The sequence below is a fragment of the Erythrolamprus reginae genome, chromosome 3, assembly GCF_031021105.1.
Source record: "Erythrolamprus reginae isolate rEryReg1 chromosome 3, rEryReg1.hap1, whole genome shotgun sequence".
Classification (NCBI taxonomy): Eukaryota; Metazoa; Chordata; class Lepidosauria; order Squamata; family Dipsadidae; genus Erythrolamprus; species Erythrolamprus reginae.
Genome location: NC_091952.1, coordinates 70,415,670 through 70,536,568, shown reverse-complemented (window position 1 = coordinate 70,536,568; position 120,899 = coordinate 70,415,670). Strand labels below are relative to the sequence as shown.

At 41.0% G+C, this 120,899-nt stretch overlaps 1 protein-coding gene across 1 annotated transcript; it reads left to right on the top strand.

Annotated features, from left to right (window-relative positions):
- The first annotated feature begins 24,469 nt into the window (after positions 1-24,469).
- On the top strand, positions 24,470-119,577 carry PTCH2 (patched 2). Its single transcript, XM_070745774.1, has 23 exons — positions 24,470-24,610; positions 26,257-26,449; positions 66,811-67,000; positions 67,790-67,859; positions 69,367-69,458; positions 83,811-84,006; positions 88,824-88,945; positions 91,801-91,948; positions 93,466-93,597; positions 93,712-93,867; positions 95,916-96,008; positions 96,108-96,233; positions 97,347-97,465; positions 98,510-98,912; positions 100,729-101,041; positions 102,796-102,938; positions 103,191-103,371; positions 104,249-104,532; positions 106,506-106,643; positions 108,120-108,262; positions 109,631-109,730; positions 112,039-112,287; positions 115,792-119,577. The coding sequence occupies exons 1-23, from the start codon at positions 24,470-24,472 to the stop codon at positions 116,206-116,208; spliced, it is 4,149 nt and encodes a 1,382-aa protein (XP_070601875.1). The 3' UTR covers positions 116,209-119,577.
- The last annotated feature ends 1,322 nt before the right edge of the window (positions 119,578-120,899 follow it).

Here is a 120,899-nt window from a genome sequence, read left to right as displayed (position 1 = left end):
AGCGACCCACTGGTGATGTAATTTTGGGGTCACAGATCTGGTTCTCTTTGTGCTGGTCCGTGCTCGCCGCCATCTTTTTTTCTGAATTTTCAGCCAATTTAACTTCAATGGCTTATTGTCAGGCCGAAAGCCATCATGTGGAGTTAGAAGTAGTAGCACAGCAATAGGGAAACGGGAGGGGTGAGAGAGAGAGAAGCTAAATACCACAACAAATTCCTTTACACAGAGTCCAAGGTCAACTGAACAAATGAGGAAGTCAGTAACCATGTGATTGCACTTGTGGGGGTGGGGGTTTGAGATGAACCTTAACCTGGATGGAGAACCGGATAGAATTTAGTGTTGGAATGACAGTTATGAATCCAACATGGCTTTGCTAATAAATCAAACCTTGGATGAGAGCACAGGAGTGGAATGTGATTTATTTCTCAGATGCTATTTGGTTTGCTGACATTTGTCCTCGTTCTATGTTCTGAAAAAAGCCCTCCTGCCTACCCCCAGGGTTAAAACTGACCTTTATTTCTTCATCCGAAGCGCAACTGATCAGTTCCTCAGTTGTTTCCGGTTGAATCCACTTTCTGAGCATGCATGGAAGTGAAATCACACGAGGTAACATGCGCATGGTCCCACAGAGTCGGCCTTCTCCAGGTCCCGTCAGCCGAGCAATGTCGCCTTCTCTGTGGCAGCTCCAATCCTTTGGAATCAACTCCCCCCAGAGATTCACACTACCCCCACCCTCCCAGCCTTTCAAAAGGTTTTAAAAATACACCTATGCCGGCAGGCCTGGGGCCATTGAGTGCTGATACCTTGCTCCAGCCAAATGCTATGATTTTGATGAGATGAATGTTGGTCGAATAGTTTTAAATGTTTTGGGTTTTCAAGAGTAGGTTTTAATTATTTGGATTTTCAAATATAATGTTAGGATAGGATTTTATATTGTTGATTTGTATTTTTTTATGGTGTAAACGGCCCTGAGTCTCCTGAGGAAAGGTGTCCTAGAAATCCAAATAATAAATAAATAATAATAAATGATGCAAACCGGTGGCGAAGGTAAGTGGAAGCCACCCCTGGCCTTCAAGCTTCAGATATATGCAATGAAGGGCTGCAAACATTTTTGCTACCACACTGTGGGCATGGCTTATTTTGTCAGTGTGGCTTTCCAGCCATATGACTGGGTGGGAGTGGCTTGACGATCATGTGATCAGGGGTGGCTTAAAAGTCATGTGACTGGCTTAAAGGTGACCAACTTGACGTCACTCATGTCAAGGATTAGGGAACATCCAAAATATACTATTTAATTCTATGTATATATGCCCTATGTGTGCATACATATTACACACAGGCACACAAAAATGTACATTATCTACTATTTGTTCTGCCGGGCTCTCTGGTAGGAGCCTCCCGAAAATTCAAGGGTACAAATTGCAGACACACACACATTTGAAAATTCAAAACAATGTTCTTTATCACAAAATTCAAAATAAACTAAGCACTCTTTTTGTATGGCAAAGAGCACTCGTCCCAAAACAACCGGGTAGTCTATACAATTTCCCTTAAGCAGTCATTAAGTACTTAGCTAGCAGCTGTGAAGAAACTTCACACCCCTTTTTCTTCCAACAAAATGAGACACACACACATACACACACACACACACACACACACGTTGCTCTGCTTTGGTTTCAAAGGCGTGAAAAAATCAACAAACAAAGTCCAGAAAACAGCAACACACGATTCCAGAAGAACTGTGATCAGATACTCTTCCACAATGGCCAAACCCACACGCTGCTATTTATAGCAGCAGCCCTAATTACTGGAGCCCCACCCAACCACACGTGGCCTCATTTTCTCTTGTAATAATCCTTCAGTTGTTGTCTCCTACGCATCACTCTACGCATGCATGGATGTGTCATTAATTCTTGTTCAGAATCCAAAGATGATACAGATGATTGATCTCCTCCTGGGCTGTCTGCCAAACTCCCCTCTTTCCTGTCACTCATGCTGCCTTGGTCAGAGGAGGCTTCATCGGCAGATTCCATCCGGAGCAAAACAGGCCTGCGGCATGTGGATGTCTCCCCCACATCCACCTGCACATTCCTTGGGGCAGGAGCTGGGCCAGAGCTAACCACAACACTATTTAAACTATGTGTATGTGTACACACACACGCGCACAGCTCTTCTAAAATTAAACCCATTCAATCTCATTTACTGTGATAGGAAAAACATACCCAGAGCCCAGAAGGAGGGGGGGGGGTGTCAAAATTTTTCTACAAGTTCTCTGTACCTGAGCATACCTGTAGGAACCCATCACTGGGTATATGCATGTACACAAAACAGATTATTCTAACTTGTATGCACACATGTCTGTGCAGAGAATCTATGTAGGTTCATTGCTAAAATGGACCTTTCCCTCCCTATTTCCTCCAGGCAAGCCCCAGTTCAATGTCCTGTTGCAAAGAACTGCTCCCTTATTGTTTGTCTCATGCAGATTTTTGGGGTGTGAGGAGGGAGGGCGAGATGAGATGTGAAGAGAGCAGGGACAAGATAAAAAGCTTTGCTCTTGCTTGATCAGGCAGAGGCCACCCAAGTTTCGTGGTGTTTGCTTGGATGTTTGACCTCTGCACCCTCGCAGGGCACTTTCCTACATTTGCTTCTGGGTTTCTAAATTGCAAACAATTTCCTCCCTCATAAACAGAGCTGGGTGTGAAAAGAATTGCTGGGGTATGTGTCCCTCATGGCTTTGCCTGCCTGTCTGTCTGTCCGTCTGCAACTGAAGCGACAGGAGACTTCAGCCTGTTTGGTGAAGCTGGAGTTTTTATTTTGTGTTGCAGCTGATAATTAAATAGATACTGGGCTTAACAAAGGTATTGCTATAATGTTTGCAGGTGCATGATGTGAAAATTATTTCTGCATATGTCCCAGGGAATGCAAGACAAAGATCAAATATTTGATGTGCTGGGGAGAAGGGCATTTGGACAATCTTCCTGCCCTTGCTTTCCTTAAGAGTTAAAATATTTTTCAAATCTTCAGAGAGATGCTGAGCTAGACTGAACTTTATGCGAAATCCAGATGGAATCTGTCAATCTTGTTTGGGAAAAGAGCATCAACAGCTTTTCTTAATCTGAGAAAAATTCCAGCTGTGTTGAGATTGCTACTTTTATAATTCCCAACCCCTTGGGACTTGTTGGGAATTCTGAGAACTACAAACCCAATATAGCAGCAAAGTGCTAGGTAGATGAAAACTGGAATAAACATTATTTAGTTAAATATTAAGTTTCAAAAAACCTGACACTATCTAGTATGACCAATTTCTGTTTATAGGAACTACCCAAGGTCCCAAGTTACTGGGATGATTCTGAAGACCAATGTTATGTTTTTAAAATGTCGTGATCTCTGCGTATATTGTGCACCGGACCAGATTATCTCAGGGACTGCCTTCTGCTGCACGAATCCCAGCGACCAGTTAGGTCCCACAGATTGGGCCTTCTCCGGGTCCCGTCAACTAAACAATGTCATTTGGCAGGACCCAGGGGAAGAGCCTTCTCTGTGGCGGCCCCAGCCCTTTGGAACCAACTCCCCCCAGAGATTAGAATTGCCCCCACCCTCCTTGCCTTTCGTAAGCTTCTTAAAACCCACCTCTGCTGAGATATTCTTTCCCCCTAGGCCTTACAATTTACGCATGGTATGTTTGTATGTATGTTTGGTTTTATAATAAGGTTTTTTTTAGTTGTTTAATATTGGATTGTTACATGCTGGTTTTTATCACTGTTGTTACCCGCCCTGAGTCTGCGGAGAGGGCCGGCATACAAATCCAATAAATAATAATAAAATAATAATAATACATTTATTGTGTGTTTAATTGTGCTTTCTTACAAATATTAAATGAAAATAATTAATGGGGCTATAGGATCGTTTTCAGTTTAGTCTTTTCCAGTTTCTGTCTAATCTGAACAACTGGGCAGAGTTGGTATGCTGCATATCCCTCCATTAAACACTCTCATCTGACAGGACCTAGGAAAAGTACTTTTGATCACATCACCAGCTTCTGAAACACTTCCCCCCCTTCTACAAGATATATCTGGTCCCCACTCTGCCTAGATTTTAAACCATGGGTTAAAGTGAGTTGTGTCTTGTTAATGATTCAAATGGTTGTTCAGCCCTTCTCTTCTTTTCTTCAACATCTTCGAGGCATGTGATCCCCTTTTCTCCAGGACTTCAGATCATGTGGTCCTCCTGTCCACCATTAAACCATCTTTCCGAACAGCCTCATGCTTCCAGGATCTTTTTCCCCACTTGGAACTGAACCCAGAAGGATATTCCTTACAATACTTGTATATCAGTGGTTAAAGAAAATAAACTGAATGATCCCACGACAAATTGCAGCGTAGAATTGCAAGGTTTCTAATTCATTACTGTTCAATAATAGCAAAGTAATATATTTTTCCCTCCTAAATTAGGTTCTTAAAATGAAGAAGATTTAACATGATTCCCAAAATGATGTTTTTGTAGGAAAGAAGAACCGTCTCAATTATGATACCAAAAACTGATTTTTGATTGAGTGAGCTCTCTGCATAAGCTCTTCTTTACTGATTCCCTAGCTGCATAGAGTTACCATTTTGTATCAGCCTCCAGGTAGTTGATTCTGAACAAAATATATCCTGGAAGCTCAGCTTATCTGTTTCTTTGCATTCTTTTTTTTTTAATCTTTCATCAGCTTTTGTGTACTTTGGACACAGAAGCAAAAGCAGTCTCTGACTTCTGATGGTATATTTCAGACTTAGTAGTAGTTAGTCTTGTTACAGGACAAAATAAATTCCACAAGTATGTATGTGTTTACTTTGTGCATAGGCATGTTGTGCTTTAGGCATTTCAAAACATGCATAACCTCCAGGATTTTGCCTAGCACTTAGGCGTTTTGTAACCGAAGCAGATTTTCATGTTGACCAAATTGAATTGACAAAGGACGTTGAGATTAGATTCCTCCAAAGAACAGGAAGACATTAACAGAACAGAATTCTTTATTGGCCAAGTGTGATTGGACACACAAGGAATTTGTCTTGGTGCATATGCTCTCAGTGCACATAAAAGAAAAAGATATATTTCTCAAGAATCATGTCGTACAACACTTAATGATTGTCATAAAGGGTCAAATAAGCAATAAAGAAGCAATCAATATTAATAAAAATCTTAGGATACAAGCAACAAGTTACAGTCATACAGTCCTAAGTGGGAGGAAAAGATGATAGGAATGATGAGAAAAAACTAGTAGAAATAGAAGTGCAGACTTAGTAAAAAGTTTGACAGTTTTGAGGGAATTATATGTTTAGTAGAGTGATGGCATTCAGACTACATGAATATTTCCACCGCATAGGATATTATCAATATTCATTTTCATATAAATATCCATTTATATAGCATATAAATCCAATAAATAAATAAATTCCCGATTTCCAATTGTTCCAACTGCCTATAATATTTGATAGAACTAAGGTGACCAATCGTCCTCTTTTAGGGAGGACAGTCCTTCTTTTGTAGGTGCTGTCCTTCCTCGAAAAGTGTCCTACCTGTCTCCATTTTCGATATTTTATTTATTTATTTATTGGATTTGTATGCCGCCCCTCTCCATGGACTCGGGGCGGCTAACAACAGTGGTAAAAACAGAATGTAAAAATCCAATACTGAAACAGCTAAAAACCCTTGTTATAAAACCAATCATACATACAAACATACCATGCATAAATTGTAGAAGCCTAGGAGGAAAGATTATCTTAGTTCCCCCATGCCTGACGGCAGATGTGGGTTTTGAGGAGCTTGCGAAAGGCAAGGAGGGTGGGGGCTATTCTAATCTCTGGGGGGAGTTGGTTCCAGAGGGCCGGAGCCGCCACAGAGAAGGCTCTTCCCCTGGGCCCTGCCAACCGACATTGTTTAGTTGACGGGACCCGGAGAAGGCCCACTCTGTGGGACCTAACTGGTCGCTGGGATTTGTGCGGCAGAAGGCGGTCCCTGAGATAATTTGGCCCAGTGCCATGAAGGGCTTTATAGGTCATAATCAACACTTTGAATTGTGACCGGAAACTGATCGGCAACCAATGCAGACTGCGGAGTATTGGTGTGACATGGGCATATTTAGGGAAGCCCATGATTGCTCTCGCAGCTGCATTCTGCACGATCTGAAGTTTCCGAACACTTTTCAAAGGTAGCCCCATGTAGAGAGTGTTACAGTAGTCGAACCTCGAGGTGATAAGGGCATGAGTGACTGTGAGCAGTGACTCCCGGTCCAAATAGGGCTGCAACTGGTGCACCAGGCGAACCTGGGCAAACTTATTTGTTAATCTCTGTGTTCAGAGATGCCGCGCCGAACTGTTACACGTCATGTGACAGTACAGTTCGGAAAGACGCGATTATGAAACGCATGCTCAGGGCACAGGAGAACTTCACGTGTATCGCACTTGTCTCCCACCATTGCCTGTCTATTATACTTCACGTTTACTTCTAGCGGAAATACGAAATTATTTCTTTCTCAGTGAATATTATACTCAGGTAAGTACAATTCACATTTTATTAATTCATTAATTCAATTTTATGCATCCCTGTTTCCAACACATGTGTAAAATAACTTAAACATAGATTCAGTAAAGTTTTATCGCTTTTGTTATTAAAGTTTTAGTTTTAATTATTAATTTTATTTATTCCTAATGACATAAATGTTTTATTTATTTATGTTGTACTTTTTTTAAAAAATCACCCTCCTTTTCATTGCAAATAAAATTGGTCACCTTAATAGAACAAATATAGATGCTTTGATAGGGGATATTTGCTGCCAATCCACAATTAGTTTTCCTTAGTTGTGAATCTTGCAATGGCGGTACAAATTAGAAATAAGTGGTTGAGCATGCAGAGCTGCAAAGAGAGAGCTCGTGTCATAAGGGCGCTGTCTGCTTCTCTCATTTCCCTCCCTCTTCTATTACTGTCACTGCAGCAGAAGGAGCTTCCTTGTTCTGTCCTTCTCTGCTGCCTGCATCTTCAACCAGCCTCCCCTTCCCAGCCCCCCACTGGAAAAATAAAAGCGCCCGAAGAAGACAAAAGATCCTGTTTTGGCCGTGCCACCTGCTATCCTATCCTACAATACCGCCTTAAAAAAACGGGACAAACAAAAGGCCTTAAAAATCTTAAAGGAGACCATTCATTAGGGTGACAAAAGGGAAAAGAAATACATTATCATAATTAATCCTGTGGCTGGCGGTGGGTGGCGAGGCCCCCTGTCTCCAAAGGTGGCAGTAATGGTTGTGTCATCAGGTCCAGGCTAAAACACTGGGCAGGCAATTGGTGTGAGAGACGAACCTTAAAGAATTGAGTGCAGAATTGCCTTCTCTTTGCTTGCTCCTCATCCCCACTGGCACGCACTGGTCCCTGTACAGGTTAGTTCACCAACATGCATAGGTTCTGTTCCTCAGCCCATCTTCATTCTCCGGTGCTTGGCTGTTAAGGCTATTATAGATACAGGCCAAAATAGCGTGCATGTGTGCTATCGTGTATGCACGAGTGCCCACACCCATAATTCAATGCCTGGGGAGGGCAAAAACAGCTTCCCCTGCCCTCCGGAGGCCCTCTGGAGGCTGCAAATGGCTTGTTTCCCAACTTCTGGTGGGTCCAGTAGCCTCGTGTTTCGCCCTCCCCAGGCTCCAAAGACTTCCCTGGAGCAGGGGGAGGGTAAAAATGCCCTCCCCATTCCCCTGGAAGCTCTCTGGAAGCCAAAAACACGCTTCCATAATCTCTCTGTGAGCCAAAAATCAGCTGGCTGGCACACACATGCACATTGGATCTGAATAGGGCAATGGCTCATGTGTCAGCAGATATGGCTCCGCATGCCACCTCTGGCACCCGTGCCATAGGTTTGCCATCACTGATATAGGCTATAAAAATCTAGGTGACTATTAGATGGGAGCAAACAGTGTTTCAGGCAATCTTGCTCCTGCATCTCATGTTGGTCCAGAGTTTTGGAGTTCAAATCTACTAGCCCCGTGCAAGCTTCAGAGCAACCCTTGAGCCAATGAAAATTAGATATTAGAAATGGTGGAAAATAAATTAGATAATATTCCGTATTAGTCTCACATAGAAACTCAAGTCAACTGCAATGCTGTACTAGAGAAACATGTTAGATTTATCTATCAGAAAGATAGATAAATCTAACAAGTTTGGCTAATACAGCATCTATCTATCTATCTATCTATCTATCTATCTATCTATCTATCTATCTACCTATCTATCTATCTATTAATTGGATTTATATGCCACTCCTCTCTGAAGACTCGGAGATTTGTCTGAGCCTTGTTCTTGCAGCCTTTTAACCTACCAGTATTGCGTTCCTACCTGGTACAGGCCACACTGCGCACCAGCAATAAAATGGGAGATGCGCGCACAGCTTCAAGTCACTGGTGTGCACATCCCAGTAAGCTTTTGCTTGTGCACATGTTCAGGAAGCAAAATCTCATGAGGAGATGAGCATGTGTGTGAGATTTCAGCAGTTTTTTGCTTCTGCGCATGCGCAGGAATAAAAAAATTACCAAAATCTTGCATGCATATGTCTCTTGACATGGAAAGGAAAGGAACCTCATCACCTCGAGGTTCGAGTACTGTAACACTCTTTACATGGGGCTACCTCTGAAAAGTGTTCGGAAACTTCAGATCGTGCAGAATGCAGCTGCGACAGCTATCATGGGCTTTCCTAAATTTGCCCATGTTACTCCAACACTCCGCAGTCTGCATTGGTTGCCGATCGATTTCCGGTCACAATTCAAAGTGTTGGTTATGACCTATAAAGCCCTTCATGGCATCGGACCAGAATATCTCCGGGACCGCCTTCTGCCGCACGAATCCTTCTCATGGTCCTGTCAATGAAACAATGTCGTCTGGCGGGACCCAGGGAAGAGCCTTCTCTGTGGCAGCCCTGACCCTCTGGAACCAACTCCCCCAAGATATTAGAGTTGCCCCCACCCTCCTTGCCTTTTGCAAGCTCCTCAAAACCCACCACTGTCATCAGGCATGGGGGAATTGAAATTTTCCCTTCCCCCTAGGCTTATAGAATTTATACATGGTATTTTTGTATGTATGATTGGTTCTTTAAATTGGGGTATTTTAGATTATTTTTAATATTAGATTTGTTTACATTGTCTTTTTATTGTTGTTAGCTGCCCCGAGTCTGCGGAGAGAGGCGGCATATAAATCTAATAAATAAATAATAATAAATAAATAAGAAAACACTGGACCTTTTCTCAGAGACATTAAGTTTTTCCACCAGTAAATCGGCCCAGAATTAGTGATCCCAATGAATATACATTCTAGCTGCATAGGTTTTTGCCGATATCAGCAGTATCCAAATTCCAGATGTGTTTCTGTCAAAGAAAGTTTATTTTTGTTTTTAAAAGTGCATAGGTGTAAGATTTTTACCAAATGCTGTTTTTCTCTTCACAGTGAAGCATTTAGCAGAGTTTCTAATTCTGTAATGTAAAGAAAGTGCATTCCCTCCTAAGATCTAGTCATCTTTTTATTGCTATATTTTTGTAAATATTGCACTGGATTATATATACATGCTTTTTAGAAACAGACGCTTGTTTCTCTCTTTGAATAAGACAAAAATGCCCTACGCTAGCTTATGTTGCAACCGTGTTTCATTGCAGCTGTTACAATTGTTGTCTAAACTCCAATAGCATACTTATTTGTTTACTTATTTCTTTACAGGATATACACGATATCTCCTATCTCATATAATGACACTGGCAGCTCAGTATACAGTGGTACCGCTACTTATGAACTTAATTCACTGCGTGAATTAAGAAGAAGCAATTTTTCCATAGGAATCAATATAAAAGCAAATAATGTGTGCGATTGGAGAAACCATAGGGAGGGTGGAGGCCCTGTTTCCTCCTAGGAGATTCCTAGAGAGGCCCCACAGAGGCTTCTCCCCACCTTTTCCGGCCCTGTTTCGTCCCAGGAGATTCCTAGAGAGGCCCCACGAAGTCTTCTCCCTGCCTTTTTGGGTTACAGTTTCGGAGGCTCGGGTTTGTAAGTGGAAAATGGTTCTTGAGAAGAGGCAAAAAAATCTTGAACACCCGGTTCTTATCTAGAAAAGTTTGTAAGTAGAGGTGTTCTTAGGTAGAGGTACCACCGTACTTGTATACAAGTAGCAATGCACAACCCAGCAGGGTTTACTCGCAAAGAAATATCAAAGATATCTGATTCTATAATCCTGCTGCTTTTCAGTCAATGACATTTTGCCATAGGTAGAAGATTACAAATGCATATAGACACACCATATTAACATTCTTGCAGGTCCCAGGCTGGGATGTTTTCAAAAGTAAATGTATTTTGATTTGAATCTTAAGGAGTAATGAGTCATACTTCTGAATTGCATGTTGATTAAGCAGCTGATTATTTATTAAAATAGCAAAACTCCATACAGGTGGAACACTGGAAAACAAAATTGTAAAAACTCAAGAAAAGTGCTATCTATCGAGCCTAAAAAGAAGAGGTAGTCTGAAAGATGGAATATAGGTTTTGAATAAAGATTCTAGGTTGGGCACCTGGTTAGAAGTCAGGAGACTCTGAGTTCTAATCTTACCTTAGATGAAAACTCATCCTCAGCCCATCCCACCTCATAGGATTGTTGCTGTGGGAAAAATAAGAGAAGTATTAGGTATGTTCACCACCTTGAGATATTTATAAACATAATAAAGATGGGGGGGATATCTAATCAAGCAAGGCATGTCCAGGGGAACTGACTCTTGTCTTAAATACTCAAAAGATATGGCCAGTCAGTACAAAGAATAGTTGGTCATCCTTCTAATAGCTGGGTTTAAACCATCAAGATGATGCTCTACAGTAGATGAGACCATGATACAAAAGTGGTGGAAGGTCTTAAGGATAAAACGTATCAGGAAAGACCTAATGAACTCAATCTGTATAGTCTGGAGGACAGAAGGGAAAGGGGGGACATGATCAAAACATTTAAATATGTTAAAAGGTCAAATAAGGTTCAGAAGGGAAGTGTTTTTAATAGGAAAGTGAACACAAGAACAAGGGGACACAATCTGAGGTTAGTTGTGGGAAAGATCAGAAGCAACATGAGAAAATATTGTTTTACGGAAAGAGTAGTAGATGTTTGGAACAAACTTCCAGCAGACGTGGATGGTACATCCACAGTAACTGAATTTAAACATGCACAGGATAAACATATAACCATCCTAAGATAAAATACAGGAAATAGTATAAGGGCAGACTAGATGGACCATGAGGCCTTTTTCTGCCATCAATCTTCTATGTTTTTATGATTTTTGTGTATTATTCTGGAGGGATTAAATCAGCATTAAGGTTTCTTTTATAGTTTTTCTATCTTCCCTGCCTTAAAATGAAAGCATGACACCACACGTCAGTCATTGTGATTGGGAGAGGTTCTGGAGCATACAGAAGTTGTATTTGGGGGTGCAAGATGCCCCAGGAGTGGAGACTACCTACACTAGAAGTAAACAATTCCAGCAGGCTAAATGAACCAGTGGTTTGAATTAGTGCAAAACTATTTTGTTTTTATTTTTGAGTCTCAGAAGCCCAAATATGGATGGGTGGAGACAAATGGCATCATATGCATTATCACATAAAGAACAAATTATATCATTTGTATTTAATTACATATTTTGTGTCATTTGTGTGATGCTATCACATATATATAATATCACCATGGCTACCACTGGTTGCTTATGAGCCCCCTCAATTTGGTCAAACCACAGACTGTTTAATACACAAAATCCATTCTGTTGAAAATGCTTAGGGCAAGCTTGTTTGATGTCTAATTACCTAATGAACATCAGAGATGATGTTGAAATTCGGTATCTGCCTGCATGCAGTCATCTATAGTAGATTTTTTAAAAGAGTTTTAATATCCCTTTCTGTTTACGGTAATAAGGGTAGATTAAACTGAAAGATAAAGAGTTTGTTATTCAAGGAGAGAGCACCATACTGCCATGGCTCTGTTGGTATCAATCACAGGATAAACTCATTTTCTAATGTATTGTTCTTTTTTATTGCATAAGTAAAGATTTTTAAATTCCATTTTAAAAAGGAGCATAATCAGATAACTTTCAGCATTAATCAACTATATATATATATATATATATATATATATATATATATATATATATATATATATATATATATATATATATATATATATGTAGATTGTTCTGAGTTCGGGTTTTGCCCTGTGTAATGTTTTGCATGTCTATGCGACGTTTCGGTGAAATCACATTCACCATCTTCAGGCTGGAGTTCCAATGTTTGTGTTGTTGTAAATGGAAATTATATATTATATATATATATATATAATTTCTTATATATATATATATATATAATTTCTTAAGACTGTCAACATTATCAATGTTTTGTCACAGTTATCAATAGGTATTTAATAACACAGTATAGTTTACTCTGAATGCTATATAAAGATATGTTCTTGGTCAGTTTCTTCTATTGTTGTCCACTAGGGGGGTTCTCGTTTCTTTCTTCCTTAAGGTTGTGGCTCCATTTCAATGACCAATTGCCTTATTGAAGGTGCTGAACCAAGCTCTCTGAAACAATGATATGAATTGGCCAAAAGAAATAGAAAGTCACATTTGCTGTATATGGATGACTACAATTATTTGGAAAAATAAATGCGAAACAAAATTTAAAAATTAAAGATGAAAACTCTTTAATTTCACAATTTATCAATAGACTTAATCATGGTTTCAGTTGGGAAACTGTGACCATCCTAGGCCAAACAAAGTCCAAAACTCCTAGGGAATTTATAGAAGCCTGGCATTCTGACAAATTAGCCATCAATAAACACATAGTCATAAACAATATCTACATTCAGTGCAAAAGAGGCAACAAGCCAAAAAAGGAGAGGGAGACCAAGAGAACTACCCACCACCAATCAGCACCCAGATGATAATAGATTAACTCCAAGATTAACATTAAACCATCAAACCAATCAACCCAAACAATTCAAACAACGAACCTCTAAGACCACTGCTGCCAATACTACCAAGCCGCTGGAATATACAGTAAATGGAGAGGAAAACCCATTCCTTACTAGTAAGTACTTACCTAGTTTGATATGAAACATCTGCAAGAGAAAACAACCAAGCTCAGAGAGTATCAAAGACCCCTCATTTCAACCCTGAATTATAAATAATCCAGGAGGGAAGTTTGTCCAGGAGGGAAGTGTTTTTAATAGGAAAGTGAACACAAGAACAAGGGGACACAATCTGAAGTTAGTTGGGGGAAAGATCAAAAGCAACATGAGAAAATATTATTTTACTGAAAGAGTAGTAGATCCTTGGAACAAACTTCCAGCAGATGTGGTAGATAAATCCACAGTAACTGAATTTAAACATGCCTGGGATAAACATATATCCATCCTAAGATAAAATACAGAAAATAGTATAAGGGCAGACTAGATGGACCATGAGGTCTTTTTCTGCCGTCAGACTTCTATGTTTCTATGTTTCTATGAAACATTTAACCATAGGTTTTAACAAAATTCAAATAAAATGACATCAATTTGTATCAGTTCAATATACTGTATTCCCTCTATTAGTAACCACTATTTATTAGAATCTGCTTTTGTCATCTACTTTGCTGCTAACACAAACATTTCTTTGTCTTCTAAACTACACTGATTCAGTTGGATTAACAAGATCATAATGAATCTAGATCTAGGTTCTTTCTAGAATTTGCAATATAATAAGTAATGGGTCAAAACCTCAAAGAGCATAAATGGTAAGTAATTGGAAAATCGTTGTATCTTCCATCCAATGGCTGATGGTTTATTGTTTGAAAGTAAAGTTCTCTGTTCTCTATAGGTTCGTCTCAGGGAATGGGATGTAAATAGTATGACATTCTTTGTCCTTCTTTAAAAATGGATACTACTTAATTAATTTAAGCTTATATACTTGTTGCTTTCATCCTTCTTTTCATTAAACTAGACATACCCAGTTCCTACAACCCGTTTGTCCTATGTTATAGCCTCCAGTCCCCTAATCATCTTTATTGCTCTTCTCTGCCATCTTTCTAGAGTCTCTTTACATTGTGGCGACCAAAACTGAATGCAGTATTCCAATTGTGGCCTTACCAAGGCATTATAAAGTCGTATTAAAACTTCACGTGATCTTGATTCTATCCTTCTGTTAATGCAGCCTAGAACTGTGTTGGCTTTTTTGGCAGCTGCTGCACACTGCTGGCTCATATTTAAATGGTTGTCCACAAGGATCCCTCTCACAGTTACTACTCTCACAGTTACTACCAAGGGACTAGGATCCCTTGTCCAAGATCCCTCTCATTGTTACTACTAGTTAAACAGTGTACCATGTATACTATACCTGTGCATTTTGTTTTTCTTGCCTAAATGTAGAACCTTACTTTTTTCACCATTTAATTTCATTTTGTTAGATAGTGCCCAATGTTCAAGCCTGTCAAAACCCTTATCTTGAGCCTATCTTCTGGAGAGTTGGCTATTCCTGCCAATTTGATGTGGTCTGCAAATTTGATGAGTTCCCCATCTATCCCCTCATCCAAGTCATTGAGTCTAGCAAGAATTGTGAGAGTAGTTTTAAACACAAATTTATGCATCTAGTACTGTTACATTTTTCATGTAAACATTGTTTTGCTGAATAAGTTTCAGGCATGAGAACCAGTGTCTTGTAATATACTGTAAGTTTATCGCTTTTTTCAACCTTTATATTTATTGATGGAAGGGTCGTTTATAATATCAACATTGCTGTTAGTATTCATGGGATAAGGATAAGACTGATCTTACTTAATAATCTGGACCACTTCTAATTTTTCTCATTCACCGAAAAGAGAGAATGGGAAGGCGTGTTTACTATCACCTCAACACCCATAAAAGAAATTTGCTATGCCAGAGGACTGAGAGAAAACTAAAATTGGTCTGTGGGGGTCTGCTTCCCCAGAAGAGAAACCAAAGTTAAAATATAAATGAGGAAAGAAAAGAATCTGGCCCATAAATTAGACTTCATGTGCTGCTTGTAGAGAGAAGCACATCCTTTTCTGTATAAAACCAGAGCAATCAATGTTGTAGTATTAGTACTGAGACGTTTATTTGAATAAACTGGTCATCAAGTATAGAATAAAGAAATGTAAACCGGAGCTAAGGAAGAAATTGAAACTTATTGCAAATAACTTAACCCCTTAAATTGGTGGTGGGGTTTTTATTGGTGTTGGGCACATTTTCTTTTAAGTATTTTTTTTTGTTTGTTGTTAAAATTAATTTAAAAATGCAATTTAAAAAAAAAGTATAGAATAATCAACTGGAAATTGTAATCCCAATTTGAGATATGCCCTAAACTGAGGAAAGATGGTTAAAAAAAAACTTAGATAGTTTTTTCAGGTGTGACCTCTTTTAGTTGAACACCTATGCTGAACGGACAGTACAGTGTTCCCTCAATTTTCGCGGGTTCAAACTTAGCGAATAGCCTATACCACGGTTTTTCAAAAATATTAATTAAAAAATACTTTGTGGGGTTTTTTTCTATACCACAGTTTTTCCCACCTGATGATGTTGTACCTCATCGCCAAACTAATAATTTTTGCAAATAAATAACAAAAAATAATTATTGTTAATAAATAATTATGTTTGTATTAGGATCCCTAAATGTCTTATTCAATGGTGAATACCAGTAATAATGGTGAGTAAATGGTTGTTAATGGAATGGGAAGTGGTAATTTAGGGGTTTAAAGTGTTAAAGGAAGGCTTGTGATACTGTCCATAGCCAAAAATGGTGTATTTACTTCCGCATCTCTACTTCGCGGAAATTTGACTTTCGCAGGCGGTCTCATAACGCATCCCCCACGAAAATTGAGGGAACACTGTATAGCACAGTGATGGCAAATCTATGGCACGGGTGCCACAGGTGGCATACGGAGCCATATCTTGTGGCCCATGAGCCGTTACCCTAGCTCAGCTCCAATGTGCATGTGTTTGCCAGCCAGCTGATTTTCGGCTCACCTGGGGGCTCTGGGAGGGCATTTTTGACTTCCAGTCCAGGGAGAGAAGGGGGAGAAGGAATTTTTGCTTCTGGAACCTGAGGAGGGTGAAAAATGGGTCTAGAAGGCCCACCAGAGGTTGGGAAATCGGCTGTTTTAGGACTCCAGGGGGTCTTCGAGGAGGACAGAGGAGGCCATTTTCACCGTCTCCAGGCATTGAATTATGGGTGTGGGCACTCACACATGCATGATAGCACACGCACATGCGTTTTCGACACTCCAGGAAAAAAAGATTCACCATCATTGGTATAGCAGAGGGAAATGAAAGTTTATTTCTGCAAGGTTATTATTGGCAGTACCCATAATTTTCTTTAGAAGGTGGTAAAAACAGCAACTCTTGTGGCACTTCAAAGGCCAACAAGCATTCTATAGCATAAGCAATCCATTTTACAGATAATGAAGTATTATACCAAGAATCAAATAAATATTGAATTGCATATTTTCTTTTGGACTTTTACTCCCCCACAAAAGCTCTGCAGTTTCAAATGACCAATAAATAGGAATGAGAAACTATAGCTTTCCAGATGACGCTGGACTGCAATTTTTGATAGACTGACCCAGCCTGGTCAGTGATGAGGGATCCTAGGAATTGTAGTTCAACAATGTCTAGAGGGCTTCAAATGCTACACCCGAATAACTGACAGTACTTCAAGATGGGGGAAACCTAGGGACCTTACTTATATTGCTCCCTAGGAGCAGATCAACCTGGTAGTTGAGTATTGAGGAAGTTTAAATCAGCATGGAGTGGGGGTTGCCACTGCAGCTGCTGCAGCACTCTCAGAAATAGACAGAATGTGTGGGATGTTAGGCAGAGAACTTGTTCTCATTAGCTGGACTCTTTCAACTACGTCAGCATCCCCTTTGCCTCATAGGAAAAGGACGGAGACAATAATATAGAGACTAGTACAGCCTGGAATCTTAAAATCACATTCGTTTTGTTAACTTTCTGATGCCGTAGAATCCTCTTCCCCAATCCAATGTCCTTCAAATGCATCTGACTAAGCATCTCAACAATCCTAGTTACTATAAAGTTGAAAGACAATGACAGGAATCGGAGTCTAGGTACTTCGGAGAGGGGCGGCATACAAATCTAATAAATTATTATTATTATTATTATTATTATTATTATTATTATTATTATTATGTCTGTAAAAGAAAATAAATTGTAAAATCACTGATTGGTTAAGACGCGGCTTAAGTTAGAATGCCGCCAAAAATAAACGGTTGTCAGAAAATGTTCCCGCGTAAAAGAACTGTATAAATAGGGCAACGGATTAGCCGTTGCCCTTGTTGGGAGTTGATTGTTGGAGAGAGCTGTTCTGTTGATTATGCCTAACAGAATAAACCTGTTGAACTGAAGCAGTCTCCGAGCACTGACTTAACTATTATTATTATTATTATTATTATTATTATTATTATCATCATCATATTGGGGAAAGCTGTTTCAGTGCTTGATTTTAGTAAAAACAGCGTTTCTCAATCTTAGTGATTTATAGATCCGTGGACTTCAGCTTTCGGGGGTTTCCCAGCCAGCTGGGAAATCCTGGCAGTTGAAGTCCATATGTCTTTTAATGTTGCTAGGGCTGAAAAGCACTCTGTCATAGACAAAAGAATGGGTTGGGCCAGGGGTAGGCCAAGTTGGCTCTTCTATGACTTGTGGACTTCAACTCCCAGAATTCCTGAGCCGATCACACTAGCTCAGGAATTCTGGGAGTTGAAGTCCACATGTCATAGAAGAGTCAACTTTGCCTACCCCTGGGTTGGGCAATGTACATATCTGGATTGAGAACAAGGATGGATTCCTCCCAATTCAGGCCAGATTGCCTGAACCATTAGTGACCTGCTGGGGATGTAATTTTGGTGTCACAGATCTAGTTCTGTCTGTGCTGTTCTTGTAAACCACCATCTTTTTTTGGAATTTTCAGTGATTTTTTGTTGTCGTTTTGTTTGGCTTCTCCTTATCCTCTCCTGTAACACCCTCCCCCCCCCCCCCGGTTAATACCGTCCTTTATTTCTTCATCCGAAGCACAGCTGAGCAGTTCCTAAGCTGTGTTTTGGCCTGAAACCACCTTCTGAGCATACACAGAAGTGAAATTGAATGAAGGAACACGCACGCAAACGAAGCAATGGGCAGCAGTAGCGAAGGTAAGTGGGATCTATTACCCTCTCGACTGCACGAGAGCTGCTGGAAATTATGTTTCATCAATATTTGACAGGCTATGAATTCATAACTGATTATCTATATGAAAAATGGATTATTGTATTACAAAAAAAAACTCCATTTGTTTTTCTGTCCAGTCTCTTTTTACCCAGCTTCAGCACATTATGCAATTTACTGAAGCAAAGGAGACAATTTGTCCAAGATTAAACTAGATGACCCATTAAATTGTTTTTTCCCCAGAAAATGAAAAATAAAAAAACTTTTGCTACTAATGGTTAAGACATAAACCATTATTGTGGGAGTGGCAGCAGAGACCAAAGGGGAAAATAATGAAATTAACAAAAAAATACGTATTGTCAACCATACAAGGCAGACCAGACCAGGAAATCAATTTTACAGGAAGGCGGTAGCTACTTTTATTGACTATAATAACAGAATTATCCAAGTATGATTGTGCTATGCTGACGCCTCCTCCTTTTGAATGAATTAGGAAGGCTCATTCGTGTTATCTCATGTTCTAGACTTTTTAAAAAATGCTTCATCTCTTTGTGCCAAGTAATGGTCACTACATACAGTATCTCCATTCCGGTAACCTTCCTAAATCTCTACAGATGTAAAGATGGTGAACATTGTTCCCATTCTAATGAGCTACCAAATTTGTTCAGGAAATGGAATTTACATAATAAATGTAATACACCGAATTGAATTGATTGATTGATTTTACAGAATCCTGTGAGATAGCTTCTGGTTCAAAAAATATTCCACTGTGCCATTTTTCACACGATGTTCCATATTTGTCCTATTGCTTAATAAGAAAGTGGTGATGATTCTACCATAGAGGTCTTCAGACTTGGCAACTTTAAGAACTTGTGGACTTCAGCGAAAGTTGAAAATTTGAAGACCTCTGTTCTACCACGGATGCATTGCTGAACAGAGCTTTCATTCCCATCAAAGGAAGATGCTGAAATGTATCTAAATACAAGCCTGTTCTGTTTGAGTTGTCCAAGCTGAGCTTTACTTCAAAGAAGGCTGTTTCACATCTCTTTGAAGAAACTAGACCCACCATTTGGGAATGGTGGTCACATAATGGTCTTTCTTACACGTGGCCCATTTTCATCCAGCTAAGGGTCTGTAGATATGTAAATGAATATCTATTAGATGAATATCTATTTCTGTTTCCTAACAGAAATGTAAACATAATAACCGTCTTGTAGACTGAAGGAAAATAACCCCTTTAAAGGCCCATTACTTGTTAACTTACTACAGTAGGAAAAGGAGAGATTAGGCTTGTTGCAATTTAAACAACATTGGTGGCTTATTCATTGTGGCTTCTCGTGTGTTAAATGTACATCCTGCTTTTTTCTTTTAGGAGCTTAAGGTGATGCACACTGCACTGTCTCCTTTAATTTTCCCTTTACGCCACGGATGTCAAACTCATGGCGCCATGTTGCTGTCATGTGATGTTTCTCAACGCTTTCCTTATTCAAGGAGCTGGGGTGGGCGTGGCCTGCATGTGACACATCCAGGCTGCAAGCCAACAGTTCGACATCCATGCGTTTACACTGTGATATAGGACAGTGATGGTGAACCTATGGCATGGGTGCCACAGGTGACATGCGGAGCCATATCTGCTGGCACGCAAGCTGTTGCCCTAACTCAGCTGCAACGTACATGTGTGTGCTGGCCAGCTGATTTTCGGCTCTTACAGAGGCTCTGGAGGGTGTTTTTGGCTTCCTGAGAGAATCTAGGGGGATGGGCAAAGGCACTTTTACCCTCCCCCTGGCTCCAGGGAAGCCTTAGGAGCCTGGGGAGGACAAAACACGAGCCTACTGGACCCACCAGAAGTTGGGAAACAGGCCATTTCTGGCCTCCAGGGAGTGCGGGAAGCTGTTTTTGCACTCCCCAGGCATTGGATTATGGGTATGGGCACTTGCACATGCACAATAGCACACACAAATGCTCTTTCAGCACCCAAGGAAAAAAATGTTCGCCATCACTGATATAGGAGGTTCTGCAGAGAACCTCCTATATCATCAATAAAATTCAAGTCTGTGAACCCAGGTATCCCATATTTCAACCCTATACGACACCCCAGAAGAGAATTTTATTCTGTAGTTGTCCTGTCTGGAGGAGGGAGGCAGTCCATCTTCTACTTGAATCCCTTTTCCAGCAAAAAATAGGTAATGTTCTTTGATCAATAACCCATGACTGTCCATATAGAAGCTCCCTACACCTGGATTTTTTTGTTTTACTCACTTGTTTGTTTTTTAATGATAGGGTTTTTCAATTATAGTTTTAATTATTGGATTTGTTGTCCATTGTTTATTGTTGCTGTGAGCTGCCCTGAGTTTTTGGAGAGGGGCGGCATACAAATCTAATAAATTATTATAATAATTTTATATTATTATAATATCATATATAATATAATATACCGTAATATAATATAGTATATTATATATATATATATTATATATACTGTACTATATAATATAATAATAATATTATAATTCAGAAGCAATAATAACAAAAATTAATTATCATTATTACTATTATTAATTTTTATTATTATTGCTTCTGAATTAGCCTTTTTTTGGTCTTTTATTCTACAACTGATTTGTTTGTATCCTGTCTTAATACTGGGAAATTATTTTTCTGTAAGTCTCAGTTACTCTTTCCTTGTTGTGGATAGGTTCATTGTGGGAGGGTGACAGGGTCACTGCATTAGGCAGCTTGCATTTTGTCAAACTGCTTTAATTTTATAGGAAAACTGTAGGAACGGGGAGGTAAAGGATGACATAAGGCTCCTCCCTGCTTCTCTTGTGTTGATAAATGGCCTGGTTGTGTTTTATCAGTGATGAGAAGGAAGCAGGAGGGCTTCTCTCCCGCTAGAGCCGGTCAAGCAACAGCCCCATGATTGAAAAAGGAACTAGAAAAGTGGGAAAAACTTTGGATTTACAATTGGCAGATGACAAAATCAATTACATTCAAGGAAAACCGGTATAAGATGTTCTACAGGTGGCACCTGTCACCGGAATGATATCCAAAATGTTCCCGAAAGTCTCTCCGTTATTCTGGAAATGCAAAAAAAGAAAAAGGCACATTCTATCACCAATGGTGGACTTGTCTAGAGGCTAAAAATTATTGGAACAAGGGAGCTGATTGGTTAAAAGAAATAATAAAGGAAGAACTGGGAAAAAATCCCCAGAATTATATTTATTAGGTATTTTCAAAACATTTTTTAAAAAACAAGTAAGATATTTGGTCATTCATATTTTGACAGCAGCTAGGATAGCCTACGATCAACAATGGAAATCTGATAAAATACCGGAAGAAGGTACGATAATTAAAAAGGTGCTAGAATGTGCAGAGATGGACAGGATGTCAAAAAAATTAGAAGGGAAAGAAGATTCAGAATATTTTAAGATATGGGGAAATTTTTATGACTGGCTAGACGAAAGGACAAAATAAATAAATTACAAACTCTTATAAGACAGATTAAGGGTACAGGTAAAGCAAAGCAATACGTTAATAAAAGAATACAGTACTAAGTTATGAGGAAAAATTCTCTGATTGAACATTCTAAAAGAGTGGGAAAACTACTTTTCCCAAATGTTGTACTTACATGTTTTGTTTTGTCTATTGTTTTATTTGTTTATCTGTTGGTCTGTTTTATCATTTATTCGTATAATGTATTTGTATGTATAAAAAAAATGTTTAAAGGAAAAAGAAAAGAAAAAGGAAACAAGGAGGAGGAAGAGGGAGAGTAGGGTTTTTTGCTGGAAAAGGGACAATTGATAGAACTCAACTTCCTTTGGAAATTTCATAACTATCCCTGTTGACTCCCTCCTTCTCTAGGCCCAACAAGCATTTTTCTCTGTAGGGAAATCACAGTACTCGATGCATGATTAAACCTTTCCTTTTGCTTATAGATAACTGCATAACTTCCCGCACAAATGGCGCTGTATTTTGTCACTTACTTAAATCATTCCTGGGGCTGTTGATCAATGTGGTACCATCCAGATCCAACCACAAAAAGATATGACTGGTTTCTTATTGGGTTTTTAACTGCCTTTTATATTGTTTTTTAGATGTTGTGAGCTGCCCAGTGTCCAGAAGGAGTTGGGCGGCCTATTAATAATAATAATAATAATAATAATAATAATAATAATAATAATAACAACAACAATGATAATAATAATAATAATAATAATTATTATTATTATTATTATCATCATCATCAGTGTTAATAATAATAACAATAACAACAACAACGATAATAATAATAATAATAATTATTATTATTATCATCATCATCATCATCATCATTGTTAATATCACTTTATAAGGCCTTGGAATACGGTATTCAGTTTTGGTTGCCACGATGCAAAAAGGATATTGAGACACTAGAAAAAGTGCAGAGAAAAGCAACAAACATGATCGAAACATTTAAATATGTTAAAGGGTTAAATAGGGTTCAGGAGGGAAGTGTTTTTAACAGGAAAGTGAACACAAGAACAAGGGGACACAATCTGAAGTTAGTTGGGGGAAAGATCAAAGGCAACATGAGAAAGTATTATTTTACTGAAAGAGTAGTAGATCCTTGGAACAAACTTCCAGCAGACGTGGTTGGTAAATCCACAGTAACCGAATTTAAACATGCCTGGGATAAACATATATCCATTGTAAGATAAAATACAGGAAATAGTAAAAGGGCAGACTAGATGGACCATGGGGTCTTTTTCTGCCGTCAGTCTTCTATGTTTCTATGTTTCTATGATTAAAGGACTGGAGTCTAAAACATATGAAGAACGGTTGCAGGAATTGGGCATGGCTAGGACCAGGGGAGACATGATAGCAGAGTTCCAATATTTCAGGGGTTGCCACAAAGAAGAGGGAGTCAAACTATTCTCCAAAGCACCTGAGGATAGAACAAGAAGCAATGGGTGGAAACTAAAGAAGGAGAGAAGTAACTTAGAACTAAGGAGAAATTTCCTGACAGTCAGAACAGTTAATCAGTGGAACAGCTTGCCTCCAGAAGTTGTGAATGCCCCAACACTGGAAGTTTTTAAGTTGTCTGAAGTAGTGTAGGGTTTCCTGCCTAAGTAGAGGGTTGAACTAGAAGACCTCCAAGGTTCCTTCCAACTCTGTTGTTGTTGTTGTTGTTGTTAATAAGAACAACAATAATGACAGTAATATATAATAATTATGATGATGATGATGATGATGATAATAAATAACAATAATAATGACAATAGTAAAACAACAACAACAACAACAACAATAATAATTCCCTCCAGTCACCGCTCTATTCTTTCTCTTGCATCTCCTGTTGGTATTCATTCCAATTTTGGATTCCCGAGATGCATCAAGTTCCCCCTTTCCTAAAACTAAAAAGTTTTATTCCTTTATTTTTTTAAAAAATTTCCTGCTCCAGAGTTCCTCCACTCTGCCCCCCAGCCCCCCCCCCCGGCAAGTTTGCAGCTGTCTCCATGTATCCGAACGTCCGCTTGCAATTACAAATAAAGGAGAGCTCGTTTGGATCGAGGCGGGGGTGGCGGTGATGGGGGGGGAGGAAGAGAGAAGCTGAGAAGGGACAACGGGCAGCATTTGAAAATCTGTGGAGCAGAATTCCTGTGTGGAAGGCAAGGCTGCCTTCCCCTCCCTCCCCTCCCTCTGCCCTCATTGATTTGAGGCGGGGAGGAGGGAGGGAGGCGGGGGAGGCGGCTGCCTGGGTGGTCTCTCCTCTCTCCACTTTGGTGAGCTGTTGCTTAGCAGCTAATAATAGGAGATGTTTGCGGAGTAATTTGCCTCTTCCTCGGCCAATGGGAACTGGAGCACTTTCCCATCAAACCAAACCTTCCTCCCCCCCTTCTTTTTTTTCTCTCTCCTCTTTTCAGGACCTCGAAGGAGGCTGTTTGTTCCAAATGTTGGTGGGACGGGTTCCGAGGCGCACTGCACCGCCGGGCACCCGAGCGCCTCTCCTCTCGCTCTCGGAGGCTGCTTGAATCGCTTTGCTTCCCCCGCCGCCGGTCTCTCGCCGCGCGCCTCCGAGGGCGCATGGGGCGCGCCTGGATGGCCCCGGATTCGCCCCCATAATGTCCGCGCGGGATTCCCGCCGGAGCCCCGCTGAAGCCCCGCGCTGCTCGCCCCGCGTGGATTACCGCTCTTGGGAAGCCGCCCGGGTTCTCGTCGGCCCCGTCCTCGCGCGACCCCCGCGCCATGGCTTCGGCTCAGCCGGTCCCCGGGAGCGGGGGCTTCTTTGGAGAGCTCCCATCGCCTTACGCCGCCGCTGCCAACTCGGATCTCCTCCGGAGACCCAGCTATTGCCACGCAGCCTTCGCCCTCAAGCAGATCTCCAAGGTAAGCCAGCGGCAACGGGGACGCTTTCCCACGGATGGGGAGGGAGACCGGTGCGTAAAAACTTGGGGATGCCTGCCTGCTCTCCAGGAGCGGTTGCAAAAGGGGAGAAGAGGGGAAGAGGCGAAAGCAGCGCCTCTTGGGCGTGGGGACTGCTTGGTGGTGTTGGTGGATTTGTGATCCATCTTCTGCTCCATAAGAACATAAGAAGAGCCATGCTGAATCAGGCCAAAGCCCATCGAGTCCAGCATTCTGTGTCACACAGTGGCCCACCAATCGTCCATGGGGATCTTGAGCAGAAAGAAAAGGCAAGACCCTCCCTTTCCCCTGACCCCCAACAAATGGTACTCAATGGAATCCTGCCTGCCTCAACCAACATAGAGGTGTCACATGGACATCCCTTTCAATAACCACAGATACACTTGGCATCCATGAATCTGTTCCATCTCCGGGGGGGGGGCTTTCTGGGTGCCTCTGACAGAAAAGACATGCTTGGAAAGAGAACAGCGAAAACAATGTTCTTCAAACTTTTCTTCCACAAAGAAAAATGGTTCAAAGACTTCTCCAAGGAGCCCCTCAACTTGTTTGGGGTGGGAGATGAAAGGAGGGGGCCCCGGCTCTCAGCATGCCTGCTCCGGAGACAGTCTGCTCTGGGGTCTCCAGAAGCTTGTTTATTTATTGAAAGAGGAGATAGGAGGCAGAGGCGTCCTGGGGGGGGGCTGTTCCTAAATGGGGAGCCAGGAAAGGCCCTAGTCCAGAAAATATGCCTGAGAGGATGTGAAGGAGATAGGAACCAGCCTTGAGTGTTGAAGAGGAGGATGGATTTTTTTTCCTAGTCTTGTGGAAAAGAAAAGTCTACATGGTCAGGAAGAATCACTTGAGAGGACCAAGGGAGCGAATGGAGAGAAGGTTGGAAGAGGATGAGGAAGTGAGATAAGAACAAAAAGACGCAGCTTGGCAAAGGGGGGGGAAGCTTGCACCTCTTCTTCTCCCCTCTTTCCCTGGAGAGTATCGGGGAGTTAAGTTGGCCAGATCCTTGACCTTCTAGCTTCAATGAGGCTACAGACACCAAACAAGGAGCTTCAGTTAAGAGCTGTGTTCAGCAGAAAGAGAAGGTGAGAGTCCTTCTCTAAGCCATTGCTGGATGGGACAGCCCCACCAAGTCTTAACTGGAAACTTTACAGTGACTTCTCAATTTTTATTTTTTTGCATAGCAGTTACCAAAAGTATAAGGGTAGATGGACGCATATCTAGAAGCATCAGTCGCTAGTAGCAGCAGCCTTTCTAAAATTTTCCATCCTTCAGGTGTTAGTCTATAAAGCTATCCTTTTCAGGCAACACAACCTTAAATACAGTGTGGGAAGATTATGGGGTGCAGCCTTGTGCACCTGGAACTGCATAAGGCAAAGGAAGGCTGAACAAACGCAAACTCCTATCTTCAGACTAGAAGGAAGAATCAACCAGGACATGAATACATTACTAGCAAATAGATTCAACTGAGGCTCTAACAAGTGACTATAGGTAGGTTTTCACAGGAAGGCTTTACTTAAAGATAGTAAATTTCCCTTAACCTCAATGCTAGCCAATCCTCAAACAGGGTGTTCCATGTAAGGGAATCGTTTTGGCTAACTTTCAGTTTTTCTCCCCAGGGTAAGGCTGTTGGCCAGAAAGCCCCACTGTGGCTGCGGGCCCAATTCCAGGCTCTGTTGTTTACACTGGGCTGCTGGATCCAGCATCATTGTGGCAAAGTGCTTTTCGTGGGGCTGCTGGTCTTTGGGGCGCTGGCAGTAGGGCTGCGAGTAGCCTCCATCGAGACTGACATTGAACAGCTCTGGGTAGAAGGTAAGTTTCTTCCTGGTTGATGTGACTGCTAAGAGGGCTATGTGTAGCATGTAGTGTGTTAGGAGTGAGATAAAAGTTGTCTAACACATTGGAAGAAAATTTAGTTTTGATACCAGCCAGCTCATGTATGTATGTATGTATGTATGTATGTATGTATGTATGTATGTATGTATGTATGTATGCATTTATATATGGTTTTTTTTTCTGTGGAAGCTGAGACAGGAGGAGAACCTGTGGCCTAGAAGTTAAAGTTATTGCCTTACAGGCAGTCTGCCAGGTTCAAATCCTGGTAAGGGTATGGTTAGCTGATGAGAGCAAAGTAGCTTGAAATAAATCTATACTAGTCTCTTTTCATTATCAGCAAAAATATTTTATGTTTGTGTGTGTATATTATTTATTGGCCAAGTGTGATTGTACACACAAGGAATTTGTCTTTGGTGCATATGCTCTCAATATATGTATATATATATGTATATATACATATTACATACATACATATGCACAAAAATGAAAAAGAATTGTGCCTTGGTGTAGTATTTATGTAAAGTACATAAAACATTGCATCAATATTTTTGACTTTTCTATAGAAAAAAATATTTTTAGGGCATTTCTTTGCATTACAACAAATAAACATTGGTAGCAGATGTTGTAAGAATATGGAATACAGGCTTTCTGTGTTTTATTGCAGTTCTCATGTAATTATAGGCAACTTCAAAGCAAATAAATAAATAAATAAATAAATAAATAATAAATATGGGGTTTATTTCAGTTTTGTTTGTTTTGTCACTTAAGACTGTTCCAGAGATTGTGTGGATAAAAGGTATTCAGAAAGTATCTGTTTTGAAGGTTTTAGTAATGAGATGCAACATGTTAGGAATGGTTTCTGAAGTTTTGGGAAAGCACAGATTTTGATGTTTACTTATTTACTTGTTTACGTATTTATTTATTATATTTTACTTTCTCTTTGAGAAACCTCCAAGTTGTTAGTCTGGCATATGAAGTATTATGCAGAGGCACACCTATATAGTTTAGGCAAAATAGTTTTAGTTAGCCTTCAGGCCATTTTCTGATAAGAATGAAGTTGTGGTTATTCTCTAAACCAGTGTTCCCCAACCCTGACAACTTGAAGATATCTGGACTTCAACTCCCAGAATTCCAAGAGTTGAAGTCCAAATATCTTCAAGTGGCCAAGGTTGGGAAACACTACTCTAAACTGACCTTGTGCCCAGGCCAGGAAATTTCTCTTTAATCTTAGGTTTGTTCAGTCACATTTAAATTAATCTGTTTAAAAAAAAAAAAAAAAGTAAAAACGAATTCCTCCAGAAATTCAAGTATAATTAAATCTATATTCCCCCCCCCACAGATATGGTTTTTCTTGCCACCACTTCCTGTTTGCCTTATTAACATTATTGATATTCAAACACTGAATTATATTTTTGAGGGGGATACTGAAGGAGTGAATAATTATAACCTGCAGCCAAGCTGTCAGTTACACTTTGGTTTGGATGACACACTCTGGCAACTGAAAATGAATTCAGGATAAACGCAGTCCGACCAAAACAATGGCACCATCCAGAAATACATCTTAATTTGATTTTAAAAAACCTGATGTTTTTAGGAAGCCCGGCACGCTAACTCTTTTAAAATTGTAGCTCTTTCACCCTGTTCTTTCTCTTCCACCCACTCCTTTGCAAATCTTCTCCCTTCCAACTCCAGGTTGTGCTGAATTTTCACACCCTGGGACTTATTTATTTATTTATACTTTTTTTTTTTTTTTTTTGCAAGCAGCCTGGGAGCTTTCCAACAGCAGATGTTTCTCTGTGATGACTGTCAGCGATCTTTGGCGTTTCCACATTCTCCTCCCCCTGCACAGCCCAAACTCCTTGTGTGGTCCTAAACTACTCTTGGATTTTGTTCAACAATAAAAGGCAACTTTACTCTTCCACCCTCCCACTCCCTTTTAAATAAAACCACACTCACATGAATGCCAGTAAAGTTTACCCACCTGTTTCACACTCTGAAAGGGGATTGGAAAGAAAAGAAAATATCTCAACCTTAGCCTTTCCCCCTCCCCTATTTCTTGCCTCTGTGCGATAGAGTCTCCTTGCAAAAAAAGGAGATCCATCAAAAATCTGCAGCTGTTTAAACATTTAAAGATGGGAAATACCCCTTTTTTTTGTAATCAACACATCTTAGTCCAAATCAAGAACCTCCCCTAAGAACCTACAGAACCAGGTTTGTTCTTAGTTACTCTTTGGCCAGTGACAATTTGCTCAGTTTTCATGACAGTAACTGAATTTAAACATGCCTGTGATAAACAAATAACCATCCTAAGATAAAATACAGGAAATAGTATAAAGGCAGATTAGATGAACCATGGGGTCTTTTTCTGCCGTCAATCTTCTATGTTTCTATGACAGGATTCTTTTTTGTCTTCTGTCCATGTTGAGTTGTTACTTGCAGGACCTAGGGCTCAGCTTTGAGTGCTGCTAAGAAGAGAACCTATGCACAGTCTTAAAAGAAATTCTCACTGATGCCATTTTGAAAAATATACTTCTCAACATCACCAATTTGTGTATTACTGCAAATCATTGTGATTGTACTTTAGTGAAATACAATGTTTTATCAGTTGGCTAAGCACACCGCTTTGAGATACAGTATATTATTGTGGACAGTTATGTGCTGGGAAATTTGGATACAAAAAGTTGGCACACAGATGGAAGTAAGAGAAGATTTCACTATATATCTCCTTTCCCGCTGTTCCTCCATCCTCTATAAATGTGGTGATAAATCCTTTGGTAGTTAAAACACAGGGGGTTTCCCCCCTTGGAAATGAGTACTGATGGGAAAGTGCTTTTTGAATTCTGCATTCTTTTCTGTAGTTATTGTGGGTCTCTTGACATAAGTTGGTTATCAATGTATTGATTTCTAAAATTTTCTAATGTTACCAATTCACTGCCTCCAAGCTGATTACTTATACTGAAGTGCGCAGAATACAAAGCAGGCAAATGTATTAGGGTCCATGACCAAATTTGACACAGGCTTCATCCTTCATCCTCTTTGATTGTTTTGATTTGAGAAAAGCCATAAACAGGTACATCCTGGATAATGAGAGAAAACCTTTTCTGCATTTCAGAGATTGACAAGGCTGAAACCAAAAATAGATAGATCAGAGTTGAAAGTGGGTGTGTCCCTCTTTCTCCCTCCTCCCTCCTTCCCTCCCTCTATTTCTCTCTCTCTCTTTCTCTCTCTCTCTCTCTCCAACTCTGTTTGCTTGTTTTCTTGTCTTATCCGCCTCTTCTTTCCTCATATAGAGGTAATTCTTAAGGGAAGAAGAAATAATTCATGCCAGACTTCAGAATTAGTTGGTGCGTGGGGATCATGTTTTCTTTTCTGTAATTTGGATTTTTCTCTCATTCTTTTTCTCTTCTTTTAAACCTCCAGATTTAACTCTGGGCTCATCCCACATATTGAAAGTAGCCTGGGGATCTCAGAGCACAAAATTGTTAGCCCTGATCTAAGGAGAGGCTTCTTTTATCCTACTGCACTATAATTCTTTTTGCCGGTTCATATCAATGGTAACTTCTCAGAATTTATTTCTTCAGTATTTACAGTTAGTCCTTCACTTGCGACCACAATTGGGCTTGAATTTTTTGTGGCTAAGTGAGACCTTTGCTAAGTGAGGTTTGCCCCATTTTGTGTGGAAAATGGTCATAAGTCGCCTTTTTCAGTGCCATTGTAATTTTGAATGGTCACCAAGTGAATTGTTGTAAATTGAGGACTACTTGTATATTACAATGGATATGGGATATGGGAGTCATCATGACCTTGCTTGCCACAGTTATGAAGTTGTTCAGTTATTAAGACAGTTATTAAATTAATCTTGCCTCCTCGTTGACTTTGCTTGTCTTCAGATCATAAAAGGTGATCACGTAACCCCAGGAGTCAGTTGCGAAGTGTCTGAATTTTGATCATGTGACCCTGGGGATGCTGCAATGGTCATAAGTGTGAAAAAATTGTCATAATTTGCCTTTTTCATTGTAATTTTGAATGGTCACTAAGTGAATTGTGGTAAATTGAGGACTACTTGTATATTACAGTGGATATGGGAATCATCCTTCCAACGTATCTTCTGCCTAAAACATTGGTTCTGAAACCATGGAATGTTCAGTCAAGAGCCAGATGTGTCACACGCAGGCCATGCCCGACCCCAGCTCCGCAAACGGGGAAAACATAGCAAAACATCATGTGACAGAAACGTGATGCAGCAAATTTGACACCCATGGTCTATAGTGACTATGAGAATGATAGCATAGACTAAATAAAGAACATGGAAATATAGCTCTTGTAGAAATAAACATTCCACCTGATGTTGTGGTTAGCTCTGGCCCAGCTCCTGCCCCAAGGAATGTGCAGGTGGATGTGGGGGAGACATCCACATGCTGCAGGCCTGTTTTGCTCCCAGTAGAATCTGCCGACGAAGTCTCCTCTGACCAAGGAAGCATGAGTGACAGGGAAGAGGGGAGTTTGGCAGACAGCCCAGGAGGAGTTCAATCATCTGTATCATCCCTGGATTCTGAACAAGAATTAATGACACATCCACGCATGCGTAGAGTGATGCATATGAGACAACAACTGAAGGATTATTACAAGAGAAAATGAGGCCACCTGTGGTTGGGTGGGGCTGCTGTAATTAGTGCTACAGATAAAAGTGCAGCCTTGTGTTTTAGCCTCCTGGCAGTTTATGTGATTCATTGTTTCATCAAGATTGTGGTTTTTGCTTTTCAGGATTGTGTGTGTGGACTCTCTGGACTTTAGAATTGCACTCAATTTCCCAGTTATTGGGTGAGCAATTGGATTGCATTTAACCTGTGCCTTGTGTGTACCAGAAAATCCCTTTGACATTTAAAAAGGGAGCTGTTTCTGGTTTTCTGTTTATAAACAACTTTTGGGTTTTCCTTTTATCGTGTGGTGTGTGTCTTCCTGGACTAATTACCCTGTAATTACGGGTGGTTGAGACACCCCAGCAGAACACCTGATGGTGGGTTTTTCTAGTCATCATATAACCAAGGCTGTCTCCTCTGCTTGCTTACTGTTCCTCATTGGATTCCTTCCACCTAATTATTCAATCTGCAATGTTGTTATAAATTATTCTTCCTTAGCCGGTTACCATTCAGCGTGAAACGCCTGTCATTCTTCACCATGATCCCTAATAACAGATTGGAAAAGACTTGGTGGAGTTGGTGCTTTTGGTTTGTTTGTATAGTGTAGATACAATTTTCCTAACCTAAAAACACTAAGGTTTCCCTCACCTTGAGGACATTATTTTTTTATTTTAAAACTGAATGATTATGAAGGATAACAGTTGATTGGGAATGGTAGCAGGAAAACCTGTATTTAAAACATTTTTGCCAGCCATGTCTTTTGATCTGTAAGAATGTTTGAGATAAAGCAAGAGCCAAATTAAATTGATGTTCTTGAACCAGGAATGGTTTAAACAATTTTGTAGTTGTTAAATCACTTGTGGTTTATTCTGGAAAAAGATCAAACCATTATTTGTTTTTAATAATATAACCTTTTCTATTGCTGATATCTTAAATGACTCAGAGGCAGAAGGCATTAATGATATCCTGGGTGGATTTTTTCCCATAGAGCTAAGGATACACTCATACTTCTTTTTGGTGGACATTATTTCTTTATTAAGATCTTTATTAAGATTAAATCCTCAAGTTTTGAGCACAAATTATTTTGACCAATTTTATGCACTAAAATGTGGTTTTAGCAGTGAAAGGTCAAGCTATTTTTCCTCATAGCTTAGGAAGTTGAGCTTTCTTCCTCAACTCAATTCTTACTGAAATGTCATTTTTTGACATACTAGGGTATGTTTTCTATGCAGAAAAAACCCTCAGAATATTTTCCAAAGAACTACTGACAATTAAGATATGGTAAATATATTCCCCAAGCAACATTTGGGATTGGCATCTTATTATTAGAAGTGTGATAAAACAATAGTATTGACATTTGCAAATATTCTGGAATAAGAAACATGGGTTTATATCTCTCCCACAAGCTAGCATTTTCAATATGATTTTTCCCCCCAAATCTCTTGCATCTTTCTGTGTATGATCTTTGGGTTGGTGGTTATAGCCTGATAATAACATTAGAAATAAAAGATTAGAAAGAAAAAACTGGCATGGAATTGAAATAATAAATAATATTCTTTTATTTAATATGAACTGATGAATGAGTTTCCAGAGGATTTCTCAAATCTATATACTGTACTCTGTCATATATTACAGGTATTTATTACAGTGAGTAATCCTAAATACTTGAACCTGCACACTTTCCTGAAAGCTCATGGCATTTTCCCTCTGGATTTTAGGTTATTTTCTTTTCTTGTCACATGGTCTAGGCAGCTTTATAAGGCTCCACTTAGAATCAACTGATGGGAATACCATAGTAGTACATTCACTAATAAGTAAACTAAGCCTTATTTAACGTAAATGTAAAAATCCAAGTGATAATCTTTGTCTGGGTTTTATTACTTTAAACTACATGTGGGAGCTTGCAGAAATGCTCCTCTGTTTTCCAAACATTCTTCTAGAGTTTATTTTTTAAAGCTTGCATATCAGAAAGAATGCTCCAAATCATTCTTTTCCTTGAAATATTCATTTTCTGTTTGTAGGATTTGTTTGTGTGTATGGAAGATTATGTGAATCCTGATCTGTGGCATGAAAGGTATAGTCCTGAAACACATTTACCGTCATTTGGTGAGAACTAAACTAAAAAAGTTGGGGGTTTTCAAGCCAAGCCTCATGCTAGTTACTGTAGTATTCTAACAGTTATAAGTATTTTTTTAGTTAAGAGCTATAGAATTTCATAAAGTTCACTAACCATGTTTGGATTAAACCAAAAGGGGATTTATCTTGGTTTATGAATATTTTTTTAAAATTAGTATCTGTACATCAATGTACAAAATGCTAAACATGCCTATGAGTGATATTGATAGTGATCATCCTAACTACCAGTTTCATGCTAGAGAAAAAGTAGATACTGATGTCAAGGGATTGGTTGTAGTCGTGATGGTGAACCTATGGCAAATGTGCGGGAAGTGGCACACAGAACCCTTCCACCAGGCACGTGGAGCCATCGCCCCTTGCTCTTCCAGATTCCAGTGCGCCGGCCAGCTGGTTTTCATGCGCAAAGGCATGCCAGAAACTGGAAGAACAGCCACCCATTGCACATACATGCTCCAGGAAAACAGTTATAGTTATAGGTGTGGTTTTTTTAATAGTTTATTGGATTTGTATGCCGCCCCTCTCCGAAGACTCAGGGTGGCTCACAGCATAGCAATAATATAATACATTACAAATCTAACAATAAAAAATTAGATCCATTTAAAAGACATTAAAAATATAATAAAACCCCTAGCTATGCAGTCACACACATTCAACCTAATCTATCATGCAGTAAGGCCAAAAATATAATAAAAAGGGGGAAAGATGGTAATTATACCCACGCCTGGCGACAAAAGTGGGTCTTGAGCATTTTACGGAAGACGAGGAGTGTGGGGGCTATTCGAATCTCTGGAGGGAGTTGATGCCAGAGGACCGGGGCCACCACAGAGAAGGCTCTTCCTCTGGGTCTCGCCAGCCGACATTGTTTGGTCGACGGGACCCGGAGAAGGCCCACTCTGTGGGACCTAATCAGCCGCTGGGATTCGTGCGGCAGGAGGCGGTCTCGGAGATATTCTGGTCCGATGCCATGAGGGGTTTATAGGTCATAACCAACACTTTGAATTGTGACCGGAAACTGATTGGCAACCAATGCAGGCTGAGGAGTGTTGGTGCAACATGGGCATACCTAGGGAAGCCCATGATTGCTCTCGCAGCTGCATTCTGCACGAAATTTCCGAACACTCTTCAAAGGTAGCCCCATGTAGAGAGTGTTACAGAAGTCGAACCTCGAGGTGATGAGGGCATGAGTGACTGTGAGCAGTGACTCCCGGTCCAAATAGGGCCGCAACTGGTGCACCAGGCGAACCTGGGCAAATGCCCCCCTCGCCACAGCTGAAAGATGGTTCTCTAATGTGAGCTGTGGATCAATGAGGACGCCCAAGTTGCAGACCCTCTCTGAGGGGGTCAGTAATTCCCCCCCCAGGGTGATGGACGGACAGATAGAATTGTCCTTGGGAGGCAGAACCCACAGCCACTCCGTCTTATCAGGGTTGAGTTTGAGTCTGTTGAATTTATTCGACTTCTATGCCACCCAATCCCAAAGGACTCAGGGTGGCTATTTGGGGATGCCAGCATTTGGGTTTGCAAAGCATTCTGTGCACGGAGAGAAGGTAAAAGAACCCAAATGGCGGCATCTGGGTGAAGGCAGGCTATGCGGGGCAAGTCAGCTTGTGGTCCCCGAGAGCAGAGCATTGGTCCAAGAGTGGAGCGGCAGAAGAAGCAGGCTGTGCAAATCGCTCCTCCACGCTCCTACTGGCTGGCTGGCTGATGCCTGGAGCACGCAGCTGATTCCGCAAAGGCAGGCCATTCGCACTGGCAAAGTTTGATCTGAAATGGGGCGCATGCATTTGTCGGGATGCTTGCACAGTGTGGGGCACATGTATGTATGGGGCGCACACAAGTGTGTGCATGCACATATGCAGGGGGCACCTATTGCATTATGGGTGCTGGCATGTGGGAGTGCTGGTATGCGCGCAGACATGCCCTTTTGTCACACGGGCACAAAAAGGTTCGCCACCACTGCCTTATAGGTTAATCTCTTTGAAGGCACTTGCCTGTTGGCGTAGTTCTATCCATGGTAGGCTTCTCAGTAGGGATTAAATCTAAAGCTTGGGGCTTGGAAACAAGCAAGTATTAAGGAGGCAAAAGGTCATGGCTGATTTATAGACCAGGGTGACCTCAAAGAAGGCAGGTTTAATTTTTAACTAGAATGTTTTAGTGTAGCTGGCCGCAGGGCTCTTTTTTAAAGGTAGCTGCTACTGGATGATTATTCTGGCAGACTAAACGCTTTTATCAACCGCGTTCCCCAGTGTGCAAAAAGTAGGTGGAAAAAATATGGAAGGCTTTTGGCCCATTCATATTAAGTGGACAAGAATAGAAAAAAAGTTGAAGAAATTATTATTATTATTATTATTATTTATTAGATTTGTATGCCGCCCCTCTCCGTAGATTCGGGCAGCTCACAGCAATAATAAAAACAATGTACAATAACAAATATTTAAAAATATCTAAAAAACTCTTATTTAAAAACAAGACATACACACAAACATACCATACATAAATTATATAGGCCTGGGGAAGATGTCTCAATTCCTCCATGCCTGATGGCAGGGGTGAGTTTTAAGGAGTTTACGAAAGGCAAAGAGGGTGGGGGCAATCCTAATCTCCGGGGGGAGCTGGTTCCAGAGGGTCGGGGCCGCCACAGAGAAGGCTATTCCCATGGGCCCCGCCAGACGACATTGTTTAGTCGACGGGACCAGGAGAAGGCCAACTATGTGGGACCTAACTATGCTAGTTACCCAGAGATCTGGAAAGTACTATTGAAGCAAACAGATGTTTATTGTTCTAAAATGATGGACAAGATTCTGCTGACCTTGAATATGTTTCCATAACTTGAATATGTCTGGACAGATTAAATGATAGTTGTGTTTCTTGCTGCAGGAGTTATATTTGTGTTGTGTTGGTTTTGTTTGGGGTTGGGTTTTTTTGCTGTGGACCTACCTCTTAAATAGGATCATTCTGTGAAAGTTGATTTTCTTTTAGTAGTCAAAATCAAATTATTTAATTGACCCAATAAATTATGGATGAAGTGGCAGCATACTTGATCCTGTAGATTGGGATAGAAGGAATCCAAGATTCAGTTCTAGCTTGGAGGCATAGAAAGAGGCTAGCAATGCAGGAGCAACTAGTATATTTATGTGACTTGAGGTAGAATAAGAGGAAGAAAGATTCTGATATTTGGATATTCCCTGAATATACAAGCCTGTCATGTTAACTCCATTCTGTTAATTCATTTCAGTCCAAAGACGGGCTACAAGAATGGTGGAAGGTCTTAAGCATAAAACGTATCAGGAAAGACTCAATGAACTCAATCTGTATAGTCTGGAGGACAGCAGGAAAAGGGGGGACATGATCGAAACATTTAAATATGTTAAAGGGTTAAATAAGGTCCAGTAGGGAAGTGTTTTTAATAGGAAAGTGAACACAAGAACAAGGGGACACAATCTGGGGTTAGTTGGGGGAAAGATCAAAAGCAACATGAGAAAATATTATTTTACTGAAAGAGTAGTAGATCCTTGGAACAAACTTCCAGCAGATGTGGTAGAAAAATCCACAGTAACTGAATTTAAACATGCCTGGGATAAACATATATCCATCCTAAGATAAAATACAGAAAATAGTATAAGGGCAGACTAGATGGATCATGAGGTCTTTTTCTGCCGTCAGACTTCTATGTTTCTATGTCCTGTGATCTAATGTCTCTTTACGTGATTTTCAATGAAGAATGCCTGAACTATTGGAAAGAATTGTGTATATAGAGTGTTGAGACTCGGGAAACAGAAGATACATATTCATTCAGAGAGAGCTGGTGTTTGATGGAAGCAGATTTAGCTCTGACGCCTCTGCATATGGGATGAATGAAGCTATCTTTGAATTAGATCAGACCACAGGATGTTTGTGATTGGAGATGAACCCCATCAAAGTGGGCAATTTGAAGAATGTTAGAAGGCCCATCCGTATGTTCAATTAGGCTTCTCTACTTCAGCCAGTCTTGTGAACAGATAAATAAACTGTGACTGTGGGGTCTGCATACCTCACTCATAAGAGCAAATAAACAAGCCCCCAAGGCAGCTGAATGCAGAGGCCAAGGGGCTTCAATGTATATGTGTAAGTAATATTCTTGGGTGGGCAGCAGTGGTGGGTGGCCTACTGGCTAGCTGAAGGCTCTGAATGACTTTGGTGCTGATAAGAGGGAAGAAGGAAAAACCTGAAAAGGGCAGGAGCCATGGGTGAGATGGATGACATAAGCAGAAGTGTACTTTCCATAGTGTTAGGCATTTGTGTTTCATAGATGCAAAAGAAATTGGAAACAGAGCTTGAGATAACACGATTGACCACATGAAGTATATATAGATTTTGAATAATCAACGTGAAGTTTATTATTAAACTGAAACATATGCATAAAAAAAGCATATCTCAAAATGCTGTGAAGCATCAGGATCCTGCAAATACCAAAGAAATTAGGTAATTCATGGCAACAGGCTCCAAAGAATTATCACATCTTCTCAAAATTCTATAGAAAGTGCCTTGTTTACAAAAGTTAGTTGTTTTTTAATTAATTTATTTATTTATTGGATTTGTATGCCGCCCCTCTCCGCAGACTCGTGGCGGCTAACAACAGCAATAAAACAGCATATAATAATAATCCAATATTAAAACAGTTAAAAACCCTTAGTATAAAACCAAACATATATACAGACATACCATGCATAAAATTGTAAAGGTCTAGGGGGAAAGAGGTGGATTTTAAGCAGCTTACGAAAGGCAAAGAGGGTGGGGAAAATTCTAATCTCTTGGGGGAGTTGGTTCCAGAGGGCCGGGGCCACCACAGAGAAGGCTCTTCCCCTGGGTCCCACCAAGCGACATTGTTTAGTTGACGGGACCCGGAGAAGACCCACTCTGTGGGAGCTAACTGGTCGCTGGGATTTGTGCAGCAGAAGGCGGTCCCTGAGATAATTCTTTCTTATATGAAAGAAGTATCTGCTGAAAGGCTCCTTAAATTAGACAACCAATGTATACTCATAGATAGGCCAACCACTCTACTGAAATGGCAACTTGCTCACAACAATAATTACATGAATTTCCTTTTGTGATGATTTAAGAAAATAAGCTACTTCCGTAACCATCTAACCTGCATTCAATATCAGCTTTGGCAGAAAGATCATCTGAGAAATTTAATTTGAGGTTTACAAATCCAATAATAAATAATAGTTTGTTTATTTAATAAATTTATATGATCACCCAGCTTGCATATGTGACTTTGGGTCACAAACAAAATCACATTGTATTGAACTCTGCCAATAGAAAATAAAGCATAATTTTAAAAAATACTAAGGAAGAAAACATTTCCCTTGCTTGCCAGTAAGTTACTATTTTATACCTGTAGCACAAAACAATAATAGTGATATTAATCTCAAAGAAAGAATAATGCTGGCAATTAAACCAGACCAGATTATCTCTGGGACCACCTTCTGCCACATGAATCCCAGCAACCGGTTACGTCCCACAGAGTTGGCCTTCTCCGGGTCCCGTTGACTAAGCAATGTCGTTTGGCGGGACCCAGGAGAAGAGCCTTCTCTGTGGCGGCCCCGACCCTCTGGAACCAGCTCCCCACAGATATCAGAGTTGCCCCCACCCTCCTTACCTTTCGCAAGCTCCTTAAAACCCACCTCTGTCGTCAGGCATGGGGGAATTGAGATATTCCCTTCCCCCTAGGCTTATAAAATTTATACATGGTATGTTTGTATGTATGAGTGGTTCTTTAAATTGGGGTTTTTCAGATTGTTTTTAATATTAGATTTGTTTACATTGTCTTTTTATATTGTTGTTAGCCGCCCCGAGTCTTCGGAGAGGGGCGGCATACAAATCTAATAAATAAATGAATGAATGAATGAATGAATAAATAAATAAACCGCGTGTTTATAAAGACCTCAGGAAAAACATAGAAACATAGAAACATAGAAGTCTGACGGCAGAAAAAGACCTCCTGGTCCATCTAGTCTGCCCTTATACTATTTTCTGTATTTTATCTTAGGATGGATATATGTTTATCCCAGGCATGTTTAAATTCAGTTACTGTGGATTTATCTACCACGTCTGCTGGAAGTTTGTTCCAAGGATCTACTACTCTTTCAGTAAAATAATATTTACCAATTTAAAGTTCTCATGCAAAGTAATTATTTTTTGCCCATTGCTAATAAGTGCTTTGACAGTTTCTTGAATTGATCGTTAATTCTAGAGAATGAAAGTGTTTTCAGATACACTCTAAAAAACAGAAATATAATGAAAAAGAAAAAAAGAAAAAATTGTCCGCTATCTTCCAAAACTTGTTTTGTTTTCTCCCTTTGCTTTGACATTTGCTCTAAGAAGCATCTTCTAACTGTGATGGCCTGCTTTGAAAGGATCTTTCTTTTCTCAGGCTAGCTCAAACTTGCTAGAGTTGCCACTCAGGCTGTTTCAGTTTTCCAAAGAATTGAAGGATTGGGGGAGGAAGAAGACTTTTTTGGGGGGGGGGGGTAGGGGGTGGCAGCTGAACAAGGGAAAAGAACTAGGAAGGACAAGCTAAAATAAAAATAGCCCCTCTCTCCACCTTGCTCATCTGCTTGGAAATGTGGACTCAAAATTTTAAGGCCTAGGTGTGGAAAATTGTTTAGGTCTTTTTTCCAAATGTTATTTTTATTGGCAAGGGGCTAACTCTAGGACAGAAAACGGAGAGAGCTAGGAGGAGACAGGGGTGTTATTCTCTGGTTCATCCCCCCCTCCCCATCCCCGGGCTTGGAAAAGTGGTCTGAGTTCAAAAAATTCATTTCTTGCCTGAATGAAGGCAGCAATGTGGAAAAATTTGACCATTCAGAGGGGGATGAATGTATGTTTCAACCCCACATTAAGTCACATTAGCAGGCAGTGGAGTGCCTAATGTGGGCATTTTTCACAGCGGCCAACAGAGGAGATGATTAGCATAATTAGCCCAGGCAACTCTATACATATGGAAATGCCAAATGCGTAAATGCCAACACCAGTGGAAATTTATGTCAATGCTGACAAGAGTCTTAGCGGTGAATGGCTCCCAACTGAATCTCTTTTAGCCTTCTTTTTTCAGGGGGGTTGGGCCTTCCCCCCATATCTTTGGCCAAGGCTCCTTCGGGCCATTCCTCTCCCCGCTGGCCTCCTCCGCACTGGGAACCTGAGCCCTTTGCATTTCTGGTAAATAAAGACATTAATTTAGGTCTGGGATAAACAAAAGCCCAAGCCACGCCTGGGGATTGGGGAGTAGGCCTCGAACAGGCCTTTCACTGCTCTTCGTAAAGCCGGATCCCAGCGCCCGGCCTGCCAAGCGCTCCCCCCCTCCACCACCACCTTATTTATTTAGAAAGCAGCCTGGCGTCTCTTGTCTTTGTCCCCCATTAGGTTTGTTAGAGAACAAGCGCCAGGGGATGCGGCATATCTCCCCCTGCCCTCAAACTGTTTAGCCCCAAGCGGTGAGCTTAATAAGGGTGCCCAGGCACCCTTTCTTCTCTTGACGGAGCCAAACGAGGAACGGGATCCTGGCTGGATGTGTTTTGACAGCAGTAGGCAGCTAGCGGCCGGCCGGCCTTTTCAGAGCAGCCAGGACAGGTAAAAATGGCTCTTTTAGCCTGCCCCCAGCGAGACTTCCTCCTGAGCAGCATGGCTCCTTTCATAGCCGCCTTAATCCAGCTAATCCGCCCCTCAACACTTTGAAGGTGGCCCATGGCATGTGCGTGCTGCCTGCTCTGTGCAGGGGACGCTGCAAAAAAAAAAAAAAATCAGATTCAGCTGCCACCCCCTTGTGTGTGTGTGTGTGTGTGTGTGTGTGGCCCTTCTACTCTCGTGCTTTCTATTTCAGGTCAGCCAAGAAATCGGATCCCCACATGGAACTGGAGGGGACACAGCTGTCCCCTTGGTCTCCATTATGGCTGCATTATCCAGTTAATTGCTGATAAGAGTAATCATGGATTAAACCAAACATAAACTGTCCATGCTGGGGCCTTATTTTCAACCTGGCTCAAGTCCAAGTGCATCTAGACTGGTTTTCTACTTCTTATAAGGCAGCTTCTAATTGCTTATTGAGGAGTTTCCTAGTACTACTGCAGGAGTGAGCAAATATGGAGTAAAACTTGCCTATATGAAGGCTTCAACCAGACTTTAGCGGTGCAAAATATTATCTAATCCTTTGAGAAAGGAGTTGACAAGTTTCAGAATAATTAAAAGTTTGTAAATTGAAATAAACCTTATAGGACTATAGTGAGGACAAAAGATAGAATAGAATATAATTTTTTATTGGCCATGTTGGTTTGGACACATAAGGAATTTATCTTTGGTGTCCATTCTCTCCGCGTACATAAAAGAAAATATACATTTGTCAAGAATCATGAGGTACAACACTTAATGATTGTAATAGGGGTCAAATAAGCAATCATGAAATAATCAATAGAAATCTTAAGGATATAAGCAACAAGTTGCAGTCATACAGTCATAAATGGGGGGAGATGGGTGATAGGAATGATGAGAAAAAAACTAGTAGTAATGGTAGTTCAGACTTAGTAAATAATTTGACAGTGTTGAGGGGATTATTTGTTTAGCAGAGTGATGGCATTCGGGGAAAATTGTTCTTGTGTCTAGTTGTCTTGGTGTGCAGTGCTCTATAGCGACGTTTTGAGGGTATGATATATGATATGATATAATTCTGCCTAAAAAATGTCATTTGACACATTCTTGTATTGGGCAACAGGTTTATGCGACATAGCATTGATATCTAATATTAAGACTAATATTTTAGTCATATTATATAAAGCACAAAAAAAAAACCATTCAGCATGGATACAACTATTCATAATATGTAATCCTGAGGCATTTCCTTCAGTGTTATTTGTTTTTAATTATTGCTTTATGTTCTTCCCAACCCAGCAATAGAAGAACATTGTGAAAAAGGACCTTAGGTTTGTGTATGTCTGTCTGTCCATGAACTAGATAACTCTCGAAATGCAACAGAACAAAACCAAATTTGATATGGTAGCAGAAGTCAGAAAAAGATTTAGCTCTATAATGGGCTGCATTTAGTCAGCGGTTGTGAAGTAGAAGAGAAAAAAAACCAGTGCATGCTGATGGGAGAAGCATTTTGGCAGTAGCTTGGCATATTGTGGACTCCTCCCTTCCAAACTATCCTACCCCCTTATTGTATAGCCCAGGATGTGAAGCAACCTTTGTAGCATGCACTTACACACCATCACAGAGGCAAATACATACAGTGGCAATATATACAGTATACAGTGGTACCTCTACTTACGAACTTAATTCGTTCCATGACCAGGTTCTTAAGTAGAAAGGTTTGTAAGAAGAAGCAATTTTCCCCACAGGAATCAATGTAAAAGCAAATAATGTGTGCGATTGGGGAAACCACAGGGAGGGTGGAGGCCCTGTTTCCTCCCAGGAGATTCCTAGAGAGACCCCACGGAGGCTTCTCCCTGCCTTTTCCGGCCCTGTTTCCTCCCAGGAAATTCCTAGAGAGGCCCCATGGAGGCTTCTCCCCGCCTTTTCTGGCCCTATTTCCTCCCAGGAGATTCCTAGAGAAGCCCCATGGAGGCTTCTCCCCACCTTTTCTGGCCCTGTTTCCTCCCAGGAGATTCCTAGAGAGGCCCCACAGAGGCTTCTCGCTGCCTTTTCTGGTTACAGTTTCGGAGGCTCGGGTTTTTAGGTGGAAAATGGTTCTTGAGAAGAGGCAAAAAAATCTTCAACACCTGGTTCTTATCTAGTAAAGTTCGTAAGTAGAGGCGTTCATAGGTAGAGGTACCACTGTATAAGCCTCCTTCATTAAACCAAACTAGACTTAACTCTTTTACACTGTCGCATCGCACAGTGAGGTGCCAATGCCACACATATGCACACACCTTATTTAATATTTGGGAGAAAACAGATGTATATACCCATAGAGAAAACAATTTGCTACATAATAGAAAACAAAATACAGATGTTTCCTATGCTGCTGGTAAAGGATTTGAAAAGAATTCCAGAAACTATGTTCTGCATGCTTTTCCTATCTTGTTTAAATTTAAAACATTTGCTTTATTTCTCTTCTAAATAAGAATGGAAACCAGTAAGGGATGTGCTTTTTTAAAATGATATTTTAGGATCTTGCAATGTATAACAATGCATACAGATGTCAATATTGTAAATTAATATAAGACTACTCTCGTCGCTTTTGGCTTATGGCCTATAATGCAATATCTTCTCTAGCACAAAACATTTGTGCACAGTTATGGTTGTAATATTTAAAAAAAACCTTTTCAGATCTCTAAATATTGAATTCCAAAATATGTAATTGAAAAAAAAAAGTAGGAGGCTTTTGAATGGTAAAAAGTAAGCATGCTAGCTAAAACCTGGAATAAAGAGCAAAAAATAATATGTTTATTAGAGTTGAAAGGGACCTTGCAGGTCATCAAGTCCAACCCCCTGCTCAACCCTATACCACTCCAGCCAGATAGCAGTCCAATTTCCTTTTGAATGTGTCTAGTGATGGGGCATTCACACCTTCTGCTGGCAGGCTGTTCCACTGGTTGATCGCTCTCACCATCAGAAGGTTCTTCCTTATTTCCAGGTTGAATGTCTCCTTGGTCAGTTTCCATCTGTTGCTCCTGGTCTGGCCCTCCGGTGCCCTGGAAAATAGTGTAACCCCCTCCTCTCTGTGGCAACCCCTCAAACATCTGTATACTGTTATCATGTCCCCTCTGGCCTTCCTTTTTGCTAAACTATCCATGCCCAGTTCCAACAACCTCTCTTCGTATGTCTTGCTTTCAGGTCCCCTTATCATTCTGGTTGCTCTTTTCTGTATTTTCTATAGAGTTTCAATGTCCTTTTTGTAGTGGGGTGACCAAAATTGAAAGCAATACTCTAGGTGTGGTCTGACTAGGGCATTCTAGAGTGGTATTAGTGCCTCCTTAGTGTTGGAGTGTATCCTCCTGTTGATGCAGCTTGGTTGCAGATACTTGAGACCCAAATGTAGGGAAACCAATTTTACCCTAAAACAAGCTGTATTCCCTGATTTTTCTATGTTTACTCAAGTTAAAACTTTCACAAACTTTTAATGGGAGTGCACTTGGGCTTTGGCAAAGCCTTTATAAATATGAAACATTAATTTACTTTGTCTTCAAAATACACATTATCTTGTTTACTTTACATACTGTGTTTAATATTTTTTGGTTGTTTATATTGTGAACTCCTTGGTACTCTGGTCAGTTATTTATTTGAAATATTTATATAGCAGCCCATCATGTACCAAACTCTGAGTGGCTCAAAACCAAAACAATAAAACACCACCTCTTTATGATTAAAAATATTACAGTAAAGCACTGAGCTGAATTATCTCATGCAGCTCACAACAAATTCATCTCAACCAGTAATGGGCTGCCATGTTTTTACTACCGCACTGTGGGTCTGGCTTATTTCACGGGTGTGGCTTAATGGTCATGTGACTGGGTAGGAGTGGCTTGCCAGCCATGTGACCAGGTGGGAGTGGCAGGGGAAAAAAGGAGAGCTGGGCCAAGACTATTAATCCAGTAAGTGACAGCCGCCAATCAGCTGGAGCTGCGCACACATCTTCATTTCCGCTGGTGGAACTGCGTTCCACCCCATCCTGCCTGCTGCCCACCCCTGATCTCAACCTATTCCCGCATTTGAAGGAAATATCCAGGTCTTGAGTGCTTTTTTGAATGTTAAAAAAGTGGGGACCTGCCAAACATCATGGGGAAAGGTGTTCCACTGGCCAAGGATTGCTATGGAAAAGCCATACTTCCTAGGTTCTTATCTAGAAAAGTCCATAAGTAGAGGCGTTCTTAAATAGAGGTTTCCACTGTAACAAGTACTGTATCTGAATTTTTACTTTTCCAATGTACGTTTTGCAAACAATGTTCTTGGAGGTACTCTAGTTTTCCTCTAATTCCATCCCCAAATTCATAAGATGCTTTCATGTATTTGCACGGTGTAGTATCTTGCAGAAAATATAGGATCTGGTAGATTTTGGCTTTGAGAGATTGGTTCTCACATGGCTAGCACTATGATAGAAACAGTAATTTTAATCCATCAAGTGACAGTTCATAGAGATTTAGCTAGAACAAATCTATTTCAATAAAATTATAAGGATCCTCTCTGAGTTTTATGGAGTTATGATATTGCTTGAGTTAATACCATTTAGCAAATGGAATTAGATGTGCTTTACAGGGGCTTTAATTTTGTGGCTGTTTATGGTTTGTGTTATGTTTGATGGTTGCAATATCTAGAATGCTGAAAGGTTTTGTGTCCAAGGAAAATTTTTGATTTCTTTTCCACTAAATCGATGTCTTCTGAAAGGTTCATCTGGATATATTCTCCTTTATATAGGGAAATTTAAACAAGTGACAGTAGGGATCAGTGCTCTAGATTCTGGGCAAAAAGAGTAGTTTCCTCAGGATGCATACAAAAATAATTTACAGACAAATGTTGTATAGGCAATCTCACAGAATATAGACATTTTTGGCACCTGGTAACTCAATATTTTATGATGGAGTTTTCCCCATTCTGATGCTGATCATACTGGTAATTGGACAGTATTGCTTTAGCAGAATTAAGTAGAAATGCTTTCCTTTTAGTACACTTTTGGTTTTAAGCTTTGTAAATTGAATGATGTCAGTAATAGGAGTGCTATATTTTTAAATAAAGTTTCAATTGCCTTGAAAAAATTCTGACTTTTCATTGAAAAGTACTTCAAAGGCTAAAAAATGTAGCTGGTTTCTCCCATTTCTCTGGCACATCTATTCATGCATTGTGTCCAAGCAAAAATATTTGTGCATGCATAGATTTATGTATAATTTCTTAGCAGTTTTATACAAGTAATTTGCCAAGAAACTCTGGAATTCCCAGTGATCCCCAGTCTAAGTACTAAGCAAGTCTGACCATCCATAAATTTTTAGATCAATCAATGTCAATTAGGTGCTACTAGACAGACAATGAAATCTTGTTTCTGTAGTCAGTTAGTACAGTGATACCTTGTCTTACAAACCTAATTGGTTCTGGGACGAGGTTCTTAAGGTGAAAAGTTTGTAAGATGAAACAATGTTTCCCATAGGAATCAATGGAAAAGTGATTAATGTGTGCAAGCCCAAAATCCACCCCTTTTGCCAGCCGAAGCGCCCGTTTTTGCACTGCTAAGATTCCCCTGAGGCTCCCCTCCATGGGAAACCCCACCTCCGGAATTCTGTGTTTTTACAATGCTGCAGGGAAATCCCAGCAGGGGAATCCCAGCATCGCAAAAACGGGCGCTTCGCTGGCAACGGAAGTCCGGAGGTGAGGTTTCCCAGTGAAGGGAGCATCAGTGAAATCATAGCATCGTAAACCCACCTCTGGACCGCTGTGTTTTTGCGAAGCTGCAATTTCACTGAGGCTCCCCTCGCTGGGAAACCCCACCTTCGTACTTCCGTTGCCAGCGAAGCGCCCGTTTTTGTGCTGCCGGGAGTCCCCTGCTGGGATTCCCCTGCAGCATTACAAAAACACGGAAGTCCGGAGGTGGGGTTTCCCATGGAGGGGAGCCTCAGGGAAATCCCAGCGGCGCAAAAACGGGTGTTTCGCTGGCAACGGAAGTCCAGAGGCAGGGCATCCCAGTGGCGGCGGCGGGTTTGTAAGATGAAAATAGTTTGTAAGAAGAGGCAAAAAAATCTTAAACCCCGGGTTTGTATCTCGAAAAGTTTGTATGACGAGGCGTTTGTAAGACGAGGTATCACTGTACTTTAGTGTCCTGTGCCATGTTAAACTAGAATATAGAATCAGTTGAGTAGACAGTTGCATTAACCATGGATACAAATGATGTGTACCATATTCATAGCCATGGGGTAATGATCACCACCGTTCCCTGTAAGCTGCGCATGTGAGTGTGTGCGCGCTCCAAAATACCCCCCCGCGCACCCTTTTCCTCAGCCGCGCACTCCCCATCGCCCTGCCAGCCCGCGGGGGGGGGCGGGGGGGAGGCGCAGGCAGTAAAAGGGAGCCGCGGCCACACCTGCCTCTCCACGGTGCCTCCGGCCCCCTCGCGCTCCAGGCCTCTCGGCCCTGCCCCTCACCCGCCCGGCCTCTCTTTCTCCTCCGCTGCAAGAGAGGGGGGGCATGCGTTCTCCGGAGGCTGGCGGGCGCGTGGGCCGGCGCGCGCTCTTCCCATCTCCCTGCCTGCGCGCCCGCCCGGAACATTCAAAGTAAGAGCGAAGGCGAAGGGTTTTCTTATTTTGAATGTTCCGGGCGGGTGGGCTGGCAGGGAGATTTGGGGAGCGCACGCCGGCTGCCCCCCGAACACCTGGCCGCCGCCCGGCCCACTCGCCGCTCACCGCCCGCCCGCCGATCGCTGCCCGCCCGCCGCCCGCCCGCCGATCGCGGCGGGCAGGCTCCAAAAGTCGGCTGGGATACAAAAGTCGGCTGGGCTCCCGGGAGGCGGAGCGTGGCCGGGCGCCGTGTCTTCGCCTCCGCGCGCCGCCTCCGTCCGGCCGAAAAGGCGGAAGGCGGTGCGCGGCTACTTCCTCTTCGCTGCAGAGCCGCCGGGCAGAGGCGAAGACAACGGCGCCCTCCACTCTCTCTCCATCTCTCTCTCTCTCTTTTTCTCTCTGTTGCCGGCGTGGTGAACGAGAGAGAAAGAGAGAGAGAGAGAAAGGAGGGGAGAGAGAATGAGAAAGAAAGCGAGAAAGAAAGCAAGAGAGAGAGAAAGAGAGGGGGGAAGGAGGGGGAAGGAAAGACATAGAGGGAGGGAAGGAGGGAGAGAGAAAGAGCAAAAAAGAGAGGAAGGAAGGAAGAGAGAAAGGAAGAGGGGTGGAGAGAGAGAGGGATTGAAAGATGAAGGAAGGGAGAGAGAAAGGGGGAGGGGGAGATAGAAAGGAGGGAGAAGGGGGTAGGGAGAGGGAAAAGGAAGGGGTTGGAGAAAGGCAGGGGGAAAGAAAGATAGAAAGAAAATAGGGAGGGAGAGATAGAAAGGAAAGAGGGAGGGAGGAAAGAGGGAGGGTGAGATAGAAAGGAAAGAGGGAGGGAGAGATAGAAGGAAAGAGGGAGGGAAAGATAGAAAGAAAAGAGGGAGGGAGAGATAGAAAGGAAAGTGGGAGGGAGGAAAGAGGGAGGAAGACATAGAAAGGATAGAATTATGGATGCAAGAACTTGCTCATGTATGATAGCGCATGCCCACACTTACTTACTTACTTACTTACTTACTTACTTACTTACTTACTTACTTACTTACTTACTTACTTACTTTATTTATTTATTTATTTATTTATTTATTTATTTATTTATTTATTTATTTATTTATTTATTTATACTTATATGCCGCCCAGTGCCAAAGGGACTGCCGCTCAGACACTATTCCGCTCACCCCGAAAAAAAATTAGAGGGAACACAGATGATCACCACTAAGCAGTTCTCCTCCAGCCCATTCCATGAAGCAATTCTAAATTACATAATCTTAATAGTTGTCAAAATGCTTACTGGGATTTTGCAAATGCAATCTTCTTAGTTTGAATATCTCTTACAGCGGTACCTTGGGACTCAACTACCTTGAAACTCATTAAGTTTGGTACTCAATAGTTTTTGACACAAAAATGTCCTGGTATTCATTGTTTGTTTGGTATTCAACACACAAGCTAGAAATTTTTGTATGTTGGCTGCCTTGTGACTCACTATATTATTCCTTATGGAAAATATTTTTTTAGTACTACTCATTTTTAACAGTCATCACAGCTCCCCAAACCAATTAATTACGAGTATCAACGTGCCAGTGTAAATATACAGTATTGGTAAATATACTGTTTTTTAAATATATAGACTTTGGTAAATCAGTAAGAAAATCCTATAACAGATAACGAACAGCTAATCTATAAGCAATTCCTGGTATTGGATCAATATGTTCATTGATGTTCTATTAAGCATTCCACTTGCTGTGCATTGCACTAGTTGAATCTTCTAAACTGACATTGAGGTACTTCCTGGTTGAGCACATTATACCAATCGAGTATATTGAGCATCTGTGATCATGGCTAAGGACTTTCTGTCAAAGAATAGACGTGCTACTGTTCCACTCAAAGCCAGAGAAAGATACTTTTTAGTCACTGAGGTTATCTGAGACATTATGGACAAATACAGTGATACCTCGTCTTACAAACGCCTCGTCATACAAACTTTTCCGGGGTTTAAGATTTTTTTGCCTCTTCTTACAAACTATTTTCACCTTACAAACCCACCACCGCCACTGGGAAACCCCACCTCCGGACCTTCCGTTGCCAGCGAAGCACCCGTTTTTGTGCTGCTGGGATTCCCCTGAGGCTCCCCTCACTGGGAAACCCCACCTCTGGACTTCCATGTTTTTGTGATGCTGCAGGGGAATCCCAGCAGAGGAATCCCAGCAGCACAAAAAAGGGTGCTTCGCTGGCAACGGAAGTCCGGAGGTGGGGTTTCCCAGCGAGGGGAGCCTCAGTGAAATCGCAGCATCGCAAAAACACAGAGGTCCGGAGGTAAGGTTTCGATGACTTCGGTGTTTTTGCGATGCTGCGATTTCACTGATGCTCCCTTCGCTGGGAAACCCCACCTCCGGACTTCCGTTGCCAGCAAAGCACTCGTTTTTGCGATGCTGGGATTCTCCTGCTGGGATTCCCCGCAGCATTGAAAAAACACAGAAGTCCAGAGGAGGGGTTTCCCATGGAGAGGAGCCTCATGGGAATCCCAGCAGTGCAAAAATGAGCACTTCGGCTGGCAAAAGGGGTGAATTTTGGGCTTGCATGCATTAATCGCTTTTCCATTGATTCCTATGGGAAACATTGTTTTGTCTTACAAACTTTTCACCTTAAGAACCTCGTCCCGGAACCAATTAAGTTTGTAAGACAAGGTATCACTGTATATCAAATTGTGAAACTGTTTAATCTAAATCTGGCAAATTGTCTAGCTCACAAACTCAATAACATCTCAACCTAAGAATTCAATTTTATCAGAATTCAAGTTCATCATAAATTTAACTCTCTGGCACGGGTGTAAAACTCACATTGGCCAGTGAATGACACATCCGGACCACAGGCTGTGGGTTTGATACCCCTGCTCTATGGCATACCTCTAAATCCTCAATAGATACTAAAATACTACAAAGCATATCAAATCCCATCTCCAGAAAATAGTCCACTGTGTAGGAACTGAATCATGATAACAAGATACATTCACTTCCTCAGTTCATAGAAATTGTTTGAGACGACACTATAGTTGAGAGCATTAAAACACTGGGAAGGAAGAGCTTTTATTTTTTTTATTACTGCAGGAATCCTTTATCCAAATCTGGAAAATAGCCCATGCATTTTAAAATGACAATTTAAACTGAATATTTTCTAAATATGTCATTCTTTCTGGGTCAAAGAATTCAGGTGACTGGACTACCGATGGAGTAGCCATGATAGCAAGCGGCAAGCGAGCAGCCGGGCGGGCGGGCGAACGGGCAAGCGGCAAGCGAGCAGCCGGGCGAGCGGGTGACGGGCAAGCGGCGAGCGGCAAGCAAGCGGCCGGGCGAGCGGGTGACGGGCAAGCGGCAAGCAGCAAGCGATCTTGGGGTTTCCCCTTTGCCTGGGCCGCGGGAAGACCCAGGGAAGGTTCCTTCGGCCGCCCAACAGCTGATCTGCTCCGCAGCGCGGCAGCAGCGAGGAGCCGAAGATGGGGTTTCCCTGGGCAACGGGGAAACCCCATCTTCGGCTCCTCACTGCTGCCGCGCTGCGGAGCAGATCAGCTGTTGGGCGGCCGAAGGGTCTTCCCCGCCGCCCACACGCAAACTCCACCATCTGCGCATGTGCGGCCATGGAAAAAGGGGCGCGCATGCGCAGATGGTGTTTTTACTTCCGCACCACTACATCCCGAAATATCGATTATCGCGAGGGGTCTTGGAACGGAACCCTCGCGATAATCGGGGGATCACTGTATTGAGAGCTTTATACAATGACAGTTCTCCTATTTATACAATCTAGCCCAGCAACAGGGCAGTTTTACAAAGATACATTTTAAGCACCAAAAGAAGGCAACCAATCAACATGCAATAAACAAATCTGAACTTTTGACTTTTACCCTGTCTGGGTAGGTCACCCAGGCAAATATCTAACAATATTCTTAACTCCTTTTGTTGGTTAATTTTGTCTAGTTTGAATGTGATTAAATCCTCACATGTTACTAAACTATAATAAGGCTGGTTACAAAAATGGTGGAAAGTCTTAAGCATAAAATTTATCAGGAAAGACTTAGTGAACTTAATCTGGAGGAGAGAAGGGAAAGGGGGGACATGATCGAAACATTTAAATATGTTAAATAAGGTTCAGGAGGGAAGTGTTTTTAACAGGAACAAGGGGCACAATCTGAGGTTAGTTGGGGGAAAGATCAGAAGCAACGTGAGAAAATATTATTTTACTGAAAGAATAGTAGATGCTTGGAACAAACTTCCAGCAGACGTGGTTGGTAAATCCACAGTAACTGAATTTAAACATGCCTGGGATAAACATATATCCATCCTAAGATAAAATACAGGACAGACTAGATGGACCATGAGGTCTTTTTCTATCGTCAATCTTCTATAAGTAATTTATTTAGTTTTGGCTTAAAATGCATTAATCCAACCATTTGTGGTTTATTAAGAAAAAAACATGGTTTTAATAACCCAGGGCTTAGAAACAACATGTGAACTAGATCTTTTTTTTCTTTAGCTATACTTCCTCAAACTTGTGTCGATTCAAGCGCTACTCACTTCAAGAACAGTTCAGACTGTTTCTTTCTATCTGTATTCCAGACATGCTAGCTTTGAAAATTGTTCCTCCCAACTCAAATGATTTCACTCAGCTGCTGGGATCTGCTCACTGAAGCCTTTCTTCTGGCAAATGCTGTGAACTGAAAGATCCCAGCTGGAACCTGAGCACATAGCAGTAAGAATTATCTTCAACTTTTAGATTAAGGCCTGGATTTGGGCTTATTCTTTTGAAAACGTGGAATTATAGAAGGAGAAATGTGAATGTATTCAATTGACTCAAAACAGGTCTGAACACCCCGAAGATCCAGATAAGAAACATATTCAATGTAATACTATTTTACTTTATATCAGTATTATTTACTGAACTGGAACATCAAAGATTACAGTATGCCATATATAATATATACCACTTTTCGTGTTTAACAGTTCATAAAATTTTGAAAGACAAATTACAAATGTCATGAATAAGTAGCCTATTTCCAGGATACAAATATGTGCGAGAGGAAAAGCAGAGCGGATGTAATCAAGTCAATTGCCACAAATAGGAACTTGATTACGTCAATATCTTCATTTTGATTATAGAATAGAATAGAATTTTATTGGCCAAGTGTGATTGGACACACAACGAATCAGACTGCCTTTATACAAAACTTGCAGTACCCTTGTATAAACAGCAAATTCTGCTCCTGAAGCAGCAGTGATATACAATACTGTAATATCAGCATGAGATGATTGGCTAAGTCACAGTATATTCAGATGTTGTGTGGCAATGCCAGGCTTTTCAATATAAAATTTTGACATGCCACTTCATATACGGTAATGCAAGCAACTCATATCTCGAGTAACCAATGTTACTACTGTTTTATGACTCAGGTCTGGGAGTCAACCATGTAGCTCTGAAATGAAGTAGCTGGAAAATGGGATCAAGTACAGCTGAGGGGAAATTGTATGTTGCTGGTGTGTATTCCTGGTTATCTATTGCTTGGATTTATCCATAATTCATCTTGGTTTTGCAATCAAGTTAAATGATTGGAAAAAAATAATGGGAAATTAAAATTTAATTACCAGTATACCAGTTACATTTTCTGTAAGATTTTGTGGGTCTAAAGAAAAACACTCTCATATTAACCCCCAGAGCAATTGGATGAGCAAAATAAGGATTTTGCCTACATTCTCTGCCCTCTCAGAAAAGATCCTTGAATGCTTTGTACCAGAGAGAATGTTGGCTTCCCTAGGAATATTAGACTACTGTATTTGCTATCAATTCTCAGCAAATATTTCAGTTTTCATCTTGTAGAATTATCACAGACACAAGATAACATCTTGTAGAATTATCACAGATACAAGATAACATCTTGTAGAATTATCACAGATACAAGATAACATCTTGTAGAATTATCACAGATACAAGATAACATCTTGTAGAATTATCACAGATAACCCCCACTCAGTTAAAGACCTCGCTATACTAATAACAAAAGATTTAAGTGCCAAAGCCCACTGCAACAATATAGCCAAGAAGGCTTCAAGAGTTGTAAACCTGATCCTACGTAGCTTCTGCTCTGGCAATCTCTCACTATTTACCAGAGTTTACAAAACTTTCGCCAGACCCATCCTCGAATACAGCTCATCTGTTTGGAACCCATATCGCACCTCAGACATTAACACCCTTGAAAGTGTCCAAAGATACTTCACCAGAAGAGCCCTTCACTCCTCCACTTGAAACAGAATACCCCACGAGACTAGACCTTCAATCCTGGGCCTAGAAAGCTTAGAACTAAGACGTCTTAAACATGATCAAAGTATTGCCCACAAGATCATATGCTGCAACGTCCTGCCTGTCGGCGACTACTTCAGCTTCAACCATAACAATACAAGAGCACACAACAGATTTAAACTTAATATTAACCGAACCTCTCCAAACTTGACTGTAAAAAATATGACTTCAGTAACCGAGTTGTCGAAGCGTGGAACTCATTACTGGACTCCATAGTGTCATCCCCAAACCCCAACACTTTACCCTTATATTATCCACAGTTGACCTATCCAGATTTCTAAGAGGTCAGTAAGCAGAGAGTACAAGTGCACTAGAGTGCCTTCCGTCCCCTGTCCTGTTGCTCTCCTATATCTCCTATACCTTTCTTCTATTCCTATATCTCTTCTTCTATTCATTCATTGATATCTTTTATTCCTGTATCTTTTCTTCTATTCTTTCATAGATATAGTTTACTATGAGTATATCCTCTATAACCTTCATTACCTATTTTACTATATGTATACCCACTAAAAACCCTCATTGTGTATTGGACAAAATAAATAAATAAAATAAATATACACTGATTTTATGTAATATAAATCAAATCAACTTATTTTATAGGTGTTGGATGTTATACATATATCTTGCTTCATACAATTTACCAGATTGTCATTATAAGACTGTTTTCTTCAGGGCTGAGAATATCTCAGATTTCATACATGGGAATTAATAATGCATGCAGTGCATTTTGGACAGATTTTGGAAGTTAGCTCTTGGTTCAAAAATTGTTACTCTATGATCCATTGTTTTGCCCAGTTAGCCTGTACCCATTGGGTTATTGTTTCAGAGATATTTCCTTACCTAAACAGAGAAATAAATGACCTTTGGTGGCCAGAAAAGCAGTGGGAGTGATTTCTGACTTCTTGCCAGCTTCTCCAATGAATTTCCTTGCATTTTTAAACCGGAAGATGTGGTGCTGAATTTTTTTCCTTTTATCCCGAAATGCATCAATTTTTCCAAAGCTAAAATTACAATATTTGAAAAGATTATGAAATGTTTTCTATCTTCCAAATCTGCTGCCTTGGGACCATAGGCCCATATTAGTGATTACATGTTAACAGTCCCATCTTCATTTTTAGTAATAGCTTTTCTTTCTAGATTAAAATATTAGTTTTTGGGAAATTCCACATATATATTTTTTCTGGGTTGGTGCATATTTTTAGCACGCGATTTCCCCTCCTCACGTCTGGGCTCCGCAACAATTCACACATGGAAAATAAAAAAAGTTTTCTGTGTCGCTGAGTAAAACATTAGTTCTTTCATACAACCTAAAGATCAGAACCCAAAGTGACTTGCAAGAGTTCATTTTTCCCAGGAACTCGCTATCCTGCATTTTGTTATGGTGCATGTCCTTCCTGCCTGCTGGTGCACAGGAAAGGTTCAGCAGGAGCTAAGAGAGCGCTGATAATTTAGCCAAAAAATAGGTTGTGTGGAACAATCTACTGTGTTATTGGACATTATTTCTTTTTAATGAACATTTGTAGATGGCAGGGGAAAAGAATCGGGCGATGTAGAAATGAGAAATACAATGGTAGCTTGATATTCATCATTAATTGGTTCCAAGAGGTGCGAAAAGTACCAAAAATGATGACTACTTAACACATTTTCCTATAAGGAATAATGTAATGTATCACAAGGCAGCCAACACCCACAAGTTTATTTTTATTTTTGTGAAGCATATATAAGATTAAAGTAAAAGTATAAATATGTACAGTATACCAAGCGGTGGGCTACTAGCCGGAACGCTAAATTGTGCTTGCCGCCACGGCTCGTAAGTGCTTGCGGGACCAGCACGATTTTGCTTCTGCACCTGTGGAGGTAGCAAAATTGCACACGGAGCCTCAGGTGTACCCCTGTTTTGACATGTGCAGAAGCAAAAAAAACCTCGCTGAAACATAGGCGCACCTGCGGCTCCGTGTGCGATTTTGCTACCTCCACAGGTGCAGAAGCAAAATCGCGCTGGCCCCGCAAGCACTTACGAGCTGTGGCGCAATTTAGCGTTCCAGCTAGTATCCCACCAGTGTGTATACCTGAAATGGTTATGAGTACATGGGAACATTAGGACAGAGACGATAGGCACGTTGGTGAACGTATGCATGCCCCTTACAGACCTCTTAGGAATGGGCTGAGGTCAACAGTAGACAGACTAAGGTTAAATTTTTGGGGATTTGGGAAGAAACCAGAGTCAGGTAGTGTATTCCAGACCACTCTGTTTCTATTTTCTGCAATTGAGTTTGGAGCAGTTTACCTTAAGTGTGTGTCTATTGTGTGCTTGTGTATTGTTGCGGTTGAAGCTGAAGTAATCATTGACAGGTAGAACATTGTAGCAGATAATTTTTTGTGCCACACTTAGGTCAGACTTAAGATGGCATAGCTCTAAATTGTCTAAGCCCAAAATTTCAAGTCCGTTGGCAGAAGGTATTCTGTTGTGGAAAGAGGAGTGAAAGACTCTTCTCGTGAAATATCTCTTGACATTCTCAATTGTATTAATGCCTGATATGTAGTGTGGGTTCCAGACAGATGAGCTGTATTCAAGAATTGGTCTAGCAAATGTTTTGTATGCTCTAGTTAAAAGTACCATATTACCAGAGAAAAAGCTTATTATTATTATTAGTTCTAGCTTGAATGCCAAGCAATCTATGATTACCAGGACAAAATTTACACATCAAAATGCATTGAGTACCAAATTCAATGAGTTTCAAAACACCATTGTATAAATAAATATCTAGATGAGGTCTATCTTATGGGAAAGGATTTAAATCTTGGGCCTATGCTGTGGTTCTAAATTACTGTAAATTACACTAGGTCTCCCACATTTGGGCTATAAAAATCCAATAGGCATTATATGCCAGCAAATTTTCTTGTATCTGTGCTGCTGTGTAATTCTCATCTGGATTTTTGGAACCTAGATATTACACACAAATATTTCACATGTGTTCTTGGAGAAGAGTTGCCAATTGATTATTTTCATTGTTTAGATATGACATTTCTATTTTGCCTATATGCCAAAAATGTGCTCAAGGAGGCTTAGCACTATTAAAATACAAGTAAATAGAATTGCAACTGAAAAATAAAAAAATTCAATCAAAAGGAAATAACGCCAGCCCTAATCAAAACAAACTTCAGCAAAGCAATCAGTTTAATTGCCAGATGTCTACCTGAATGTTTGTAAAGGAGCAATACAGATACTCTCCTTCTAATTATGTCCATCTGATCCTGGGCTGTAAGACTTCTTGTTTTAGTACTCAATAGCAAAGGCTACAGTATTCCCTGTTCTTCTCTTCAATTTTCCTTGCCAGGCAGACCAATAACAACAAAACCCCTACCATATCTTCTTTAACTTGGACTCTTATAAGTGGTTTGAAAGCAAAACGAGTGGCCCACCCAGGAAAGAGGAGTTGTCCAGCAACTTATTCAAGAACCTATAATTATCGGGATAATTGTGAAGTTTCACTGCCCGAAAAGTGGCTTTACTATATCCAAGAGGAAAGATAGGAAAAAGATAGTGTTAGCTGAAACGCTGCTTTTGTCAACAAGAGGTAATTGATCTCATCTGCAATTCACTTTTACAACTGTCCATTTTCTCAGGTAGGTAAGATAATTGATTCCGTTGTCCCAGAATCTTATAGGATGCTTCTGTGAATGACCAGCTAATAATCCCATATAGAAACATAGAAACATAGAAGACTGACGGCAGAAAAAGACCTCATGGTCCATCTTCTAGTCTGCCCTTATACTATTTCCTGTATTTCATCTTACAATGGATCTATGTTTATCCCAGGCATGTTTAAATTCAGTTACTGTGGATTTACCAACCACATCTGCTGGAAGTTTGTTCCAAGGATCTACTACTCTTTCAGTAAAATAATATTTTCTCATGTTGCCTTTGATCATTCCCCCAACTAACTTCAGATTGTGTCCCCTTGTTCTTGTGTTCACTTTCCTATTAAAAACACTTCCCTCCTGAACCTTATTTAACCCTTTAACATATTTAAATGTTTCGATCATGTCCCCCCTTTTCCTTCTGTCCTCCAGACTATACATATAATGAATCACAATAGAGTGTGTGGCCTGCTACGGTTTTGCAAGAATAAAAAATAGTGTATGATCTAACAGTACTATATTCTGAAGCCTGATAGACAGCAAGCAAGATTTCAAAACAGATTCTTGCACCAAGTCTGTAAAAGTAAACTATCTAGGTACGAATCCTGTGGGATGTACTGCACTGTCTGTAGTTTACAGGCGTAATATTTGTGTCCCTGCTTCTCTTGTAGGGGAAACTACATTTTTGAGAGGCTGTAGGAATGGGTTACTGTGTTATTTCTCCTAAGTGTATGTGTGGGATACATGGAAGAGGAATGAGAGATAATCCAATCTACTACTCAGCAGAAATACAATTGAGGTTTGATCATGAGGGAAGAGAATCTTTTGCATGAAAAAAGGAGAGGGCCTCCTTTGTTAATTGGAATAAAAAAGAATTTGCATAGGGCTTCTCATTAACATGCTCACTGTTGCTACCTCATTGGGTCCTAGAACCTCCTCTCCCAATTTTGCATCAAACAAAGCAATTCTCTCAGTACAGGGGGGAGGTGAACAGGAGCAGATGTGGAAGGGGGAGTTGTATAATGACTGACAGTTCCTAGTTTAGCTCCCTTTCTGCCAAAGAGGAGAGCGCCCTATATAAGCATATTTGGCAGCTCCTCTGTTTGCCTTGTCTTTTCATGCTGCTCCCTGGTTAATTAAGGTGTTGGAATTTGAAGCTTCCTCAATCCACTTTGAAGCTTCGGATTCTCCTGTTCCAAATTAAACTTAATTATAAGAAGAGCTCTCCTCTTTTTTCCTCTTCACAACATTTGCAGATACTCTACATTTTCTACTACAAAGGGTATAATCAAGGAATAAATGCCCCTGAACCACCATTACTCACCTAAGACAGAGCACAAACAAGACTAGCTCAGTTCAAGGAGTTTTTCTGCAGTGCAGATAATGAGAACGGCAAAGTTAAGCCAGTTTTTTTGTGCCAAAGGGAGGGATTTGTGTGCATGCCAATCTCTTCCCCATCCTTATTTTTGCCCTGGCCATTGTACAACATAAAACCATATCCAGGCAGTTTGTTAATGAGACTCTATACTTAAAGCCCATCAAGATGGACTTTTTAAAATGTTGGGATCCATCTTTGCCTGTGGCTTTAAAAGTTTGGACGGAACATATTCTCCACCCTTCCTCAAATTCTGGTTTTGTATGTGTGGTTTTTCCTCTTGGGTGGCCTAGTCAAAATCAGCATTGCACAGCATGACTCCTGGTGTTTTGCCTCCCAAACAGCCTGGAATGGTTTGGATTCTGAGCCTGATGCTTCCCCGCCAGCTCAAAAGGATGTAGTGTGTCTGTTCCCTCCCTATGTTCCCTGGCATGGCCTCCTCCCTTACTGGCACCCTAGGAGGTTTTTTGAGAGAATTCAGCTAATGCAAGCTACAGTACTAGAATTATAGTTTGTACTGAAAAGTCACAAAATAGTAGCTCTTCAGTGATGAGATTATTATTATTATTATTATTATTATTATGAATATGAATGATATTGATAGTTTTTAATTAGAATTTTAAGATTGTTTTTTAAGGTATAATTGGATTGTTATTATTGTTTCCTGTTTTTCTGTACATGCTGTGAGCCGCCCGGAGTCCTCTGAGAGGGGCGGCATATAAATCCAATTAAATAAATAAAATAAATACATTATTATTATAAATTAGGTTTGTATGCCACCCTTCTCCGAAGACTCGGAGATTAACATGAAAACAGAGGTATCAGAAGATACCTAACCCTTGTTAAAGAACCCTTTAACATTAGATCAACATTAGCCCAAAGTAATTATCCAGTTATGCTTTTTGTTAATGTCCTCATTTTCAGTTGTTAAGTTTAAAAATGTTTCTTAAATAGTTACGCCAAAGTTAAATGCTCTGATAATGAAAACTTGAGTGGTCAAAAATCTTTGCTCTAAACGATATAGACCAGTGTTGGCACGTAGAGCCAAATCTGTTGGCACATGAGTCATTGCCCTAGTATAGCTCCAGTGGACATGTGTGTGCCAGCCAGCTGACTTTTGGCTCACTCGGAGGTTCTGGGAGGGCGTTTGTTAGTACAGGGTACATGGTTGTTAGGGATTGCCATTGTAAACTGCATATTGTACACTTGTACCAAACTTGTTCTTAAAGGGTTAATGTGCACTTAAAGAGTTAACTTGTACTTGAAGAGTTAAAAGTATGTGTCTTGGCTTTATCACACATCCACGCTCTGTTAAAATTCTCTGCTCGGTGATGTCGAAGGTTTCATAGCCTAGCTAAACCGAGACAAGCGTTTTTGGCTTCCGGGGGGAAGAGGAGGGCATTTTCACTCTGCCCAGATTTTAGCGGAGCCTCTGGACTAGTGAGGGTGAAAAACAGGCCTACTGGGCCCACCGGAAGTCCGGAAATGGGCCATTTCCGGCCTCCAGAGGGCCTCAGGGCAGGCAGGGGAAGACGTTTTCACCCTCCCCAGACATTGTATTACATGTGCGATAGCGAGCGCTCACACACTTTCAGCACCTGATGGAAAAAAGGTTCGCCATCACTGATATAGACAATTAGGTAGCAACTTGATTATTAGTAAGGACTTTCTTCTGCAAGTTTTAAGGCTTTTGCTGTGACCACAGCTCTACCACAAGGGACACTTGCATCGTAATTTCTATTTTGATTTTTTTTCACAACATGGTTTTTATACTCAGTAATGAACCCTAACAACTCTAGCTAGTGAGGATGCATAATATTTCTTTGTTACTGAGTTTAATTGGAAAATTGCTTTATCGATGACATTCTGTTAACAGCTTCTGTAACAGTTTAAGAATTGAATTGTGTCTACTATGTTGTGTTTATGTTTTATAACAGTCTAGACCAGTGTTTCCCAACCTTGGCAACTTGAAGATATCTGGACTTCAACTCCCAGAATTCCCCAGCCAGCATTCGCTGGCTGGGGAATTCTGGGAGTTGAAGTCCAGATATCTTCAAGTTGCCAAGGTTGGGAAACACTGGTCTAGAAAACAGAACATTAAACATGAAAGTGAGTGAATATGATTCAGAGTAGAATTCAGTCTTGGAAAGTTTGTGCCTTGAGCTCTGCTTGGCTACATAAATAAAATTGAAGTTATGCCCTTACAATATGGGAGAGGTTGATCAAAAACATACTTGTTTTATAGATTTAAATGGTTTGGGATTGGTCTGGTTTTGGAGATTCTCCAAAAAAACATAGAAATTGTGTCATTTTTGTGGGGGTGCTTTGAATTGGAGGTCAGTCCCCTTAAAATAACAAAGTGGATTAACAAAAGGAATATAAAGGTGCTTGTACCTTAAAGTAACAGATTTTATAGCAAAGTGAAGAAATATAGTTTTATAACTATAAGAAATAGCTTAAAATAATATCTTCAAAATAGGAATCGTGGGCATAATGTGCATTTTAATGAGAAAATGGAATAGTCAGTTGAATAATCCTGAAAGACTGCTTCACCTGTCCATTTTCATTTATTACACCAAGCAATCATGCAGCCACAGAGGATAGGTGTCTGTGCCAGGTGCACTCTCAATTTATTCAAGATGACAATAAGACCAGTGACTTGGGCATTTCTCAACCTGAATTCACTCTCCTTCCAAAATATGTTCTAGACCAGTGAAGGTGAACCTATAGTTCGTGGAGCGATATCAATACTGTTATGGAAATATTTAGAAAAGGGTCAGCAATGTAGCAACAGAAATTGTATTGCTCTTTCCCCAGTAAGTTATCAATATGAGTTGAAGCAGAGTCAAATGAATGCCCCAAAGACCTTTAAAGCCCTTCATGGCATTGGACCAGAATATCTCCGAGACCGCCTCCTGCCGCACGAATCCCAGCGACCGATTAGGTCCCACAGAGTGGGCCTTCTCCGGGTCCCGTCAACTAAACAATGTCGGTTGGTGGGCCCCAGGGGAAGAGCCTTCTCTGTGGCGGCACCGGCCCTCTGGAACCAACTCCCCCCGGAGATTAGAACTGCCCCTAATCTTCCTGCCTTCCGTAAACTCCTTAAAACCCACCTTTGCCGTCAGGCATGGGGGAACTGAAACATCTTCCCCTGGGCATGTCTAATTTATGTATTGTATGCTTGTGTGTATGTCTGTTAGTATATGGGGTCTTTTTTAAATCTTTAATATTTTAAATTGTCAGATTATTTATTATTTGTTTCCACGTGTTGTGAGCCGCCCCGAGTCTTCGGAGAGGGGCGGCATACAAATCTAAGTAATAAATAAATAAAAATAAATAAATAAAATAAATAAATAGCTGAAACTACCAAAGCTACAAATCTCAAAAAGTTTGGCGGGTCCCAGGGGAAGACTCTCTGGAACCAGCTCCCCCTGGAGATTAGAACTGCCTCCACCCTCCTTGCCTTTCGTAAACTCCTTAAAACCCACCTCTGCCATCAGGCATGGGGGAATTGAGACATCTCCCTTGGGCCTATACAATTTATGTATGGTATGTTTGTGTGTATGTCTGCTTTAATAATGGGGTTTTAATGTTTTTAAATTATTAGATTTGTCATGAATTGTTTTATCATTGTTGTGAGCTGCCCCGAGTCTACGGAGAGGGGCGGCATACAAATCTAATTAATAATAATAATAATAATAATAATAATAATAATAATAATAATAATAATAAAGGCCCAGGGAGCTGAACAGAGGATTGACTACAGAGAGAGCAATGGAGGCTTGCAATGTCTCAAGTCTTGGGCTATAATTCATTGTCCTAATTAGCTGGAAAACTATAAGGGATGCTATCACCCTTCTGGAATGTGTGGGATGGATTCCTAGGAGTATTAAGAATGGGAAAGAAAGCAGGAAGTTTCTGGAGGCAAGTCACTTCCACTTTCATCTTTCTAAAAAAATCTCAACCCCCACAACTCTTCAAATCTGGTGGCAAAGTGGGATTGGCAGCAGAATTTCAGACAGTTTGGGAGGGGAAGTGTTTTAAGATTACAACCTAGAGCTGTTTAACTTCTGCTCTCACACAATTATTATCCAAGAGAGGAAAGATGCATCATTGAAAGCTGTCTATTTTTAAATAAAATATTGGAATGGCAGAGTTTTGGGTACCTAGGCACGGATCCTAAATGGGCTGCCTGTACTAACTTTTAGGTACCTTGACATAAGAACATCTAAGAGGCTACTTATTTGTGAAGTTGATGGACAAGAAAAGTCATCTTGTAGGTTACCATTAACGTTTTCTACAGTTCCAAGGTACAAAGAAGTATTTAACTTTAAAAGTATAAAAACTCTCATTTCTTATATCATTTCTGTGAGTCCTGAAACACTAGTACAATGTACAATAGTCAGTTTTCTATGTCACAAAATTAAGGGACACATTGTGTTCGGCATATGAACAATTTGCTACTCTACACGGTAAACCAGATTAAGAAGTAAAATCCACGGAACTATTTATATTGCTCATAGTAACATAATTGTGCAAGTCTGATTGTGCTTCCCTTCTTTCTTCTTTTTGATTTTGTGTGATTGGAGGAGGGTTTATCTGAAGTGTTTTTGTAATCTTCCCCATAATTTAGACTCAAGCAATGTTTTCTTCTTTGATAATGGAAGTTGATGGAACTCTCCATCAAGTTCAACCTCTTTGCTGTCTACTTGTCTTACCACACTTTTATGCTTTTATTTAAAACATAAATAGAAAACATCACAATCACTAAAGCTGAACTCTAATGTGGAAGATCTATAAAGGACAAGTGCTTCTTACCATTTGTAGGCGCAGCCTACAGAAATTGCTATTTCACATTATGCTTTATCCTTCTTTAGAAGGAAGATCCTTCACAATGCAGGAATTTGGCTGGTGAATTTTAGTGGAAAAATAATTGGAAGGGAAGGATTTTGATAACTGTTGTAACAACATTTGTCCCATTTAGAAATGTAAAAGGCTAGGTGCCATTTAGTGTTATACATATCTTAATTTGTACATTTTACGCAGTTTTAATTAATCACACAGTTAAAAGTAATCCCAATCCTTTAATTTGGATAGCTGGAAAACATTAGGGCTGTTAGTTACTGAGTCTTCACAGATAAAAGCATCGCTGAGGCAACTCCATCATAATGTAAGTATCTGCTGTTCTTTGGCAGATAAAAAGTTGGGTGGTGGTAGCCAACAGAAGGCCCCATTTCAGGGCACCAGTTTTGGATTCGCTTGATCCAGCTGTTTCCATCCTTGCAGCCTTCTGCTGTGGGGCTGGTGTGTTTATTTTTCTTCCCCATCCATTGCTTTCAAAGAAGAATGAGAATTGAACACATCTCTTACATCTTTCAGGATTCAATAGAACTAACATTTGTTTCTGTCTAGCTCCATTTATAGCCCTTTGTAATGTTACTGCTTCAACTCTCCAAATTCCCAAAGCATTCTGAAGTCATTCGTGCAGTTAGTGTTATTCCTGCTGACTTTTAGAATGTTACAATCAGGCAAGGAACACCATGAATCTTTCCAGCTGGCCAACAGGCAAGTGTAAAGAGTTTCAGTCAATCAGTAGCTCCATCTGAGCTACAGCAATTCCTGGATTAATGAACATATCCTTACGTTTTGTAAAAAAAAACCGAGAGAGTAAAAGCAACTGTTTTCTCATCATTTTCAGCACATGCTATGTGTTTGTCTGTTTTTGAAAGTAACATAAATCTGTGCTGTTATCATTACACCAAAGGAGCCTGACTATCGGATCAGATTTTTTTTTCATATAAATTCTAGTTAAAAGCTGCAACCCTGGGGTAAACTGCTTCCAGTTTGCTCATGCCTATTGGTCGTGAAGGGAGCGCAAGGCTGCATCCACCCACCTAAATACCACCATTTGGGTTCTTTTACCCTCTGCTCATGCACAGAATACTTTGCACATGTGCAGAGGGTAATCCTCTGACTACCCTTTTTTAAATAACTTTTAATGGGGTTTTAGTTTTAGATAATGTTCGACTTCTTTCTATCGATTTGTATCTATTTATATTATATTTTTATTATTGTTGCAAGCAGCCCTGAGTCCTTGAAGATTGGGCGGCATAGAAGTCAAACTAACAAACACAAATGGTGATGTCCAGGTGGGTGGGCAGAGCCTTGTGTTGCCTTCACAACCAGCTCTCCGGACAACCGACAGGCAAACTGGGAGTATTTCACCCCTGCTGCAACCCAAGTCTTTCCCAAATGGGGCAATCATGGATGTAGGTTGCAATGAACAGCCTTTGGGTTGGGTAGATTTGAGAGACAGCTGGCTTGAGCTCAAACACTGGTAAAAGTGCAATATGAGAAAAACTTAGGGGAAACGTTTTACTTATCTGCAGGATTTGTTTTAAGAGAGATTATGAAGTTGATTTAAACTGACCTGAAATATTTCAGTTAGTTGATAAACTTTGCTTATGTAAAAAGGGGAAAAACAACCAAGATTTTTTTTTAAGTTGTGAAACTGCCGAGAAGGATTTAGATTGAGATTTCATTGGTAGATATGTGGAATCTGTTGGACAATTCAGCAGGCTAAGATGAGAGATCCTAGTAATCAGCTAGGTATCCAATAAGAATGACATTGTGGGGATACAGCAGTGTGGTACTGATGCTAGCTTGATGCAGATACTTTCTGTGGACGGCTCAGGTCTTTTTACTATGACATATATTAGAATGTTGAATCTGCATTATAGTCTGAGCAAATATGCATTACTGAACTTGAATCTGTAAAGTAGCCTCTGATTAATTTACACAATTGGGACCAGAATTTGCACTGCTAGGCAAGACAGTGAGTTGTGCCCAACGTTACAACCTTCCTTTTTGCTATGCTTGTAAAATGAATCACTGCAGTTGTTAAGTAAATCAAGTCTTTAAATGAATCCGGATTCCCCCATTGCCATTGCTTGTTAGAAGCCAGCTGGGAAGGTCACTACAATGATCACATGACACCACGAAGCGTCATAAATACATGCTGGTTGCCAAGCACCAAGTTTTGATCATATGACTGTGGGGAAGCTACTACAGTCATAAGTGCAAAGACCAGCCAGAACTATTTTACTGTGTTTCCCCAAAAATAAGACCCTGTCTTATAATTTTTTTGAACCCTGAAATCAGCGCTTGGCCTTATTGCCATGCCCTCAAAAGCCCGATTGGGCTTATTATCATGGGATGTCTTATTTTGGGGGGAAACAGGGTAGCTTCAAAGGTCGCCAACCAAATACAGTGGTACCTCTACTTATAAACGCCTCTACTTAAGAACTTTTCTAGATAAGAACCGGTGTTCAAGATTTTTTTGCCTTTTCTTAAGAACCATTTTCTACTTAAGAACCCGAGCCCAAAAAACTTTCCCAGGAAATTTGAGAGCAGCCTGAAGGCCTTACCAGTTTCCTGCCATTTCCCCTTTAATCCCGGCCATCTCGGGGTTTTCTGGGCTGCCAGAGGAGCCTTTCAGGGGTGTTTAAGGAGGCTTTGGCAGTCCAGAGCGAATGAAGCATTTTCCTTTCTCTGGGCACTTGGAGAGGGAATAAACCTCTGCCAGCACCCAGAAAAAAACGCTCCCTTCGCTCTGGGCAGCGACTGTCCTCCTCCTCTTCTTCCTCCTCCTCCTCCCACCCAAATCCCAAGCTTTTATTTCTTTCCTAATGGGTTTGCACGCATTATTTGCTTTTACATTGATTCCTATGGGAAAATTGCTTCTACTTAACTTTTCTACTTAAGAACCTGGTCACGGAACGATTTAAGTTCCTAAGTAGAGGTACCACTTTAGTTACATGTTGAGGATGACTTTTAAAATTAAGTAGCAGCATGTAAAAGTTTAACCGGATTGCACCTGAGATGAACATATCCCCAATTTGAATATCTTGATTGATGATAACGTGAAAGTTGATTTAACAGTGGCAGAGTTCAGAGAAAGATATATTGATTCCATTCATTTTTTTCCCTCTCCAGAGGGCAGTCGTGTCAGCCAAGAGCTCCAGTACACAAGAGAAAAGCTTGGTGAAGAATCTCTCTACACATCCCAGATGCTAATACAAACTCCCAAACAGGAAGGAGAAAACATCCTAACTCCAGATGCCTTGGAAATGCATCTTGAAGCGGCTTTGGCTGCTAGTAAAGTGCAAGTCTTACTATTTGGAAAGTAAGTCTGACGTGGAGCAACTGTATTACACTAATAATAAGGTCTGTCTTCTGTTGGGAGTGTTTGCATTCATGAATTAGATTAGAAGCCCTTCTCCTCCATAATTGTACTTTCAGATTTCTGGTTTTCCATTGCAGGAAATCAGCAGTTTTACTGTTTATTTGAGTAGCACCATCTCTTTTCCTCTTCGCAGTTCTGCTGGAGAGAGCTGGTTTCCTCCTGCTAATTTTGAGTAGGTTCCCTGCAAGGAAAAAAGAAGCCAGGAGATTTTACTCCTTTTTCCAGCATTCTACTAGATATAGAATCAAGTGTTTTATTGCCTGCTGATTAGCTGACTTGCTAATTAACTTACCAACAAGATGTCAGAATACATCTGTTATCCTCCCTTACTCAGCAGCAAATCAATTGGCGGATGGCCATAATTGCAGATTTCTACCTGCTAATGGCAACTGGGAAAGTAATTGGGCTTTTCTATGGCTCTTTGAACTGCATTGTCTGTTGTAATGGAGCCACAAGCCATCTTGGTCTGCAGAATTACCTACCCTTGGATGAAACCAAGATCTTGTTAAATCAGTATTCTCTTGTAGTCACTTACTAACTGTAAACAAAATCATAAACGGCATACAAACCATGGTCTTCTGTCCAAGATCTGATGTTCAGGAATTTATTGTTTTGAAATATATTGAAGTCTCATTTAAATATTTTCATATAAATCTTGTATTAGTTAGAACAATTATCTCCCAGAACTCCTGATTTGCTGATGTTTGCTATCTCTGCTCTTGCTCTTAGATCATGGGATCTCAACAAAATATGCTACAAATCAGGTGTCCCAATAATTGAGAATGGAATGATTGCACGGGTGAGTATATGCCTCTACAACAAAAACTGTTGATCCATGTGTACATTTGGTCCCTCAGGCTCCAATCTGAGGCCCTTAGAATATCCCAATGTCAAAATGTCTATTTTTATTTATGCTCTTTTAAAAATTAAAAAAAATCTAAAATATGCATGGAAATGATTCACTAGGATTCTGCAAGCAAAACACATCCATCCAAAACACTTTTACCCATCTCCAAAGGCCAACTATTTCCACTTTCACAGACCCTGTCTTTTAGAATCTAAAGCAGAGTTTCTCAATGTGGCCAATTTGAAGATGGGTGTACTTCAACTCCCAGAATTCCCTAGCTAGCATGGACTGGTTGAGGTAGTGCTAGGAATGGAAGTCTACCCACCTTCAAGTTGCCTACATTGAAAAACATCAATCTAAAGCAAATATATGCAGCTGCCAAGCAAAAAACAACAATCCGTTTGTCCCAACGTTGTGTAGTAGTTATAGAAAGGCGATAAAGCATGTGGGGAAGGTCTCTTTGTCAAATAGTGTAATTTCATGGAGAATGGAGTAGATGCTAGAGGTGATCTTGTGGTTGCTATGGCGAATCGATGGAATCTTTTTAAAATGCCATCACAAAAGAGCAGTTTTTGAAGTCATCCTTTTGGGTTTGGAGATCTGATTTTTTTTAGTACACTGGAATTCTTATTCTAATAATAGTCACTTATCTCTATTCAAGATATTGGCTAACTGTGATTTATTTTTATCTCCTTTCCATTCTGTGGAGTAAGAAAATTTATTTTGTCCTTCTTTGTTTTCAGCAGTGCCTGATCTTTGCTAATTTTATTATTATTATTATTATTTATTATTTATTATTATTATTTATTAGATTTGTATGCCGCCCCTCTCCGTAGACTCGGGGCGGCTCACAACAGTGATAAAGAACAATATGTATTGACAAAACTAATAATTTAAAATCTAAAATAGCAATTGTATATTTAAAAAATCTAAAAACAAGGAACCCCAATATAAAAAACATACATACAGTCATATCATGCACTAACACTACATAGGCAGGGGGAGATGTCCCCCACGCTTGACGACAGAGGTGGGTTTTGAGTTTATATTCCTTAGGCTTGGATTGTAAGAAACTGTAGTGTTTGACCCTTTGTACAAGGTCACCAAATTACTGTCACATTAGCCAGGGTGCTATCCTTAGAGTGAAGACTTCCCATTGATTAGCCAGTGCTAGAAATTGGCTTTCAATATCTTACAGAATAAGGTTTTGTTTAGATTGTAGACTTTGTATTTAAAATGGTTCTCCTTGGTTCCCAGGGCAAATGTCTATTTTTTTAAAAAATCAATATAGGTTTTTAAATTTTAGTAATACTGTAGTAGGGAAAGGATGGCAGAATAAATAATCAGGTATGCGGTAAAATGAAAAAAACAAAAGAGGAAAGAATTCCCATAGACATATGAGAACTAGTTGCATGAATTTATATTTATGCATCATGATTATTATTCCTTTTATTGCCAGATGATTGAGAAGCTCTTCCCCTGTGTTGTTGTGACTCCACTAGATTGTTTCTGGGATGGGGCCAAACTACAAGGAGGCTCTGCTTATCTACCGTAAGTATCTGCTTTTCTTTTTTTGCTATGTCATTCTGTCCTTCCCTCCTGCAGCTACATGATGGGACACCAACTATGAAAAGTTCATTAAATATTGAAATATTGAATGCTATGACTAGAGTCCCCCCCCGCCCTTACCTTTCATTACTCCGATGAAAAGATGCAATGTGATGTGATTGGCCATTGCTACTTTGTTTTTTCATAAGATAATAATTGAGCTATGCAAAGCAATAATAATTATCCTCCTCCAATTCCCATTTCTCATTTATTACATTCAATGCTTCTATTTTAATATTCACTGAAAGTATTTTCTTTCAAAGAATCCCTCAGCTAATAAAACTAGCGAGGTTCTGCAACAAACTTAATTTGGTTACTTAATTGACCATTTCTGCACTTCAAAAAATATTAATTAAAAAAGACTTTGCGGGTTTTTTTCTATACCATGGTTTTTCCCGCCCGATGACGTCATACATCATCGCCAAACTTTCATCTGCCATTGCTGATTGGCCAAAATCTCAGCCAATCAGCATTGTTATTGCAAAAAAAATTATTATTGTTAATAAATAATTATGTTTATAAATATCAGAATCACTAAGTGTCTTATTCAATGGTGAGTACCAGTAATAATGGTGAGTAAATGATTGTTAAGGGAATGGGAAATGATAATTTAGGGGTTTAAAGTGTTAAGGGATGGCTTGTAATACTGTTCATAGCCAAAAATGGTGTATTTACTTCCGCATCTCTACTTCGCGGAAATTCGACTTTCACAGGCAGTCTCGGAACGCATCCCCCGCGAAAATCAAGGGAACACTGTACTGTATATGGGTGACAGCATAGAAATATTATGTCAAATATTTCGAGAACACAATTAAAGTCCCAAGGTCTGCTCTCTGTTCCCATTCCAAATCGAAGGGGACTGGGGTTACCACTGGCTGTCCCTGGCCCCCTCCCCAAATTTTCTGGGCTCAGTTGCTTTGTTTTATTACTTCTGCTGCCTTGTAATTATGTTTCTATTAAGGTGAACAAAATGGGAGATGAAGGAGGAGGTGGGAGAGTGAATTTGTGGAGACCGACCCTCCAGAGGGGAGGGGGAGGGAGGGCCAGGGACAATTACTGGCATTCTTTCTGTTTACAAGTGTGTTTGTCTGTAAGGGGCCCTGGAGACTTATGCTTTGTCAGCAAATGGCAACACCACATATTCTCATGCTAATGACACTTTGAAAGCTCCAAGTTGCCCAACAAATGGAATAGGAGCTTTATTCAGTCTGCTGCTGAGTGGAAGAGGACAGTGAGAGTGAGTAAAGGAGGAGAAAACAGATTTCTCAAACAAAAACATAAAGAGGGAGGGATTACAGTATCCAACTGCCAGGAGGCTTATGGGGAGGTACAGTGCTTTCCCCTTGAACTCAGTAGCAGCACAAATCCAAGGTAAGGACAGGCGCTGATTTCATTGCACTGGATGTAGATGATGATGATGATGATGATGATGATGATGATGATGATAATAATAATAATAATAATTTATTACATTTGTATGACGCCCCTCTCCAAAGACTCAGAGCGGCTCGCAATAACATAAACAGTGTACAAATCCAATTTTTAAAAATACAATTTAAAACCCTTATAATAAAATAATCACACAATCCAATCAAATCATACACCTACCTTGACAATTGGGGTGTGTGTTAATTTCCCCATGCCTGGCAGCAGAGATGAGTTTTTAATAACTTACAAAAGTCAAGGAGAGTGGTGGGAGTTGGTTCCAGAGGGCCGGGGCTGCCACAGAGAAGGCTCTAACCCTGGGTCCCGCCAGACCACATTGTTTAGTCGATGGGACCCGGAGAAGGCCAACTCTGTGGGACCTAATCGGCTGCTGGGCACAATGACACGATGACTGGATCTTTTGGGTCAACAAAGACGATTTATTCTTCAACCCCTAGAAATGGAGCAGGATTTCTTTCAAGGTGGTCACCATGCTTCGGATTTTGAGGAATCACCTGATGACAATAATCCTTAACCTTCCTTTTTTTTTTAAAAAAAAAAGTAGATTTTCATAAATATTACACTTCTTTGTACAACAAGAACAGTTGCCCAGGCTGTTTAGTTCTTCTCAGTCACTACAATGGATAGGACTAAACGACAAAACCTTTGCTCCCTTGTTTTTACCACCTGCCTTTTGGTTTTCAAGTTTACCTTTCTTATATCCTTCTTCTTACTCTTTAAATATTTTATACACGCAAACACATGCACACACACACACACATAGAGAGAGAGAGACCCAAAAGTTTTGCTTCTGAATGTCTGAAATTTGCTCTAGCTTCCGCTTCAGTTCAGTTGAGGGTCTCTCTCTCTCTCTCTCTCTCTGTCTTTCCCCCCCTCTCCTTTTAACGCAAAGGGAGTGAAAATTCAGAGAACAAAAGGCAGCAATCTATGGAAAAACAAAAGGGCTGGACTTGGCTCAGTGAAGCAAGAAAGAATAGATAAAAGAAGTTCTCTTTAGGAGCAGGAGCTGGGCTGTTAGGAATGTGGGAATAGAGCAAGGAGGAAACTTCTTGGGATCTGAGATTTCATGAGTGACTGGAGGGTGATTCTGTCGAAACCATAACAAGATTTACTCTGCCTGAGTTTTCCTCATTTTCCCATCTTTTGAGTTCAGTATTTATCTATTATTTTAAAAAATAATAACAATAATTCAAGACAGTCCTCATTAATCTTGTTGAAGATCTTGGAAAGCACCAATCTGTTTTATTAAACAATTATTAATAATGTTTATTGATATTAATGTCACTTTACTTTTGATTCTCAAAGCTAAATTATATAACTTACATAATAATCTTAAGCAGAGAAAACACTAAATAATTCAACTGCAGATGTAGGGAGAGAAAAACCACTTTTTAAAGGAGGCTCTGTTTGTTTTGAACAAAATTGACAGAAGGAAGAACTGGTACTTTTTGTTGTTGTTGTTTGTAGAAGTTGGCTAGCAGACAAGACAATCTTAGCTGGGAGAATCTGCATCAGCCTTCCCTGACCTGGAGTCTTTCAGATAGGCCACACCGATTAAGCATTCTGAAAACTGCAGTCACTATTCATCTGACAGGCACCACATTGTGGAAGGTTAACCTACATGAAGCTGTCAGCTTTGCATGGGAAAGAAGTGAACTCTAACATCTTTCAGCTGGACAGCTATTAAAAAGGAACATATTTTGCTATTGCGCTGCCAAAATGTTAAAATATATACAGGTAGTCCTCAAGCAGAGGTGGGCTGCTAGGGTGGAACGATGACGTGTGCTCGCCTCCGTGGCTCTGAGTGCTAGCGCAGTCCAACGCAATTCTGCTACTGCACCTGGGCAGATAGCGAAATCACACCTGCCACAAGCGCACTTGCGTGTCTGCACGCAATTTTGCTACCTGCCCAGGTACACTAGCAGAATTGCACTGGACTCTGCTAGCACTCAGAGCCATGGGGCCGAGGACACGTCACCGTTCCACCTTAGCAGTCCACCTCTGTCCTCGATTCACAGCAGTTAATTTAGTGCAGTGTTTCCCAACCTTGGCAACTTGAAGATATCTGGACTTCAACTCCCAGAATTCTTCAGCCAGCATTCGGTGGCAGGGGAATTCTGGGAGTTGAAGTCCAGATATCTTCAAGTTGCCAAGGTTGGGAAACACTGGTTTAGCGACTGTTCAAGTTACAACAGCGCTGAGAAAAGTGAATTATGATAATTTCTCACATGTTACAGCTGTTACAGCATCTCCCTGGTCACTTGATCAGAATCTAGACATTTGGCAAGAGACTCATCTTTACGATGGTCACCATATCCTGGGCTCATGCAATCTCCCTTTGTGACCTTTTGACAAGCAACATCCATGGGGAAGTCAGGTTCACTTAACAATCATGAGACTTTGGAGAGGGGCGACATATAAATCTAATAAATTAAATTAAATTATTATTATTATTATTATTATTATTATTATTATTATTATTATTATTATTATTATTACTATTATTATTATGTCAGTACAACACAGCGAACGAGATAACTATGCTGGATTTCGTATTTCATCACCAGTCGGGCGCTTCCCAAGCACCTAGGACTACGTGATGTAGTGGCGAATTATGTTTTCTGATCCCAGTAAAGCGGCCTTTTGCAATTGACAGATGGAGATTTTGTCAATTCTGATGGTTTTCAAATGTCTGCGGAGAACCTTTGGTACTGCACCCAGCATGCCAAGTACCACTGGGACCACTTTCATTGGCTTATGCCAGAGTTGTTGCAGCTCGATTTTTTCACTAATTTCTCTAGCTGCTTCTCCTCAATTCTGCTGTCTCCTGGGATTGCGATGTCGATGATCCATACTTTCTTTTTCTCCACAATCAGGATGTCTGGTGTGTTATGCTTCAGAATTCGGTCAGTCTGAAGTCCCCTAGTAGTTTTGCTTGCTTATTATTATTGCGGAGAGGGGCGGCATACAAATCCAATAAATAATAATAATAAAAATTATTATTATTATTATTATTATTATTATTATTATTATTATTATTATTATTATTATTATAATGTTGGTGAATGAACAACTGCAGTAATGCACTTAACTATGGCAAGGAAAGTCCTAAAATGGGGCAAAACTCACCTAACTGTCTTGCTTAGCAACAGATGTTTTGGGCTCAGTTGTGGTCATAAGTTAAGGACTACTTGTATATGCTTATATATATATATATATATGAATGATGAGGCAGCAGCCATCTCGATCACCGGAACATAAAAACTTTAATAAAACAACTTAGCTTTCGTTAGCGTGCTGCTAACTTCGTCAGAGTTTTAAAATGCCGTGGGAGACAAACACATTTATAAAGCATTACTCAGTCTGCTCATAGCCCGCGTCACTGGGCCACACCCTTCCCTCCCCTCTGCAGCAAGCCTAATTGTAGGCTTAATCATGCTGGTTAAAGGGGGAACTACCGCTTTTACTCGTGTCTGTTGCTTATTTCCCTCCCCAAGGGAGGAGGTGGAGTTACGAGGCAATGCTTTAGAGGTATTTGATATTACTTCCTTCCACCCATTACCGTTGTTACTTTCTATGGTGGTACATGTCTGCTCTTGCAATTTTTTTGCCCATGCCCTCGTCCTAGGTCTGCACTGTTCTAATCCCCCCTTGTCCCCTGCGTTAAACCTGCATTGTGCCCCTCCCCCTCTACCTCCGTGTTGCTCCAGTATGTTCCCTTGTTTCCCACTAGGGGTTGCTCCACCCTCATTTAGCTGGTTTCTATGCCTGACCTGGAGAATTCTGTTAGGGGCTTTATCCAATCCTAATGACCTATCTCCTTTAAGTCGTTGTTGGTGCCTTAAAGCCTGGTATGCTGATGGCATATCAATATGTCTATTTAAAGAATTTTCGTTGGAGAACCAGGCTTCTTTTAGGAGGCGACCTCCCTTGGTTTCATCTCGCGCCAGAATCTCAGTTCCCTGGAAATCAAAGCCATGATCCTGCTCCTCCATGTGTGTCCAAATCTGGGAGCGTTGTTCCTGACGTCAGACCGCCAATTTGTGTTCGTGTATACGAGTTCTCAATCTTTTAGCCGTTTCACCCACATAGTGGTGCGCACAATTATTGCAGTTTATACGGTAAATTACTGAGGAGGACTCCTCCTTCACTAAGGTTTCCTTCGGGCGCATTACTGATTTTCTCAAAGTTTGATCCGGCCTGTGCGCTACTTTGACCCCATGGGGTGCCAGTATGCGTGCGGCTGTTTCGGATACCCCTTGTATGTACGGGAGTACCCTCCACGCTGATGTTTCGTTTGCGCTTTCAGTAGGTTGTCGGGGTCTGGGTGTGGTGCACCGTTGAATAAAAGCTCTCGAGTAGCCATGACGTATAAAAGTTTGGTAAAGATACGCTCGTTCTTTTTGTTTGGCTTGCTGCAGAGGGGAGGGAAGGGTGTGGCCCAGTGACGCGGGCTATGAGCAGACTGAGTAATGCTTTATAAATGTGTTTGTCTCCCACGGCATTTTAAAACTCTGACGAAGTTAGCAGCACGCTAACGAAAGCTAAGTTGTTTTATTAAAGTTTTTATGTTCCGGTGATCGAGATGGCTGCTGCCTCATCATTCACACATATACCTGGAACTCGCATTTTTAGGAATATATATATATATATATATATATGTGTGTGTGTGTGTGTGTGTGTGTGTGTGTGTGTGTGTGTGTGTTGCAAGATTTCAGAACCTTGCAAGTCTAAAAGTACAATTTTCCCCTCCCCTGTACATCCCAAGAAATTAGAGAGGGTGTTGTGAGATTCTTGTCCCATTGCACTAGGCAGCTGTAGACTGTGCTGCCTCTTATCTGATCTGACTGTTTCCTAGGCAGTATTTCTTGGCCCAGTCTGCCAAGGTCATTCCCTCATTCCATTACACTATAACAGACCCAGAAATTCAATAGCTATTTGTTTCCAAGCTTCGTGTGGAGGACTACTTCTACTGGAAAAGAGATGTATGAAAAAATATCTATACTTTTAAAAAAGGGTTGTTGTTGCTGTACCACCTCTCATTGCTTTTCAATAGCTGTTTCACCTGTAGCTGTTGCCCCATCGCAGAAATAGGATAGGAGTACATAAGGGTATTAGTGACGCATGAGGCAACCTTCCTAACTTGGTGCTTTTTAAAGGTAGTGGGATTTGAACTCTCTGTTTCTATCCAAAAGTTATTTGGTAAATTCCAAAAGCTATATGATTCTTGACAAATGTATATTTTATTTTATGTACGCTGAGAGCATATGCACCAAGACAAATTCCTTGTGTGTCCGATCACACTTGGCCAATAAAAAATTATATTCTATTCTATTCTATTATCCAGGACACCAATTTATGGAAGGTTCCATAATAATAAGGTTCTAGAATAATCTTCAGCAGAACTGTGTAGATAACATCTTTCAACTTGGCCTAGACCAGGGATAGGCAAAGTTGGCTCTTCTATGACATGTAGACTTCAACACCCAGAATTCCTGAGCTAGAATGATTGGCTCAGGAATTCTGGGAGTTGAAGTCCACAAGTCATAGAAGAGCCAACTTTGCCTAGCCCTGGGACCCATTCAGATCACACAATGCCAGTATTTGTTTGAATTCTGATGTAGAAGGGAAACAAACAGTTCTCCGTACTGAAGGAGTGGGTCCAGCAGTCACATGGGTTGCTCCTGTCCAATCCGTTGGAACTGAGCCTAGTATTAAAAAAGAGTGCTGGATCCGCCCCTTCCCCAGAATTCGCTCAGTTCGCATATCCTGCGGTTGTATTGTGATAGCTCGTTCAACATTCTAACACCTTCCCTTCGATCTTTTCCTTCAAAAAGTAGTAAGATTTATTGTCTTTTATTATTTACTTGCACTAATTGCGCCAGCCGTTTAAAAGAAAAAAAGAAAAAAAGCGGCTAGGCTTTTTCCTTGGGAGAAGTTGCGGTTTCGTTTTCCCCCGGCGGTTTTGCCGGTTACGATTCCTGCGGCCGCTTGTGGATTCTTCTAATCCTTTGGCCTGGAGGTCCTGGTGCAAGTATTTACCAATTGAATTATTGATTATTATTGTATACAAAAATATTTAAGGGCTTAAGAAATACCTCCTGCGGAGTGAGACGCCTTCTAGTCTCCTGGACTTAGTCGATCGCTTCCCCTTTAAGAAATTTTACGCAGCGATCTTTTTCGGCGCGAAGGCCTTCGCGCCCTTTTTAAGTCTAGGCCTCTCGTGTTGGCCTCCTGCCAGCCCCGTAGGCCTCAGTCCGCCGCGTGGATCCCGGAGCGGGCCTTGGGGGTCCCAGGCTAAATTCTCCACCGGCTAAGCCTCCAACCAGAGTGCCTTGGTTTACTTAATTGCAAAGTTTAGGGAGGCTGGCCCCGCTGGATTTGGGGGCACGAACTCTGGGTTTGCCCAGATTGTCCTCACGTCTCAGCAGCTTCGAGGCCTCGAAGCAGGATCCATTCCTCTTGGGAAGTCCTTGAAATTCTTCTCCTTATTATTCAGTTATTGGCTCAGCCTTGTCTTCTGTTAATTGTCAGACTATGGCTTCTTTTCCCAAGAGAGGCACTACCAAAGGTCCCAAAGAGGTCAGGCCTACTGGTAATTCTACTGAAGTTCCCCAGGCCTCTTCCTCCTCTTTCTCAGGCACCCATTCCTTAGCCAAGCCCACCAGGGCTGAGAAGAGAAGGGACCCAGCCCTACAAAAAATACATGATAAACCAAGCCAAACTTCTAAGGTGCAGGCCCAAGTGCATATCAATCCAACCCCCCCGGAGGCCTCTAACCTGCCTCTTTCTGGGGTTCCTGTGCTATCCCTGGATGAGCCAAACCTAAATCCACCCCAACCTAACCTATGGGGTTTAGGTCCAGAGGAGCCAGATATTACCGAGGATTCCTCCCAGCCAGAACCTGCTCAGGCCCTCAGGGATCCTCCGGCTTTTCCGGCTGATTTTTTCTTCCTTGCCACCGGAGTTTCAGTCTATCTTGACTATTCTGACTAACACCATTGACGCTAAACTCTCATCTTTCAATGTGCCTTCTCTGTCTCATCCCTCCCCACGCTCCTCCCGTCCCGTGAGTTCTTCTCCTTCCTACAGAGCCCCAGCCATGGAGGTCTCTGACTCCTCTCAGGAAGAGGATGAGGACGTGGATGCAGAAGAGGATGATGACCCATTTCAGCGTCTGTCGGAAGATGAGGAATCTCAGATTAAGATTCCAGCCCCAGCTGCTATCTTCCTTCGCAGCTTTTCAAATCTCTCCTGCTTAAAGCTAGAGTATCCACGGGGCTAGCCGGGCAAGAAAAACAGGCTACTTCTTCCTCAGATCCTCCGGAGGATAATCTTCCTTATTTCATGAAAGAACAGGAAGACAATGAGGTAATTCCTATGCCCAAGTTGTTTAAGGATGCCTTGCTTAAACAGTGGGACCACCCAACTGCTGGCTTTCCACCCACTCCCAAGGACTAGAAGCTCTACAAGCTCTCCTCCGTCTATGAGGAACTCCTAACATGTCCCAAGCCAGATGAACCAGTGAAGACTCTCCACTCGACTGCCGCCATGCCTGGCGAAGCAGAGGAGGTCCTCCGGCCAGAGGACAAACGTCTTGAGCTATGCTCAAAAGGAGTCTTCTTGCAGACTCATGGGCCTTTAAGAGTGCTGCAGCGGCATCCTTCTTTTCCAGAGCTATGCTCTTGTGGCTTCGTCAGTTCCAACCACACCTGCCTCCAGATAACTTACGGGGCCAACAGGATTTCAACAAAATCTTCGCAGCTGCCCAATATGTAGCAGATGCTACCCTCCAATCTTCTAAATTTGCAGCCAGGTCAGTAGCAGCCTCCACAATGGCCAGAAGACTTCTATGGCTCCGCCCTTGGCAGGCGGGAGTAAGACAGAAGTGGCAGTTAGCCATGGGTCCGCCGAAACGTGACCTCCTCTTCGGAGACCTTCTGGACCCTCTCCTTACAGAGACCACAGACAAGAAAAAGGTCTTGGGACCTACCACCAAGAAGGCCCCTAAACCGTAGCCCTTTCGGCGCACAGGGCGTCTACATCAGGGCTTCGCTTTTCAAAGGAGTCCAGGTCAGTTTTCCCCTCGGTTTCGATCCCAATCTAGAACCACCAGGGGCAGAGGTTCCCGTTATCAGAGAGGATCCTCTTCTACCAGGACTTCCAAAGGAGCCAGATGGTAAGTTTTCCTCCTTTCCCATAGGCTGTCGCCTAGCCTGGTTCTCTTCCGCCTGGCACCGTTCTTGTAAGGACCCCTGGGTCTTTGACACTGTGGAAAGGAGCCTAAGGTTAGAGTTCATTTCACCTCCCCCTAACCGTTTTATTTCTTGTCCTTCTCCCAGTTCCCCTCCATCTCGTATCCGAATGGAGGAGGCTATTTCTCATTTGTTGACTATTAGAGCTTTTCAACCGGTCCCCTCTCTCCAGAGAGGTTTAGGCTTTCTCCCATCCTCTTCATGGTCCCTAAGACCTCTGGAGGCTGGAGAGCCATCTTAGCTCTAAAGAAAATTGAACCGGTTCATAAAATATAGGATTTCAAAATGCATTCCTTATCTTCCATTTTTAGCAGCTCTACATCGGGGAGACTTTATGGTGTCTCTGGATCTCACGGAGGCCTTCCTCCATAACCCCATTGTCAACGTCCATAGGAAATTTCTGCGCTTTACCTTTCAAGGCAGGCATTTTCAGTGTAAGGCCATGCCATTTGGGCTCTACTCAGCTCCCAGAGTCTTCACTAAACTCTTGGGATCCTTGGCGGCTCTTATCCGGGCTTCTCCCATTCATATTTTATGTTATTTAGATGACATTTTAATTCATGGAAATTCCAGAACTGGGTGGCGACAGACCTCTCTTTTACCATGTCGGTTCTACAGAATCATGGTTTCTCCATAAATCTTAAAAGGAGCCACCTTGATCCATCCACTTCCATTCTGCATCTGGGAACTATCATTAATTCTGAGTTATCCCAGGTTTTCCTCTCCACTGAGGGAAAACGCAGCCTTTTGGATCTCATTGCTCGCATCCTGCCCCAGCAATCTACCTCCATTGCCACCCTATCTTCCCTTTGGGTAAAATGGTGTCATCTATTGGTATTGTCCCCTGGGCCTGTCTTCACGCCAGGGAACTACAGTGGCTTCTATTACCTCTCAGAGATCGGGCCACAGCACTCGAATCGTCGCCATTTCACCGACGGTTCGCAGATCCCTCAAGTGGTGGACTTCTCCAGCCCTAGACAAGGGATCTCCCTTCCAGTGCCCCGACCAGTTGTAGTCACCACAGATGCCAGCCTCTCGGGCTGGGGAGCCCACGCCCAGGGTCTTTTAGCTTAGGGCACATGGGCACGGGAGGAGGCTTCCAGGCCCATCAATTGATTAGAATTAAGAGCCGTGTCTCTAGCTCTAAAACAATTCCAACCTCACATCTCCAACCAGCATGTGCTGATTTTCACCGACAATATAGCCACCAAAAGCCATATTTGCAGACAGGGAGGCACAAGAGCCTAGGCCCTCAGGAGGGAGGCCCTGAAGTTAGACCTTTGGGCAGAGAAGAATCTCCAGTCGCTTCTAGCCGACCACATCTCGGGGAGCCTCAACGTCCAAGCGGACTGGCTCTCGCGAGCGACCATAGATCCAGGCGAGTGGAATCTCCATCAGTCACTGTTCCACCAAGTCTGCCTCAGGTTCGGCCATCCAGTGTTGGATCTATTGGCGACCAAAGCCAATGCCCAGCTCCCTCACTTCATCTCCAGGTTCCCGTCTCCGGGAGCAGAGGCAATCACTGCCCTCAGGAGTCCTTGGCCTCCAGGCCTATTGTATGCCTTTCCTCCAATTCCAATTCTGCCAGACGTGATCAAAAAAAATCCTCCTGGAGAAGGCCCGAGTAATTCTGATTGCCCCTTACTGGCCTCGCAGGCCCTGGTTCGCGGACCTCCAACAATGTCCGTCCAGGTCCCCTGGCGACTCCCCGTTTTCGAAGGATATGTTGCAACAGGGGGCCTCCTTCCATCCAGACCCTGAGTGGTTCCACCTCACCGCCTGGTTATTATCCGGAGGGACTTAGACCTGCGAGGGTATGACCCGGACTCAGTAGAAATCATCCTGAAGTCTAGAAGAAGGTCTACCAACCGGATCTACGACCATACTTGGTCCAAATTCCATCAGTGGTGCTTGCAGAAGGGCTTATCTCCCCTGTGTCTTCCCACCCACAGGATAATCACCTTCCTCATGAAAGGCTCCCACCAAGGCCTTTCTACCAGCACCATCCGCCGACACCTGGCCGCCATCTTTTCCGTCTTGGCGGGGCCTCGCAGGCAGCCCCTCCGCTCCCTTCCAGAAATCTAAGAATTTCTAGAGGAGTGGCCAACTTCAGGCCTTCTAAGATCCACAGATATCTCACCTGGGATTTGCCACGGGTTCTCCACTCTCTTACTCAGGCACCTTACGAACCCCTGAACTCTGCGTCCCTCAGGTACCTATCCTTCAAGGTAGCATTCCTGGTGGCGATTACATCCGCCCGACGCATATCTGAGTTGGCAGCCCTTTCTATCAGACAGGACCTTTGTCAGTTTCACCAGGACAAGGTGGTTCTGCGACTGGACCCCACCTTTCTACCAAAGGTCAGTTCCATGTCCCACAGATCTCAGGATACCATATTACCTTCCTTCTGCCTCCAACGAGAGCATCCCCTGGCAACTAGATGGCACATTCTGGATCTCACTAGAGCGCTAAAGGTTTATATCCAACGCACAAGATCCATCCGGAGGTCTGAAGCACTCTTCATAGCCTACCATCCCAGATCCTTGGGATCCAGAGTGCCTTCTACAGTAATAGGTCGTTGGATCAGAGGGACCATCTCTAAGGCCTACGAGACAGCTTCCCTTTCCATTCCAAGGAATATTACAGCGCATTCCACCAGAAGTGCTGCCACATCTGCCGCTTGGGCGACTCAGGCTCCGTTGGAAGAGGTCTGCAAAGCAGCCACTTGGGCCTCGCCAAATTCCTTCATCAACGATTCGTACGCATCAGCGGACGCTGCCTTCGGCAGAAGAGTACTCCAATCCGTTATCTCTCACGATAGCTATGTACTCCCACCCTAGGGACCTATCTCTTGGGTATGTCCCATGTGACTGCTGGACCCACTCCTTCAGTACGGAGAATAGGCGTTGATTGCTTACCTGAACGCCTCTTCTCGTACGGTGAGTGGGTACAGCAGTCACTTCCCTCCCTTTGTGTGGTCTTCTTTACTTTCTATTCTATTTCTTATAACACATGAGAGTTGAACATTAAAGAGCTTCACTACTGAGCCTAGTCTATGGATTCGCGAATTCTGGGGAAGGGGCGGATCCAGCACTCTTTTTTAATACTAGGCTCAGTTCCAACGGATTGGACAGGAGCAACCCATGTGACTGCTGTACCCACTCACCGTACGAGAAGAGGCGTTCAGGTAAGCAATCAACGCCTATTCTGTTTATATCTGTTGGTGCCCCCAGTTGTGGCCACTGCTACAAAAATATTCTCCCAGAATACTGATGATCAGCTGTTCCAGGCTGCGGGAATTGCCAATGCCCATCACTGCCTCCACGTGCCCCATTTCTTGTCTCCTTGTGTCCCATTTTCTGCACATCCTGTTTGGCAGCAATGGACAGTGGCCAGGCGGTTTTCCACCGCCTGGAACAGGCTTAAAATGGGGTGCATGGAGGCTGAAAATGGGGTGTACAGGGATGGTGATGGGTGGCGGTAAATCCCGCAGCCTGGAACAGCTGATCGTCAGGATTTTGGCTGACTGATTCAACCACCATTCAGCTGTTTACTGTTTGCTGCAGGGAGGCAAATTACTGGAAGGCAGGAGCAGATTTTTTTTTCTTGTTTTCCTCCCCAAAAGCTGGGTGCATCTTATAGTCTGGAGCAGTCTGAAAAATACGATACTTCAGAACTGGCTCTCCAAGCCACATGCAAAAGGAAAGCAGCATGCCTGATCCTGTTAGCGTATGGGGACAAAAGGAACGAAGGCCTGTTCAAACCCTGCACAAATCCCTCCTATTTCTAAACAAGTCTTTTGCAGCCAGTCAAGGCAATTATGTTCTACTCTACAGCTTCCTGTTAGCTGAACTCTCTTTGGAATAATAGCTGGCCTACTGAACTGCTGTTCTTGCAAGACAAAAACAAAAAAACTCAAATCAAAACACTCCAATAATTAGATTTTAAAATGCATTTTCCCTTTATGATAAAGGATTTTAAATGTTCCTTAATATCCAACCATGCAATTAAGATCAGCAATTTTGGAGCAAAATCAGTAGCAACTCTCATAAGGCAGTTAGAGGCAAAGAGGTTCTTAAAGTTTAACCCTGTAACATTTTAAAGACTTTTTCACTGCAAGAAAAGGACAAGCAGAAGGAATGCAAAAAGATTTGCAGCACAGTATTGTAGTGTGAAACACTTCTCATTCAAAATTCCAATAACTCCACTCAACTTTTAGCCCCATTCCTAGTTCTGGGTATTTTTTAATCCCAACAGTTAATACTGCAGGTCTTGATCACACACACACATTCTCAGTGGACATTTATTATTTTTCTATTTTTTCAAAACTTTTTTTTTTTTCAGTTCTAAAGACTTTCAGATTCCTAAAGTAGAATTCTCCCACACGAGCAGGAGAAATGATTTATTACTGTTACCTTTAAGAACCTCTTTTGGGATGTCCAGAACTAACCAGAGTGGGTGTGGCTTTGAGGGTTGGAGGGATTTAAAAGGTGGGCGTGAGTATAAGAGGTATCGCCACGTCAACCAGTATGAGTATATAGGGCTAATTGATATGTTTGGAATTCTATTAATCTACAGCATTTTGTCTCTACAGAGGCCGGCGAGATATTCAGTGGACCAACTTAGATCCTATTCAATTGATGGAGGAACTGGGTCAATTTGCCTCATTGGAAGGATTCAAGGAGATGTTGGATAAGGCAGAGGTTGGCCAGGCCTATATGGAGAGGCCTTGCCTCGATCCTTTTGACCCTGAATGTCCTCCTAGTGCTCCCAACAGCCAAAGCCAGAAGGTGAGTTTTCCCCAATTTTCAGTGTATTTATGACAATAAGAGCCAACCTGATCCCCCCCCCCAAAAAAAAAACTTTTAAGTTTAAAGTAATTTGCTGAAAGAGTGAGTTGGGCTTTGGTAGAGGGATATTTAATCTTTTAAAGGAAAATATTTGTTGCTCAGGGTTAGCAACAGCATTTAGACTTATAGAACTGCAGAAAAAAACAATTGCTGCCAACCTGCTTTCCATTGAGGACCTGTATATTGCACGAGTCGAAAAGAGGGCAGGGAAAATATTTACTGACCCCTCACATCCTGGACACAAACTGTTTCAACTCCTACCCTCAAAACGTCGCTACAGAGCATTGCACACCAAGACAACTAGACACAAGAACAGTTTTCCCCCGAACGCCATCACTCTGCTAAACAAATAATTCCCTCAACACTGTCAGACTTTTTACTAAATCTGCACTTCTATTTTCTCATCATTCCTATCATCCTTTTCCTCCCGCGTAGGACTGTATGACTGTAACTTGTTGCTTGTATCCTAAGATTTTTTATTAATATTGATTGTTTCTTCATTGCTTATTTGACCCCTATGACAATCATTACGTGTTGTATCACATGATTCTTGACAATTGTATCTTTTTCTTTTATGCACGCTGAGATCATCTGCACCAAGACAAATTCCTTGTGTGTCCAATCACACTTGGCCAATAAAATTCTATTCTATTCTGTTCTGTTCTATTCTATTCTATTCTTCATAGTGCTTTACAGCCCTCTTTAAGCGGTTTACAGAGAGTGAGCAATTGCCCCCAACAATCTGGGTCCTCATTTTACTGACCTCGGAAGGATGAACGGCTGACTCAACCTTGAGCCTACTGAGATTCAATCTGCCAAACTGCTGGCAGAAGGTGATCAGCAGAAGTAGCTTGCCGTACTGCACTCTAACCACTGCACCACCGAGGGTTGAAATGGGGGATCTTGATGCTCTGTGACATTGGTTGTTTTCTTGCAGTCATTTTGTTACCCAAACTAGGTAACCTCATTAGTAAATGGTCTCCATTTATATTTTAGTGCTTGCTCTGTCAGTGTTGGTGGAAGTAGATACTGGAGGTTCTTCTTCTGTTTACTGTTAGCTTGTATGTCAGTTCTTTGAATGGGGTATTGCTTACTTCTTGATTGTTGGTCTATTTAATTCATTTTCCTATGTTGTTTACCCCAAAGTAAATTGATTTTCATCGTGAGAACCTGCTGTCACTGTGGGGAAATCTGTTTTAAAATTGGTGCCTATATTCAACCAGGGTAACAACCCTGTATTTTGACAATATATAAAGATACTTTTTAAGCATTTATCAAATACCGATTTTCATTCTCTGTTTCTTCAGTTTCAGTAATAATTTTTGTTTTGAATGTTTAAATTTTTTGTTTGTTTTGTTTTGTAATATCATTTTCTGATATTTAGTGTTGCATATGAAGTGCAAGACTATGCCAAAAACGTTCAGTGCAGAATCCAGAAATTGTATCAAATTGGGCTAGATAAGCCAATGTTTTAATGCGCAATCATCAGCTTCTATTATCTCTTTTTAAATCTGGCTCTCCCATAGTCCTAATATTCTTATACATGCAGCTAATCTTGGAAAGTCATTGCCATTATTTTTATTGCAATTTCAGCAAATAGTTTACTGTTCCAAGTAATATTTTGCTTATTTTCCATTATGACTGCATTTGACAAGATCCAGCAAGATATTAACAATGCTGAATTTCTATAATGATCCTGTTAGTAATTTAAAAAAGAAAAGAAAGGGTAGATCATTATAATATTACAGACCATGCTGAAAAAGAATATAGATTACTTTATGGAAAAGATGCAAAATTTGCCATTAGTGCAAAGAATTTAGAAATTTAGAATTCAGGCTCCCATAAATTAGTAGCAAGAAGTTTAAAATTAGCACTCTTTTGAAAAATCAGGAAAAAATGAGTAAAAATAATCTTTTTTAAAAAGAAAAGAATGGTTAGATCATTATAATATTACAGACCATGCTGGAAAAAAAATATAGAATACTTTATGAAAAGGATGCAAAAGTTGCCATTAGTGCAAATAATTTAGAAATTTAGAATTCAGCCCCCCATAAATTAGTAGCAAGAAATTGAAAATTGGCACTCTTTTGATAAATGAAGGAAAAATGAGTAAGAATAATCAACTGATTAAAATAAATTATCCAAATGAAAGATTGAGGGGTTCTTTTTCCTACCATTCATAGCTATTTCCTATAAGATAACTGCAAGCGCATACTAAGTTATATGTGTGAAAATGAAAGAGATTGGCTTTAAAGAGAGATGATTCTCTTGATTGAGTGGAAGAGGAGAGAATCAAGGAGACCAGCTTCATTGTCATATGTATATTTGTTCATATGGAACCATATGGTCATTTCTTGAAGGCCAGAGACGTGTTCTCAGGCTATGTGTGGCCAAACAGGGGCAGCTAACTGTGGGGTCCCCCATTTCATTAGCTTTGCCCTTCTTATTCAGGCTATGGGGAGGCCAAATGAATGCATGGCCCCGTGCCAAGGAGGCTCATGCTGGACTGATAGTGCTGATTAAGGCAGGCGTAGTGCAAGTGCTGACCAGCAGGTGGTCAGGGTTGGAATGTAGTCCAGAACAGATGGCGGCATGGCAGCGCTTGGAAAACAGAGGAGGAGACGCACAGCCTGTGAACACGACATACACACAGAGACTGGGAGATGTGTGACGGAGGAGGACCAGCTCAGGGTGTGGGAAGGTGGGATTGCAGCTATAATGATAAGAGGCTTAAAGACCCTTTTTCCCACCCTTTTTTTTCTCCACCAGAGAAAAAAAAAGAAAGATATGTCTTTAAGTCTGAAAGAAATACCCAAAGTGCCAGCAACTGAGCATCTGTGGCTATGTGTATGTGTGCGTCAAGAGAGATACACACTGTTCAAGAAAATAAAGGGAACACTCACAGAACACATCCTAGATCTGAATGAATGAAATATTCTCATTGAATGCTTTGTTCTGTACAAAGTTGAATGTGCACAACAGGATGTGAAATTGATTGTCAATCAGTGTTGCTTCCTAAGTGGACAGTTTGATTTCCCAGAAGTTTAATTTACTTGGAGTCCTATTGTGTGGTTTAAGTGTTCCCTTTATTTTTTTTTGAGCAGTATATTTAGATGATTTCTGGCCAAATACAATCAGCATGTATTTGCTCTTCTTCAACTTCAATGCAAATTCCCAGAATTCTTCAGCCATGAAAAACCAGAATGTTGTGCAAAATTATTGTGATGTTTTTTTTAAATGGATAAATTGAATAAATAAAGCTTTAAAGAAAAAAGGGGAGAAAAAGAAAACCAGAATGATTCTGTAAAGTAGAACGATTCATGTTGATCACTGGAACTTTTTATATTTCTTTATTTTGATAGATATAATCCAGTGCTTGTTTACTTAGATTTGTTTGTTCGTTCATCTGTCCAGTCTGAAAACCTCCAAGCAGATGGAATAGATAGAGATACATTAAAGCAGGGGTCTCCAACCTTAGCAATTTTAAGACTTGTGGACTTCATCTCTGGGATTTAAAGTCCAAAAGTCTTGAACTTGTCAAGGTTGAAGACCCCTGCATTAAAGTATGACAGTGTGGTTTTAGAAGGTCTTTTTGGTAAACAGGTTCAAATCCCATGGAATGACACTGGAACAGATAGCCCTAGACCAGGGGTAGGCAAATTTGACTTTTCTATGACTTATGGACGTCAACTCCCAGAATTCCTGAGCCAATCATGCTAGCTCAGAAATTCAGGGAGTTGAAACCCACATGTCATAGAAGAGCCAACGTTGCCTACCCCTGCCTTAGACTTTCAGCCTAATTTCCCTTCTTAAGCAAGCTAATTAGCCTAATTTCTTGTTAGGAAATAAATTAGTACTTAATCTATAAAACCACAAGGCTTTTGCTCTCTCATAAGCCCAGCTTGATATTTTTCTTTTAGGTTTTTGCTGCCTCTCATAATTTCTTGGATCTGACATTTGCCAAAGAGCAACATTTACCCTTGTTTGCCGTAGTTGACCAGTTTGTGTACATTTGTAGTAAATAATCAATCTTAAGCAAAACAGGGTTCCTTGAGGATTCATTGGTTGTAGTTTCTCAGCTTTCAAGAGCTAGATTGAGGTATAGAGAGTTAGAATAGAATAGAGTAGAGTAGCGTAGAATAGAATAGAATAGATTTTTTTATTGACCAAGTGTGATTGTACACACAAGGAAACATAAAAGAAAAGATACATTTGTCAAGAATCATGAGATAAAACACTTAATGATTTTCGTAGGTGTCAAATAAGCAATGAGGAAACCATCAGTATTAATAAAAATCTTAAGGATACAAGCAACAAGTTACAGTGATACAGTCATAAGTGGGAGGAAATAGGTGATAGGATAGGATACAGTCATACAGTCATAAGTGGGAGGAAATGGATGAGAAAAAAACTACTAGTAATCGTAGTGCAGACTTAGTAAATACATACTATAGATTGACAGTGTTGAGGAAATTATTTATTTAGCAGAGTGATGCCATTCGGGGAAAAACTGTTCTTGTGTCTAGTTGTCTTGGTGAGCAGTGCTCCATAGTGATGCTTACAGTAATAGTAATAGTAGTAGTAGTAGTAGTAGTAGTAGTAGTAGTAGTAGTAATAATAATAATAATAATAATAATTTATTGGATTTGTATGCCGCCCCTCTCCATAGACTCGTAGTAATTGTAGTTATCACTTACTATGGAAAATTCTTTGATAGCATTCTCACTTTGCATTCTCCTCTTGTTTGCTCCTGCCAGAAACCACACATCCCTTCTGAACTCACGGGGGGCTGCCATGGCTTCTCCCGGAAATACATGCATTGGCAAGAGGAGCTCATCTTGGGAGGCACAGTAAAAGATCCTCAAGGAAAACTGCACAAGTAAGTTGGATTGTGAGTCCCTCTGTGTATTAGGAAAAGATTTCTGTTTTGGAATAAATGTGGCCGAATCTTGCAGATCAGGTGACTTCCCTTTATATGGAGGAAAATTAAAGATGGTAGTCAGTGGCATCCATCCACTACATTTGTTTTTCAACTCAAAATGAAGGACATGCCTCTGGGAAATGAGTAAACTTCATTCTTCCTGCTCTACACTTTGAAATGGTGCTATATTGGCCCCCGAGCCAGCATGTAACTTGAGGCTTCTTAGGCTTCAATTTCTGTGAGTGATGGGTGCATCCCTATGGCCTGACCCCAGGAACAACTGGCAAACATTTCTCAAGCCATGGGATTTATGTTGATCCCCGAAGCCTGGGCTGCCGTTATCCCTTCCTTCCTGAAGCTACTGCTCAACACAATCCCTTCCATTTAATGTGGATGCTATCTTAAAACTCAAACACCTGTTTTTACTATTCTGAACAGCAGATTCTAGAGGGAGCTCATATGTAGGCAAATTTGAGCTTCTCAATAGAATCTGACCTTCAAAATTGTTCCCCGTACCAAGTGTTGGTAATGACCTTTAAAGCCCTACATGGCATTGGGCCAGAATACATCCGGAACCGCCGTCTACCGCACGAATCCCAGCGGCCGATAAGGTCCCACAGAGTTGGCCTTCTCCGGGTCCCGTCAGCCAAACAATGTCGTTTGGCGGGCCCCAGGGGAAGAGCCTTCTCTGTGGCGGCCCCGGCTCTCTGGAATCAACTCCCCCCAGAGATTAGAACGGCCCCCCACCCTCCTTGTCTTTCGCAAATTACTCAAGACCCACCTTTATCGCCAAGCATGGGGGAGTTAAGATATTCTTTCCCCCAAGGCCATTACAAGTTATGCATGGTATGTTTGTGTGTATGTTTGGTTTTACTATAAGGGTTTTTAGTTGTTTTATTAATTGGATTGTTACATGCTGTTTTTTATCATTGTTGTTAGCCGCCTCAAGTCTGCGGAGAGGAGCGGCATACAAATCCAATAAATAAATAAATAAATAAATAAATAATAATAATAATAATAATAATAATAATAATAATATCACTTTGGAAATTTGGTCCTCTTCCAATCTCTTTGTCATCCTTGGTACAATGCTGGGTCCATAGCCATTTTTTGGCCAGATTACTGCTATTTAAGTATAGTAGGACACTTTTCACATGCTGGTTTGGTCAGGATCATTACTGAATTTTCTCATACATTATGCATGTAGAAATAAATTATTATGGATGCCTCTGTCTTTGAATTCTTTGTCTGGCAAAGTAAAGGGAGAAAGAAAGATTGCTGATGAGAACATAAATAGCTGTTTTTGTTTTTAAAAATAATAAATGCAATAAAGCAACTAAGAAATATAAAAGCATGCTCACTTCTTTTCAAAGGTTGAGATGCAAGTGCAAAATATTCTAGAACAGGGTTCTCCAACCTTGGCAATTTTAAGACTTGTGGACTTCAACTCTCAGAATTCCTCAGCCAGTTTACTGAGGAACTCTGGGAGTTGAAGTCCACAAGTCTTAAAGTTGCCAAGATTGGAGAGCCCTCTTCTAGAAAGTAAACCTTTGTGTCTCTTTCAGTACATGAAGTCTTGTGTTTTTGGATGGGTTGAACAACCACATGGTGAACAATATGAGCAATCGTCTCCACAAGCCCAAATCATAGGCCTAAAGTATCTGCCATCATAGGCCATTTGGAAAGGCTGATGGTTTCACTTATTTAATTAATTAACTAATTAATTAATTGGATTTATATGCCACCCCTTTTCAACAACTCGGAGCGGCTTACAACATATGAAAATGACAATTAAAAAATCTTAAATCCAATTAGCTTAAAATTAACTAGTTTAAGAACCCCGATTTATTTCCATTCACTTGCTCCCATTCATACAATAACCCATACATTTCATTCATCAGCCAGGGGGCAAGTACTTAATAGCCCCAAGCCTGATGACACAAATGAGTCTTCAGACTCTTGAGAAAGGCGAGGAGGGGGGGCAACAATGCCGCTTGGCGGGACCCAGGGGAAGAGCCTTCTCTGTGGTGGCCCCAGCCCTCTGGAACCAACTCCCCCCAGAGATTAGAATTGCCCCCACCCTCCTTGCCTTTCGTAAGCTGCTTAAAACCCACCTCTGCCACCAGGCATGGGGGAATTGAGATACGCTTTCCCCCTAGGCCTTTACAATTTTATGCATGGTATGTCTGTATGTATGATTGGTTTTTATAATAATGGGTTTTTAAACTGTTTTTAGTATTGGATTATTGTTATATGCTGTGTCTGTGGAGAGGGGCGGCATACAAATCCAATAAATAATAATAGTAATAAAAATTTCTGGGGGAGCTGATTCCAGAGGGCTGGAGCCTCCAGAGAGAAGGCTGTTGCCCTAGATCCCGCCAAACAACATTATCTGGTTGACGGGACCTGGAGAAGGCCGACTCTGGGGGACCTGACCGGTCGCTGGGATTCATGCGGCAGGAGGCGATCCCGTAATTAATCTGGTCCGTTGTTGCCATGCAGGGCTTTATAGGTCATAACTAGCACTTTGAATTGTGTCTGGAAACCAATCAGCTGACAAAACCAAACCACTTTAATTTTGCTTGGAGCAGTAGGTGACATGGAGGACATTGCAGCATTGTTCATTTTGTATTACGTTTAGATGTGTATATGAGTCATTTGCTTGGACTGAAAGGAAGTGCTGAAAATAAACTTCTGAAAGAGCTGATGGTGATGACAGAATTCCTGTTTTCTACCTCAGACTGTGTAAAATGCTTTGGCAACAGAGTTTAGGCAGAAGAAGGGGGTCTCTAAGCCCATTTTTCTTTCTCCAGAGCTGAAGCCCTGCAAAGCATGTTCCTGCTGATGAGCCCACGACAACTTTACGAGCACTACCGGGATGACTATGAGATACATGATATCAGCTGGAGCGAGGAGAAGGCTGCCGCTGTGCTGGAGGCTTGGCAGCGGGAATTCGTTGAGGTGAGGTGCCAATACGGCTATTCTGGCAATGACACCAATGTGCTGTCCGATGTGATGCAAGTATGGAATGAGAGTTGAAAAGAGGCATGCAGAACAAGGCACAAATGTGTGTCAGTGAGGGGAGATTATATAGCATGCAAAACTATGTTCAATACTGTACTTGCTTACAAACATAAATTATGTTTGACTGTTTGTGTATGACTGCTTGTAAATACTACTAAGCAGACTTTTTTCTTTAACAAGAAAGGAAAAAAGAACACCAATTATTGCCCAGGATAAGATTTGAATATATGATATGAATATATGATATGCAATATACAAGGTAAACCATGCTTAAAAATCTCTTTGACATCCAATGAACTTTTATCTAGTGATACAAAATGCTTGGCTAAATAGAGACCATACATAAAGTATCGACAATAGATTTATTATACTTGAGTGGATTCTAGGATGGACACACATATTTTACTGTGTTGTTACTGTTGTTATATTTTGTTGTTTCTGTATTTTATGACTATTGTTAGTCACCGTGAGTCCTTTTTGGAGAGGGAGGCATATACATAGTAAATAAATAAATTGAAATGGCAAGAGGATGATTGAGGCAGATTTTTATTTTCCTGGAAATGCTTCAGTTTTTTACGAAACACAATTAGAGCAATAGGTTGTTTGTGAGCATCCTAGGCATATCTTATGAGAATGATTGCTTTATTAAATGAATGTCGGCAAAGCAGTACAAGCAGAGATGGGCTGCTAAGGTGGAACGGTGACATGTGCTCGCCCCCATGGGCACACCTGCGTGTCTGTGTGCGATTTTGCTACCTGCCCAGGTGCAGTAGCATAATTGCGCTGGACTCCGCTAGCACTCGGAGCTACGGGAACGAGCACATGTCACTGTTCCACCTTACCAGCCCATCTCTACATAGACTAACTATCCTGGGCCTTGAAAGCTTAGAACTACGACGCCTAAAACACGATTTGAGTATTGCCCACAAGATCATACGCTGCAACGTCCTTCCGATCAACGACTACTTCAGCTTCAACAGCAACAACACAAGAGCACGCAACAGATTCAAACTTAATATTAATCGCTCCAAACTTGACTGTAAAAAATATGACTTTAACAATCGAGTTGTCGAAGCGTGGAACTCATTACCGGACTCAATAGTGTCAACCCCTAACCCCCAACATTTCTCCCTTAGACTCTCCACGATTGACCTCTCCAGGTTCCTAAGAGGCCAGTAAGGGGCGTACATAAGTGCACTGATGTGCCTATCGTCCCCTGTCCAATTGTCTTTCCTTATCCCTTTTATCTTATATATTCTATCCTTTATATATATCCTCTTCCTATCTACTTCTCTTCTTTTTTACTTCCTATCTTTATATTGTCTTATTGTCTATTCTCTTTCATATGTATTGTATATTGGACAAAGAATAAATAAATAAATAAATAAATAAATAAATAAATAAATAAAGTGTTTTCTTAGATGCACTGTCTTACCAGTTTTGTCTCTTTCCAGGTGGCCCAGGAATCTCTGCCTTCAAATTATTCTCAGACTATTCATGCCTTCTCTACCACCACGCTCAGTGATATCATGAAGTCCTTTTCGGATGTGAGCACCATCCGTGTAGCTGGCGGTTACCTGCTAATGGTGCGTTGCAGCTTCTTTCCCTCCTTATTTATTTCACAATAATTATGGACAGTGGATATTTCCCCCATATTCCTACTCTCACCCTTAAAGATGTCTGTTCCCATCTCTTTGCAGCTAGCATATGCTTGCGTCACCCTGCTGCGCTGGGACTGCTCCAAATCGCAGGGGGCTGTGGGCCTGGCTGGAGTCCTCCTAGTTGCCCTTTCAGTAGCAGCAGGACTTGGACTTTGCTCCTTGCTTGGAATTTCATTCAATGCAGCCACCACTCAGGTACGCTTCCCCCCATTTGGGAGGTCCAGATTCCCTGATTTTAAAAGAAAAAGAAATTGTAACCTTTCAGTCTACATTGTCTCTTTTCTTCCTAATCTGCAACATTAGTTATTCTGGCTTAAGGTTGACTCATCCTTGCATCTTTCTGCGGTTGGTAAAATGAGGACCCAGATTGTTGGGGGTAATGTGCTGACTCTGTAAACCAGTGTTTCCCAGCCTTGGCAATTTGAAGATATCTGGACTTCAATTCCCAGAATTCCCCAGCCAGTCTTAGAGAAGACTGTAAAAGTCCCCTACTTGACAAAATCATACACTGGGACTGTAATAAACAATTATCTTACTTTCTTCAGGGTACAAATATATATGTAGTTTCTAGAACCGTTAAGTTTATAGTCAGGGCTGTTCAGATGAGAATACGTTTTATAGAACATATTAGGGTGGCATGCAAAGGAGATGAATTCACCTAAGAATATTTTATATCAGTACCTTACATCTATTTAATATAATCCTTTGCATGAGTTATATTCTCATGTTTTACTACTCAATTTTAGCATATTATACTGTATTTTAACTTATTTATCCAAATTCTCTTTATTTTATCCAATTTTATTGTATTTTAACCAGTCGCAGTTTTATGACGACCAATGTGGTCACTATTTTTGCTTTGATATGGTCGATTGACTGTAAAAGCACTGTGAAGTATTATATAAGTCTAAGTCAGTGATGGTGAACCTATGGCACGAATGCCACAGGTGGCACTTGGAGCCATATCTGCTAGCACCTGTTCTGCCGGCGTATTTCAACTGCCTATAATTATAGGGTAATTAGTCCAGGAAGACACACACCACACGGTAAAAGGAAAACCCAAAAGTTTTTATAAACAGAAAAACAGAAACAGCTCCCTTTTTAAATGTCAAAGGGATTTTCTGGTACACACAAGGCACAGGTTAAATGCAATCCAATTGCTCACCCAATAAATGGGAAATTGAGTCCAATTCTAAAGTCCAGAGAGTCCACACACAATCTTGAACAGCACAAAAACCACGATCTTGACAAAACAATGAATCAGATAAACTGCCATGAGGCTAAAACACCAAGCTGCACTTTTATCTGTAGCACTAATTACAGCAGCCCCACCCAACCACAGGTGGCCTCATTTTCTCTTGTAATAATCCTTCAGTTGTTGTCTCCTATGCATCACTCTACGCATGCATGGATGTGTCATTAATTCTTGTTCAAAATCCAGGGATGATACAGATGATTGATCTTCTCCTGGGCTGTCTGCCAAACTCCCCTCTTCACTGTCAATCACGCTTCCTTGGTCAGAGGAGGCTTCGTTGGCAGATTCCATCGGGAGCAAAACAGGCCTGCGACATGTGGATGTTTCCCCTACATCCACCTGCACATTCCTTGGGGCAGGAGCTGGGCCAGAGCTAACCACAACAGCACCCGAGCCTTTGCCCTTCAGAACATATTTGCACACTGGCCAACTGATTTCTGGCTCACATGGAGGCTCTGGTACGGAATTTGTGGCTTCCAGAGGGCCTCCGAGAGGATATGGAAAATGTTTTTCCCTTCCTGGGCTCCAGGGAAGGCTCTGGAGCCTGGGGAGGTGAAAACGGGCCTACCAGGCCCACCAGGAGTTGGGAAACCTCCAGAGGGCCTCCAGTGGGGGGGGGGGGGCAGGGGAGGCAATTTTTGCCCTCTCCATGCATTGAATTATAGGTGTGAGCATTCACACAGGCATGATAGTGTGTGCGCACGCGCTTTCGGCACCCGAGGGAAAAAAGGTTCGCCATCACTGGTCTAAGTGCTATTGCGATTGCTATTCAGCCTGTTAAGATTTTTCAACCTTACGCAATGAGTTGAATTTAATCCAATATCCTAGCACAGCATTATGAATATGTTGAGTTGTAGAGAGTATTTCAAACTTGGGGTTATTCTTGGGGCTCCAAAATTATGCTGCTTTCATCTCTCCAAACATTTGGAAAAGTTGGATTGGTTCTGATCACATCTCTTTTGTTCTATTTCCATCCTGACCTGTACAGGTGCTGCCCTTCCTGGCGCTTGGCATTGGCGTGGATGACATGTTCTTGCTAGCACATGCCTTCACGGAGACCAGTCAGCATGTTCCTATCAAGGTGAGTATACCTGTCTAGATTTTGGGATCCTGTGCACTGCCAGTTGTAACCTCCATCCATTCTGAATTTGTGTTGCTCATTTTCACATTTCCTACCTAGGAACGGACTGGTGAATGCCTACGGCGTAGTGGCACCAGTGTGGCACTCACGTCTGTCAATAACATGATTGCCTTCTTCATGGCTGCCCTTGTGCCTATCCCTGCATTGCGTGCCTTCTCTCTACAGGTAAGCTCCTCTGCTAACAGCTTTCCTATAATGTGCCTATAGAGTCATAGTATGCCAAAGTTAAAAAGGACCTTAGAAGTCACCTACCAGTGAAATCTCCTGCTGCTTTCCCCTGCTTTTATGTAAGAGCCAAATCTTTATTCTGCCTTATTCTAGTCAGGCGGTAGGGAAAGCAAGTAGGATGCTTGGCTGCATAGCTAGAGGTATAACAAGCAGGAAGAGGGAGATTATGATCCCGCTATATAGAGTGCTGGTGAGACCACATTTGGAATACTGTGTTCAGTTCTGGAGACCTCACCTAAAAGATATTGACAAAATTGAACGGGTCCAAAGACGGGCTACAAGAATGGTGGAAGGTCTTAAGTATCAGGAAGGTCTTAAGTATCAGGAAAGACTTAATGAACTCAATCTGTATAGTCTGGAGGACAGAAGGAAAAGGGGCGACATGATCGAAACATTTAAATATGTTAAAGGGTTAAATAAGGTCCAGGAGGGAAGTGTTTTTAATAGGAAAGTGAACACAAGAACAAGGGGACACAATCTGAAGTTAGTTGGGGGAAAGATCAAAAGCAACATGAGAAAATATTATTTTACTGAAAGAGTAGTAGATCCTTGGAACAAACTTGCAGCAGACGTGGTAGATAAATCCACAGTAACTGAATTTAAACATGCCTGGGATAAACATATATCCATCCTAAGATAAAATACAGAAAATGGTATAAGGGCAGACTAGATGGACCATGAGGTCTTTTTCTGCCGTCAGACTTCTATGTTTCTATGTTTCTATGCCTCTAAATGCTATTACTGATGGCAGCAGTTCTCCATATGAATGAAACCACAGTGAAGAGTAGAATATCTCCTTCCATTTCATAGTGTGCCCCTTGGACTGTCTATTTGTGAAGAAAACTCTTACACATAACAGCAAATGATTTTCATAAATGTGCAATTGTCCTTTGGTGTTTCTGAAAGCAGAACGATCCCCATTCATGTAAAGGGAACTAGTGATAGAAAACTCAATTCTCATATTTTTAAAAGCTTCCACAATTCAAGATTTTGGAATCTTCAATGAGAACTTTGCTTTTTTAAAAAGAGAAATCTGCTTGTTTATTGCAGGCTGCAGTAGTGGTGGTTTTTAATTTTGCCATGGTGCTGTTCATTTTTCCGGCCATTTTGAGTCTGGATCTTCACAGGCGTGAAAACAAGAGGCTTGATATTCTCTGCTGCTTCTACAGGTACTGACTCAGGGGTGGTAGGGGTGAAAACGAATACCTCTTTGAATAGCCATAATTCTTTTTCTGACAAACCAGGCTTCCAAGAGAGGAGAATAATTTGAAAAAGCACTTACATACAGTCAAGAAAATCAAATTCAGGTCTAAGAAAAAATGTCAAAGCTTCCAAAAGCCAGATATGAGTTTTATTCCTATCAAAAATGTACAGTGGTACCTCTACTTAAGAAAGCCTCTACTTAAGAACTTTTCTAGATAAGAACCGGGTGTTCAAGATTTTTTTTGCCTCTTCTTAAGAACCATTTTCTACTTAAGAACCCGAGCCCAGAAAAATTTCCCAGGAAATTTGAGAGCGACACAAAGGCCCGGCCAGTTTCCTGCCATTCCCCCTGGGTTTCTCTCTCTGGCGCAGTGTATGGGAGGAAGCCTCACGCCGGGTGTATGGGAGACGTGTGCTCCTCTTCGCCGCTTCAGACTCCCTCTTTTTTTTTTTAAGCCTTAAAGTTTTGGATTTTTTTGATTCCCCTCACCTCTCCTTCTTCCTTCGGCAGCGACTGTCCTCCTCCTCTTCTTCCTGCTCCTCCTCCCACCCAAATCCTGAGCCTTTATTTCTTTTCTAATGGGTTTGCACACATTATTTGCTTTTACATTGATTCCTATGGGAAAAATTGCTTCTACTTAACAAACCTTTCTACTTAAGAACCTGGTCACTGAATAAATTAAGTTCTTAAGTAGAGGTACCACTGTATCTCTTAAAAACTAAAGTTTAAAAATTGACACGCAGGATCTAAAATGATTGGGAGAATGCTGTCCTTCCTCTTCATTCCGGAGTCTGAAAATTAAGTCTAGGAAACGTATCTTTACAGCAGTGTTTCCCAACCTTGGCAACTTGAAGATATTTGGACTTCGCTGGCTGGGGAATTCTGGGAGTTGAAGTCCAAATATCTTCAAGTTGCCAAGGTTGGGAAACACTGCTTTACAGCATGAAAATCTAGAGCTGTGTACCTGCCTTTTCTGTAACAGTTTTCAATGACTTCTTCCCTCCCACAGCCTCTGTTCTGCCCGTGTCATCCAGATCCAACCACAAGAATATGCTGATGTGAATGATAACCACGCCACACCGACCTATCCCCACGGCCATCCAGCCCTGGCAACCAGCACACACATCACTACCACTGTGCAGGCTTTCACTCAGTGTGACTCCTCTGGGAGACATGTAGTCACTATTTTACCACCTACGCAGCATGTGTTTACTACTCCCTCCACTCTCCTTCCTGCCAATCCTCTGGGCTCACAAATCTTCACTCCTGCCAGTTCCACTCGGGATCTTCTGGCACAGCTGGATGAAAGCAAAGGAGCCCAGGAATGTGTGCCTTTGCCGGTTTGTCGGTGGAACTTTTCCAGCTTTGCTCGTGACCGATATGCGCCCATCCTGCTGCAGAGCCAAACTAAGGTAGGCAGCACAGAGTCATTCTCAAGAGGGGGGGGGAAGCATCTTGATCTATGTAGGGAAAAAAAGACTGTCATCCTGGACACAAATTTGCGATTCGAGGAGTAAAGCCAGTTGGGAACGAAATTTCCCCAACTATCTCAACCAACTTGAAATGAAAGTTGGATTCCTTTGCAAACAATGTATTTTCTTTTTTAATTTTTTAAAATTAAGTGATTTACATTTAAAAGCAACAAGTTAGACACACAGACAGAAAATAGACAAAACAAAACAGTACAATACCATGCAACTACATTACGTAACCTCTAGGGTTATAATACAATTTATATCGACAGTAAATTCATGCTTATGTAATCTTTTCCAGTAACATATTTATATAGTCTTTTCCATTTACATATTTAATTATTATTCATTGATATATTTGTTCCATTTTAACATAGTTGAGAATCATCACATTTAAGCTACTAACTGAAATATTTATGGCTTTATTTTGCTTCCTCTTTTCAAGCCAATCATACGATTTGTTCCAAATTTCAATGTATTTCCCTGTGTGCTTCTGAGACTCTGAGTAAGGTTGTGCCTTGCCAAGTCAGCCCAAAAAGAGGGAAATATTTTTTTCATAGCAGATATTGATCCTTTTCTGTATCTAGTCAATTCAAAATGAGAACTAAGTCAATTAAGATAAAATGGCTAGGTTTGAAGGGCAACTCACACCACACCAAACTCGGTCAGGTATTAGGATCACCCACCAGGGGATTAAGAATAACCAGCCTGCAGGCTTTTCTCGTTCCTTTCCTGGAGCATTTAAAAAAAATTAGTTCAATGTGTAAGAAGCACATTGCAGATGTTTCATCTGGCGCATCTGTACTGAAGGAGATGCTACAATGCCTTTATTTCATCTCATACATAGAAAAAGTATTTGGAGTTGAATGAACTGTAACAATGGCTTCCTCCATTTTATCATCCATAGATTGCCCTTGAGCATCATAAGATGCAAAACCTTTTCTGTCTGCTTCATCTTCACCTTCATCTCAGAGTTCTTGGAGAGGGGTGGCATACATATGCAATTAATAAATTAATTAATAAATTAAATTTAAATAATCAAGAAGAATAAAAATTGTACAATATTTGGCAGATGGTATATATTTGGTGGGATAAAATAAAAAGTACATAAGGCTGTTGAAATATTGGTAAAGTCAAACATAATAGAAAAAGTTAACTAGATTGTGATGTTTCATGATATAAAGTAATATTTTCTTTTTATTTTGATTTAACTCATAATTAAGTTCTTTATATTCCTTAATATATTACTAGATGCGTTTTTACATAGCGAGTTGTAACAGATTTTTTTTTCATTTTGATTTAACTCATAATTAAGTTTTTTATATTCTTTAATATATCACTAGATGTGTTTTTACATGGAGAATTGTAATACAGTAGATATTTTTAAATATTCTCTGGATTGATCCAAACAATAATAAGTACTTTTTTTTCTGTACAATGAAGACTTCTACCTTGAGCGGAGCGATTGTAGCTCCTTTTTATGTCATATGTTGTGTTTGTAATGTTTGTCTGTGAAAATTAATAAAAATATATTTTTTAAAAAATAAATTAATAAATTAATTAAGCTTGCATTGATAACGATTGTACCTGGGGCAAGGTTTCTAGTAGCATCATTATCTCCAAACCTGGATATAAAATTTCCAGAGAACTAAATGGGCCAAATCTCTTGATAAACAAAAGAGAAAAGGCTGGATTAGGCAAAGGGGATGCTGTTTGTTCACACCCGTCTTGACACTTTTCCCTTCTGCTTTTTCAGGGAATTGTGGTAGCTCTATTCCTAGCCCTGCTGGGCCTCAGCCTCTATGGTACAACCAAGGTGCATGATGGACTCTATCTGACAGATATTATACCGCGAGGTACAAAGGAGCATGCCTTCATTTCCGCCCAATTCAAGTATTTCTCCTTTTACAACATGTTTGTGGTAACGAACGGAGGCTTTGACTACCCAAGCTCACAGGAAGCTCTGTATAGCCTGCATCAGGCCTTTGCTGCCATCCAGTATGTAGTCCGTGAGGAGAACCGCCAGTTGCCAAAGATGTGGCTGCACTACTTCCGAGATTGGCTACAAGGTGAATTAATCTCTCTGGAACAACACTCTTTTCTTGGACTGTAATCTCGGTCTCTATAAAGCTGTCGAAAGGGATTTTTTCCAGGTCTCAGTTGCAGGATGCTTTGAGTGTAAACCAGGGGAGGGCTGCTAGCTGGAACGCCTAATTGGGCTTGCCTCTTTGAGTTCGAGCGGAATTATGGTTCTGCGCCCATGCAGGTAGCAAAACTGTGCACGGAGACGCAGGTGCACCAGTGTTCCGTTGAGGTTTTTTGCTTCCGCCAGAACATGGGCACAACTTCATCTCCGTGCACGATTTTGCTTACCTGCCTGGGCCCAGAACCATAATTCCGCTCGAACTCACAGTACCTCCAGAGCTGCAGAAGCCAGCGCAATTAGGCATTCTGGCTAGCAGCCCACTCGTGGTGTAAACCTACTGGTATTTCAGGGGCAACCCGGATTTTGTACTTTGTTTATTAACAAGATGTGTCCCGGGAGGAAAAGTTCGAATCTCTATTTTGTAACTGCACTCAGGATATAAGATGTGTTCTAGGCTACCAGAAACTCCAATAGATCTTTCTGTAGACGGTTTAACCCCAACCACATTTTTATCAGAGCTGTGTTTCATATAGGAATTGGTTGTTTGGATGTTTTCCCACCTGAAAGTATTAGAACGTACTAAGATGTAAATACTAAAAATCAATATACAGTAGTCCCTCACCTATCGCTGGTGTTACGTTCCAGACCTGGCCGCGATAGGTGAAATCCGCGATGGGGAATTTATCGACTGATAGTACTTATTTAAGTATTTATATTGTAATTGTTTGGTAGTTTTCATTGTTTAAAGTGTTTATAATCCCTTCCCACACAGTATTTATTTTAGATACAGTATTTAAATACAGTATTTACAATTTTAGATTTTTTTTTTAAACCTGCCGATCGAGTTCGGCGGGCTGTTTAAATCTGCCGATCGGCTTCCTCAGAAACCCGCGATGAAGTGAAGCCGCAGTAGGTGAAGCGTGGTATAGCGAGGGACTACTGTATATGTATCACATGTTTTTTGCTGAAATTTTAAAATTAAGGGAGACTAGGATGGCACCATTTCAGCCTTGTTCTGGCCTCATCAGCCACCCACCCTTACTGGGATTTGATCCGGCAGCTTCTGCCTTGTAAGGCAGAGAATTAACAGCTGAGCCACCCGACCTGATCCCTTCAGCTCTGTACCAGGGAGAGGCTATATGTTTTTTTATGTATATATATATACATAAGGAATTGCTTGTTTGTATTTTGCACAGAGGTAAACATAGGCTGGCAGTGTTTATTTGAACACAGAAGTGATCTGTATGTATGTCCTGCTGCCCATATAGGACATACATAATCACAGAGTATTTCCTACCCCCTAGAAATGAAACTTAATATTGTTCTAAGCAGTAAGTGGAGAGTAGGGAATTACCTGCTGGAATATTTTCATGAAAGCTAGAAAAATAGTGTCTTCCTTCTTCTTTCTCCCACTGTTAAAACATTTGTTGATGCAGATATTAATCATGTTGTACTGTTCTTATTTTTTCACTAAGGTGTTGGGTAATAATCACATATTGCTTAGCTGTATTAAACACTTTGTATGTACAGGTTCAGAGTCAGTAAATCCCTTCCTGTGCAACCTGCCTGGAATTATTGTCATAAAGCATAAGAACAATGATATGAAGAGGGGAGGTGCTAAATATGGACAGATCTCTTGGAGAGCTCTCATTTAATTTTATACTTTCTGAATGCCAGATCTACAGGCAGCCTTTGATCAGGACTGGGAATCCGGGCGCATCACCAGGGAAAATTATCGGAATGGTTCGGAAGATGGTGTTCTTGCTTATAAACTCCTTATCCAGACGGCCAACAAGAAAGAGCCTTTCAACTTAAATCAAGTAAGCATTAAGACTAGCTCAGCAATTTGGTAGGGAGAAGGGATAGATGAACCATAAAAAAGAATAATATAATAACCGCAAGAAGACAACGTCTGAAAAATATATGTAGGGAAAGGAGTGTTTCCCTGCTGGCAGTTATCTGAAGGGTGTTTCTTAGAAATAAAGGTTTGAAGGGACACCCAAGATCTACATTCTTTTGGAGATCTGAGTTTTATCCTGCTCAATTCCTTCATTTTTCCATCTGCCCCACAGCTGACAACTCGCCGTCTGGTTGATGAAAATGGGATCATTCCCCCTGATATCTTTTACATCTGCTTGACAGTGTGGGTGAGCAATGACCCTCTTGGTTTTGCTGCTTCCCAGGCCAACTTCTATCCGCCACCCCTGGAATGGATCCATGACAAATATGATGCTACCGGTGAAAATCTTCGAAGTGAGTATTTGTAAAAGTTCCATTTCCATTCAGCTTTCTACCACATTTCATTGTTTCAACCCAAGTCCCATTCTTTTCTTTTTTTGGGGGGTGGGGTATTTTTCTCCACTTTTAGAAAGTGTAATATCATATATCTTCAATCTACAATACAATATAATGAATTTAATAATAATAATAATAATAATAACAACAACAACAACAACAACAACAATAATAATTTATTAGACTTGTATGCCGCCCCTCTCTGGAGACTTGGGGTGGCGCACAACAACAATAACAGAATATAAATACAAATCTAATAATTAAAACTATAGCTAAAACCCATTATCTTAAAACAAGCAGTAATACACAATCAACACTCAATATTACAATCATACCCACACATAACTTTTAATGGTCAGAAGTGGGGGCATATGCTAGTTGCCTCATGCCTGGTGACATAGATAGGGTGGGGGCAGTCCAAATCTCTGGAGGGAGCTAGTTCCAGAGGGCCGGGGTCGCCACAGAGAAGGCTCTTCCCCTAGGCCCCGCCAGATGACGTTGTCTGGTCGACGGGACCTGGAGAAATTTACATTTACATTCGGTATTTATCATCCAACAAAATGCTGCCTCCTTTACTTTGATCACCTGGAAAACTTTCATATAGACGTTTTCAATATCATTATACAGATTTACAATACTATTTGCTATTACATCTCATCTATTTGAAACCAAATCCCATTCCATCATACCACAAAGCTGCACAAATGGAATCATCTGCCTAACTTCATAATATGGTGGGCATTATGGGCAAAGGGGGACAACTAAATTGTGGGCCCTAGAAACAAGAGGGGAGAGGAGGTCACCTTTCCTTAATGGCTGCCTCTGCTTCCTCTAGTCCCAGCTGCACAGCCTCTGGAGTTTGCTCAGTTCCCCTTCTACCTCAATGGCCTTCGACACACATCGGACTTTGTGGCAGCTATCCAGAGTGTGCGTGCCATCTGTGACGAGGTGGCCCAGACACGTGGAGTATTTAGCTACCCCAGCGGATATCCATTCCTCTTCTGGGAGCAGTACATTGGCCTGCGCCACTGGCTTCTGCAAGCCATCAGCATTGTGCTGGCCTGCACTTTTCTGGTGTGCACCCTGCTGCTACTCAATCCTTGGACTGCCAGTATTATTGTAAGTATTTTCATGTATGGCTGTTTGGGAACAACAGAGATGTTGAATTGCTACATTCGAACATTATCTGCTGTAGCATATATATATATGGTTGTAAAATTGACTGCAAAATCAGTACAGTGGTACCTCTACTTACAAACTTAATTCGTTCCGTGACCAGGTTCTTAAGTATAGAAAAGTTTGTAAGAAGAAACAATTTTCCCATAGGAATCAAAGCAAATAATGTGTGTGGTTGGGAAAACCACAGGGAGGGTGGAGGCCCTGTTTCCTCCCAGGAAATTCTTAGAGAGGCCCCATGGAGGCCTCTCCCCACCTTTTCCGGCTCTGTTTCCTCCCAGGAGATTCCTAGAGAGGCCCCATGGAGGCCCATCCCCACTTTTTCCGGCCCTGTTTCCTCCCATGAGATTCCTAAAGAGGCCCCACAGAGGCTTCTCCCTGCCTTTTCCGGCCCTGTTTCCTTCGAGGAGATTCCTAGAGAGGCCCCACAGAGGCTTCTCCCTGCCTTTTCCGGTTACAATTTATATAACATGTGATACATGTGTGATACATGTGATACATACGTATGTATGTATGTATGTATGTATGTATGTATGTATGTTTGTCAAGTTGACTGCAAAATCAGTATTATTTTTAGCCCTCGTAAGTCAAGAGTCAACAGTTTAGGTTAAATTGTGTGTAGCTTCCTAGATTAGAGGACTTCTACTATTTCCATGATTCTCCTTCTGTGTCCTACTGCTCTTCCTTTTCGATCTCGGTTTTACACTCATCTATACAATACTCTAAAAAGCTTTAATTTTTATCCCAAAATATTATTCTAAACCAGAGGTCTTCAAACTTGGCAACTTTAAGACTTCTGGACTTCAACTCCCAGAATTCTCCAGCCAGAATTCTGGCAGTTGAAGTCCACAAGTCTTAAAGTTGCCAAGTTTGAGGAGCCCTGTTCTAAACAATTACAATTCTTCACACACTCGGTTTTTCCAATAATTGTGAAAATACGTATAGTTTGCATAATTTATTTTGGTTGCAAAATAAATAATTATTTTGGTTGTTCACATTGTACAGACACATACAGACACACACACACATGCAAACATACTTTTATGCCAATTGTCATATAAAATTTGGATCAGCCTGTATCTTTGCAACAAAAACCAAATCTATTTCTGTCGTCAGTTTTCTTTCTATAGTTCTGAAATGTTTAAGTTAATATATAGTTTATTTACAACTAATACACTTTACCAGAAGTTTGCACACTCCTCAACCATTATTATAGATGGATGTCTATCTGCAGCCTTGCATTAATATTCTTGCTTTGTCTTGCTTAAGAAGTAGTTGTTATTTTTTTTAAAAAAAATATTGCATTCTGTCATATTAACAGTTCGGCAGATATTCTGTTTATGGAAGATTAATGGCTGACAATGAATTTTAAGTACTCATTATCTAGCCTGTTAGATGCATTGATTAGATTTTTATCCTGTCTTCATTACTTTATAAGTAACTCAAGGCAGCAATGTACTGTACATAAAATTCCTTCCGCCTCTTATTTTCCCCACAACAGCAACTCTTTGAGATTATTCCTCGTAAAATTCTTCTCATTATTCCTATCCTTCTTACTCTATTTTCACGATAGTTACATTTTGGGCTTTCATATTTATGGTTTATTAATATCCATAACAACATGAAATTATTTATTAATTAATTATTGGCAATTAAGAGCAGCTATTATATAAAGGATATTAAAGACATAAAGGGTGCACACATTTAATTTTCTTTTTTTTAAACTACAGATAGCTGCTATAGACAATTCCTTCTGTATTCAGAATATGTGTTTAAACCTTTAGCTGCTCCAAATTTTCAGCAAGGAACATTATTCATGCATCATAGATGTGGCTTTGTATTCATAAGCATTCTGTTTTTCCATTGGGTTTGCCTGTTTTAAATGCTCTGCTCATGGTGATTTCTCTCATATCTAGGTATTTGTTTTGGCAATGATGACAGTTGAGCTTTTTGGCATCATGGGCTTGATGGGCATCAAACTGAGTGCAATCCCTGTGGTCATCCTAATTGCTTCTGTAGGCATTGGCGTTGAATTTACTGTACATGTAGCTCTGGTAAGTAAGATATTCCATAAGAACATTTGCGTTGCTACAAGACTTAATGGCTTGTGATAATGTAATATGCTTCACTATGGCAGTGGCTCATTTGCACAACAGGGTAAGCTTGATTACCTTTAAGCTTAGTACGCTTTTAAGCTAGTTACGGCTAGTGTGCGAGCCAAAACTAACCTCTTAGGTATTATGCATTAACTGGGTAATCAATCTAAAGTAGTTTAGTATCATTAAACTTTGCAGATATAAGCTTTTTAAAAATAAATAAAATAATTGTTTAGAATAGAATAGAATAGAATAGAATTTTATTGGCCAAGTGTGATTTGGAATTTGTCTTGGTGCATATGCTCTCAGCGTACATAAAAGAAATAGATACATTTGTCAAGAATCGTGTAGTACAACACTTAATGATTGTCATAAGGGTCAAATAAGCAATGAAGAAACAGATTTAGATTCAGCCTGAAAAGAATAGGACTAATGAATTAGCATCATAGTTTAGAATTGATTTGTACTGTCTAGAATTAATTTGGATGGTTAGAATAGAATGTAATCTACTCTACTTTATGATAGTTGGCTATCTTTCTGGATTATTTTATATTGGAACGTAGTTTTCCTTTTGAAATAACTAGTGTGAGAATTATCATTTCCGGGTGAGGCTTTCTGCCTTCCCGTCTGTGATACCCGACTCTAGGCACAAGAACTGATCCAGTAATTCAGCCTATTACAGTGATGGCGAACCTTTTTTCCTCGGGTGCCGAAAGAGCATGCATACATGTTATTGCACATGCGCAACTGTGCACACCCATAATTCAATGCCTGGAGAGAGCGAAAACAGCTTTCCCCACCTCCCGGAGGCCCTCTGGGAACCAGAAACGGACTGTTTCCCAACTTCTGGTGGGCCCAGTAGGCTCGTGTTTCACCCTCCCCAGGCTCCAAAGGCTTCCCTGGAGCCAAAGGAGGGTGAAAACACCCTTCCCCTTTCCCCCCGGAGCCTTTCTGGTAGCCAAAAACACCCTCCCAGAGCCTCTGTGTGAGCCAAAAATCAGCTGGCCGGCACACACATGTGCGTTGGAGCTGAGATTGGTCAACAGCTTATGTGCCAGCAGATATGGCTCCGTGTGCCACCTGTGGCACCCGTGCCATAGGTTCGCCTTCACTGGCCTATTAGATCCCCTCACTATCTATGTATGGTTTTTAATTGTTGGGGTTTTTAATATATTTTTTATTATTAGATTTGTCTCATTGTTACACTGTTTCTTATTACTGTTGTGAGCCGCCCCAAGTCTTTGGAGAGGGACGGCATACAAATCTAATAAATGATAATAATAATAATAATAATAATAATAATAATAATTATTATTATTATTATTATTATTATTATTATTATTATTATTATTATTATTATTTACTTAGTAGTGTCTATGAGTGGTTTCAAAGAATCCTTTTTAGGAATGTTTCTGACTGTTTATCTATTTTCAGGGGTTTCTCACCGCCATTGGCAGCCGGAACCTGCGCTCCACTGTGGCTTTAGAGCACATGTTTGCTCCTGTAATGGATGGCGCCGTTTCCACTCTGCTTGGTGTACTGATGTTGGCAGGCTCCGAATTTGATTTCATTCTGAGGTACAGATCTTTCTTTTCCATTTGTTAAATGCCTATATGTGTATATTTGATGGATTCTCTGGATATGTTCAAACACAATGGCAAATGTCCTATGATCAGAGCTTGAAACCGCTGATCCATGTCTTACAGCAGTGATGGCGAATCTTTTTGGCACTGAGTGCCCAAACTGGAACATGCATATGTGCTGGAGCCCCAGAAATTCAAAAACCAACTGGGCGGTGTGCATGTGTGGGCTAGCCACCTGGCCTTCTGGTTTCTGGTGCTCATATAATGCAGACCAGCTGGTTTTCACACGTGCTGGAGCATCAGAAACCTGAAGACCAGATGCATGCTGGCCTGCTGGTCTTCGGGTTTCCAGGGCTTTGGCACACATGCATGCACCAGAAACCAGAAGAACAGGTAGCGATGGTGCATGCGCCACCTCTGGCACAGATGCCAGATTTTCACCATCATGGTCTTAGGGTATTAGTAAGATAAGGCATTTTTTTAATTAATAATGGGGAAATTCAGTAATATGTTCCAATTGGGTAAGTGCAAGGAATTAACTAAGCAAAGAGATTAGTGATTCAGGTGGATTCCCTAATTCACTAGAGCAGTGATGGTGAACCTTTCTTTCCTTGGGTGCCAAAAGAGCATGTGCTATTGTGCATATGTGAGTGCTCACACCCATAATTCAATGCTTGGGACAGCAAAAATGGCCTCCCTCATCAACCCTTAGGTCCTCTGGAGGCCTGAAACAGCCCATTTCCCAAACTTTGGTGGGCCTGGTAGGTCTGTTTTTCACCCTCCCCAGGCTCCAGAGGCAAAAATACCCTGCCCCATCCCCCCAGAGACTCTCTGGAAGCCAAAAATGCCCTCCCAAAGTCTCTGAGTGAGCTGAAAATAAGCTAACCAGCACGCACATGCACTTTGGAGCTGAGCTAGGGCAACAGCTCATGTGCCAGCAGATATGGCTCCGTGTGCCTCCTGTGGCACCCGTGCCATAGATTCACCATCACTTCACTAGAGCATAGGAAGGAAGTGTTGATACAGTGAAGTTAAACTTACAAGACTCTGCCACGCTCAATAAAAGCAATTTTAGACGTCCTGTGGAGTTGATTTCCTGGTCTGGTGTACCTAGTGAGGCTTACAACTACCTTCTGGATGAATGCCTTTCTGTACCTCTGGCTAAGTTCATACACTGCACTAATCAATTTTGTGATTTTTCTTTGCTTATGGTTTAGCATGATATGTGAACCTACATATTGTGTTTTAGCTCTAGAATGGAGCAGGAAAGTAGGAACAATTACTGAATCTAGCAATGAAGATTTTATTATGGGCAATTGATCAAATATGCACCAATTTACTAATCTTCATCTTCCATTCCAGATATTTCTTTGCTGTGCTTACTATCCTGACTATTCTGGGGCTACTTAATGGCCTGGTACTATTGCCCGTACTACTTTCTATTATTGGACCACCTGCAGAGGTAAGTGATCTTTTGTTCCCGAACAGCTTGTTCCAAGATACATTTAAAAACCTTAATACAAAACAAATACAAAATACAAAAAAAGAAAAGGATTTTGAATCCTATTGGCAAATTTTGATAAAAGGCTGTCCAGCTACTATGGGAAATCATTATCAATTAGTAAATTGGACATCGGGGTTTGTTCATTTTTTGTTTACCATCAGTACCTTTCAGGGTTTGCTGTATAAGTATGACATACTTTGAACTTTAAGAAAGCAAAACATAATAAGTTCTGAATAACAATAAGTAGAAATTCCATGGACAAAAACTTAATAATGTGACGAAGAAGTCAAAAAGTAGGTAGGAATTCCTAGACTGAGATACTAAAACACATTACAAACAATTATAATGTGGGGGATAGTATATGAAGGAACCAAAGTGGCCAAAGAAAAACTTCAGGAAAGATCCATCCATCATCCATCCATCCATTTATCTATTTCTATCTATTTTTATCTATTTCTATCTATTTTTATCTATTTCTATCTGAACTGAAGCTATAGATGGTCCTTGACATAACAACCATTTGTTTAATGATGGTTCAAAGTTACAACAGCCTTAGAAAAAGTGACATACAAGCCTTTCTCAAAGTTACAACTCCATCCAACCTACCACCTCTACAGTCACCCAGTTGCACTTTGGCCACTCAGCAGCCAACATGCATTAGGACCATTACAACATCATGTAGTCACTTGATTGCAATTTGTGCCATTCTCAGTGGCTTCCAATAAGCAAAATCAATTGGGGAAGCTGGATTTGTTTAACTATTAACAACCATGTGATCCACTTAGAGACTACCTGATTCACTTAGAAACCATAGTAAAAATGGTTGTAAAATTGATCTGGTCCCTGTCCTAATTGTGATCATAATTGAGGACTATTTGTAGTATCTTAAAACTGAAGCTCAAAATGAGATGAAATAGTTGAGGGATGTTAAGAACTATAACAATTTAAAAAACCTCCTTTTTCTGTCCCTGTAATGGCTTCATTAAATAGATTCTTTAAAATAAAAGGGAGGAAAGCTGCTCATAAAGTTGACAGAGCAATAAATAAGTAAAAAATTCTATTAAATTTTGGACTGCACCATGTGAAGCTTAATTTCTGCTCAAGAAGTCTAAAATGATGGGGGGGGGGGGAAGGAATTTTACATTGTCAGAATTTACTATGAATTGAATTTAAGAAAATTGCAAAAAAAATTGGAACCAGAGCAGACAAGGACAACAAAAGTTATCCTAGATTTCAAAATTAAATCTTTTAAAGGAACTGGCAATTTTTAGCTTTTACACATAGATGAGTCATAGATATAATTATATTTTGAAGTATTTAAAATATAATTATATTTTGAAGCCGCCCCGAGTCTTCGGAGAGGGGCGGCATACAAATCTAATAAATTATTATTATTATTATTATTATTATTATTATTATTATTACCTGTTGACAGAACTCTTCTCTGCTGCCCACAGAATAATGATGTAGAGTAAGGTTGAATCTTTAAAAAAATAATTATTTACAGAAAGAGCAGTTCTACAGTAGAATCAATCCCCAAGAGAGAAGGCAAGATTTCCTTCCTGAATATGTTCATGCAGAAATTTTGATATGGATGCTTTAATCTGGATTCCCCAATCAGGCAATTGGACTCCTTCTAACTTTGTGATTTCTTGAGAAAACAATATAATGGGATGTAGATGTTCTGATCTGCGCTATTTCACCATAAGGGTCTTATGTCATTTTCTTATCGGAAGTGCCAACTTAGATAAATAAAATTAAGAGCAATATATGTCAGCTGTGATTTACTGTTGCTATACACCAGAAGTCTTCAAACATGGCAACTTTAAGACTTGTGGACTTCAACTCCCAGAATTCTCCAGCCAACTATGCTGGCTGGAGAATGCTGGGTGTTGAAGTCCACAAGTCTTAAAGTTGACAAGTTTGAGGACCCCTGCTATACACAGATAACTAGAGTTGCCTTTTTCAGTTAAGAACTCTTTAGATATAAGAACTTTTAAGCAATTCTGGGAATGATTCGACTGAGCTGGTTGATTAGAGCAGTGTTTCCCAACCTTGCCAACTTGAAGATATTTGGACTTCAACTCCCAGAATTCCCCAGCCAGCAAATTCTGGCTGGGGAATTCTGGGAGTTGAAGTCCAGATATCTTCAAGTTGTCATGGTTGGGAAACACTGGATTAGATGGTCACATTTGAAAGCAAAACAGCTGGAGAACGTTTGCTAGTTCCCTTATTCGGTACAGACCTCTTTCTTTTCTTCATACAGGTCACACCAGCAGATAATGGCAGCCGCTTGCCAACGCCATCACCTGTCCCACCGCCTATCAATCACCACAGCTTCTACATTCGCCAACATGGAAATGCTTTCGGTGACTCCTCAGACTCAGAATACTACTCAGAGACAGTTAGTGCATCAGAGACTGGCGAAGATGACCGCAGCACATACATCATCTCCCCAGCTCAATCACAGATCTTGGTCAAGGCCAGCAAAAGTCCTAATTTCCCCCAAATCACTGTAAGTGTCAATCAGGGCCCGAAACAACCAACTTGGTTTTTCTGGCTAGATGGTGTTATTTCATAGAAAGAGAAGACCAAAGACTCTTAGATTGCAGCTCCAATAAGAGCGTATTTTCCTTCATTCACTGGAGGAAGGACAAAATGAAAACTAGATATTTTTTTGGTCTCTAATGTTTTAGGATAGGGGTCCCCGACTCCTGGACCATGACCCAGTACTGGTCTGTGGCCTATTTGCAGGGGTAGGCTACTGCCCAGACAAGGGGAATGCAGTGGGGTAGCGAAAATGGAGCGCCCCCGCCCCCGAGCATCCAATTTGCACTAAAAGATGTTGAAAGAAAATGCAGGGCATCCTGCATAAGGCACGCCCACAGTGTGGTAGCAAAAAATTTGGTAGCCCTTCACTGCCTATTTGCCACATGGCTGTGAATGGAGGGCCAGCAAGGACATTGTGCACCTACATGTGCATGTGCATTAGCCTGCTGCTTATGCAAGTTGAGCTGTACATGCATGCCAGCCTGCTACTCACTCGGCGTGGTTCCCAAAGTTGGGGATTTCTGCTTTAGGATGTTTTACCCCTTAAATGTATATCTGAAGTGGAGAAGAGCAAACAGAAAAAGATTATATGTAATTCAGGATTGAACTGTTCAATTGTTGGTACTCTCTGAGCTTGGTTGTTTTAGGCATTTAATTACCAGGCTAGGTAAGAATCATTAGTGCAAAGGAGACTAAAGTTTGCTGGCTTTCTATATATAGTCATTTGCCTTTCCAATCTTTACTTCCTCCTTGATTTTTTTTGATTAGGGTATCATTTTATCCCTAAGGGTTTATATGGTGCAGTTTTCTGCTTCTTGAATATTGGGGGTGAGGAGAGGTTATTCTGGGCTGTTTATTTCCTTCCTTGTTTTCTCATTGCATCCTTTAAATCAGGGGTCCCCAACCGCCGGTCCGCGGACCAGTATCGGGCCGCAAGGCATGTTGCACCGGTCCGCGGAGTCAGCAGCTGCTGTGGAGCCGGCGAGTGCCAAGCTGTTTCCTGTCTCTTTCCCCTCGCGTTCACTCAGGACCGCTGTTTCCCTCGGGCTGAGAAAACCTTTACTTGCTTGCTTTCTTCCTTTCCTGTCTTTCTTCTCTTGTCGAAAGTGGTCTATTTCCTCCTTGCGAAGCCCTCGCAAAGCCCTTGCTCTGCCTGCAGCTCAAACGGAAAGGCTTTGGCATTGTGCAGCTCTTTTTTTGCTAGGCTCCCCCACCCTATTCCCGGGGTCCTGGGTGGGAGCGAAGCCAGTGGTGTGCGTGTGACCATGAAACCCCCCCCACCAGCTCCGGTAATTTTCTTTTGGAAGGATTCCTTGCTGCAAGAAAATTACCGGATCTGGTGGTGGGCACTCCAAGCAGGCAGCGATCACAAATGAAGGTGACTGTGTCCATGGAGGCACCTCCCCCTCCTCTGGGATTCCTTGCTGGAATCCCAGCCGGAGCAGGCGGTGGCGGGGGGGATGTCCTCTGAATCTGCTGAAAGGCAAACGGCGGTCCCGAGTGAACGTGAGGGGAAAGAGACAGGAAACCGCCCCTTCCTACACTTCCTCCCTCTGTCACCTCAGTTCCCCCGCAAAATTAAAAAGGGGGGAGGGAAGAGAGACAATGGAATGATATACCCTCATGCTTAATCCCACCCAAAGCCACACCCCTTTCCGCCCCCACTGGGCCATAGAAAAATTGTCTTGCTGAAACTGATCCCTGGTGGAAAAAAGGTTGGGGACCACTGCTTTAAATGATATGCAAACAGGGCTTATTTCTGTGTATCTGTTGATGGCTGATTTATTTCAATGCCAAGCTTTCAGAAATTCTAGCATTTTTGGATTTGGGTTGATCTAAAACATTAACAGTTTCTCAGTTGAAACTATGGTTGAGTGAATCCATGTGTTAAGATCTCATTTTTGCCCGCTGACAGCCATTTAGTGTTGGTAGATGTGGTCTGCCAGTCTTTTATTTGTCCGTCCTGCACAATGGTAGTTACAGACTTTACATTATATATGGGTGATTGTTAGAGCTGCATTTGCAGAAACTAGCTAGTCCAAGCAGCAAACAAGCCCAACCAGCTAACCAACCCAACCAGCCAGCCACAGACAAAAGATATGGAGTTGAAGTCTTCAATGAAACACAGTAGCAGTAGGAAGTCTTGGAAAATATACATTTACTTCTTATTTACACTGATAACTGTATTCTACTTTACTATACAGATATCACACTAGTATCTCACTACAACTATCTCAATTACAATAACTCACAAGAACCAACAGATCAATGCAGCAATACAGCAACTTCAGAGCACACTTCACATAGAGCAGGATCAGGAATCAGAGAGAGAGGAAAAACAGGGAGCTCTTGCATATTTAAATACTTTTCACCTGAAGAGTTTGCTGCATGTTTAATTGCCTCAGAATGACTCAGCATTTTCTTCTGCATTGAGACGTTACCTCAGGATATGCTAAATCCTGACAGTGATGATACCTGATTCTTTTCCTCTCTGGTTACTGAGTTTTCTGATTTGCTTAAAATATTTTAGACGGATTTTGTGATGCTGTACAGTTGTGAAAGTATGTTGGTTGTCTTGGGTATGTTTTTGATATACACTAGTACTGTCCTATTTGTAGGTTGCAGTCTTTGTTTCCTGATAGGTTATGGAGTTAAAAACGTTTCAATGAAATCCCATCTGATGATAATACCTAGCCATTAATGAAATGTCTGCAAGAAGACAACCTAGCTCAAGAGCACCAAGAATTGGAGAAGCACATTGAGGCACAGTCATTGGGACTGAGAAAATAAGACATTAAGTGATATTCCAAAAGATTAGATTAGATTAGATTTATTGGATTTATATGCCGCCCCTCTCCGCAGACTTGGGGCGGCTCACAACAATAGTAAAAACAGTACATAGTGACAAAATCCAATGCCCACTAATCCAATTACAATTTTAAGTTAAGAAATTCATAAAACAAATAATAATATCACAATGGGAAATATTGAGGAGTCACTTTTAAAGGTCTTTTCTCATGATTCTTTCTTTCTTTCTATCTATCTATCTGTCTATCATTTATTTATTATTATTATTATTATTTATTAATTTTATTAATTTTATTTATTTATTCATTCATTCATTCATTCTTCTATGCCACCCAATCCCGAGGGACTTATACAAGAACAATTAAAAAGAAGTCATATGTACGATTCTAATTATTAAAACCCACACTAACTAAACTGTCAACATGCATACACACCATCCATACAATTTAGGCATGATGGTTATTAATTCATGGGCCCCACACCTGCCAGCAAAGCCAGGTCTTCATGGCCTTACGGAAAGCCATTATAAGCAGTATACAACAAATTGTGTGTCTACATTTCCTTTTATTTCTAAATGGTTGTGAGAAGCACTGTGATGAAAAATGCTTGTGATCTGCTGTTCCTTTCTGTACCTAACAGTAGTCTTTTCTCTCCGGGGCAGGTGGTAAAAAGCTACAAGACAAGCCTAGAATCACCTTTATCGTTGTGCAGCCCAGAATGGACCCAATCCAGAACTCCGGGTGGCCATTTGCCAGCAGCTGTCACAGAAATCAAAAGTTGTTTGCAGCCGCAAGAACAACCCAACCACAGACTAGGGCCTCAATTGGCTCAGTCTACCCCCAATCCCCTTCAGACTAACTCCATTACTCACAGCACCAAAATACCACCTTCAGGACCTGGTGGCACTTTCACTACAGTCACAGCTACTGCCTCAGTGATGTTGGCCTTGCACCCACCTTTGCCTGGATCTTGCCGGGGCTATACGCACGAGGGGTTTGAATCTGATGATAACTCTGAAAAACTTGGCCCCAAGCCATCGGACAGTTTGGAACTACAGGACCTGAAGCAGAATCATTAGCCATCCACTTTGCCAAGCCAAGCCCTGGCTCGGGGCTGACCAGCATGCCAAGTGAGCACGGGCGCCAGATACATCCCACACCCACAGATTGTGAAGTTCGCTGTATTTATGGAAACTCTTGCATTGCATCTAACCAACTGCAGGCATAATCAGTACTGCTGAGAACAAAGAGACCAGATTGTTTTCAGTATCCATCTTGCAAAAAAAAAAAAGCTGATAGGAGAATATCTCAACATTCCCAGGTGTATCTGGCACCAAAAAGCATTCTGGTTTCTTGGGTGTCAGGGTGTACATTTTGGGCCCTTAGTTTGGGCCAGTGACCCATTTAATATCAGGCCTACTTGAATCTGAAGAAAAAAAATGGAAGTGACCATTCTCCACAAGCTGTGTGAACCATCTCATGGCTTTCTTTGGGCTAGTTGCCCAAACAGCCGCCCTCCATGGAGAAAAGAGGACTCAAACTATGTGTGGGGGAAATTCTCCCATATTGTGCTGCTATTCTTTTTATTTTTATTAATATTATTATAATTATTATTATTTTAAACTGTATAAAAAAAGAGTCACCAACCCTTCCCCTTATAATTATAATAATTATTTTTTATTATTTTTCACCGCTCTCTAGTAAACATGTGGCAATTTCCCTTTTGAGGGGAAACACCAGGGTGAAGTTGTAATAGGGAGAGCACCCCTGTTGTAATGTGGACTGAAAGGAGAATGCAATGGTCTCAAGGTTCTATGCAAAATGTGTGGGACAAGCTGCCTTCTGCTCTGGTGCCCACCAGTAATACTGCCTATGCTAGCCTCTGCAATATCTCTGTTCTGGATCCTACTCCTACCCACCCATCCCAAAATGCATACACTTTCTTTTATTTGGCTTGCCTCTTATATCACACAAATGTCCTCTAAGCAATTTCTGGTTAGTGTTTAAATGTTCTCCTTCGTGACTAATAGAAGTAAGGGATTATTCAAGATAGAGTTTTTGAAATTTCCTCCACCCAGGAAAAAAAACTAGTTGGATTTTCAAACATCAAGGAAAGATAAGAGTTATGCCAGGATACAGAATGCTTACATGCGTCCATTGATTACAAAGCTTGTGTTGCACATTAGAACTGAAGGTATCTGGAGTAGGGGTGGGGAAATCTTGGAGAAGAAACAAGGATCTCTACGCAATGAATTCAGTTGTGTACTGCCCAGATTGAGAGTTTTATGAAATAAGGTCACTCACTCCATATTATTGTTGGGGTGATGCCATGCATATCGTTGAGATCTTTTTACTGATAATATTTTTCCTCTGCTGAGATGATTGGCTTCCTGAACTTTATGGTTATAGTAAAATACTCAAGCCACACATGGTTGACAAATGTGGCCTAAGCATTTTTCCCCCTTTACCAGAGGAAATTTTTATGTAAAAGAAACTGTATGTGTGAAACTATCTTTTGATTCTATTTTGGGAGATTTGGAGCTGACCAGAAACCTCCCCCGTTCAGTAAGATTTTGGTGCAATTGTCAAAGAGGAAATGTTTTGATCTCCTGCCTAAAAATTTAACCTTGTGGTTCCAGTTTTTGTTTTTGAATTCTCCTTCTGGTTCAGCTTCTTTAGTGGAAAATTAAAAAATGAATTATCATTTGGCAACAGGGTGCTTCTAAAGGAGAAGTGCCAATTCCAGTGTGTATGCTTGGTTTCTGCATAACCAGGTCAATATTACTTTATAAAACAGTTGGTTTTCCACTCTATTTCAGAATGTCAACCTGCGTTCTCCATGAACTTTACAGTGACGGTTTCTGGCCAGGTCTTATCTGGGCACTCCAACAGAATGACTGACACCATATATGTTAAAACCCCAAATTTTCCTGGCGTTAGAACAGCCTGTATTTATTTATTTATTTATTCCTTTCTTTCTGTCCTTTTCCAAAGGAGAAAAAAATGGCAACTGGAGCAATATTTTCTTTGGGTTAGATCTATTTACATGAGGTTACCGACTTCCTTATGTTGAACTACTCCCTTTTTAAGTCAGCATCAAATCAAATGGTATATTTGATTAAAGTACTATTCTTTTATCTGATGGATATTAAGCCTGCTAAACAGGGCAATTTTCCACAAAGAATAAAAAAAGCAAGGCATTTGGATTTAGATTATTTCATTAGTCACCTACAACAATCCAATAGACCAGTGATCAATGCCCTCTGAATATTTTGCAGCTCAACTTCTACTAGTCCTAGCATAGACATTGGCAATAAATTGTGGGAGTCATAGTCCAAAATATCAAGAAGGCACTAGGTTGCAAGAGATTAGAGGTTGAACTGGCGAAGCTTTTAAGTGAAGGATTTTTGACACCTTGAGATTGAAACAATCTTAATCTATTTTATGCATGCATGCAAACATATGCAGCTTTCTTACAAAAAATACGAAATTATTCAAAACAAAACTATGTACCAGTTAAGGCAGGTAAATTGTTTTTAGCTGATCCTGATTATCGATCTGAGGATTTCAGAAGGTAGGTAGTCCACCCATATAGACTTCTAGGCAGGATGCTGCCCAACATTTAGACACTAACAGTTTACCATTTTAACCATGGTATTAATATGTTCAACAAGTTAACTTTTTAAAGCATTGTCGGTGTAATTGTCTACTAGCCACTCTGAGGGCTTCACTTGAACTTGGGACATGCTTAGGGGGGAAATTGTACCATCCCCTTGAGCACAGAGGCTGTTATCACAATCAATCCATATTCTTACAAGAAGTTGATTCTTGTTGGAATCCATTTTCCATTGATATTCTCACTTTTAAACCCCAGGCACTTTAACCCCTTCCCTTCACCAAGAACTGCTGTAATTTTATTCCCAGCCAAAGTTGGATTCACTTCTTGTTACCAAGGGCATATACTGCTGAGATTTTCACATCTGTGTATGGTGAACACTTCGGTAGGTCTATGTCTCTTGTTAAAATGAGCACATTCGGTTTATTTTAAACCCTCTCTGATTTCTGGAGTCCAGTGAAATTTCCCAAAACTAATTTACTATAGGGCCACTGAGCTGGCCAGCATTTAGATCCACGTTTTCCCCACCATTCCTTCCATCCACTGTCTAAAAATAACGGAATGCTTCTGAAAAACCAATTCCCCCCCCCTTTCACCAAATCTGGGACCAGCGAAACATGATGAAAAGTGGACACGTATGTGTATTTGTGTGCGTGCACGTGTGAGAGTATGTAGTGGGTGTGCTAGAGATCTGTTAACCTGATAATGTTGTCTTGCCATATAAATTATTTATATGAAAAAAAAAGATTTTATTTTTGTAGTTTGTACAGACTTCTAGCCTTGCAATGGAATTTTTATTTTTAAAAGTAAATATATATTATATATAAACCTATCTCCTAGTGATCCTGTGTGGTGTTCTTTGTTCCAAACTGAGGTTTTTCTAGACCTATAGTGGAAGATTGCCATCTGAAAAAATTGACCAAAAGTTTACACTAATTGATCGCAAACAAACGATTTCATTATAGGTACGGGGGGGGGGGGGGGTGGAATCCAAGTAAACTGGCAGAGAACTGAGGCTTATGAATGAACACTCTGCAAACATTTGTTCCAGGGGGATTCAACTCTAAACTCAACTGCAAGAAATACGACTTTAGTAACCGAGTGGTTGATTCAAGGAACTCACTACCAGACTCTGTGGTATCATCACCTAACCCCCAAAACTTTACCCTTAGACCAGTGAAGGGCTACCAAAAGTTTTACTACCACACTGTGGCTGTGGTTTATGCAGGACGCCCCACGTTTTCTTTCAACATATTTCAGTGCTCTGGGGTGGAGCTCCATTTTTGCTACCCCACTGCGTTCCCCCTCCCCGTCAGGCAGCAGCCCACCCCTGCCTTAGACTATCCATTATTATTATTATTATTATTATTATTATTATTATTATTATTAATTAGATTTGTATGCTGCCCCCCTCTGGAGACTCGGAGCGGCTCACAACAGCAAAACAGCACAAAACCAATAGTTAAAAACAATTTAAAACCCTTAATATAAAAACAATCATACATCTCAAACAAACCATACATAAAACGGAAACGACCCAGGGGAATGAATTTCCCCATGCCTGATGGCAGAGGTGGGTTTTAAGGAGTTTGCGAAAGGCAAGGAGGTTGGGGGCAATCCTAATCTCCAGGGGGAGCTGATTCCAGAGGGTCGGGGCCACCACAGAGAAGGCTCTTTCCCTGGGTCCCGCCAGACGACATTGTTTCATCTTGACCTCTCCCGATTCCTAAGAGGTCAGAGAGGGGCATGCATAAGTGCACCCGAGTGCCTTCCGTCCCCTGTCCTACTGTTTCTCTTTTATTAGTATCATGTATATAAATATTATTATATCTCTGTATACCACCGATACATACTTGACAAAACAAATAAAAATAAATAAAATAGCTTGCTATTTTGAAAAGGAAAGGTAGATTCCAAGAGAAAGGCTTACATCTTACACTAAGTTCTCTGTACTGAAATTAGTTAACCCATCCCTCTTGCTGCCCATCTGGAAAAATCAGTCTCCCTGCTCCACCTTCTTCCTAGTAGTGGCTGTACTGCAGCTGTCTGGTAGTGTTTATTTTTCCATAGTGCACGGAGGAAGGCAGCAAAGAATGGCACAGATCTACATGTGCATGGATATGTCTTGTCAGCAGCCACAGGGACCACAGCTGA

Bases quoted from the DNA above. Each gene is read 5' to 3' on its own strand.
- PTCH2 (XM_070745774.1), top strand. From the start codon at position 24,470: ATGGCTTCGGCTCAGCCGGTCCCCGGGAGCGGGGGCTTCTTTGGAGAG. The intron at 93,598-93,711 runs GTGCGTTGCAGC...ATCTCTTTGCAG, and splicing joins CTGGCGGTTACCTGCTAATG to CTAGCATATGCTTGCGTCAC. The intron at 101,042-102,795 runs GTGAATTAATCT...TCTGAATGCCAG, and splicing joins CTTCCGAGATTGGCTACAAG to ATCTACAGGCAGCCTTTGAT.